Source organism: Haemaphysalis longicornis, unplaced genomic scaffold (assembly GCF_048455015.1).
Source record: "Haemaphysalis longicornis isolate Haplotype H1 unplaced genomic scaffold, Haemaphysalis longicornis Haplotype H1 scaffold_9, whole genome shotgun sequence".
NCBI lineage: Eukaryota > Metazoa > Arthropoda > Arachnida > Ixodida > Ixodidae > Haemaphysalis > Haemaphysalis longicornis.
Genome location: NW_027526460.1, coordinates 168,624,369 through 168,768,547, shown reverse-complemented (window position 1 = coordinate 168,768,547; position 144,179 = coordinate 168,624,369). Strand labels below are relative to the sequence as shown.

General features: G+C 49.8%; 1 protein-coding gene across 2 annotated transcripts; it reads left to right on the top strand.

The window, feature by feature from the left end:
- The first annotated feature begins 55,839 nt into the window (after positions 1 to 55,839).
- Positions 55,840 to 111,930, top strand: LOC144151735 (uncharacterized). 2 transcript variants are annotated; one of them, XM_077682856.1, is made up of 7 exons: positions 55,840 to 56,053; positions 92,807 to 92,887; positions 98,319 to 98,726; positions 98,789 to 99,124; positions 100,416 to 100,723; positions 106,255 to 106,470; positions 111,649 to 111,930. In XM_077682856.1, exons 1-7 carry the CDS (start codon positions 56,039 to 56,041, stop codon positions 111,773 to 111,775), a joined length of 1,491 nt encoding a protein of 496 aa, XP_077538982.1. In that variant the 5' UTR covers positions 55,840 to 56,038; the 3' UTR covers positions 111,776 to 111,930. The 2 variants fall into 2 exon arrangements, with proteins under 2 accessions (XP_077538982.1, XP_077538980.1); XM_077682854.1 differs by having other exon boundaries at positions 98,277 to 98,726.
- Positions 111,931 to 144,179: the final 32,249 nt, after the last annotated feature.

The following is a 144,179-nucleotide window of genomic DNA, read 5'->3' as shown; positions in this document are numbered from 1 at the left end:
TTATTAAAGCACTCATCAGAACGGGTCTTGGCGGCTCGTCCGTTTTTCCACATTATTGGTGCAAGAAAACCGGGAACAAGATTCCCTCTACGACTCGGGAGTATCCGACCTTGGGTGCGAGGACGATGGAGGCCAGAGACTCCATCGATCCCGACGAACGTCCCTGCATACTGAAGGGCCAATGAAAATGTTGACCACAACCTAAGCTCGTCCGCACTGCGGAATCACGGTGACAGAACCGAGAGCCGCATTCCACTTGGAAGAATATGATGACTGACGCGGAAAAAAGAGGACAGTTTATTGAAGCTTCATGCTATGAGAGTCTCTAACATAAAAGGAAGGCACCCCGAGCATTATTAGAGAAAATTCGAGCCGAAGCCATTTTCATCGTGAACTGCCCGCAGCCCAGTGACCTAGGGCTCTGTGATGAAGTTCGGATTAGCCGAGACACGTGCCAGAAGTCATAAGGGTCGGAGACATGGCATGGATGAAGAATGCGGTGGTTGTATTGTCGGAACGTGAGACACGTGGTGCGCCGAACGAAAGAAAAAAAAACAACAAATAATAAAACTGGGAGAAAGGAAAGAGGACAGCAGTCCTTGTCAGTTCTAGTCGCGCTAGTCCAGTAACCTCAGTCGGGTGCGGCGTCAGCGCCTAATGCCAACCGAACGTGCTCACGTTGCTGCGCAGCGTCCGATGAGGTCCAGTAGCGCCAGGCACGGTAGAAGCGGCAGCAGGCACAGGTAGTGGGGTGGATCCAACGGGTGGTCTGCCCGAAGAGGTTGCGGCCCCCTCCTGGTTGGCCCGACGACCAGGCGACCCGGCGCAAGGCGCGGATGCCCGGCGCAGCGACAGACACGGGTATCCGGCGCTGTGGCGATGGCCCCGTAGCCCCGGCAAGAGCTGTCGACGTCCCGGCGCGGTAGCACGGGCGCCGTTAATGGGTTTCTTCGCGATTCCAAGCGCGACCCCGAGCTCGAGCCGATGTCGCCGTTTCGTCCCCCTTCTCGCACTCTCGCTGCCTTCTCATCATCAGAGCGCATGACATCGTGGCACATACCCGCGCACGGGGGATTGACTTGGCATCTCGTCACACTACCCCCGGCTTCAGAAAGTTGCTGGGGTGGAGCCGCACACACTTTCAGAGTCCTCGGTGGGCGGGATGCGGTGATGCGGGAAAAGGGAAAAAAGAAAAAGTAAGAAAAACGGAGAAAAAGAATGAAAATACTATGTACACAGTACTTAACGCTTGCAACAAGGGGATACGATATCGAGTGAGCAAGCGGCTGCTAACGCTACTTGATTACACCCGGCTCAAGAAGTCAGCTCCGACGTTATCCGAGCCTTTGATGTATTGCACCGTGAAGGAGTACTCTTGGAGAAATAGACTCCACCTCAAGACGCGACTGTTCAGGTGTTTCGCTGTCTGGATGTATTGTAGAGGCTGGTGGTCTGTCTGGAGGACAAACTTTCGGCCACACAGGAAAAGATGGTATTTCCTCACAGCCCAAATCAGAGCTAAACATTCACGTTCGACGGTGGAGTACTTGGTCTCGCGCGGGGAAAGCGTTCGACTTGCATAGGAGACGGGGTGGAGGTTTCCGTTGTCCTCTTGTAACAGAACTGCCCCAATACTCTTGTCGGACGCATCTGTTCGCAGCACAAAGTCTTTGCGCAGATCTGGTGCTTGTAATATAGGAGCGGACGACAGCTTCTGTTTTGAAACGGAGAAGGCGCGTTCGTGCTGCTCTGTCCACACAATTACATTTTGGGCAGTTTTGCGTGTGAGATCCGTCAACGGTTTCGCCGTCTCCGCGTAATTGGGAATGAATTGGCGATAGTAGCCGGTGAGTCCAAGGAATGATCTGATTTGCTTCTTGTTCTGGGGCCGTCTGGATGCAAGAATCTTATCCAGGGTTTTGGTCATTGGTTCAACCCTGCCGTTACCGATTTTGTGCCCCAGAAAGGACACCGTCTGGTGTCCTATTTCTGACTTCTTCGGCTTGATGGTGAGCTTTGCCTCTCTTATGCGTTCAAATATAACACGTAGAGTGGTGATGTGCTCCTCCCATGTTTCCGTTGCGACGAGAACATCATCAAAATAGTGAAACGTGTTTGGAACTCCCGCAAAGACTTTCCTCATAAGGAGAGCGTAAACTGCTGGTGCTGTCTTCAACCCAAATGGCATGTATTTAAACTGGTATAACCACGACCTACAGGAAAACGCAGTCTTTTCACGGGAGTTTCCGGCCATCGGAACTTGCCAATATCCTTTTGTGAAGTCAAACTTTGAGAAAACCTTCTTTGGTCCGATTTGTGCTAGCAACACGTCAATTCGTGGGATAGGCTCTCTGTCCTCCCGGAGTATCTTGTTTAGCTCCCGAAAGTCGACGCACACTCGGATTGTGTTGTCCGGTTTCCGGATAGCCAGAAGGGGTGCGTTGTATGCGGCAGTTGATCTTTCGATGACGCCGAGGCGCAACATATCCTGAACTTCGTTTTCAATGGGTTCTTGTAACGCGAAGGGAACAGGATATTGCCGCACGTGTACGGGTGTCATGCTGGTCAGGGTTAGTTCGCATTCCACGAGGTCGGTCTTTCCAGGCAAGTCACTGAAAATGTCTTGGAACTGCTTGCACAGGGATTGTGCCTCCTGTCTGCGTTTTGGCGTTAGCCCCGGTGAAACGCACACGTCCTTAAAGGTTTGCTCCTGTTTGGCGGGGAAGAAAGGTAGTTCCTCGCCGTCGGCTCCATCTTCAATAATGTTAACGGCTGCCACGAATGCTGAAGCCTGCTGTCGATTTTCCTATTTCTTTAGCATGTTGATATGGAAAAGCTTCGTTTTGCCGCGAACGTCCACCTCGTAATCCACGTCATTGCATTGACGGAGGACAGCGAACGGCCCCTTCCACTGCATTGTTAATTTGTTTGTGCTGCTTGGACGAAGCACCAGGACATAGTCCCCAGGTTTTAACTGTCGCCTGACTGCCTTGCGGTCGTAGTAGGCCTTTGCTTGACTGTAGCCTTCCGCAGTTCCTCATGAGCATTCTTGCAGGTTTCTTCGAGACGGTTGCGGAGCTCGATAAGGTACGTGTAAGTGGTGCGGACATTCTTGTCGAGCCCATCGTCTGTCCAAAGCTCCCTTAAGACCGCCATTGGTCCACGGACGTGCCTACCATAAATCAACTCAGATGGCGAAAATCCCAGGCTGGCTTGAGGGACCTCCCGATACGCGAACAGCAGGGGTGCAAGATAGCGGTCCCATTGTTTGGGTTTTTCTTGGCACATTCTTCGCAACATGGTCTTAAGCGTACCGTTGTACTTTTCGATCAGGCCGTTTCCCATAGCGTGGAATGGTGCCGTGTGCAGAGATTTCATAGCGAAGAGTCGGTTCACTTCCTCCATGAGGCCGGATGTGAAACTGGTCCCCCTATCCTTTAAGATCTCCTTCGGCAGGCCGACTCGGGAGAACATTTCCAATAGCCCCTCTGCGACATGGACACTGTCGATGCTCGGTAGGGCTACCGCATCCGCATAGCGGGTGGCGAAGTCTATCATCGTCAAGATATACTTATTGCCCTTCTCCGAGGCTGGTCTCAGCGGGCCTATAATGTCCACTGCTACTCTTTGGAACGGCGTGTCTATAATAGGCATATTCCCCAAGGGGGCGATACCCACTTTGCCTTTGGAGTCGTACGCTGGCAGACGTCACATGACTTAACAAATCTTTTTACGTCTGCATGAACGCCCGGCCAGAAGAACTCTCGAAGAATTCTGTCTGTGGTTTTCCTCGTGCCTTGGAGGCCAGACATGATTCCTTCATGTGCCACTCTCATCACGGCCTCCCTGAGGGGTTGCGGTATGACCAGCTGTTTAAACCGTCGGCCAGATGGCAAACAGTACAGACGGTACAACAGCCCTTTTTCCCGTACAAAGTTGTAAGCATTCCCACTTCGGGATAAAAACTCCGTTCCGATCTTCCTGAAGCAGTCGTCAAGGGTTTTGTCTTGCTGCTGTTTTCGGATCATGTCTCTGCTTGTAACATCCGTGATCGGGATGGGGCCCGTTACAGCAGAGACTTCTTGTGGAACTCCGGATGGTTCGCTTTCCGCTGTCACGTGACAGGTTACACGCTCGCGCGTCTCCTCAGACACTGTCGGATCCGGTAGTTGTGGCTGCCATGCCAGGTTAGGATAGTTGGGCTCCCTAGCATCTGGCATGTTTCCCAGTATGACGTCATATAAGGGATCGGCCATGCACTTTGCCAGGACATGTCCCGTGAAATACGGCGTGTCCACGTAAATGTATGCCTCCTCAAGGCGCCGCGTGGTGTTGTCTACGAACAGGACTGTCGATGCCTGGCCTGTGAGGCAACTGTCTGGAATAAGTTCCCGACGCACGATGACGGTGTTGCTGCCGGTGTCTCGTAGAACGGAAACCAACCGCCCGTAGACCTGGCCGGTGGCCACAGGCATGCTGCTTGCCAGGCTTCCTTTTTGGAGCTCGCATTCTTCACCCCCTGAATGTGTGCGGGCCAGTTTGCGTTTGCCTTTGCCGCCAGTGTACGTATTCACTCCTCCGCAAGGGCGTTTTGCAAAAGTGCAAGCGGAGACCAGTTTGTTATTTGGCGGTTTGGACCGGCAGCTGTCCGTCTTGTGCCCCCGTTTTCCGCAGTTTTCACAGCGGGCAGCCCGGGCTGCTATCCTGCAGTCAGGAGCACAATGTCCGGTTTTGCCACAGATGAAACATGTGGGGCCTCTCTTGGTAGGGGTGTCGACATGGGGCTCTTTCCTTTCGTCCGGGAACTTGCCCAGGTTTGCGACCCTCTGAGCTTCAAGGAAGCGGTCACATGCTTCGGCGATCTCTTTTGTGGACTTGCATTCCCTCTCCTTGATAAAGATTGCCAGCTGGGAGGAGCAGCACCGTAGAAATTGTTCAGCGATCATCTTGTCGCGTACTGCCTCGTATGTCTTGGGCACCCCAGACGTCTCCAACCACCGGTCGAAATATCCAGAGAGGCGGGAAACAAGCTGGGTTCCGGTTTCTCCGTCCTCAGCTTTGGCCAGGCGGAATTTGTCGTTATCCCCTTGAGGGGTAAAACGAAACGCTGAAGGAGAGCCAGCTTGACCTTCTGGTAGTCCAGCGAATCTTCTGGCCTCATCCTTCCTATCACGGAGAGGGCGTCACCGGTGAGGCAGGTGCTGAGTCCTACGGCCCATTTGTCCTCCGGCCATTTTTGCGCGCGCGCGACCCTCTCAAACCTAAGCAGGTACGCATGAAGGTCATCTCTACGCTCGTCGAACGGAGGTATGAACTTGTGGGGGCTGGCAGAAATCGTTGGTTCTGCCTCAGCCGCGCCTGCTACAGAGCCATCAGCTTGCGGATTATTTCGCGCGCCTTCCTGGAGCCTTAGGTTAAGCAGCAGGTTCTCGTGCCTAGCACGCTCCAGATCTGCTGCTGCCTTCACAGCCTCACGTTCTGCTGCCCTTTGGTCTCTCAACCGGTCTTGTTCCGCTTTCACCCACTCTCGCAGCTCGGTGTCATGGAGTCCTAGCTCCTTTCCACTTGCTACAAGCTTTTCAACCTCCATGTCGCTTCTCAGGCCGGAACAACTCTGGCGCAAATCTCGTCGTCCTCTCTAGATGTTGTTGAGAGGTCCTGTCGCGGACGCCAGTGTGATGAAGTTGGGATTAGCCGAGACACGTGCCAGAAGTCATAAGGGTCGGAGACATGGCCTGGATGAAGAATGCGGTGGTTGTATTGTCGGAACGTGAGACACGTGGTGCGCGGAACGAAAGAAAAAAAACAAATATTAAGACTGAGAGAAAGGGAAGAGGACAGCAGTCCTTGTCAGTCCTAGTCGCGCTAGTCCAGTAACCTTAGTCGGGTGCTGCGTCAGCGCCTAATGCCAACCGAACGTGCTCACGTTGCTGCGCAGCGTCCGATCAGGTCCAGTGGCGCCAGGCACGGTAGAAGCGGCAGCAGGCACAGGTAATGGGGGTGGATCCAATGGGTGGTCTGCCCGAAGAGGTTGCGGCCCCTTCCTGGTTGGCCCGACGAGCAGGCGACCCGACGCAAGGCGCGGATGCCCGGCGCAGCGACAGACACGGGTATCCGGCGCTGTATCGATGGCCCCGTAGCCCCGGCAAGAGCTGTCGACGTCCCGGCGCGGTAGCACGGGCGCCCGACGAAACGGCGACATCGGCTCGAGCTCGGGGTCGCGCTTGGAATCGCAAAGAAACCCATTAACGGCGCCCGTGCTACCGCGCCGGGACGTCGACAGCTCTTGCCGGGGCTACGGGGCCATCGCCACAGCGCCGGATACCCGTGTCTGTCGCTGCGCCGGGCATCCGCGCCTTGCGCCGGGTCGCCTGGTCGTCGGGCCAACCAGGAGGGGGCCGCAACCTCTTCGGGCAGACCACACGTTGGATCCACCCCACTACCTGTGCCTGCTGCTGCTTCTACCGTGCCTGGCGCTACTGGACCTCATCGGACGCTACGCAGCAACGTGAGCACGTTCGGTTGGCATTAGGCGCTGACGCCGCACCCGACTAAGGTTACTGGACTAGCGCGACTAGGACTGACAAGGACTGCTGTCCTCTTTCCTTTCTCCCAGTCTTATTATTTGTTGTTTTTTTTTCTTTCGTTCCGCGCACCACGTGTCTCACGTTCCGACAATACAACCACCGCATTCTTCATCCATGCCATGTCTCCGACCCTTATGACTTCTGGCACGTGTCTCGGCTAACCCGAACTTCATCACAGGCTCAAACGCCTTCTTTACCTCCTCAAGAACATGAATGCAAGCTGTAACAGCTAGACAAAGAGCTTGAGCCATTCGTATAGACCCCGAATGTCTCGAAGAGGAATTTAGCACATGCTTTGGATGAGAGGAGGTCATAATCGACACGAGAACCAGGTTACCGTGTGCTTCAAAAGATGAAATCGCAACAGAATCTCAGCGTACTACCGCTGTTTTATCCAGCATCTCCGACTCTTTGCTCGTAAAGAAGCCTACGAAGGAAGTGACGGATATTCGACCTCCGTATATTTATATAAGGCGGCGTGGTGGCGTGGTAATTACCTCGCCACCTAATATGATCGTGGACATCGTTAATGAAGCCACTTCGGTGAAGCCTTACTGGGCCATTTCTAAACAGCGAAGCCTGATTCCGCTCGTCAGAAGCAGTCTGAGAAGTCGCGTATTGACAGTGACCAACCTGAGTGTGAGCCACCTTCCCCAGACCTCGGCTTGAAGCAGCTCCCACGGAACACAAGTTACCACCCGCTTAAGCGCATACATAGCGCACCCAAGGCATCTGCAAGGAAAGAGCTGAGTTCATCTGCATCATTCACATCTTCACCAGGCATTTGACCCGCTTGACAGTTCAACACAGAAAGAAAATCAATGATTGGGCAACTTACGATCTCGGAAAGTTTCACCGACCACCGATTTCGTTGATTAGGCGCATCTAACAGACTAACGTTTGTTCAGAAAACGCAGAAGACCAGAGACAGACAATGAAACCAACGGACATGGTCTACACAAGAATAATCAAAAACGGCTTCCAGAGAGTTGGAAGAAAATCGTCCACCCTGACCTGAAATGTACTTTCATCAAGCAGGCAGCGATGGTTGTCAGCAAGACTGTAACCGTACACAAGCTTTTCTATACCGAAAGAGCCATCGGCGCTACAAACACCACTGGAAGATTAAATTGTCCCACTAAGAAACTGTATGAAATTGGGAAGTGACTGTGCCAATGCAACGAACTACAGTGATCGGCCAAATAGTTTACTCACTCTGTCGAGGCTGTTGACTCTCGACAGAGTGATGAAATTGGGAAGTGACTGTGCCAATGCAACGAACTACAGTGATCGGCCAAATAGTTTACTCACTCTGTCGAGGCTGTTGACTCTCGACTGAGTGACTAAACTATTTGGCCGATCACCGTAGTCCGTTGCACTGGCACTAACTCTCTGGACCACCTCTGGCTCTAGCGGCGAATAACAGGACGCTTTCCAACAAGCCGTGGACGAAAGCATCTACCTTCGTCCCAGAGGCCTCACTTGTGAACCAGCCAAATCCGCCCTCCTCATCGTCAGGGCACGGTCCAGAGGACTCGCTGCCCCACCCACCCCCGACCCTCAAGTAACTATATTAGGCCAACCAATACCCATAGTGCCTACTCTCCAGACCCTTGGAGAGGTCATGACGGCACCCGAGCAGCACTCGTCCCGAAACTGCCGGCATCCATCCCACAGCTGACTCACCTTATGCGCAGGATACGCAGTAAAAATCACGGCCTCACGGAACCGGACACATGCCGATTAGTGCATGCTCACCTACTGAGCAGAATGACATACGCCACGCCATACCTTAACCTTCAGCAGCACGAAACCACCAAGCTTGATGCCTTAATTCGCAAGGCCTACAAGACGGCACTCAGCCTGCCCACCTATACATCAAATGATAAATTGGTAAAGCTGGTACTACATAACACTCTTGCTGAGCATATTGAGGCTCAACGCGCCTCTCACCTGCGAAGGCTAGCGCTAACCCCAGCAGGCCGGGCAGTGCTCCAAGCGCTGGGTTGGCCATTACTGAATCATGCGGAACAGCCCCAACGCCTCCCGCCAACCATCAGGAAAAGACTGCGTGTGACTCCCATACCACAACATATGCACCCCACCTACAACCGAGGCCGGCGTGAGTCACGAGTTCGTTACATCAATAAGAAATATGAAGCCGACGCTCAGGTTCATTACACAGACGTCGTCCATGACCTCACATCAACCCGCACCACCCTTGTCGCTCTCAACTCCACAGGGCAGATTGCAACTGCGGCTACATATCGCTCATGCAAGGTCGACACTGCGGAAGCCCTAGCAATCGCCCACGCCGCAACAACCAATTCAAGCCATCACTCCTTAACAATCATCTCCGACTCCCAACAGGCCTGCCGCCTCTACCAAACAGGCCTTGCCCCACCTCAGGCCATCCCTCTCCTACAACGGCTGCCCGAATATATTAAAATCCCAGTCATTTCGGCACCTGGTCACGCTTGACTCACAGGAAACAAAGCAGCGCATGCTGCCGCCCGACTGCTTCACTCCCGGGCATTTCCATCCAAGGAACCGGCGAACCGGACACCTCAGTTATCCCCACAGGACTTACACCCCTCGACACCACTTCCAATGCCCTTCTATCTCACTATACCCACACATGAAGAACATACCCTCCTCCTCATTACACGCTCACCAACTACGAATCTTACACATACCGCCGACTAGAAACTGGCACATTCTCCAATCACGCCATCCTGCACCACATCGCCGCCCCCCATCTACCATTCCCTCTGCCAGCACTGCAATACCCCTCTAACCACCTACCATTTAGTATTCTCCGGCCCATACTCACCTAACCCCCTCCTCTCCCCCTCCCTGGGACGCAGTGGGAGACTGAGCTGACCAGCCCGGACCCAGCCCGCCAGCAGTCCCTGGTCTCCCGAGCTCTCCAGTCAGCGCGGTCACGAGGCCTTCTGGACTAAGGAGGCTTCCCACACCCCTTCCACTTCCCATGTTGCTCCAATAAACGTTCACCACCACCACCACTCTGTCGATGCGGGGAGGACGTTCCGAAAAAAGAAGTCCCTTGATCCCGCGCATGCTGACATTACCATCACGATTACGCCAATAAAATTCAAGGTTCCGTCTGCACGTCCCGATCCTTTGTCTTCTGGTTTTCCACGCCTGCTGTAGGTTTTGGTATCAACCGAGGAATCTATCACGAGAAAACTTCGCGTTCGCCGTCGTTAGACAAAAGGGGGCACCGTTTTCACGCAGTCTCAGCAAAGCAGTGCTGAGCCCTATGCGAACTATTTCAGATATGAGCCCGATAAAACAACCAAGAATTTGATGATATGCCCTATCCATCGGTTTAGCAGTAGGGTGGCAGACTGACCAGCTCCATACAGCAAGCGGCCCTTCAGCGTACCCTGCACGCTGTGCAGAATACTCCTCCGCTAGCGTCCCTACAAGTCGCTGCTGCGTGCCACAACTTCTAGTATAATGTCTGTCACGCGAAGAAACCACACGAGAAAGAAATGACCATGAAACAAGAGAAGTAGTGAAGAAAGACGGCGCAAAAGTTGAACAGACGACACAAGGAACGCGGCGCCAATAGACGGTATTCATTAAAAAGTTTAGCGGGCGATTTTCTTCGCTTGGCCACACTGAAAGCCGCCATGTCTGTGGCCACTGTGCTAGCGCATGCGCTGTGTGCCCGCACCTCGAGAAAAAAAAACACCGGTGTCTTGTTTATCGTCTGCCGCGTTTCAACCCAATTATCGGTAGTGGCATCAACAGATTTATTATTAATCGCATTTACATTATGTGGTGGCGCTCTACCTGCCATCGATAACTTCGCATCACCGGAGGATGAAACCGCGGCAGCGAACGGCCGGAACGGCGCGCAAAAGTCCGACACTGCAGTTGGCTGCCGCCGTGGATGCCGACGCAAGTGCACCCGCACCGTATCCCCGACTTTGTCTGCTAAGTTCCCTCTAATACATGGTTGAGCACAAAAACCGAATAATTTCTTTGGAGAGATGTTTCACGCGTACGCCGATGTAGCGACGGTAGTGAATGCGAGGCCGCTTCCCGAGCCGTGCTGTATCCCGAGCGCTGACGGATCGCAAGCGCCCTTTGAACAAATCCCTCGAGTTTGGCTTCCGTACGGCAACATTTTCTGCAGATGACTTCGGGCGATCGCTTTTCCGCGAGAATACGCGTGACTTGGTCTACCGCGACGCAGTCGCACGAATACGTGGGCTCTAACGTTTTTACCGCTCTACTTACTCGTGCACGCCCCCGTGTGCCAACATGTTTTCAAATAAATTGGAATGAAAACTTAGGCAGGCAGCAATGCGCCACCGTCACCTTCGCAGTCTCTTTTTTATTTAAATAGCGGCAATCACTGACACCGCTAAATTATACTTGTCTGCCTACTTCTCTGGAGAATTTCTTCAGACTCCAACTCCAGAGAAAATCTGCTGTTGCAGTGACCAACCCATTCCACTGGTGCCGTGTAGATTCACTGCGCAAGTCTTGGCGCAGAAAAATTACTAGGACCTAGATTTCGGAAGTACCTTAATTTGAGGAATGAAAAAAAATTGGGCGTTTTAATTAGTGAAGAAAGCGGAGTAACGCTAGTTCCATCTTTGCCTCGTTCCTTTTAACTGCGCTATTTTAACTGTGCACCTTAAAACATCCGGTTATTCCTCCCTCCCCCTCTGTGCTTTTACTACATAGCTGCATTTACTACATGGAATGGCGAGTTGATTTTTAAGCAATGCCTAGGGCACAGATGGTATCTAGTATGTTGCTTTATGCACCATTCTTCTTTAAGCAACCAAACTTCCCAACCGGCAAGCAGACCATTCATATGCTTGCAGGCTCTGTTTTCACCATCCTTGCGTCTACACATATGTGTATTTTTTAAACGTTGCCTTGCATACCTTCTAGTCCAGACTTAATATTTGGAATCATTTGAAACGCGGGTTCGATTCCTGGCCGCAGTGGCCGCTTTTCTAATGGAGGCGAAAAGCAGAAATGCCCATGTTCGAGATTTCGGCACACGTTAAAAGATCCCCAAGTGGTCAAAATTAACCTCAGTCCCTCACTACGGTGTGCCTCATCGCCTGTGTAGTGTCAGTGTGTTAAACCTCATAGTCAATCAAAGTGTTCGTACAAACCTTCCACAAAGCAAGCACAAGCCGTTTTCAACTTTATGTGGTCACTGGTGAACTGACCGTTGTAAGACTGTGCATCGCAGCATGTTTAAGTTCACATGTTACTACTCACTCTTGCAGGTCTCAAGCATGAGATCAACCACTGGCTCTCAACAGCCACTCCCCCAGTCCGGCGAAGTCAACAAAAAGCCATCCAGCAACCACTAGGCACACAAGGCTGCAGAAAAAACTTGGCATAGCGTATGCATGTTTCTGGCCTATTTTTGCTTCTCTTAAGAAGTTAAAGTTTATGCAGCCTGTGTTGCTTTTCAGTTTCAGTTGTACAACTTTTTTGATGTCGATTATGCATTTTCGTGTTGGAACGTATCAAAATGTGCAGTGCCAAAGGGACACTGCACCTCCAAGGCAAACTTCATTTTAGATTTTTTTATCCTTCACCTCCTTTAAATGCTGGCATCATTACAGGACAACTTATCGAACGTTTTGATGTGTGGGTGTTTGCTTCTGTCACGAATGCAAGATGGTGTGCCACTGTCCCTTAAAGGGGCTGGACCTACCCCCCTTCTGATAGTGCTGAAAAGCATGTTATAGTCTTCACATAAGCCGTATGATGGCCAATTCTTTAAATACGTGCGAACATCGACTGCCTGACTACTCTTCACTTCCCAACTTTCAGCCTCTCATCAGTGCTAGTAAACATCCTACGCGAGGCTGACCCCTTTGCTTAGCTGAACAGTAAAAAGGTCAACCCAACAGCTCAGCCAATTATCAGCAGCTGACAATCCTTGTGAATCCTCAGGTGCTGTCAAGTGCACAAATAACTCCGCCGTGTGCTCACGTTTGTGAGAGAGAAACGAGCCAAGAATGCCCCAGCAACACATCAGTGATGGCCTCCCAGATGGCCGATAGGATTCTCCAGGTACAGCGCGAAGGGGTTTTGAACCCCCTCCCCCGAACCTTTTACTATGCTGCACATAAGCAAGTGCTGGCATTCGTTTTGGCAAGGGTCCTTCCGTTCTCCCAAACCTCCATACACCCCCAACCCCTAAAAATATTTCTGGCTGTACCAACCGTTTCTGTCCTTTGAAAAAGCATGGTACACAGTTGATGGACTGTGAAGAACGAGCACCCTAGAAAGAAATAAAGGAGGTGTTTCAGGTGTGCATTTGGAGGTTGTCAGGTGACACACTGTTGAGTCGAGTTGATACGTGTAGCATACCACGATACCAATGCACCAAGCATGTGTGATCCTCCATTCAAGGCCAGTGCACTGCAGGAGTATTAGTAACTGCACTTGCATTGGGTCAAATTAAACTACGCAGCTGTTTAGAAAAACAATGGGGTGTACTCACGGGAGCAAAATTCTAGATTGATGCAAGCAGCAGCTTAAAGGCATTACATGCTGCCGCATGAATGAGTGCCTCCTGCCAAGAAGACACTAGCTGTACGGCCTAGTTTAACAGTACGATGTTCATTTCGTGCATGTTGCTTTGGCTACATGTGGCTTCGGCCTTGTTGAAGCGTTTTAGCGATTAGCGGTCAGTAATGCAGTGAACGTTTTTTCTTGACCTCTGATTGGGAGCTTAAGCATGCGACAGGCTTCATTAAAATCAGGTCCTAGCACTTCGGGATTTACACTATATGCGCAGATTGTGACTATTCGTGAAGGATGAGGACAATATAGAGGAGCTGTAAAAAATTCTTTAGGGCCTCATCTGAGGAGAGTGACCATTGGGCTCGTTTCCTCTGTTGCAGCAAAACCAAGGGAATGCGAGCTGTGGACCGGCGACCAAGGACAAACCCGGAGCTGGGATTGTGTGCGCTGGACGTCGCGTCGTCGGCTGTCGAACACTGAGGGCCAAAACCATCGAGGACAGGCGGCCATATCCATGCCAACAGAACCAACCTAAACAACAAGGTGAGCTGGGCAGCTACGGTCTCCCACGGCAAACACACTCAGGGACACATGGTCCCCAAGAGTCAACACACTCGCGGCAGACATTCCGATTCATGCTCAGAAATTAACAAAATCCATCACGTGCTTGAGTCCATTATCGTTGGAAAAAAATAGTTCTAAAAGCAGTCCTAACTGAACTTAAGGGAGTCGACACCACTGTCAACCCCGCCTCTTCCAAAACGTCAGACCAGCATCTCAGGCCATCGTTGACTCCAGCCACAGCGGGTAACCGACCTTGGGGTCCTCAGAAATTGGGTCCGCAGATGCGATGGACAATTCTCCATCTGGCTCTACTCAGTTAAAACGCTTGGACAAGAAAATTAGCCTTAGCAAACCCCCCTTGCTTTGGGGTCGGATGATTAGTACGTTACGGAAGGTTTGCTTCAAAATTTTGGAGAACAGATCATGGAAACCCGCGTGCGACATTCAAAGCCATGTTAGCGCAATTTGAGGATAATATTGGTGCTGAAATCACCGATCTCAAGATTTGCATCACCGGTTCTTTGAGGACGCTGCGTGAAGGGGAATGTGCCCCATAAAATCGACTGCACGTGCGTCTGGCCTCCGTCAGCGGACAGTTTCAAAGTGCTCACCAATCGTCTAAATGCACATTCCCACTGGCGACTTGGCACGTTGCGTGACGTCGCAAGTGATGAGCCAGGCATCGCTTTTTTTCGCTTTGCGACGGAGGACAAGATCGCTCTAGGACTGAATCCCCTCGTCGCGCCTCGGCAATGCAAAACCGGATAGCCAATCATGGCTGAGGAGTCAGCTGACGTAGCTGCAAAGGAAAGATTTGTTTACATCCAGCAATGCAAACAGTGGTGAGCCGCTGCTGCCGCACAGGGCTGACTGTGCCTGTCGGGTCAGCGGTCAGGCCGGCAAGGAACTTTTCATGCGCTTCGGTTCTTTGGTCAGTGACTTCAGGGTATGCGTGTACTAATCAACAAACAGCGTAGAACTCATCAGTGTGGAAAGTATTTTCAAATGGTAAACACGGTGTAGAACTTGGAGCGTTCGGAGGCGTCAAAACTTCTGCGTCTGCGAAAAGAAGTGAAATTTGCCGGCTGGGACTCGAGTGTTGTTGCATCGAATTAATTCCTAAATGCAAAACATGGCTGACCAGCATGTTTCTCCTAAACGTATAGAGCCCTTCTCGCAACACCTCCAAATTGACCAAGCTTTTTCAGAAAATTCTTGAAATTTTCCAGTTACACGCATTACTCATTGTCGGTGATGTTATAGCACATCACACTGAGTGGGGATTGCAAGCATGACATCATTAAAAAGCGAAAACCTTTGTCTTGATGCCCAAAAAGAAGGCCTCACCCTTACCACTGACCCCACGCATCCCACTTGCACCGGAAGTAGTGTGAGCAGTGATGAGCAACAGTGTGAGCAGCCTTGCCTCACTTTTACAGAACACACGTAAAGGAAGACCACTTTGCGGAACACATAAGAGAATCTCGGCAGCGACCACCCGCAACATCAAACGAAGGTCTGGTAGGCCCGCTTATCCTCATTTACTGAGATGCATTTCGAGGGCTCTGAGTGGTACAGCGGGATTCCTCACACTCGGTGATTGGTCCACATATCTGAGAAATAACTGACATCAAGGCAAAGGCGGATCAACTAGGCCCAGATGCTGAGCAGGTAACTAATTATATATTTGAAGCAGGGAACCAATGCCAGGTTGACTTGCAGCTTCCCCACATGTGGGAGGCCAAGAGTGGTTTGCAACAGCGGCTCCGCAAGAACAAAGTCAGTAGCAACGTATTTTGACGCCTGGATTGGCTTGACCAAGACATTAAAGAATACTCAGTTATTGCGACAAAGTTTGCATGCAGCTTGCGATTGCATAGTGAGACGCAACTACCCAAGACATGAAACGTCGTCTGATGCTTAATCGATCTCGGTAAGAGCCACACATCGATGCAACCTAGTGTCATTCCCTATCAGTTTGGTAGCACGGACAAAAAACTACTGAAGGTTATTCAGTATCTTCATATTGCAAGCTGTGCTGCCAAGGTACTGCCCCCCTACTCGAGCCGGAATAATTCCCTCCTCAACATTACTTCGGGCAAGGTACGCAGCTGCCATTACGGCCCTTTGCACAAAACAAAATGTGCTTTCAGGCAAAACGACATCAGGAACAAATGCTTGTAATCTAGGTTATGACTTTTTGGAAGCCCTCACTCATTAGCTCAATATGTGTTGGGATAGAGGCCACATTCCGAAACAGTGGAAAAGAGCCAAAAATATTTTCATCCCTAAACCTGAAAAAAAGCTTACGATTGAAATTCTCCAGCCATTATCTCTCATTCCATGCGTGGGAAAGGTTCTTGAACATGGAGGAAAACTCTCTTTCTGCATACCATGATAAGTTTCAGACGTACACTTTCTAGAGAAGTTAAGGCAGCACGAGCTTTAGCTAACAGCCAAACAAGGAGTCGCATTTTAAACACATTGGATATTAACCTTCCTGGCAGCACGACTTTACGAGTAGCTATTCCTACAACGCTGAGATTGCATCCTCATTCCCACTCTTCTCGTGAAACACACCCCAATTACAACGACGAGCGACGATAGGCCTGGGCCCAAACTCTGCGCAAACGCTAAGTTAAATGTGAGGACGTGGTTTACAGGGACGCAGCCAACTATTTTCGTCTAGATGTAATATTAGTTGTGGTAGTGAATATCCCGGGTAACTCCATTGCCTCTGGCCCGCCCCACACGACCTCCCCAGTGGTGTATGAAGCAGCAGCCATTGCACTGGCAATGGTGGCCTTCACAAAAATCAGAACAGTAAAAACATTCAGGGATGCTTGCGCTCACGCGCAAGACTTGATCATTGACGGACACAAAGTTGAGTTTACGTGTCGTTTTGGTGCCGTGGTTGACGTCGGCGGGATGGCATTTCATTACCTTACGTTAAGCAACGCCAAAGTGAGCTCGTCGTTTTGGTCGACGTTTTCTTGTGCCACCCTGTAAGCATGACTTATCGTCTCTAGCAGATGCTTTGCACGCCGAGCCTGTCGAAGCACACCGGCCTCTTCATTTCCTCGGCCATGCCAACTATCCGCGGCCTAGCCACTATCCGCGACAAACTATGCACACGTATCAAGGCACGCGAGCATGAACGGTGTGCATTTTCGTAGTATTTTAAAAGCTGCAGACACTATACAGAAACGATTTGCTCAACAGCATCGCTGTTAATTAAAACCTCCAAGTCTGAAATCCTAAATTTCTCCGCACCTCTATAACTTTGGCTTCGACCCCGAAAAACGAACCAGCAAGTTACATCTAATCTGGACCGCTGCCCTCTTTGGCATGGCCAGGAGTGAATCCGCACACAACGCCGCTTGCGGCTGCACCGACCAAGCGCACGTCAATCTGGACGGTGGCTTCATCTCACTGTCGGGAAGGAACAGAGTAGTGTCCTACAATGATATCACCAACCACTGTCGGCTGACCTGAGACTGTATCCCTCCCGAGAATCTGTGGTTTGGAGACACCTCCAAACAAATTTGTGTCGGAGCTTAATTGTCTACAGCTACTGTTACCCAGGACAGGTAACAGTAGCTGTAACCCCCCCCCCCCTGTAGAGTGCCACAGGTGCCAGGAAGGAGCAGGCCTAGCACACATGCTATGTCAGCGTCCTCACACAGCCACACCAAGTTGCAGTGTGTGGGCATTTTCTTATCCCATCCTTAATCCTTTCCATTAAGGAATAGAATAACAGTAATAGAATAACGCGCCGTCGTTATTCTCACTGCTCTCGCGCAGCACCGAACTGCCCTGCGAGAGACTCTGCCCACAACGGGTTCGAGAGCGAGCCACGACTCGCGCCGCGTGTGTACGTTGTCAGTCACTTCACCGGGAAGCGCGATATTTTATAGTACAGGGGTTTATTACGCAGGAAACCACGATACAAACACTACACTGCACTAAGCACCTAGCCCCTGGGGCATACAGCCGTCAACGTGTGCCCAGCCCGTAGTCGGGCAGCAGTCAGCGTCTGCCGGCGTTGGCCGGCCGCAACGCTCGCTGACGTAGGGGAAGGGGGCTCTCTGTGGCCGCTACACATTTCAAGCCGCTGGACTCGATCGGGCGTCATCGGCGCTCGTCCGCTGACCTCAGACGGCGCAAGCCGTCACATCGCGGACGCGGGGGCAACCCACCAAGAAGTGGAATATGCCCGCGGAGACTCGCCGGGCATCCTAGATAAACGCACTGACGCAAATCGAGGCATGCGCTAATCGACACGGTGGGTGCCGTGACCCACGGAAGTGGGAAACAGCGGCCAATGCAAGAAACGGCCAGAAGTGGCCGAAAGGCATTTACGTACCGTGCGATCACTGCGCGTCCCAAGGGCGGTCTCCCGGGGAGTCTCCTGCGCGCATCCCCCGTCGCCTCGTAGGGAGAGGAGGGAAGCGCGCGAGGATCGCCCTCGCCCGACCAAGGAGGAGGACGTCGCTAGCGCCTCCTCGCCCCGATATGAGGGGCTTGACCCCCACAAGTGTTAATAGCAGTGGGAGACCGTACTGCACAGCTCCTACTTGGGGAGAGTAGAACAAGGGTGGGAGCAGTAAGCACCCTGGAACTATCATCACATCTGTCTCTGGCCCTCTAACACCTTTCACCGTATAAATTGTTCCAGTTTTTACTGCCCCATTTGCTCAATTCTTAGTTCCCACTCCATTTTAATTAAAGGTGTCATAATCATCATCATCACCACCAGCCTATCTACGCCCACTGCGGGGCAAAGGCCTCTCCCATTCTCCAATTACCTCGGTCCTGTGCCAAGTGTGACCAATTTATCCCCGCAAACTTCTTGATTTCATCTGCCCATCTAACTTTCTGCCGCCCCCTGCAACGCTTGCCTTCTCAAGGGATCCACTCTGTTACCCTTAATGACCAGCGGTTATCTTGCCTTCGCATTACATGCCCTGCCCACGTCCATTTCTTCTTCTTAATTTCTACTCATATGTCTTTAACACCAGTTTGCTCCCTGACCCACTCCGCTCTCTTCTTGTCCCTTAATGTTACGCCTATCATTTTCCGCTCCATTGCCCGCTGAGTCGTTCTCAATTTAAGCTGAACCCTCTTAGTGAGCCTCCAAGTTTCTGCCCCGTAGGTGAGTACCGGTAAGATGCAGCTGTCATACACTTTCTTCTTCAGCGACAGTGGTAGGCTGCTATTCATTATCTGAGAATGTCTGCCATAGGCACCCCACCCCATTCTGATCCTTCTAATTATCTCTACCTCATGGTTGGGATCTGGGGTCACAACTTGGCCTAAGTAGATATATTCGCTTACCACTTCCACTGCCTCCCCACCTATCTCAAACTGCTGTGCTGTCCCGAAGTTATTGATCATTACTTTAGTTTTCTGCATATTAAGTTTCAGGCCCACGGTTCTACTCTGTTCGCCCAGTGCGGAAAGCATGCTTTGCAATTCGTCCCCCGAGTTACTTAGCAAGGCAACGTCATCAGCAAATCTGAGGTTACTGAGGTATTCTCCATTAACCCTTACTCCGACCTGTTCCCAATCCAACGTTCTGAATACTTCTCGTAAGCATGCTGTGAATAACATTGGAGAGATTGTGTCTCCTTGCCTGACACCCTTCCTTATAGGTAGTTTACTGCTCTCCCTATGGAGGATGATGGTAGTGTAGGCCCATTGTAGATATCCTCTAGTATTCTTACATAATGCTCATCTACCCCCTGGTTCCGTAATGCCTGAATGACTGCTAGGGTTTCGACTGAGTCAACTAATTATTAAAGGTGTATTGATATTAAAGGTGTATTAAATGTTAAATACTCCAAATCTTTGTGCATCAACCGTAAGTGCATATATCGTAAGTGCAAGGGGCATGAATAAAAGGGGATGCTTAGAATAAAAATATTTACAATGTAGCAGTGAGTCTGTTAATTTTAGCATGTTTAAGCTATGATGGGCATGTAAATTGCTTTTCAGTGATGCTGTGTGCCATGTACTAAGTTCCCTTCTATGTACACAATGTCGAGTTTTTCCCAGCAGAGTCCTGGGTATCGCGTTCACAATAGTGAAAATTCACTATCTGCTACTTATTTTTTTAGTAGGTCTTTAAGCAAAGCCTGCAAAGCTGTTAGTAGGGAACAGGTTAGTGGGCAACAACAGAAAAAGTTTATTCAGCACACAGTATGTCATTTGTGAGGTCACTGCTTAAAATGATATTTGCATTTTCCTCATGCTAAAAAAATCGCAGCAACTGGACAGTATCATACACAGAAAAGCGTTCAAACAGTTCAAAGAAATAGGCATTTAAAGGCATTATACAGAGAGGTAATGGTTTTCTGGTAAATACACAAAATAATGCCACACTCTTAAACTAAAAAGATAATTCAGATTGATGTGATTTCTCTAACATAGCACGTTAATAACAACTGAATAAGACGACGAGCTGCAGGCTTACAGAATTGCTTCACCGATGCAGTTGTTGGAGTAAGAAAAGAAATCTGTAAATACAGGATGTGTTGAGGACAAATGATCATCAATACCAGACATGCCCAGTGAGTGCAGTCTTCTGCTGAATGGCAAAAACGCAAAAAAATGACTTGATACACTTAATTTACAACTAAAAACAAACTGCAAAAAACGCGAGTATAATCAGATTGCAAGGTAAAACTGACAGGACTAAATTCCTTGGCAAGTTGCAGTATTCCAAAATGGTTTCACCAATGCTGCAAATACACCCGCTCCGGTGACTCAGTGGCTAAGGCGTTGCGCTGCTGAGCACGAGGTCGTGGGTTTGATTCCCAGCCACGGCGGCCGCTTTTCTGATGGAGGCGAAAAGCAAAACTCCTGTGTGTGCGAGATTTCGGCGCACGTCAAAGATTCCCAGGTGGTCAAAATTAATCCAGAGCCCTCCACTACGGCGCGCCTCATCGCCTGCGTTGCGTCGGCGCGTGAAACCCTACAATCAAGAATCATCAAAGCTGCGAATACAGGAGGTAGTGACCAGAATGACCACTGGCACTAGACATATCCACTGGCCGGGTTATGGGTGCACATTAACGTTCCTGTAAATGTCTTTAGAACAGGAAGTAAGGGACTGTTTCGAAGAAAATGAAATTCATTGTTCATGCCCATCACTTTAGCTGACACTACTGTGGAGAACAGGAAATTAAAAAATCCACGTGCAGTTCCGGATATCATTCAACAGACTTGCAGCTACTTATTATGAAGATTCCCTGCAAACTAACAAGGGTAATGTTTACAACTATGACCAAATTTAAGACATTACTTGAAAAAGTTAAAATTCTCTGAGTCTTGTCATAGTAAATTGTTTTGTTGTTTTGCTTACTCTGCTTAGCTGCAAAAACTTTTTAACAGATTTTAAAACAGATTCTAACGCGAGTTCAGCATGTTTGTTCCAATTCTCTAGGCTCTTTTAAAATAAAGTTGCATCACAAGGGTGGTGAGTCTCGCATTTTACTTTCCAGAGTATCTAGGCCTGCAGTCCTTGCAAAGCCAGTTTTTCTTTTTTGGTACACACATTAGCTTAGTCCATGCAAGGTGAAAAAAATTCCTTTGCAGCCTGCATTCTGGCACTCTACCATCGTTCCAGATCTGGTGCCACCACAGTAGCAGAATCCCACGTCTTTGTCCTCGCCCTTTGGCTGTTGCCCCATCCCTGTACAGTATTTAAAGAGGATCTCTGGAAGCAACACTTGCTCAAAAACCTGCTGTCATTTGTTCACAATCTCGTTGCAAACGGCAGAGTCAAACTGTATCCTTTCAATGTGGCAGTCTTGCACTGTCCGCACTACAAAGTCACAATAGGGCAGCCCAGTGGCAAACATCTGTACCTGCACCTGATAGAAGTACTGATGCCCTCGGTTTAGTTGAAGGCGGCCACCTGAACCCTTGGTCAAAATACCCTGCTTCCCGCTACAAACGTTTGCAACACATTGTGCTGTGTAAGGGCACTTGATCTCGAGTGCACCCTTGCCACAGCACTCGCAGGAAATCACCCCATCAGGTGATGCCGCCAGGAAGGGGTACTCAGAACAGATGTGCAACCCAGATGCAGTGCACTCAAAGTTGATGTGAGAAGATGACACAGTTGACACATACTGCCTCCTGGCTACATCCTCCTTGGAGTGCCCCCATTCAGTTGCCCGAGAGGAAAAGGTAGAAGCCTCCGGGTAGCACATTCTCTTGACGAGACTTAAAGATGGTTGTGTCAGTGACATGTGGCATGCAGCTCGAGCGTTGGACGCGGTCACTCTTCCTGCTCGGAAAGCAAACCATGTCGTCGATTTGGCTTGCTCTCTTGTTGCTTTCTCAACAGCACGGCAAACCTGCACATTATTAATAAGTAGCAAATACCAAAAGCTGTACCAAATTTTCTCGCTGTCAAGCTAGTCTTTTTTTAACATTTCTGCAACAAGCTGGCTTTTTCCGAAACTTTTAGCAAGGGTTTTATTGACAACCAAGGAAGCCAAGAACAGATGATGGTGCCTGCTGATTGATTGCATGTAGAAGGATAAGCTGAACATAGTAGTCCAAAGCAAGCATACCTCGTGTATGAAAAACCATATCATTATTCTGCGTGAATATTGTTGGTTATGATACCAACAAAATAAACTTTAAGCACTTGAATAACACGACCTCCGCACTTGCCATATCCCTCTCACTGCCTACCACTTAGTGCATTCATGCCCAGACAACCCTAATTTTTTCCTCAACCCATCTCCTGAGCAGTGCGAGTCTGTGCTTACCAGCTGGGCTCCGGAGCAACAACAAGCTATGGTCGACCGGGCACCGGAATCAGCACGGACTCCTGGACTTGGGAGGCTGACCGCTATTAGTCTTACTCATTTCCCTTTACGATAAATAATTGTTTATCTCCCTCTCCCTTGGGTGTTAGAATTATTTATACTTCTTTAAGACAAGTGTTTTCAAGAACTACTTTATTCACTGCCATTATTTTGGCTTCTCCTGGAGCACAAAAATCGTGCAACAGTTCCCATTCACTTGCACTGTTTTGTTGCTCACTTCAGCCTTGGGGGGTCCATTTTAAATAAAACAGTTCGGATTCTGCCAAGCAGGCTGTTGATGTGCTCTTGACCAGTAGCTTTATTTTCCTAATCTTAACAAGTAAACTTTAAAAAACTGAAACGGATATCCTGTTTCAGGAAGGGGATGTAGTAGCATTTAATCGCTTCTTCCAGTCCATTTTCTCTGACCCTGATCGGCGACACAGCATCGACCAGATATCTAATTCTACCGAGGTGAGTCCAAATTTTATTGGTCACGAGGGAATCGTTTCCATGCTTCTCAACCTAAAGCTAAAGTCATCACCAGGGCCAGATAATATTTCAATTTTTTTTCTTTACCGTTACGCAGAATCACTTGCTCAATTTCTGGTAATTATTTTCCGCACTTCCTTCCGTTTCGGTGTTGTACCCACTGTGTGGCCGATCGCACGTGTCGTCCCAGTCTTTAAAAAGGGTGATCGCGCCGTTCATACAAATTATCGCCAGATTTCACTTATCAGCTCATGCTGCAAAATCATGCAGCCCATTATTTCGAACTACTTGACTGATTTCTTCAACCAGCACAATATTTTGACTCCATTTCAGCACGGCTTCCGTAAAGGTCCTTCAACAACCACCTAGCTTGTTAGTATCGTGCACACATTCTCATCAATTGTCGATCAGTCAGGCCAAATTGATGTCATTTTCTTATATTTTAGCAAAGCATTCGACCGAGTTTCACATTCAGGCATTTTATTTAAACTAAATCAGATCAAAATTCCCTATCAACTAATTATTGGATTGCCTCGTATCTAGAAATGCGCAAGCAATTTGTTGACAAAAGTGGTCATATTTCAGAAAACGTCCCAGTAAACTCAGGAGTACCTCAAAGAAGCGTCCTAGGTCCATTGTTCTTTTTGTTATATATCAATGACAAATACATGTGTCGACGAAGGCATTGGTATTCGTCTATTTGCCGACGATTGACTTTTATATTCAGCTGTAAATTCTAGCATTGAACAAACTACTCTAAATAACAGCTTAAATGCCATAACTAACTGGTGCGACAACTGGGATATGAAGCTAAATCACCATAACACAGTAATGATGCGAATAAGTAATAAAAAGTCCTATTTTATACCAGTACTTAATTAGACGTGTCCAAATATCCCAAGCTAGCAGTTTTAAATACCTCGGCGTCACATTTACTAGCAACCTTACGTGGTCAACACAAATAGATACCATTTGCGCTTCAGCCCGACGTAAACACGGTCTTTTGAGGCACAAAATCAAGAATTCACCGTCCAGTGCCAAGACCCCTTCCAAGACCCCTTCCAAGACCCCTTTTAAGTCCAAGACTCCTTCTAGTATACGCAGCTATTGTTTGGGATCCTTAGACAAAAAAGGACATCAATAAACTCTAGCGAATTCAGAAACTTGCTGTACGTTTCTTTTATATACCGTTACCATCGTAATGATTCCCCAACCAATTTAATGAAAGTAAACAACATAATGACACTGCAAGCTCGCCGGAAATTAGCTAGACTTAAGTTTCTCTACCAACTCTGGAACCGCGAATTTCTACTTGATCCTTCATTGTACTTGCAGCCTCTTTCATCCCGGCCAACCAGGATTCACTCTGATTTTTGCTCGCACAAACAACCACAAACAGTCTTTCTTCCCTCGTACTGTAAGTGAATGGAATGCGCTGCCTCCCGAAATGTTTATGTCAAGAAATGCACGTTCTTTCATTGAACGGTTACAAGATTAGTTCTTTCACTAGATTTGTATAATGTCAACTCACCCCAGCCTCCCCCCCCCCCTTTTTCCTTTTTTTCTCTGAAGTGTTTAATCACACGTGCATCTGTTGGTGTTTTCCCCCCTTGCCTCTGCATTTTTGTGCAATGCACTTCTCTATGTTTACTCTTGATGTGTATTTTTATCTCAATGTAACAATTCATGTACATCCCCACTCCTGCTTGGGCCACCTGTGGACTGCAGTATTGAATAAATAAATAAATAAATAAATAAATAAATTTGTTGGTGATACATACGCACTTACATCTTCAACAGCAAAGCTCGCAGAGAACTTCTGGCACTCTTCAATTACAGTGCTGCCGGGCCTCCTGGTCCAAACTCTGGCCGTACGAGCTGAGCAGTACAGCTGGTTGACTAGCCATTAAGCCAGCAAATCCCCGTACGGTCTACCGCATTAGTGGCACCCCATGAGCCGTTCAACGATAGACAAGAGATAGGCACCACACAGCAACACGCGAAAGGCGAAACTACGGAACGCGCATGCGCGAACGGGAGCGCGGGAAATACGTGCTTAGAACGCCGGCGCGGGTTTTCGGATATCCCGATGTGCCGTTCGTTCTGAGCGCGCTATCCTTCGTCCGCAGACTTGCTAGCAGTGCTCGAGCAATTATTGTGCAACCGTTCTTGGACGTCGCCAGCGGTCATGGGTAACTGCATCGTCACTGGATGCAAGAACAGGTCGCATTAAAAAAAAACAGAGTGAGAACGTGAGAAAGGTCGGCTTCTTCCATGTGCCAGCCGTGGGCAATGCAGCCGGACGCTGGAGCTTTCTACAAAGCGCCGCGACGAATGGTTTCGCCGCCTCGAACGTGCACGCGACAGGACGGCTACTCATTACAGAGTATGCAGTGACCACTTCGTCTCGGGTAAGTGCAACCACAGTCGCTGCTTGGAACAAAGCGTTAATAGTTGTCCCAAAAGAGCCTGTTTTGCGACTCGATTTATGAAAATGTTTCAAACAGGTCCGCGCACTTTCGAAGCGTCGTTTTAACATCTGGAGCTTTCAGGAGAAAGTGGAATAATGATCAGTTGTAATTCTAATACTTGCAATTTTCAGGATGCATAAGTTTAGTGTTTCAGCAGCCTGTTTCAGGCGCCGCTTTGGCTTGCGTCAGAGTCAACTCAGAGTCAACTTCGTCAGAGTCAACTTCAGGCAGCAACAGCAGCAGCGACGATGACGACGAAGTTTACGCAGCAGCATTTCACCCCCTGTTTTCGATGCCGGAACAAAGGCCGAAGCTGGAGGCATATGTTATGAAGACGGTGTCAAGCTGCTCAGACTGTCAAGCTGCTCGGTGGGTCGTTCAGCCTCCGAGCGCGGCGAGATCGCTGAAAGGCCTCCTCGCTCGTCATTTTCCCCTCTCCCACCTGCTCTCCGGGTGTCTACCGTATTTCATGGGTGGCCCTACTCCCAAGTGCTCCCAAGGGTTCTGCTCCCACTCCTTAGTGCACGACGCCGTTGCTTCTATTCTCTCAATAGAACTCGCCATAAGTGGATATTTTAGGCGCTCAAGGTTTGTGTAGCTGGTTATTATTACTTTTGCCTGATCTAAAGCTAGAGTGGGTAGCTGTACCCGATTCTTGGCGACGCCGGACCATTTAGAAATGCAAAGGCTAAGGCTAACATATAAAACTACATTTTCGGAAACGTCTGCCGAAATCCGCCACCCGAGTAACCAGATCGTCCGAAACTTGGGGTTAAAAATATACAACAGCTAGACTCAACTCCCAGTGCCATCGTGTGGTCTTCAGCTGCATCATCTTTGTGAAAAGCCACGCCCAACAGTTCACAGATATTCCAGAGCAACTGAGGAATGTGTCGGTCACGTCACTAATACAGCAGGGCATCCTAAAAAACTGCGTCCAAACAGGCCGACACTAGAGTTTTTGCTTGGCAAAGCACACCACGAAGACTTCTAATTCCATGGCGTATTCGGTGATAAGACAGCAATAGACAAAGAAAGGGTCTTGGTGCACAAATAGGCGGTATGAAACGTAAAGCAGTAGGCTCCGCGTTCACTGCATCCCTGTGCTAGTTTAGCATTACTTGATAGCGTTCATATAAGCTCTACACTTAACACATGACGCTTAGTAATCAGCAACCGTAGAGCACTTGGCCAAGGTGCTGTTCGAGTCAGCCCCTTTGTTCAGACTACTGGGAACCTTTGGGCCAGGAACATCCGCCGCTGTAATTTGGTCACCGTAAAGAACATTATATCCATTGGAACGCGTATACGTGCATTCCGTTGGATAATATAAAGAACCATAGAGAAATTGTCAACTTCTCGAGCCAATGATAATTGGCCGATACGCTGATTTTATAAGTTACATACACGAAAGAACAAAAACGACGACGAAAATCACTCCTGAATAGCTTCTATCTCTTTCGCCTCTTCAGTTTTGGTAGTTTTTAGTGTTCCCGACGATCATTTCATCAACGACGGCAACGTACTGAAGATGATTTTCTCCATACGTGCCCCATGGGCCACAATCAGCAGTCAATTTGACGAGAGGGCATCGAGATCAAGCGATGGTACTACCATAGATCCAGATATGGCCGCTCCGAGCGAGAAACGGGTGGTTGTCACCCTGGAAGACTCAACCGGGCGACAAGGAATTCAGGCCGACACTGAGCGCACTTCGGACGGAGGACGGGGAACCCACCATTGTTGGATACGGCGAAGTTGTGGCAGAGATGACGGACCTTGATGGCAAGGGCTTGAAGATGGTGAGTCACCGCAAGAAGCGGTCTGTTGGCATTCCTGTCGTAATATCTGCTGCTGAAGGCGATAAGGACTTGAGGAAAGCAAATCCAATTGCTTTCTATTCAGCACTCGAGAACTTACTGGGAAAGGCGCCACTCCGTAGCCGTTTCACAGCACAGGGTTCTTTACTTCTCGACGTGGCAACCGAAGGAGAGGTGAATACGCTTTTAAAATGCGAACGCATCGGAGGCATTGCCGTGGTGGGCCGTCTACCTCAGTCGTACCTGAAAAACACTTGCATTATCAGAGGAGTCCCGACTTGGTACACAGAGGAGGAGCTACTTGCATACCTGAAGCGGAAAGCTGTACTTGATGTAAGGAGAGTCCTACGTCGTATCGATCGTCAGTCTAAGGAGTGGAAAGGAAAGCCGTCTGGTTTTGTCGTTTGCGCCCTGACAAGATAAATCTTGGATTTACGAGACATGAACTTGTTTAATATTGTCAGGATGCCAAAGGCGACGCAATTGTCTTTAAGGAAAACAAGTTCATTGCAGCGAACTTGTGCTCCCCTAACAACTCAAAGAATACACAGTCAACAAAGTCACGTGCGCGAGCGAGCGTCGGTGAGTCGAATACCGCGGCGTCTGCTCTGCGAGAATTTATCTTAGGACGCCAGTGTTTCTCGAACCGTCGAATTACATCCAGAACACTGTAGATCAAAGAAGATTATTCTAGGCTGTTGACGTTAGTTCGAAACTCTCTCCCTATCAAAGCAGATAACACGTGCCGCATAAAAAAAAATTACTCCCACCTCCCCTCGCGGGAACCCTGGTGTGATGCGACGCTGAAGGGGGTTCCATTGGCGTCGCATCAAGCAATCGCCGGGTACGGCAAGAGAGCAAGCGCAAGCGCAAGCGCGGACGACCGTCGACTGAGAGGCCGGCCGGAGCGCGGAACTCCGCTTCTATGCTCAGCGCGCCCGAAGGAGAGGATACCGCGGAGAGAAAGAGAGTACTGCACATGCGCACAGTGCGCAGCCGCGCGCAGCGCGACCGCAGCGACCGCAGCGCGACCACAGATGTTGGGAGGGAGTGTTCGCTATCGGAGAGAGGAGCGGAGGAGAGACGCAGCTGTGCTGACGCGGACGACGGACGCACGCAGGACAGGGTCGCCGGCAAGAGATGCTCCTCTCAGCGTCGCATCTAATAAAGAAGGGAACAAGCGCTTCACTTGGCACACAGATAACATACAGGTAAATACGCGAATGCTCTGGCCTGTTTTCAGAATATCGCTAGGGGAGGGTAGCATAGAATCGCCTCCCAGCCCTAGCACCGCCACGTGGACGTGAACGTTCCCGTCCCCCCGTCCTTTTTCTACGGTGGTGTGTGTGTGTGTGCGGTGTTTGTGCGTGACGGTTGCTCGATCCTTGCATCGAACTGACCTTTCTGTGGACCGCAAGTGAGCTGCAGCACAGCTGAACATTCTAGAAGGAACGTTATCATGCTACGCCGCCAAGGGGAACATTGATGCGCGTGCGCATAGTGACGATGCAAGCTCTCGTAACGCTTGATTTTGTTGGCTGCAAAATTGCCCGTGTTCTTAGCCAGTCCTTGTTCTTGTTGAGTGCCGGAATGATTGTGCGTGCTTGCAGTTTTAGCGAGCATCAGTGTTGTAGGTTAAGTTGTCTTGTTGTTTGCGGCGTTTACGCGCCCCGGTGACGTGACCCAATTTCTTTTTCACTCGTATTTAGGTTTTTAGCATTTTTGCGTTTTTGGTTTGCTAGAGTATTCCGTCCCTTTTTAGCGGCTAGTGAATAGGTTGTGTTTGCATTTTATGGGAGAGAGAGTTCGGATTAACAGAACGGCAGAAATGGTAGGGGCTCATTTATGATTATACATGGCTTCTTCAAGGAGTTTTTTTTTTGCTCTTATTGCTGAGGGGTAGATGAATCGAGTGGCCCTTTTAAATTGTTTTCGGATTGACTGAACCAAGAGGTCCAGTAACCCACTTAAATGAGGGAGTTGTAAGGTCCCCTCATGAGGTCAGCGGCCAGACTGCGCGTGTAAAAGGAGAGATCCCCACCGCTCGGTCTAGAGGCATTGCACTGCCAACACTACGCTGTGGTCGCCGCCAATTCGCTCCGGTGCGTTCGGGAGACGGCTTGTATGGGGGAATGCCGCGGGAATGATCCCCATTAAGAATTCAGACGTCCCCGGCAAGTTTCCAGAATTGTTCACGTAGCGGAAAACGGAGGGGTAATTATCGTCGTCTGACCGCGCGGCGCGAAGGCTTTTCCGTGAGATCCCATTGTTACGCACCACCCGCCTCCCTTCGGAGGCATGTGTATTGGCCGCCTCGCGATTGCTCTCCCGCGCACCGGCTTTTGACCCGAAGGTGGTGCCGCCTTATTGAATATTCTGCAGACGGGTGAGGGACAGCTGTCTACGTGAATTTGGGCCCTCCTTTGCGCGTGTACGGAAGATAGAGGAGCGTTCCCGAGAGGTAGTAATAGCGAGGTGCTATAAGGCCGAACTTGGCCGTTAGGAAGCGTTCTTCTCTGAGCTCTCAGCTAGGCAGTTCGCGGCGAGACAAGGAGTCTCGACCGCTAAAGCAATGTTCGGATTTGTGCGCCCCCTAAGCCAGAGGCAGACTTTAGGATCGCGTCAGAAGTTTAGGGTACAGCTGTGTACCAGGCAACTAGACGGGTACTGCGGCGGGAACTGAGTCCCGGCCGTCGTTTCTCGAGCGGTTCGTGTAAGCTCAACGCTTAGGAGAGTTAGACGGAGTTGGAAAGATCGAGTGACTTGTACGCACTTGGAGCTGGCGTCTAGCTGAACTTTGAAGTTTTTCCGTTTTTATTCCTTATGTACTCAGTTATCCTAATGTAAATAGTTGCATATAAATCTTCATTTTCCTTCAGCAAATCCAAACGGCTCAAGTTCAGCAATTCGGTCACCGTCTCCGAGACCTTGAACACCATCGCCCTGCGAGGCTCCTGCCAAATCAACCGAGCCCGGTCGATTGGGTTCCTGATCGACACCGGACTTCAGGGAAACGAACATCATCAGTCTTTACTCTCCCCTCTAAGAGTGCATCGACCCGATGCTAAAATAAAAGACAGTCCGAACAAACAAAAACAGGTCAGTCATTGTGCGTAGTAAGGTTTAAAGAAAACCACGCGGACAACTTCGGGCCACGTGCATCGTCGTGATGTTCCTGAAGCTCGTAGAATCCGGTAGGGTCCAAAATACCGTCGCAGAAGCTTCTCACTGAGTCCGCATCGTCGGATGGTGGTCCAAACCCACACAGGATCCCCTGGGCGGTACTCGGCGTCTCGGCATCGGAGGTTGTAGCGCCCGGCATCCACGAGCTGCTGGTCCGTTGTACGAACTCGAGCGAGCTGGCGGGCCTCTTCCGCACGCTGAAGGAAAGTATCCCTCGACGTCGGGGTTGAGGGCGTCGTCTTCTACATGCGGAAGCATGGCGTCAAGCATCGTAGTCGGCCGTCTTTCGTAGACAAGCTCTAACGGAGTCATCTGCGTAGTCTCCTGGATAGCCGTGTTGTACGCAAACGTGACATACGGAAGCACTTCGTCCCAAGTCTTATGTTCAACGTCAACGTACATTGACAGCGTATCTGCAATTGTCTTGTTCAGACGTTCCGTTAGTCCGTTCGTTTGGGGGCGGTACGCCGTCGTTCTTCTGTGATCCGTGTTGCTGTAACGTAATATTCCTTGCATCAGCTCCGCAGTAAAGGGCGTTCCGCGGTCCGTGATTAGGACTTCCGGGGCTCCATGTCGCAGCACAACTTGGCTTATGAAGAACTTTGCGACTTCCTGTGCAGACCCCCTCGGGAGAGCGGCGGTCTCTTCGTAGCGAGTCATGTAGACTGTTGCTACGACAATCCACTTGTTCTCGGATCGGGACGTAGGGAACGGGCCCAGTAGGTCAATTCCAATCTGTTGGAAGGGCCTCGATGGGACGGCGATCGGCTGCAGAAGTCCGGCAGGTCTCGTCGGGGGCGTTTTTTGTGGAAAAGGTGTTCAGCTCTTCATTGAATAAGGTCATGCTTGGATGCATATTAGCACTGTAAAGAAGACATCCCCACATATACTCCTTTATTCACAAAAAATTTTCAGACGCAAAAAAATAATTGCTCGTATGCAATGATCGCTCTTTTCTATGTGCGGTGCACCTCATGCCCCAGGTTTAGCTTCGACACGTGACACACTAATTTGAACCTTCAAATTCGTGAGGAGAAAAGGGTGTTTACCGACTGCAACCGATTGCTTTCTGTATGCTGTTGAAACGGTGTGAAATAGGTGTTCAGTTGCAAAAAAAGAACAGCGGAGCTTAGGGTTGTTGCGAGCGTGAAGGCCGACTGCGGCCGGGAAGAGGTCCAGAGCTGATAGGCCAACGTAACTGTTTACTTCATAGCGAGAGGTGAGCCGAAGCCAAAAAACAATGCCCGACGGGCGAGGTTACAATACAGGACTGGAGCAGAGCGACAGCATCGATTCGCTGCTCAAACAGGAATGGTTTACAACGCTTGCGGGGGTCTATTTATACCCAAAAGCGGTAACGGTCAAAACGCAACAAGCTGCAACACGCCACGAACGTCACAGACACACACAACGCTCTTTCCAGAGTTCGTAAGCCGTTCATAGCCTCGGCGCACGTTGAGTCCGGGAGAGGGGAGAGAGGAGGACTCCGCTGAGTTCGCGGGGCCTCTGTGTCCTTGAAGAGCGTTGAGACGAGCCTCGCAAGTAGCCGCCGAAGTTTTGAAATGCGCCGAAAGCGAAGCGTCTGACGCGGCTTGTCGCAACTTGTCACCGACATGGTGGCGCCTGTTTTCAAAGGCGCACGTAGTGGCTTCGCCGCACAGCCGAGGAGTGATGCGGGGAAGTACTGCGGCACTGGCCGATTCGTAACAGCTTCTCCGCCGGGGGTCCGAGATCCCGCTGGATAAGGGTCTTCAACCGTTGTCCGGAGGGATGCTTTCGAAGTGAAGTGTTCGACAGACGCTCGACTCCACGCCTTGGCTGTGCGACACCGTACTGGAGCTTCACCGGGCGGGTCACTGGACGAGTAGTGGCTCCCCAAGAACGTCTCTGCCTTGGTCAGGCAAGCAACAGAACAACACAGGAAGACACAACCGCATCGCCGGCAAGTGCGAAGACAAATCAACACTGTAGATCTTCCAGGCTTTTGGTTGCGATAAAATACGCTAATAACTAACTACACTAGTTATATTTTAGCCCAGCAGTACTTTAGACAAGTGAACAAACTTGAAAGGTGACATTTCGCGTGATTGGAAATGTCCCACACAAAAAGAAATGTAATCGTAAAGGGCGAAACTACGTCAGGAAAAACAATGAAATTGAGAAAGTCAGGCGTCTACAGGCCACTTCTCGCGCAGAGAGCTGCGATTTGAGCTCTCGTCATTGCCCCGAGCTTTTCCCCTTTTGTACCGCACTTAAGGTGCAGCCGTTCTCTCAACGCTGCTGCGACCGCGTGAAATGACACCGGTCGTCTTGTTCGACACAGGTCGAGCGCGCGGAGGAGCGAACGAGAATTTCCAACGTTCAAACGAGAGGCGCACACTCCTTTTTGGAGGCGGCGTTCCCCTGGCGCGATGCGAGCTCACGGCTTTGCCCGCACTGAAACACGCGCCACAATTACGCGCGGAAGTTTTTTCTCTCTCCTCGTTGCTCGCCTTTTCGCGAACGCGTTCGGCAAGCGAACATCGGAACGCGTTTACGTTCTCTTCTCTAGGCTGGTCTGTTCCCGACTTCGGCTCAGCCACAGGCGACACCGGAACCTCAACTAGCTCAGCCGATGTTGGCCTATCATCGGGGGCATCAGCTGGGAGTGAAACGGGCACGACGAGCTCTTTAGACACCTTGTAGTTCCCAACAGTCACTACTTCATCGTCCCTCGCGCTTTCAGCGACAGCCTCGGCACGCGAAGACCGAAGCGTGTTCCCGTTCTCCTTCCTCACTGCCAGAACTACACTACAACCAGGCTGCCCTGTTTCGAAAGACGGCTCAGCCGCCCCAGACACCTGAATCTCTACGAGCTCGGCTGGCCGTTGCTCGAGGTCAGCGACCTGAGCTGGTGACAGGACGGAATCGGCTTGCTCAGTGGCGAGATCGTCATGACTCCTAACTGAACCGTGCAAACCGTTTGCTGCCTCGGCTGCAGGCTTTCCCACCACGTCGCTCGTTTCTGCACTACCGTCCGAAGGAACAACTTCCGTTTCAGCGGACTCGTGCGGCCTTTCGGTAACCTCATCGTTTACGCATTCCTACGAAACGTCGCTATCTCGCGAAATGTTCACGTTCAAGTCGGTAGCCGTTCCCAAGGCCTCCCGCGAATTTGAACCGTCCAAACACTCCGCCGAGATCTCCAAAACAACCGCCGACACATTATCGCACTCAGTGGACACGCACTGCCCTCTGCCGCCTCTTCCGACAGTCTGAGCTAATGCGCCGTCGTTATCTCTTTCAGCAACCTTGCCGCGCTGCTGGGCCGCAACCGTCGCCTCCGACTCGCGCTCCCGAGCGTCTGCTACTGGCAGTGCTGGCACGGTGCTTTCCCCGACAACGAGGTCTTTTTCGAGCAACAATTCAAACTCAGGCTTCGCTTCTCCCGGCTCGAGTTGAATTTTGTGCTCTAGGTTCTTGTTCTCCCGTTGGAGTCTCTCTCCCTCGAGCTCCCTTCTTTCCTGTTCAAGGCGCTCGAGCTCGAGGTCGTACCATCGCATCTTTTCCTCGTGTTCCTGCTCTCGTTTCTGCCTCTCGAGCTCCTTACGCTGGCGCTCAGCCTCAGCCTCTGCCTCTGCGGCCTGACGTTTCGCAGTCTCCCTGCCATTGATCAGCTCAATGCATTCCGACAGCTCCTCATCGTCAGCCCCGATAGCGAGTATGGCCTGTATCAGCTCTGGCTTTCTCAGTGCGTCCGTAACATCCAAACGCAACTCTTTTCCAAGCTCCAACAACTGCGGTTTTTTCAACGCCTTCAAATTCATGGCCGGTCTAGAGTACTGCTTTCCCACTGCTCCAAAAATGTTTTGCGCGAATAATCCACGCGGAAAAAACACACGCCCTACCAGCTATCCTCAGAAGCCTGGTAAAACTCAGTGAAGAAAAGTCCCGCACTCACCATTGACCGCCGTGAATTCTGCGAAGTCCGAAGCCGCCTTGACGTCCGTGGTGTTGGCTCTCGCACCGCTGGCTCCAGGTATTACGAAGTTGCCATCCCACCGCTGCCAACCAGTTGTTGCGACCGGGAAGGCCGACTGCAGCCGGGAAGAGGTCGAGAGCTGATAGGCCAACGTAACTGTTTACTTCATAGCGAGAGGTGAGCCGAAGCCAAAAAAACAATGCCCCGACGGGCGAGGTTACAATACAGGACTCGAACAGAGCCACCGCATGGATTCGCTGCTCAAACAGGAATGGTTTACAACGCTTTCGGGGGTCTATTTATACCCAAAAGCGGTAACGGTCAAAACGCAACAAGCTGCAACACGCCACGAACGTCACAGACACACACAACGCTCTTTCCAGAGTTCGTAAGCCGTTCATAGCCTCGGCGCACGTTGAGTCCGGGAGAGGGGAGAGAGGAGGACTCCGCTGAGTTCGCGGGGCCTCTGTGTCCTTGAAGAGCGTTGAGACGAGCCTCGCAAGTAGCCGCCGAAGTTTTGAAATGCGCCGAAAGCGAAGCGTCTGACGCGGCTTGTCGCAACTTGTCACCGACATGGTGGCGCCTGTTTTCAAAGGCGCACGTAGTGGCTTCGCCGCACAGCCGAGGAGTGATGCGGGGAAGTACTGCGGCGCTGGCCGATTCGTAACAGGGTCGACCTAGTTTCTTCCTGTGTTACTAAGTTTTGTTATGTTTGCTAAGCTTTGCAATGTTCTTGCTAAGCTAGGATGACCGTTGAGGGGTCAGGGCAAGTTTAACCGGATTTTACAAGGCTTTTCCAGTGTCCCCCCCCTCCCTGACAGGGGATCCACGGGGGAAACAAGCTAGGTCGGCCCCAGCTATGCTGTTTCTCCAGCCTTGCCCCACTATTGCAAGCTGCGCCAATTTTTTGCTTTCTAGAATCCAAAAAACACTAGTACCTTTGAAATGGTATAGTAAGAGATGCGCAAACGCATACGCCCCTTGCGCTCACACTCTAACAAGCTCGAAAGCTGACTTCACTGTTATAATACCCCATCTGCGGTGGTGCACCCTTTACAGCTGCCGCAGTTCTTTTTGTTTGTATTTTTTTGCTAACGCCACCGAAACTATAGCTGAACCTTAAAGAGCTTCACTGGTAATAAATTAGGCCATTTCATTATTCTTTACACATCGTGAGGTACAAATCACCCCCGCTTGTAGAAAATGTTCAGTCCACCCGTGTAAACAGGTACAAAATGAGTCCGAAGTTGGAGGTCTCTTCACCTTTTTTCCTAGTTGGCGGGCCTTTCTTACACCCTTTTTCTTTACGCCCTTTTTCTTAGTTTCGAACACCCTAATTTGTAGCTTTACACCCTTCTGGGAAAAAGGGAGTTGAAATAATGATCACCCTTTTTGAAGGGTGTTGAGGTGGCGGGGAAGATTTGTTTGGTATTTAATAAAATTCTATAGGTTATGAAACGCAAAAACTACCTCGTAATTAAAAAGTATTTGCAAATCCGCGAATTGATTTGTATATTAACATAGTAATTCCATACTTCCAAATTAGCGCTAAAATATCTGCTTTTTGCGGCAAGCCCACTGACTCGACCAGAGGGCTTTCTTCGGCTGGGTATAAAAGCAAGAACAGCACATGTATTACCGAGTAAGTATGCACTCCCTGTACAGCTTGCATCCCGTTGGTTTTCTTGCTTAATTCATTTGTGTTTCAACTGTAACTTGTGCGTATTGACTGTTTGTTCTGAATGCTGCGCGCTCTGCCGATTCGCATTGCCACTGCGCATGCCATTACCTTAAAAAAGGGTGTGAGGCTCAACACCCTTTTTTTAAGGTGTTGAGCATCCTTAACACCCTTGTTTAAGGGTGTTGAGCTCAACACCCTTTTTTCATCCGTACACCCTTTTTTTGTCAAAACACCTTTTAAGCGTGTTAGCCATGGGACAAGGTTTTTACACCCTTTTCGGCCAAAAAAGGGTGTAAAAAAGTTTAGTGTGAGTGCTATGAACCGTGTGAGTGGCTGTGCAATGGGTGCGAAGTTTGCGACGAAGCGCCAGTATGCGCACAGTCCGAGAAATCTTTGCCTTTCGGTCTTGGGAATTTCGCTATGGGTGAAGTTTTCGCCGGGTCAGGCAGGACCCCCGCGGCGTTGACGACGTGGCCCAAAAACTTGAGCTCCTCGTACGCGACACGGCACTTTTCAGGCTTCAGCGTTAACCCCGACGTACGAATGGCCTCGAATACACACTCCAACCTTGCAAGGTGGTCGTCGAATGTCCGGGCGAATACCCCAACGTCGTCGATGTATACGTGGCAGGTATACCACTTCAGGCAAGCTAGCACAGTGTCCATGACTCTTTTAAACATTGCTGGCCCTGTGCATAGACCAAATGGCATCACCTTGAACTCGTATGAGTCGTCCGGGGTTATAGATGCAGTCTTCTCTCGGTGTCTCTCGTCCACTTCAATTTGCCAGTAGCCGGTCTTCAGATCCATCGACGAGAAGTACTTCGCATGGCAGAGGTGCTCGAGGGCGTCGTCGATTTGTGGCAGGGGGTACACGTTCTTTTTGGTGATTTTGTTCAGTCGCCGGTAGTCCACGCAAAATCTTAATGTGCCGTCTTTTTTCTTCACCAGTATACGACCGGCGCAGCCTAGGGGCTTTTCGATGGCTGTATGATGTCGTCGCAGAGAATGTCGTCCTCTTGAGTCCGGATGGCTTCCCGCTCGTGGGAAGAGACGCCGTACGGTGACTATCGGGTAGGTCGGTCCCCATCTCCGGTTATAATTCGGTGCTTCGCCAGAGGTGTCTGACGTAATTTTGAGTTCGACGAAAAGCACTCGCTGTAGCGACGAACCAAAGCCAATAATTTGTTCCTCTCTTCTTGCGGTAGCGCCGGATTCACGTCGAAGAGGTGCGGAAGCTTCAAGGTATCCTCGGGAGCGCGTTCAAAGTAGGCGACCTCGGTCACGTAACTTCCTTCTTGCGTTTGTTCGAGGAAAGCAATTGCAGCGCCTTTGTTTAAATGCTGATACTCCTCGGTGAATTTAGTGACTAAAACGTGGGATTGGCGTTGCTTAAAGCGCGGAATGCATTTGCGACGGAGATACCGCGGTCGAGAAGCAAACTTTGGTCACACTACAAATGTTTCGATGTCAGAAACAGCCTCTTTACAGTAGGCGGTGATCATTAGGCTTGCGCGGGGTGTCAGGGTGACGTGATTATTGGCGATCCGTACAGCAGCACGGTGTTTCGGTTCCGGCGCGATGGAGTGATCAGAGGAAAAAAGTTATCGACTTGTTCTGCAAATCAATTACTGCACCGTTGTCCGTCAAAAAGTCCACTCCAAGAATTACGTCGAGGGAGCAGTGAGTCAAAATAACGAATGCGGCAGCGTACGTGGTGCCGTCTATGTTGACGCGTGACGTGCACGTGCCGCTTGCCGTTATGAGATAGCCTCCTGCTGTGCGTATGTGCGTACCGTCCCATCTGGTCGTAACTGTCTTCAGCTTAGACGCGAATGATCCGCTCATTACTGAGTAGTCGGCTCCCGTGTCTATGAGGGCGACTACATTAAAGCCGTCGATGGACCAGTGGACGTCGGAAGTCGCCTTCCTCGAGTTCCGGGTGCGTCGGGGTGTCGTATCTCGGTTTTGTGTGTTGATGGTTGGGCACTGTGCGTCGTCGTCCTCGTCGTCGTCGTCGTCGTCTTCTCAGCGGCAGGATCGGTCATGTAGGGTACACGTCGCTTCGCGTTGCTGTAGTCGTGTTAGGGAGTCTCATCAGGGGTAGATCGGGTTGTCGGGCTGAGGGCATGTCGTAGATCATTGTCTTCAGCGAATCGTTGCGTCGTTGGAGGGTTTTCGTTTTTCTGCAGTTGTGCAACTTCTCCTCAGAAGTTGCTGCCTTTAGTTTCCCCCGCTTGGGCTGGGGGACCTTCCACGTGCGAAGTCATCATTGCTACGGCGGTTCGGCGACTGGTATGGGTAGGGCGACGGCGAACGGTTGAAACGGGTTGGTCTACGGCTGGTGTTGGACAAGTATTCTTCGATTTCGGATGGGTGCTGGCCGGGTCGGGGGTGTGGCCTCTCCGCAACGGTAGCACAGCGGACGAGTATTAGGAGTTCACCACACGTCGGTCGTCCTCAGCGTCTGGTTTTGGGCTGCAGGGGTTCGGGTGGGCGACAGTGGACGGCGATACGGCGGGACTTTCTGACGGCGGATCGGACCAGGGCGGGGTCGACGAACAGCTGCGGAGTAGATCACCGCTTGCCGCTCGCGGGGTTCTTCGGACGGCGTAGAAGTCCCCAAAGCGTGTTGAACTTCTTCGCGGATCACGTCGGTCAGGGAGGCAACTTGAGTTGTGCCATCGCTGGAAAACGTTTTCCAAGCTCCTCCCTCACCACTGCACGGATGGTCTCGTGTAGTGTGTCGGAGCTAATAGCCCCGGCACCAACTGTCTCCGAAAGAAGAGCATTGGGCGGTCGTGCTGCCTAGTTCATATTTCAAGCGTCTTCTCCAGCACGGCCGCTTCAGACGCGAATTCGGCCACAGTCTTCGGAGGGTTGCGGACAAGGCGTGTGAAGAGCTCTTGTTTAACCCCTCGGATCAGAAGCCTCGCTGTTTTCAGGGTCCGCACGGCGAAAATGTCGCTTCAGCTCCTCAACGAACACGAGCACACTTTCATTGGGATGCTGCGTGCGTGTCTGCAGCAGCTGCTCGGCCTATTCCTTGCGTACCAGAGTAGTGAACGTTTTCGAAAGTTCGGTCTTGAATAACCCCCAGGTCGCCAGTGTACCTTCGTTGTTCTCGAACCAAATGCGTGCGGAGTCTTAAAGGTAGAGGAACACTTGCCTGGGTGTTTTGTCGTCATCCCATCGGTTAAACGTTCGGACCCTCACGAGATGCTCCAGCAATTCCTCAGGATCTTCCATAGGTGACCCTTGAAATGACTGATTGATTGTGGGGTTTAACGCGCCGACGCAACGCAGGCGATGAGGCGCGCCGTAGTGGAGGGCTCCGGATTAATTTTGACCACCAGGGGATCTTTAACGTGCGCCGAAATCTCGTACACACGGGCGTTTTTGCTTTTCGCCTCCATCAGAAAAGCGGCCGCCGTGGCCGGGAATCGAACCCGCCACCTCGTGCTGACCCTTGAAATGATGGCGGCTCCAAGGTTGCTGCAGAACTACCGGAGAGCTCGCTGCGTTGGTCATCGTGGATTCGTTGTACATGTCACCAGTTGTCACGTCTTCCGATTTCAATTTATCCGGCATTAGTCGAAACTCCGGCTTTACGCCTTGCTGTCGGCGGCTGGCACGAGTTGGGCTTGGTTGACTAACCTGAAGAGGGTTTAGGATGCATGTACCCACCACCACTACGAGATGTCACGAAGCTAAAGACGACGCAGTTGTCTTCAAGGAAAACAAGTTTATTGGAGCGAAGTTGTGCTCCCCTAACAACTCAAAGAATACAAAGGCGGCGAAGCAGCAGTCACCTCCTGTGGCTAACACGCACCTCCTCCTGTGGCTATAGTTGAAATAATTGTTCCGAAATTTCGCCAAGAATAAATTCTTGGCGAAATTTCGGAACAATTATTTCAAGGCTTTTCCGGAGGTTTCTTTCACTATGTATAAAAAAGCCAAGAAGCCCTGGGTAAATAAGGAAATGTGCAAAAGAATGAAAGATAAAAACAATCTGTTCGCCAAGTTTCTCAAAAGTAAGGATATAAATACTCTGTCCCTGTATAAACAGACTAGAAATAGGTTGACCGCTGATCTCAAGAAAGCAAAGGAAAATTACTATGCTAAAATGTTTAGTGACAAGCGATCAGTAGAGCAAATTTGGAGAACCTATAATTCGTTGGTTTTGAAATCTCATAAAACAGTCCCACTAGAAATGCAAACGGACGGTACTTCTTATTCCGGTGTGCCTCTGTCAAATAAATTCAATGAGTACATCCTTACAGTCAGTTCAGCAAATGTCTATTCGAGTGAAGTAGACCCTACAGCATACCTGGTTGACAACAACTCGGCAACAATGTTTTTATCTCCCACAACCCCGACTGAAATTTTCCAATTCATAAAGCTTTTAAAAAATAAATGCTCAACCGGCACCGACAGCATTAAAGCGGAAGCAGTTAAATATGTAGGAGATATAATTGCACCTGTTTTCAGTCACATATGTAATCAGATGCTCACAGAAGGTATTTTCCCTGAAAAGCTCAAAATCTCTAGAGTCTCAGTGGTACACAAAGGCGGTAACTATAGTGATTTTGGAAATTACCGCCCTATTTCTGTCCTCTCAGTATTCTCGAAAGTGGCTGAAAATGTAATTAATACACGTCTGATAAATTTTTTAAATAAAAAAGAAGTAATTGTGAAAGAACAATACGGTTTCCAAAAGGGGAAGTCTACTGAAATGACATTGCATGGTATAAAGGAAGATATAATAAACAATATAGAAAATAAACTATTCACCATTGGTTTGTTTCTAGATTTAAGGAAGGCCTTCGATTCTGTTAAGCACGACATTTTGATCCGCAAGTTACCATTTTATGGGATAAGAGGTTTATCACTTGATCTTGTTAGTAGTTACTTAGATTCTAGGCAACAATGCACCATTGTAAATGGTGTTGCATTCAGTTTCGGAACGATACGGAGTGTTGTTCCCCAAGGGTCTATTTTGGGTCCACTTCTATTCTTGTTGTATATTAATGATGTAGTTAATATACCCGGTACCCCATCAATAGTTCTTTATGCAGACGATACTAATGTTTTCTTTACAGGACCCAACCTCGAAATCATTACCAATAATGCAAACTTGTGGCTTCAGGAATTATCCAAATGGCTAATAGGAAATAAACTAGAACTAAATGTCATAAAGACAAAATGCGTAATATTTAGAGCAAAAAATAAGCAGTTAGATTTTGCTCCAGCCCTTCTATTTCGGGAATCTATTCTTGAAGTGGTCCCCTCAATACGTTTCTTGGGTGTTATTTTTAATAATGCATTGTCATGGAATGATCATGTAAATCACATATGTACGAAGTTATCGCGTTCTGTCGGCATTTTATGGAAACTTAAGTGTTTGTTACCCTGTTGGCTTAAAAAGCAGTTGTATTTTGCTCTTGTGCAGTCCCTCTTGCACTATTGTCTTTTGATTTGGGGCAATACTACAAATTCAAATTTGAATGCTTCACTTGTACTACAAAAAAAGCTATCAGGGCTGTTGCGAATTTATCCTATAGAGAAAGTACAGAACAACAGTGGAGAAGCTTGGGCATTTTAAAAATCCACGATTTAGTTAATTTAAGACGCGCGCAGGATATCCACCACATATTTTATGAATATTTCCGAATCTAGAATCTTCACCTCAGACAGCGTACCCCCTAAGAAAAAAACATTACAGAAACCCGAGAATTAGAACGAATTATGGCATTCAGTTGAAGCAATATCAGGTCATAAACTTTTTAAATAATAACGAGGAGATTGAAGTGCTTATTAAAGAGCTTAAATCCATAGAACTGTTTAAAAAACATTTGCTTCAGGTATTGCTACAATGATATGACCAGTTTTCAATGCGTTAGCAGACTATAATTTTCGCGGAAACAGTGTTACGTTTGCGTTTCTTACTTTAATAATGCTGGTTTTTTATGTTTAAGTTGAGTAACTTTCTTGTCGTGTTTTCACTTTTAATTGAGCTGTTAGGTTCTATTAGACGTGTGCATGTAACACTTTTTCACACTTTTTTCAGTCTTTTCTGCTGATTTGTAAATTAATACGGTAAAATTGCTAGTGGATGGTATGTGTGAGTGTATTTTTTTTTCTCTTACGATGGCATTTTCTTTGTTTTTTGGGCTTCGAAAAATGTGCTAGCTATGTTGTTCCTTTTCTGCATGATATAAGAAAATATTGTATCTATTTTTTTTTTCTTTTCATTTGATGTTGTGATGTGTGCTGCTCCCGACTTCGATGCAAGATACTTTGGGAGGAAGGGCCTCGTCAGGCTGTAGCCTTTTGCCCTCCACCTTATGTGTAAATGTACTTTCATCTCTTGAACTCTTTCAAATAAAAAAAACAAAAAAAAACAAAGTGGCGTGCGCGAGCGAGCGTCGGCTAGTCGAATATCGCGGCGTCGGCTCTGCGGTAATTTATCTTTGGGCGCCAGTGTTTCTCGAACCGTCGAATTACATCCAGGACACTGTAGATAAAAGGAGATTATTCTAGGCTATTGACGTATGTTCGAAACGCGCTCCCTATCAAAGCAGATAACACGTGCTGCATAAAAATAAAGAATGGAACAAGCGCTTCAGTTGGCACGCATATAACACAGACCGGCGCATCCGGGTAGTAAAAACAAAACATAAACAAACAAACCCAAGGCAAGGTTCGAGGCAATCGCCTTCTCACTGCTTCAAGTGTCAACGTTACGGTCACGTCGCAAAGATTTGCAAAGGTGAACAGCGATGCATGCGCTGTGCAGGTCCTTATGACTTTAAGGAGTGCAAAGGAGACATCGTGTGTGCAAATTGCCGTGGTGACCACCCTGCCAGCTTCAGTCACTGTCCCTTCTGGGTCAGTGCCCTATATCGGCGTATGACATTATCTCGGGGTCTAAAACGCCACCAACAACCGATGTTCAGCCCCCTTGTGGAGACGACTTTCCCCCCTTGAATGACCAGGAGCCTGTTTTAATGAGGCAGACGATGCCCAAACTTCCAAGAGTCCCGCAAAACAGATCAAAGCAGGATCTTCAATGGGGCAGACGATTATTAAACTTCTAAGAGACCCCGCAAAACACATAAACGAGGTTTCGTCAAGGGCAGCCAATCATCTGCTGAACAGCTTCCGTCGGCACCGGTGCAACGTCAGCAAGAACCCTACGCTGGTGTCGTGAAGAACACATGTACCAAGGAAGCCGATGATGCCCGGGAGGACAACGTGGATGACTGCAAGGAGATTCTTTGAGTACGTTCTGCTGCGCTAAGGTCCCACGTTGCAACTGTGCCTCGCAGCGCAAGCAAGATTGCGCTTGAAGCGATTGTTATAACAATCGCTTCAAGCGCAGTCTTGCTTCAAGCGCAGTCTTTCAATATCTATATTGAGAGCCGTTGGCTGAACTGAAACAATTCCTTTTAATTAACTGATTTTCATTACAGCGGTGGCGCGCGTGGCCCATCGGGGAGCGCTCTTCTTGCTCTCTGACGCGGTGGTGTGCGGGCGCGGCTTCAGCTCGCCTGCTCGCGTTACACGATCGCACCTGGAGGAGTTCGGTGGCGTCATCCAGCGGAAGCGCTGCGTACACGATACTAGCCCCACAAGTTTTGCTATTAAGTAGCTCCAAGCATCCTTCGATGCCTTTTGATAACAAAACTCGCTCTTCAAAAGTGCCCTTGATTTTACAGTGGAACTGTGCCGTCCTGTATAGCCGTTTATCGGAGCTAAATTTGTTGTTGAAGGAATCCCCTATACCGATATTGGCTTTGTCAGAAGCAGGAGTACCCATGAAATTGTTGCTATCCGGCTACGTGGGTCATAAAAACATTTGCATTCCAACTTTTCCGGACGGGAGTGCTGCTTTATACGTACGGCACGGAATCCCCCACGTATGTTTGTCTGTGAACAACCTGTGCACTGAAACCATCGAGGCTGTGGCTGTGAAAATCCAGCTGGGCACCCGGAAAGTTAGCGTCGCATCTGTGTATGTGTCCCCACAATCACACATAAGTGTGAGGTATTTCTTGGAGAAGCTGTGTGCCCGTTTTCCGGCACCACGGATCATTTGTGGTGACTTCAATGCGCACCATCCGCTGTGGGGTGACAAGAAAACAGATACTCGTGGCAAGCAACTCGTTGAAGCTGTCAACCGACTGGAGTTGTGTATTGCAAATGATGGGCCCCACACCTTCTTACATTTATCACTGCACACTAGTGATATGCACATAACTGCTACATATCGGATGGGAAGCGATCACTTCCCCATTTTTATTTGTGTAGCTGGTTTTCAACAAAGTGGGCGCAGGGTCGGAAGTGTCGCCCACTGGGACCGCTATATAGGGACGAAGTGAGCCCTTCTGGCGGCGATATCTTCGAGGCCATGCTTGCTGGAAAGACAGCAGCAACTACTTCCCAGCACCGGACCTCAAGCTTAGGAAATTGTGTGCCGCAAGGCGAAGGGTGGAGCGTCAGTTATGTCGTCACAAAGATGACGTATCACTTAAAGGGACACTGAAGTGAATTTGTCAAGCTCCCGTTTTTGCTTGCACTGCGTAGACTGGCTCAAATTAGCACACTTTTCATCGTTTATCCGGTTGACTAATCGGTAATTATTTTACAAAGCGCGAAAGAAGAAAAACTACCATGCGCGGTTTGCGGCGGCCGCACCAACTAAGCTGTGACGTTGGGAGGAGGGGGCACCGTGATTGGACGATGCCCAAGGTTAGCAATCAAACAAGTTTCGGTTTCGGTTTCGGTTCTGTAAAACAACATGTTTGACATCCGATGGCATCGTTGGATGGGCATTCTCAATATCACAGTAATCGTAGTACCGCGCTTCTGCCATGTTGTCGACTGTAAAATGCATAAGATAAGCCTCCCAGGACGGCTTGGAATCGTAGCATTCATTAGCTGAGCCCTACGCAGTGCATGAACGCCCTCCGCGTCCCCGCAGACGCTCAAACGCATGCGCTTTTCCCCCATATTTGGAGCTTGCCTCACTCATGCCTGTATCGTAAAAAGCGTGTTCGCACCAGTCCAAGGGTCTGTTGATTCTGGCCTGGGCCCACTGCCTGCATGCAGTCGGTGCATATGGCAACAGCACGCCAACGAGAACTCGCTAGCGCGCCAGTGCCAGCCTGCGCGAGTTCTGTGGACTAGTTCGTGGAGCAATGAACGTTGCGGCCCAAAAAAAGGTGAACCCAGTGTAGAAAACATCGGCGAAAAACGAAAAAGTGAACTTATAAAAAAAAAAGCATGTACCCGCGGGGATTCGAACTTGTGACTGGCAAAACAATTTGGGTGACATACCTAGCGCTCCAGACCACTAGGCTACGGGCTTTTTTTTTCTTTATTGCCTGGATTCGACAATTCACGACACATCACAGATCAACAGCGTAAATAATATACGACAAACACGTGGTGAGGCGTCCCGACTTAGGCCTAGTGATGTCCTTTAAAACTCTTTCAATGACGTAAGCTGCTCTATCTTTGGCAGCCACACAGGCGATACCTCCACATTTAATTACCCCCGCACGGGGCACCTTGAGCAATCTTGGTGACGGTACTGGCGATACCGCGGACCCCGAGCCCCCAAACATAAGCTGGATCCAACCGTGGTGATGTGTTTTTAAGGTGAAGGGTAGAAACCTCTAACGGTGGCCGTCGGAGCCCAGGTCAAGCTCCGGCGGATGGGCTCCCTGTCTGTTTACCAGGCAGGGAGCTCCGGGACCTCCTCAGCTATCAGGGTAAGGTTGTGGAAGAAAGTACCCCCGTCTCCCTGCTTTTATACTATGCTTTATGGTATTGTCTAAAACCCCCCCCAACCGTGATCGGTCCCTGAAAAGGGGCCGCACCGAAGTATCCTTTCCTCCGTTGCCGTCGTTAACCTTTCCTGAACCGGACCATTTTTCTCGATTTCTTGTGATGGAATCCCTCAATCCAACCCACCCTCTTGCATCTCAGTCAGTCTTCTTGATCGCCAAGTATCTTGAAGCAATAATAGGAAAATCGTATAAATGCAAAAAACAAAGGTCTGGTGAACTCCTAATCGAAATAAATGACAAGCAGCAGTCTGCAAAGCTTCTAGCTCAGACTAGACTGGCTGATCTCGACATCAGGGTCACACCCCATCGGAGCCTCAACAGCTCGCAGGGTGTGATATCAGAGTCAGATCTCTTGAATGAAACGGATGCGGATCTCCTTGCCGGCTTGAAGGATCAGGGCGTCACTGCCGTGAGACGCATCACTATCCGCAGAGACGACAAGGAGATTCCCACCAAGCACATTATCTTGACTTTCGACCGCGCAGTACTCCCACAACACATAAATGCAGGTTTTATCCGTTGCTCCATCCGTCCGTACATCCCGAACCCGCGGCGCTGTTTTAAGTGCCAGCGGTTCGGGCACGGTACGAACTCTTGCCGTGGCCGAACGACGTGTGCGAAATGTGCGGCGCACGATCATCCGAGCGAGAACTGCGCATCCGAAACCCTCACTTGTGTAAACTGCGGGGGGCCGCATGCAGCGTACTCCCGCAAGTGCGAAAAATTCCAACTAGAGAAAAAGATTATAAACATTAAGGTCACTGAGAACATCACCTTTCCAGAGGCGAGAAAGAGGTTCGCCTCTTTCCCTCTGGGGAGGTACGCCGACGCAGCTCGCCGGGGGGCGGAGCGGCGTCTGGTTTCCACAGGGACCCAGTTCAGCGAGTCTGACCTGGTCCCTCCCCCGCCCCCCCCTGGGTTGCCTCGGGCAGTCCAACCTGCCACCACGCCGCCTGCTGAGGCAGCAGCGGTTGTGGTGGCCACGTCTTCCGTCGGGACCGGTGCCGCTCCCGCCTCTGTCTCCCCGTCCTCCAGTGCGTTGGAGGGTACCGAGGTGATGGACACCACGGGCCCCGCACCGGCTCCCACCGCCACCGCACCGCCCGTGCCACTTTTGGCGTTCCCGACGCCTGCGGCGGTGGCGGCTCAAGCGAAGGGCTCCCGAAGGGGGGCCAAGTCCGGGGGGCCCGGTCCGTCGGGCACCCCTCGGACATCTGACGACGAGATGGACGTCGGGCCGTTCCTGCCTGCAACGCAGCGCAAGGAGCGGCCACCGACTTCCAAGCCTACAGAAAGGCCCAAAAAGCCCAATCCAAGAGTAACAGCCCCGAAAGACGACACATGAACACACACGAACACACACATTCCAGTCATTCTTAAATTTAAATAATGGGAACAGAAAATATTATCCAATGGAACTGCAGAGGCCTCCTTAAAAATCTTGACGATGTGTATGAGATTCTGCATGCCAGTCAGCCAAGTATTATGTGTCTCCAGGAAACCCACCTCAACTCTAAACAAACAAATTTCTTAAATAGGTACATGGTATTCAGAAAGGACAGGGTTGGCTGCACCCACTCTTCAGGAGGTGTGGCCATTATCGCCCGGAAATCATTAGCATGCCACCCTGTCACTTTAAACACGGTCCTCGAGGCTGTAGCGATCCGTACCATAATATTTAATAGGTTAATAACGGTATGCTCTATTTACATCTCTCCTGATTTTGCACTTCTGAGCTCTGATTTCGAGGCACTGGTTGACCAGCTGCCCGAACCATACATACTAACAGGCGACCTTAATGCGCACAATTCTCTTTGGGGCTCCACCAGAACGGATGCCCGAGGTCGCCTGATAGAGAAGTTCCTTACATCCTCCGGAGCATGCCTTTTCAACAAAAAACAGCCTACATACCATAACTTAGGACACAATACATACTCGCATCTTGACTTGGCTATTGGTTCCGCAGTTCTCTTTCCATGTCTTGATTGGGGTGTGGGCACAGACCCATATGGTAGTGACCATTTCCCCACTTCATTAACGTATATAGGTATAGGCCCGAGCAGTCCATCTTCCCATAAAAGGTTTAATGAATCACAAGCAAACTGGAGCACATTCACACAAACATCTCAACTACACCACACATCCATAAAACACCTACACGTGGAGGAAGCCGCCCAACTCGTCACGGCGCACATCCTCGACGCCGCCGAAAAGTCCATTCCCCAGGCCTCCAGTGGGTCCCGCTGCCCAAGGAGGCCCTGGTGGAACGAGGACTGCAGGCGGGCGCGAGAGGCCCAGAACAAGGCGTGGGGTGTCCTTCGCCGGTACCCCACGTCAGACAACCTCATTTCTTTTAAACGGGCAAAAGCTTTTGGGAAGCGAGTGCGTCGTGAGGCGAAAAGGGAGAGTTGGCGCACCTTCCTCACTTCCATCAATTCATACACTGATACACACAAAGTCTGGACACGAATACGAAAACTAAAAGGACAACAGACACACAGCCTGCCCCTGGTTAGTACAACAGGGGACACACTGGAAGACCAGGCTAACACACTTGCACAACACTTCGAACACGTGTCCAGTTCAGCACACTACACGAACACTTTCATGAAACACAAAACATCTGCTGAAAAAAAGCCCTTACACGACAAAGACAGATCAAAAACTTCCTACAACTCTGAATTCACTCTCTATGAGTTGAGGGCTGCCCTGAGCACGTGCAAACCTTCAGCTCCAGGCGCAGATAAGATTACATACACCATGATACAGCACCTACACCCAGACACTCTTGAAACACTCTTACACCTATACAATAAAATATGGCTTTCGGGGCACATTCCTCGCTCTTGGAGGGAGGCCATAGTAGTGGCTGTCCTAAAGGAAGGGAAGGACCCTTTCTCTCCTGCCAGTTATCGCCCCATTGCCCTGACAAGCTGCCTGTGTAAGCTCTTCGAGAAGATGATAAACAGGAGACTTGTGTACTTCTTAGAGTACAATGGTCTTCTCGAGAGTTGCCAGGCAGGCTTCAGGGCGGGGCGATCTACCAACGATCAACTCGTTGCATTAGAGGCGTATATAAAAGATGCTTTCCTCCATAAGCAGTACTGTATGACAGTATTCTTTGATCTAGAAAAGGCGTATGATACTGCTTGGAGGTATGGTATCCTCATCGACCTAAAGTCCTTTGGCATAAGGGGTAACATGATGAACACGCTTTCTAGTTACATGTCCGAAAGGACGTTTCGCGTGCGACTTGGAACTGCACTTTCTAGGGTTCATGTGCAGGAAAACGGCGTGCCGCAAGGTGGAGTTTTAAGTTGCACCCTTTTTATTGTAAAAATGAATTCCCTCAGGAAGGTGTTGCCACCATCGATTTCCTGCTCCGTTTATGTAGACGACGTACAATTATCCTTTAAGTCTTGTAACCTCTCTGTCTGCGAGCGCCAAGTCCAGCTTGGTGTTAACAAGCTAGCTGGTTGGGCAGACAGCAACGGTTTTAAATTTAATCCAGGGAAGTGCACTTGTGTCTTATTTTCCAAGAGGCGTGGCATCCGGCTGGATCCAGACATTCATCTCAATGGTGTCTCGATTCCTGTCAAGAAAGAACACAAGTTTTTAGGTATAATCTTTGACGAAAAGCTCACGTTTATCCCACATATAAAACAACTAAAACATAAATGCTTAAAAACAATGAATATCCTGAAGGTTCTGTCGCACATTTCTTTTGGTGCTGACAAACAACTTCTTTTACGTGTTTTTACCAGCTTGATAGGCTCACGACTGGACTATGGTAGCGTTGTCTATGGGTCAGCCACTAAAACATCCCTCAGAATGCTGGACCCCGTGCTTCATCTAGGGCTCCGCTTGTCGTGTGGTGCCTTTCGGACTAGTCCAGTCGAAAGTCTGTATGTAGAGTGCAACAAATGGAGCCTAGAACGTCAGCGAGCCTACACAGACCTGCTTTATGCTTTTAAAATCTCATCAATGCCTCACCATCCTTTTACGTCAGTTTTTTATGATACATCAATAGCTCAACTTCTTACTAATCGCCCATCAGTCTCTGCTCCCTTCGCTTTCAGAGTAAGAGAAGAAGCGTCACAACTTGATGTCATGTTCTCAGACACCATCAAAACCTCCTCTACTGAACTTCTAGTACCGTGGCAGCTTCGCCCGATATCATGTGATGTATCTTTTAAAAGTGTCGAGATAAACAGAGTGCCTAGAAGCGCGATCGTGCAACATTTCTTGTCCCTGCAGCACAAATACAAGTGTGCTGAATTTTACACAGATGCTTCTAAAACTGCCACAACTGTTTCCTGTGCTGCGCATGGTGGTGGTACCTTTAATGTCTGTAGAACTATGAATAGAAATACAAGTATCTTTACGGCGGAGGCCTATGGCATACTTCTTGTAGTTAAACATATTGTTCTAAGTCGAATTCCGAAATCTGTAATTTATACTGATTCTTTAAGTGTTGTGCGTACATTATCCTCACAGAAGTCTAAAAACCATGTGGTCAATACTCTCATTAGTACTATTATGACTGTGCATGCGTTAAACCTTGAGGTGACCGTGTGCTGGGTGCCAGGGCACTCTGGAATTCCAGGTAATGAGACCGCAGACCGAATGGCGGGCGCTGCTGCCCTTACAACAACAGTTGACATAACAACAATACCCTACACCGACCTCAAATCACACATCAGACAACACCTTCGCACAACATGGCAAGCGCACTGGAATCAACAGACTGACAACAAACTACACATTATAAAGCCACTCTTGGGAGCATACACCACGGATACTCACAACAGACACAACGAAGTTACCCTGGCTCGATTACGGATAGGCCACACGCATGCAACACATTCCCACCTGCTCACGGGATCTCCAAGACCCCTGTGTAGCAGGTGCGGGGAGGGCCTATCCGTAGTCCACATACTAATAACATGCAAGGCACTTCACACAACACGACACAAACACTTCAGAGAACTCTACAGACAACATATCCCACTACACCCATCGCTGTTTCTAGGTGACGATGCCAGTGTTTCTATGAAACGTGTGTTTGATTATTTGTCAGATGTTAAGTTTTTAAACCTTATCTCATATCACGCGTAATCAAATCTGGCCCTATACACCAGCCATCACCATTACCTTTAATTGATTTTACAATGTCCGATTTACATGTTTTTATACCTACCTTTTTATGGTAATCACTTCGCTTCATTATATAACTTCTTTTCTGGCGCTCTTTGCCCTCGCTGGCCTTGCGCCATGAAACACCAACCATCATCATCATCACATTTAATTACCTCCACATAACGACCTACACTTTCTCTGAAGTACTGCTTTGCGGATCGGGAATCTACGTCGTTGTACAGTCTTGCTGTGCGTGAGCGCCATATGCTGTGGAGGCCCAGCGCCATGACTAAGTCATAAGGCATTCCACCCTCTTTGTCTACGGAGAGATACCGTATGCCATGAGGGTTTAGCGGGAAGTCTTTGCAAAGTCTCCTCTGTAAAACATCCCAAAAATATACGCCCTCCCAACAATGCAAAAAAAAGTGGTTTATCGTCTCCGGCGATTTGCAGCGGGCGATGCGGATGGTGGAAATATAAGCTATATAATGTAGAACCAGTTTACACTTTTATTTAGTTTTAGTATTTCAAGCAGCTTAGGTGACTATTTGTTGTATTGCGCTCGTGCAGTAAGCGTCCCCCGAGTTTCCACAATAGCTCACGTCTAGCAATTGCATTTCGTAGACGGAAAAGCGTTCGCAGATGCGTAGTCGTGCTGCTGACCGCTGTGCTTGTTCGCCCAGCGCAAAAAAGTGCTTCCCGCACCCTAGTTTTACGCTGTACGATAAAAATATCAGTTGACTTTATTTCCGTAGTACCTATATTGACTTCGCTGACTCTTCTCCCCCTTCAAGAGGCCTTATATTTTCCTACTGGCGTACCAGTCAGCGAAGCGTCGCATGTGCGCTTGTGCAGCGCTTGTGTGAAGCGACCTTTACTTGGAGCTAGATACAGTGTACAAACTAACGAAGTAAAGAAAGGCACATTCTTCCATTCCCAAACGTGTTGTGGCTTAGTTTCAACTGATCGAGCGAATTGCGACGACCCGTCGGCGGCCGGCGGACTAAACGCTGGACCGACTGACTCGGTCGCGGAAGGTCGGTGAGCCGTGCAGTAGCGCAGCCAATTGCCAGCTCCTCTCCTGCTGACGTCACACGAAAACGCCACAGAAAATGGGCGAGCGTAAAGAGAGGAGGACAGCATTTTCGAATTGATTTTTCTACTAAATAAATTCGCGTAAACGCGCTCAGAGTGGTCGAAACAGGGCCTAGGGACTGCATGCGGACTACAATTTGCGCTCGTAATCCCGCATTGTTTACAAATCACTTCAGTGTCCCTTTAAGACTCGTTTCAACACGTTAAATCCCGCCATTAGGCGTTACACAAAGAAATTATGGAGATCGCAATAGATTGCCTTTTGCGATTCTCTAAGCGTCTTTACTCCGGCAGCACGCATTTGGAGCATTGTCAATGGGATTTCCGAAAACCGGCGGTCGCACAAGCCGTTCATCGCTCTAGCCCTACACAATGAAATGACACTTCATGCCTCGGCTGAGGATTTTACTGACAGCTTTTCTGGGGATTCAAGGAGCCTGTCCTATCGTCTACCTTGTCCGCGTTCTTCTTTCATGGATGTTTCCTTCACTTTCCTTCAGCTTCTGACCGCACTGAAGAGCTCGCGCCACGATGCGCAGCGGGTCTCGATAGGATAAGCAATCAAATGCTTGTCAATTTGCCTTTAGAGCGCAAAAAGGACTTGCTCCTGTATTTTAACTCGGTTTGGGGGACTGGCAATGTTCCCGCTTTATGGAAGCTTGCATGGGTACCACCGATTCTAAAGCCAGGCAAGGATCAGGCGAACATTGCATTATACCATCCCGTTTCACTCACATCGTGCGTGGCTAAGCTCATGAAAAACATGTGATTGCTAGGCTGATGTGGCCACTCGAAAGTAATAAAAAGCTTTCACGATGCATGACTGGCCTCAGGCAACGTTTGTGTGCACAAGACAGTGTCCTCAACCTTTTTAGGCATGTCGAGCACCAGGGATCTTATAGACTCTCAACACTGACTTTGTTTCTTGACCTGTCCGAAGATACAAAGCGGCATAATAACAAAGCTACTAGAAATGGGAGTGGCAGGAAATCTTTTCCGCTTCGTGCATGCTTTCATCACGGGTCGCTTTATGCAGATGCGATTAGGGGACGTTCTAACTAGTACTAGAAGTGTATCACGATGGGTGCCGCAAGGAAGTTTCTGTCCCCTATACTTTTCAATGTGGCGATGGCAGGCCTCCCTCGAGCCTTAAAAAAGGATTGCAGGTCACTGCACTTATCAATATACGCAGACGAAATATGCATCTGGATATACGGGTATCAACACAAGCGGTTGGCAAAGATAGCTCAAGGAGTAATCTCTCGTCAGTGGGACTAACGGTCTCCGCGGAAAAATCTTGCTTTATTTTGTTTCCTCGCAGGCAACAGAAAACTACGAGCCTTAGGTGGTGTGCCAATCCGGCAAGCTAATTTCGCGAAGTTTCCCGGTGTGACCATCGACCATAAGTTATTCTGGAGGCAGGCCGTGGAGTATGTTGTCACGTCCTTGGTACCTCGCTTAAATGTGCTTCAACGAATTGCTTGAACCAAGTGGGGGAGTCACCCGTCCTCAGTGCTTCTGCTCCACTCGGCGCTCATCTTCAGTCGGGTTTTTTACCAAATGCCTGTTTTGCCTCCCTCGGAGTCCCAGTATGCTCGTCTGGAAGCACTCCACCGACAGGGTCTTAAGATATCCCTCGGAGTTCCCCAGGCGGGGACAAACAAAAGAGATCCTTGACGAGTCCCATTTTCCACCGCTGTGCTTGATGGCGTCTCAGCGGCTGCTCTTGCAGCTCATCCGGCTGGGAGAGTCCGATGCCGGAAAGACATTGCTCAGGCGTCTCCGCTTAAGGGTGGAATCTCGCATACACGCGGCACTCAACACTCTGAGCGTTCTCTACCCGCAATGGCGGAAGAACCAAGTTCACTTGGACACGCCGTGGTTTTCCGAGAGTTTGTAGTGTCGATCAGCTTGCCATACGAGGTATTCGCTCGAAGAGATTTACGCCAGTGGCTGAAGCGAGAATGTTAGCACGTGAGCACTTGGACCGGTTGTACGAAGATTGTGTTCACGTGCTTACGGAGGGATCTGTCGACACCAGCGCAGCGGCCTTTCAACACCATTCAACACCAGCGCAGCGGCCTTTGAGATTCCTGGCGTAAGCGTTTCCTGGGCGGCTCGCTTGAGCGTTTGACATTATCTACAACGGCGGAGTGTATAGCGATTGAGGCGGCCCTGAAAAAGATCAAATCGCTTCGGGTGCGGCGTGCATTAATTCCTACGGATTCCAAGTGAGCCCTACAAACTTTCGCAGCTGGGATTTCCCGCAAGTAAAACTTGCCGACGCTCCTCTTTGCGTATCCTGCAGCAGCCAAATGAAAACGGGATCAGCGTTCGCTTCCACTGGGTTCCTTCCCATGTCGGAGCGCTTGGAAACAAAGCCACGGACAAGTTGGCCCGTGAAGCGACATCTTGTGCTCGTTTTCGGAAAGTGGCTCCAGACGAACGGCGAATTGTAAAAAGCATCAGTACAGAACACTTCAGATCTCTTTGGCCACCACAACACCAGCCTTGTGTTACCAAAGGAATGAAGGGTTCAGAGGCATCCTTATTGATCCGCATCCGGACCAACTCCGCGCGGACACCGGCGTGGTTTCATAAGCTGAACCTCATGTCCTCACTTCTGTGCGGAACATGTTGTGTAACACTTGACATCGCGGATATTTTCTTTGTAACGATTTGCTTTTTGCACTTTTTCTGAAAAATCGCCGGTGGTAGAAATGCAATAACTTAGCGAAGTTCGCCCGCACCGCAAAGTACGGTGCGCCTCCAGTGTCAGTGCGGTGTCGGTTAGGTACTACAGGCGTGCCTGTCCACGTATAGTCGCCTGTCCCCACTGCTATCTGTCGATTCGTCGGTGATGAGTTCTGCTGCCAGAAAACGAAAACTTTTGCCTTTTTAAGGCAAGCTCGCTATTTTAAATACCGGCTCCGCCAGCGAGGAAGAACAGCGTTGCCTCCCGGTACAGTTTCCCAGCTAGCACCCTGTCACCAATTTTGAGTGCGGAAAAGAGCATCAAGCTCGCGAAAAGGCGCCCTTTCAGCCTAAGTTTGTCCTTGAAACAGGTTGAAGGCACCGAAAATTGTCTGATACCAAAGCCACGTTTGTTAATACGGGGATGAGTGACCTGGCTTCTTTACACTGCTGTGCAGTGGCTCAGTTTCTGGGAAAGCACCAGGCGCAAATCACGCAGTTTTTTTACTGTGAAATAAATCATTAAGAGTTAGTTCACCATCAATGGTGTCTAGCATTGTGGTTTTGTTTCTGCTTCATCCACGCGAGCCTCAACTCTAAACCTGCGTGTACGGAATACGTGGATGTAACGAAAAATTGAGAATTTCGGTCAACTTCTTCATATCCAGGTTCAACTGTACAGCGTTCCCGAATTGTTGTTCAAAGTACTCGTATGCTAAGGCTGCTTTCTAGCCTTAGCTGACCCTTCGATTTGGCTACCGCTGTTATCAATCCTCTCATATTGTGGTAGTAGCAGTAGTAGTAAGGAAGAATGAACGAACGAGTGGGCCAACGAACCAGGGAAAGTTCGTGGTGCGTGCGTTTCCGAGAGGGCCATTGCAGCAGTAGCAGCAGCAACCTTGGTGCAGGCTGCCTGCAGTGGCCCGCAAGGAGCAGTGGGCCCGCCGAAGGCCACTCGCGGGCCGCCCTCGTCGTATAAGGGCAGCGCGGGGGCAGCTGAGCCGCCCTCGCGTCCGCCGACTCGCTTCCACGGCGTCCCGCGTCTCCGGAGCAGAGACACTCATTCGTCGCGCCTCACGCCGGCTCTCCGGGGGACACAACTCGGCGGATCTCGCTCAGGACACCGCAGCATGCGAGAACACAGGGTGAGTGCCTGTCCACGCCACGCCTCGCCTGGCGCAGGACAGGCTCGTTCGCTGTGCACTAATTGCCTGGCTTCTAAAGCGCCTAAACAAGTTTTGCAAGCAGGCTAGCGCTTCGGCTTTCCGCTTTTGTGGGAATGCCAGTCTCAAGCAAGAATCGAACGGTCACCGTAGCTTTCGCCCATGGGCGCCTGGCGGGGCAAACAAGTGGGGCACATTACGCGTGCTTTCAGGACGGCACCAGCACGCGGCAAAACGTCTATGATAAGGCGGAATAGTGGGATTGGCTTCGGCCCTCATGCCTTCATCAAAATAGGTTAGGAAATTCTTTGTAATGGCACCATGGCCACTTCCATTTTGCTATTCAACCCAAGTTCACTTGAAATGTCCGGGAGACAAGAAAATGCCCAATTAAAAATTACAAATTACAAATTACAAAACGCATTACAAATTACCGCGGTGACGTCACGCTTGTTTTCTGTGTGCATCGCGGCTATCTCGATCACTTATCTATTTAGTAGTGAATTTTGATTCTGGAATTACTCACCCCTGATGCTATAAACGAGGTGGCAGTTTGTTAAATGACGCCCCACCTCATTTGTGCAGTCACAGCCGACGCCCACAGAATTACAAGCAAGATGGCAAGAGGGAGACGGGATTTTTTTTTTTTTTTCTGGTAATAGGCCCAGAACACTCTAAACATGTTCTAATACTTCGAATGTTCTACCTTACGCAGCAATTACTTCAATGTTTAAAACTTTTGAGACATCTTATTTCCCCCGTGAATGTTCGTAATTTTGACGAAATTAACTTTTATTTCATTTCAAAACTCCCTTCAGTGTACTTTGAAATCGAACTGCCTAACTAAAATCTCGCATTCGTTCATAATGACAACATTCAACATCGTTCCTGTAACCTTGGCATCAGATCGTACAGTGCGAGGGAAAATAAAACGTTGCGAGAAGGGATGCGCGGCCTCAAGACCTTTTCGAGCGAATTGATTAATTGATTATGAGGTTTACCGCACCGACGCTACTCAGTCGATGAGGCGCGCCGTAGTGAAGGGCCCCGGATTAAATTTGACCACCTGGTTATCCTTAACGTGCCCCGAAATCTCGAACACGCCGGCGTCTTTGCTTTTCGCTTCCATCAGAAAAGCGGCCGCCGCGGCCGGAAATCAAACCCGCGTCGTTGGGCTCACTATCACAACGACTGAGGCACCGCGGCGGGCCTTTCGAGCGAATGACGTCGCTCTCAAACGCACTACAACCTCGCCGCCGCATGAGATGAGGTCGTAGGCATCGCTCATAAGTGTAGAGAACTTAGGCGCTCGCCTTGTCGTTCTAGCTAGCTCGTTCGACCCAAGTATATATAGAGCACCAAGACGGCATCCCGGGGTAACGCTATTGTTCGCGGCGTACCCCAGACGCTTCGAAAGCCAAGCGGTTTATATAGTCATAAGCGTTCGAAACTCGTGAAACGCTGGCGCTTGTCATACATCTTCCCGTTGTTTAGCGCAAATAAATCTGTAGGTATATTTGAGAACAAATATACGTAATTAACCGGCAGCGCCTGCGTTCCTTTAGTTACGGACGCCCGTTGGGTTGGTTTTTACGATAGTAAACGCAAAATGTGGCAGTGCAACGCCGGCACGTGCGGGGAGAAAAGCACAAAGAGAACAGAACTCCCGCTGTCGAAGTTTCAGGTCGGGGGCGCACGAGCACTGCGAAGGCGGGAAATTTGAATTGCATGGGGTGGTAGCAGTGAGCGGATAACGGCGGTACAGCCTTCCGAGATCAGCTGCGCGGGTTGGGCCTTGAGCTAAAATCAAAACGATATTCATAATTAGCGCACTTGTCAGCCCGGACATTTCATCCACAGTTTTCAGATTTATACTGCCCTCAAGGAAATAAAACATCCTTCATGTACTGCTCAATATGACGCTTTTCGAGGATACTTTTGATTGACTATTACCCTCAAGCTACACGTTCCGGATTTCGTAAAGTGACGACGATAATTACTGCATTTTTAAAGCCGCTACAATGACCGTGTTGATGTTCACAGCACAATGAGTGAAACCCGTGGAACGTCGCGAGAAATGTTTGTCTAAATGATTGTAGTTAGTTGCAGCCCCTAGCGGATGTCTTGGCTTATTTCTAATACGTAACTACTTCGTTTTAGACGCGTGAGAGCCATCGAGTGTAACGAAACACTCGAAAATAAAGGCGCGAATAATACGAGCTAAATGAAAAACAATTACGAGAGACAAGGCGTACGAGTTTGTCGTATTTGCTTTCTCTTCAACCTGGCTTTCGTGCCTTTTTTCTTAGGTATATCAAACGAACTTATAAAGCTAGGGTTATGAGAAAAGCGAGGGTTAACTAAGAATCGACTAATATTAGTGAATTATGTCCTTGGTGTTGAAATGGAGCCTATTTAATTGGGGGGGGGGGGGGGGGGGGCGCCTGCAGGGCCTCGTCGACCGGAAGCGAAGCTGAACTTACGTGTCTGGGCTCAGAGAACTCGCGAAAACTGCCTCGAGTCCGAGGAATTTGCTGCAACCAGATGCCCGTTTGCGGCCGGTGGCCTGCTTGTCTCCTCACGCGGTTAGCCTCCCGGCGCCATGTTGCGGCCCGCCGATCGACAGGCACAATGCCGGTATGCCTCCGGGAGATGTGCAGATTAACGGGGCCGCTAGGCAAATCAGCTCTGCGAGGGCCTTCGCCGGCCACTGGCATCGTCGTGTGCTTCGGGCCGCACGCGAAGCGACGGCGGAGCAGCTTATGATCGGCGGGAGAAGGAATTTCACGCGATGCTGTCGACGTTGCTATCGACACAGCAAGGACGAAACGAAGAACGAAACAACCCGAAATCAACAATGAAATAATGAAAGATGAAAATAATGAATAATGAAAAATAATGAATAATGAATAATGAATAATGAAAAATAATGAATAATGAAAAAATGAAACAATGAAACTCCACCTACGAAACTAAACCACGTCAGCAAAGTTTCCTTCCGCGTCGTTAGCGCACTTGGACGGGAAAAAGTGCTCGCTCGCATTGAAATCGGAAGACCTGCAAGAAGGAATACGGAACATATTCCCTCAAAAAACGTTTCGTGGCCCTGAAAAATTTGCACATTTTTAGGCAATGACAAGAACTAGAAATTTTGTTTGCAGGGTATTTTTAACGCAGAAATATTGAAGCCATTTCAAATTACCGAGTCTCGAAACCTTTGATATTTCTTAGTACTGGACGAAATAGGTCCCGCCGCTTTGGCTGCATTACTGGAGTGGCCCTGGCTTTATTTGACTGTACAGAGTGCGGCAGGCACCGTATTTTCGCACGTATAACCCAGACCAGAAATGCGAAAATTTGAGAGGTGAAGTAGACGTGCAGATTATATGCGCAGTGCTTCCTTTGGTGCGGCTTCATCGCAATGCGCGTTGGGCCATGATGCCCCGACAGCAGTAATAGCGACTAAACCACTGTTATCCCATTGACAGTGCTTATTTTGCATACACAACTCAACAATATCCCTACCTGAAAAAATGTCTGCGGAAAATCATCTAGTCATCAGCGCGGTATGTTCTTTCTGGATAAGCAAATGTGTAATGTTGCTTGAGTAGTAGCTTTGGTTCATCCTTTTATGTACAAAATATGCGGGCAATACGCGGGGATATTATTTTTTTATTCGCCGACGGAAAATGGGGTGCGGGTTATATGAAAGGGCAGGTTATAAGCGCGAAAATGCGGTACATTTCACTCTTGCATTTGCCGTCGGTGCAGGCGAGCGTAGATCATCGGCAATTCCGCAAAAGAAAGTGCACGCCTTGGACGAAGCAGACGCCTCAGCTGGCCACAACGTGCTCGTTTTGAAATTTTGAAATCGTTCTCAAAGAATCGCCTCCCCATTCCTGCCCTGGGTAACTAGCACACACGACATGGAGGGGACAGCGAAATTCAGTGAAAGTACGAAGGGATTTAATTTCTCGTAAGCGTTGACTGCGCTCTTTCCTGGGGGAGACGTACGCGCACTCACGCACGGACTACTGAGCTTGAAAATGTTCCCTGTCACCACTAATCCACTCCGCCTGCACATCCAAGTGATGCGATGTATAGGCCTAAGTCTTCTTTTGGTGTTTTGGTCGGCACGTGAAGTTGGCGGCGAGCGCGTTCTGAGGACGTCTGTTTTCCAACGCCGGGCGCTTTGTTGCCAGGCGCGCAGTCCGGCCCCCGCTACGCCAGACATTCAGAGACTGCCCCGACGCGAGCGGCCTTTGCTCGTGTTGCCTTTTTCACTCTCGCTTGGCTCTAACTTGGCTCTCTCACTAGGAAGTTATGGCGATAAGGTCGCTGTGAAATCATCGTGCCCAGTTCCGGCAGCGAGTAGTCGGCGTGCGAAGAGAAGCATTGCAGCTGTGCTGACTCGTTTCAGCGTCAGACTAGGCGTGTAGAAAATCAGCATTAGGTCGGGCATTTCCCGTGGCGCTTTTCGCTTCCGTGGGTCAGCGCTTTTTTAACGAAGAACCCCACTCCTGTACTGCTTTCGTTTCTTCCTCTTGGTACATGAATGACCGAAACGTTCGTGGAGTGCTGCAACCGTTTCTGAGAGCTACGGCGGAATGCTACTATGCATGACAAAGGGCCATGCCCGGCCATGGAGACTGCATTTTTTATGAAATTATCCCGCGAGAATGACCAGTGAATGCGAGATGTCGGCGAGAAGTTGGAGAGAACCCAAGGTGGTCTAAATTTTTGCTTTGCATTTGCTGCGGCAATTTCACACCCCAAGCGCAGCTTCGGCACTTAACTTGGCCGTTTCTATTCATTCCCTCGTTTTATCAGTCTCTCGAAGCTTGCACTACAGCCAAAATTCACTCTGGACATGATGATTTGTACGAGTGTGACGTCAGAAGCCAACTTGGTCGCGTGTCGGAAAGCGTCTGCTATGAGTTCATTCCTGGGAGCGGCCACGCAAGGCCAGTTTTGTTGCGTAATAGCCATCTCTCGGACTCACGAAGAGCAGATGCGGCGTGCCTTTGTTCGGCAGGATACACAGACGCTATTATTGCTTTTTTAACGTCATCCGCACGCGGTGGTCAAGGCCGCCCTTGCAGCCGCATCCCCGACCAGCCAAGACGGACTCAGACACAATGAAACAGTGTTAGAGCTGGCTCGCTCGTGGAGCCTTTCGTCTTTCAGAGAAGCTGTACATGGCTACGGTTGTGCGTATTTAATTGTCCTCCAACAAAAATGGTGCTCCGCATTCTTAATGCTCCGTCACCCTCTTTTTTCTTTTCTTTTTTTTTTGCGCGCTCTGGTCCCGTGCGTGGCTATTTTCGTCCGGGGGAAACTGGATCAGAATGGAGCCAAATTCCGATGCTCCTCGTGTCCTTGAAGCGCCAGGCGTTCCGCGGGGCGCTTCCATGCTTGCTTTCTTTTACTGGGCTCCAAGTTGTTTCAGCTGAGAAGGTTCCTCGAACTCGCACCGCCCTCTCCTTGACGTTGTTCCAATCGCATAGCTTTCCTTCCTTCGGCTGTCCTCGCGCCTAAATGTCGCTGTGTGGCGGTGCCGGCAATATCTTCATTACCAAAGTGACCCCACGTCATTGCAAGAATAGCATTCCTTGTAGCCACGCCCACCGTTTCAAACGAATCTGCTGGAAAGCGGAAGATTTCACTACTAACGCCAAAAATTTAAAAACCATGCTGTCGGAGCAATGCCACCCAGCGCGTGTAACTGATGACGCCATAAAAAAAGCGAAAGCACTGAACCGCGCGGACCTAATTGTGAACCGTCCTAAACAACCTGACCTCCAATGCAGAAACCTATCCTTAACGCATAGCGCCAACTTTCCTAACGTAAAGAACATCTTGAAGCGGCACTACAACTTTCTCGAACAAAGCGAACGCCTCCAACGGGCGCTCCACATGTCGCCTACTGGCGATCCCGGAACCTCAAAGGCGCACTAGTGAACTCAAGAACAGATTCATTGTCCCCGCATAGTGAATGCCGGCCATGCCTAAAACCGCGCTCCCTTGTCTGCAAGACAATGCCGCAGACAAGCACTGCTCGCAGATCCAACTCAGGGTACTCTTCAAAAATTCGCGGAAACTCGACGTGTGACACTTCCAATGTGATTTATTTGCTTGAATGCACTGCGTGTGGAATGCAATACATGGGGCAAAGAAGAGCCTTCTTGAGGCTCCGGTTCAACAATCACAAAGCGCACGCAAACACGCGCCCCGGCCTGCCCTTTTCCAAACACCTTAGCCTCCCAAATCATTCTTTCCATAAACTAAGCGTCACGCTCTTAGAAACAGGGTTCAAGTCAAACCAGGAACGGGAACAACGTGAATCATACCTCATAAACCGATTCAACACAATCAAAAAAGGTATAAATGAGGACCAAGGCCCACTTGAAACCATTAAAACATTGTCGTCTACCTAACCATGTCAGTGGCACTGTGTTTGTAGCTGGAGCCGGACTCTCGAAATCACATGTACGCGTGAGAATTTGATGAGTAGCTTTTTACCTTCCTTTCTACTCTGCTCATGTTTCTCAGTTTTTCTTTTCGTTTTTCTTCCTTCTCTCCTTTTCCGTTCTTCCTGTGTGTACTCCTACCATTTTTCTCCTTTTTACACTTTTACTTTCGCTTTTATAATATTGCGTCATGACTTTGAAATCCTTTTCTAGTTCTCCTTCACAATTTTACATTTTAATATTGTTGCTCAGTTATTGCCGGTGCTGTATCAGTAATGACTTCTGTCTCCCTACTCCCCGAAACATTTGCTAAAAAAATTGATCGGGATATTTGAGCACATAACCCGGAAAATAAGCAGTACTATTCTGGGGTCTGCGTACATATTTTTGCCGCTGTTATCACCATTGGCCGCCGCAGGCTGGTTGCATTCTTTTACGTTTTGCACATCTACTTTCTTCCCTCCCTGGCATTTGCAGTCGTTACAAAGCCGGCTACCAAACCATGACAGCATATTTTCTCCTTTTCCTCTCCATCCCCTTGTACCGCTTGTGTTCTGGTTTGGCTGTCCGCACCGACGACCCACGTGTTGTAGCTGGGCTGCTGAGTGGCAGCACTTAACACAGACCTGAAAGCTCCGCCTAGCATCCCGTTCTGGGAAGGTGTCCGTGTGGCGGGGAAGCAGTGGAATATGCGCGGACCCGGTTCCCTCTTGCCTTCTGCACGACCAAAAAACGTCCTGTCATTGGCACAGCTCCCGGAACGGGCACATAAACGGGCTGTAAAATGCCTTGTTCGCGCTTTCCGAACATATGGCCGGAGACTCGCTTTGAACCAACGGAAATTCCATCCCTTCGCGCGTCTGGGCGTTTGCATGCTGCCGGCTAGCGGCGGCATGTATATTGCCTTCTCTCCTTTGTTCCACAACCCCCCTTTTGAGCGCTGTTGAGCTTTTCGCGTTTCGGCCACTTCCCTGGCATCTCTACCGCTCGAATTCCTGTTCAATGCGCTTCCTTCTCTCCCCCCCTCCCTTTTTTTTTCTTTCTCCAATTGTCTTGGAGTCTCTCGCTCTTTTTTGTTTATTTTTTTGTTCAATTCCCGCTTCGTGTTTATGTTATGATGTATGTTTGTGTTTGGTTGCGTTGGCCATTCGTTGACCCGTTTCCACTTTCGACATGTATGCTCGCAGACTTGTCTCAAGCCGAAACGTAAAAATAAACCCTCCGGTGTTGCTTTTACCAAGGTTTCCTACTTTATATATATATATATATAAATATATATATATATATATATATATATATATATATATATATATATATATATCAGGTGTCGAACCGGAACTGTGCCGAAAAAAAATACCGGTTACCGGTTCATGCCGAAATGTTTCGACCCTCCATTGTTTATATTGAACAGTTGATGCCATTCAGGCCTTTTTTTTCTTTCACATACGATCAAATTCGTATCCGCTCACGCCCTTTCCCCTCCAGACAATTGAACACTATCACGCTCTATGTAACAACAGGGGAAATGAATGAGCACCAATGTAGAAATGGGCTGTTGGTGCTGGAAGCACGAGGGAAGCAAGCTGATCAAACGAAATGTCATTCTCGGCAGCTTGCACGATATATAAAACGACTTTGCCCTTCCCTAACAGCGACTTTATTGAAGCAATCAGGCTGTAGGAGTGCTCCACTGCGCAATAGCGGAAGCCCACACCCGATGTGTGCAAACTTTTTGCATTTCATAATTTGTTTAAAAGGTCCGACACCTGCAAATTGTTAATACTTGACAAGTGTGACCGCAGGAGCTGCTTGTGGCTAAGCCGTTTGCTGCAGCTGACCACAAGTGACCTCGATCTCCCTTCCCCACGACCGTTTTTCTGAAGTACATGGAAATCGAGAACGTCCGTGAATCAAGATTTTGATCCACGTGTAATTTCACCAGCTGGTTAAAATAAGACTGCCGGCCTGCAACATAAGCTGCGCCTCGGAGCAGAGAGATAGCACGGGCATCAAATGCGCCAGATTTTTTTTTTAATATGTTTACATGGAAAGCAACAGAAAAGGAAAGCGAATCACGTTGTTTTAAAACATTATGCAAAAAGTAAGTAAAATCGAATAAGTAAAAAAAGCACCAAAGCGTGGATATTACTCTATACTTTTCTTTGCCCTGCTTTCACAACCAAACGTGTCATCAATGCGAAGGAAGTGAGTTCGGTGGACAGTTTTTGAGGACAGTACCGTGGATAACTTCCATCTTTTACAGATACAAATAGCAACAGATATGTCAGGGAAAACTGTTAAGGTGCGCACGTAATCCCTTGGCAAGAAGCTGCAGCCCTCGACCTTGTCTTGGAAGCAGAAACAGTAGTAAAGCAGATGACACGTGCAGAAAGGCAGGCCGGTACCTCACACTGCCCAATTCGCCCAGCGATCATCTTTTCTGCTTGTTCTGCAGTTTTGCCTCTTTAAGATCGGTTTTTTTTCGAAGGTGCACTTGTACTGACTTCCCAACTCGCTACATTACTTCTACTGCTACTCGTTCCGGAGGGGAGTACTGCTGTGGACGAATTAAAGAGCGTCTACCCAAAAAAGTCCCATCTCATGCTTCCCGCGTCAAATTTCCCTTTCATTTTGTAACAGCATAATCTGTTATAAGATTCCGCAATGTAGCGCACGGAACGATGACATACTGATTGTAATGCACACATCCGGTATAGCTATCACAAAAGGAATTGCAGTGGTCAGAGCAATAATGCAGCGACTGAGCGGTAGCTAAAGCTTACTTTGAACAAAAGTGTGGCTAACACATTCTATAAGGTGACAGCTAACAAATTATTCACAGTGACCAAATATTCTAATTCATTGGTATTATTTATGTGCGTGTTGTAGGATTTTTCTGTTTTCTTACTAATATAAAAATGTGCGCTATTGGTATTAAGCACTGGTATTTGAACGTGCCAGTACGCAGGCCTAAATTTAAGGCTTCAAGGTTAGCGTGATGGGCGATTCCATAGTACGATTGCGATTTCAACAAAAAAGGAAAAGGCAGAAAATATATCCCACCGTCATATCTCTTGGCAGTGGATTTATGATTAGTAGCTAGGACAACATAAAGTCTGGGCGAGAAAGTAGGTGATAAATGGTCGCCACTTCATCTGTTATTGTAATACCTCGTAATTGTTTAAACTTTGCTTTGCAATTGCGCCACTGCCCTTGGAGAACAGCCGAATTTTGAATTTTTGTTTGTATTTGGATTTGACTGTCGTTTTAAACTACTAAGTGTTTTTTTTCTAATTTCAGTAATAATTAAACTCATAGAACTGGGGCGCGAACCGGTTCAAGCTTCCGAACTGGTTAGCGAAGCGGGTCGGTACGGGATTTTGTCGAACCGGAACTGAACCGGAACGAAATTATGTCGTCTGAACCAGAACCGTAACGGTATCTTTTCGATTCGACACACTAATATATATATATATATATATATATACATGAAAAGATAAAAACTGAAAAGATATATATATATATATATATATATACATCATCATCATCACCAGCCTATGTACGCCCACTGCAGGGCAAAGGCCTCTCCCATTATTCTCCAATTACCTCGGTCCTGTGCCAACTGTGACCAATTTATCCCCGCAAACTTCTTGATCTCATCTGCCCATCTAACTTTCTGCCGCCCCCTGCAACGCTTGCCTTCTCTAGGGATCCACTCTGTTACCCTTAATGACCAGCGGTTATCTTGCCTTCGCATTACATGCCCTGCCCACGTCCATTTCTTCTTCTTAATTTCTACTAATATGTCTTTAACACCAGTTTGCTCCCTGACCCACTCCGCTCTCTTCTTGTCCCTTAATGTTACACCTATCATTTTCCGCTCCATTGCCCGCTGAGTCGTTCTCAATTTAAGTTGAACCCTCTTAGTGAGCCTCCAAGTTTCTGCCCCGTAGGTGAGTACCGGTAAGATGCAGCTGTCAAACACTTTCTTCTTCAGCGACAATGGTAGGCTGCTATTCATTATCTGAGAATGTCTGCCATATGCACCCCACCCCATTGTGATCCTTCTAATTATCTCTGCCTCATGGTTGGGATCTGGGGTCACAACTTGGCCTAAGTATATATATTCGCTTACCACTTCCACTGCCTCGCCATCTATCTCAAACTGCTGTGCTGTCCCGAGGTTATTGATCATTACTTTAGTTTTCTGCATATTAATTTTCAGGCCCACGGTTCTACTCTGTTCGCCCAGTGCGGAAAGCATGCTTTGCAATTCGTCCCCCGAGTTACTTAGCAAGGCAACATCATCAGCAAATCTGAGGTTACTGAGGTATTCTCCATTAACCCTTACTCCCACCTGTTCCCAATCCAACGTTCTGAATACTTCTTGTAAGCATGCTGTGAATAACACTGAGAGATTGTGTCTCCTTGTCTGACACCCTTCCTTATAGGTATTTTACTGCTCTCCCTATGGAGGATGACGGTAGCTGTAGACCCATTATAGATATCCTCTAGTATTCTTACATAATGCTCATCTACCCCCTGGTTCCGTAATGCCTGAATGACTGCTAGGGTTTCGACCGAGTCAAATGCCTTCTCATAATCTATGAAGGCTATATATAAGGGTTCAGTATACTCAGCGCACTTCTCTATCACCTGATTGATCGTGTGAATATGGTCCATTGTTGAATAACATTTACGGAAGCCTGCTTGTTCTTTAGGTTGACTGAAATTTAAGGTTGCAGAGATTCGGTTAGCGATTACTTTGGTAAATACCTTGTAGACGACTGACAGTAAGCTGATCGGTTTGTAATTTTTCAAGTCCTTCATGTCGCCTTTCTTACGGATTAGGATGATGTTCGCGTTCTTCCAAGATTCCGGTACCATTGCGGTCATTAGGCATTGCGTATACACGTTTGCCAGTTTTTCAAGTACAATTTCTCCACCATCCTTCAAGAGGTCTGCTGTTATCTGATCCTCCCCAGGTGCTTTGCCCCCTTTCATTTCTTTCAAAGCCTTCCTTACTTCTTCGGTCGTTACTGGTGGGATGTCTATCTCCTCTGAACTACTGTCGCGTTCGGCATTATCCTGTATGTCCCGGCTACTGTACAGATCCCTATAGAACTCCTCGGCCACTGTGACTATTTTATCCCTATTTGTGGTGACATTGCCTTGCTTATCCTTAAGTGCATACATCTGATTTTTCGCCACGCCAAGACGTCTCTTCACTGCTTTCAGGCTACCTCCGTTCTTTACAGCGTATTCGATCCTCTCCATATTATACTTCCGTATGTCAGCTGTCTTACGCTTATTGATTAACTTCGAGAGCTCGGCTAGTTCTGTTCTGTCAGCTGCGGTTGAGATTCTCATGGTTTGCCGTTTTCTGATTAGATCTTTCATCTCCTGTGAAAGTTTACCAGTATCCTGTCTAGCCTTAGTGCCCCCGACCTCTACTGCACACTCCGTGAGAATGCGTGTAAGGTTGTCGCTGGCTTCCTGTGTCGTGGGCTCGGCTTCCTCGTTAAGGGCGGAATATCGGTTCTGTAGCGCGATCCTGAATTCTTCTACTTTACGTCTTACTGTTAGCTCATTTATCGGCTTCTTTCGTACTAGCTTGTTGCGGTCCCTCCTCAAATCTAGCCTAATTGGAGATCTTACCATACGGTGGTCACTACACCTTACCCTTCCGAGCACTTCCACATCCTGCACTACGCCAGGGTTATCACATAATATGAGGTCTATTTCATTTTTGTGTTCCCCATTCGGGCTCCTCCAGATCCACTTCCGACTCTCCCGTTTACAGAAGACGGTATTCATTATGCGTAGGTTATTCCGTTCTGCAAACTCAACTAGTAGGTCCCCCCTGCTATTTCTACAGCCCAGACCATAGTTCCCAACTGCGTTGTCTCCAGCCTGATTCTTGCCTACTTTAGCATTGAAGTCCCCCATAACTACGGTATACTGCGTTTTTACTTTAGCCATTGCCGATTCCACATCTTCATAGAGGCGTTCCACTACTTGGTCGTCATGGCTGGATGTGGACCAAGCACCACCTTGAGCTTGTACCTCTTATTGAGCCTGATTACAAGACCTGCTGCCCTTTCGTTAATGCTATAGTATTCGTCTATGTTGTCAGCTATGCTTTTATTGACTAAAAATCCCACTCCCAGTTCTCTTCTGTCCTCTAGACCACGGTAACATAGGACGTGTCCATTTTTCAGCACCGTAAAGGCTTCGCCTGCCCTCCTAACCTCGCTAAGCCCTATTACATCCCATTTAATGCCCTCTAATTCCTCGAACAACACCTCGAGACTTGCTTCGCTAGATAAGGTTCGCGCGTTAAACGTTGCCAGGTTCAGATTCCATTGGCGGCCTGTTCGGATCCAGGGATTCTTAGCACCCTCTGCTGCGTCACAGGTCTGACCGCCGCCGTGGTCAGTTGCTTCGCAGCCGCTGGGGACTGAGGGCCGAGGGTTAATTGGCGTATTCATGGGAGGTATATATATATATATATATATATATATATATATATATATATATATATATATATATATATATGTATATATATATATATATATATATGTATGTATATATATATATTGTAACGGGGCATAGCGGTGGGAAATACTACTCCGCGCCATTACAAATGAGCGCACATCGCCCCATGAAGAGTGCTCACGGGGATGCCTTTCCTCTCTCACGATGCCGCATGACCTTTCTTCTCTTCTGCCGCACATCGAGGAGTTCGTGCGCGCAGAAATTGCTCGACAGCTGGCTCTGCTTCCCAGTGTTCATGAGCGTCTGCCTTCGCCTTCCATGAATACGTCGTCGCATACGCCAGCCGCACTCTGACGAAGGCGGAACGGAATTATTCCGTAACAGAGAAAGAATGTTTGGCGATCGTTTGGGCAATGAACAAGTTTCGCCCTTACCTCTGCGGTCGTCCATTCAACGTCGTTACGGACCACCACGCCCTCTGCTGGCTGTCTTCACTCAAAGACCTTTCTGGCAGACTCGGTCGTTGGGCTCTTCGCCTGCAGGAGCACGACATTCGCGTCGTATACCGGTCCGGACGCAGACACACGGATGCTGATGCCCTGTCCAGATCACCCGTGGGGTTGGACGATCACAGTTCATCTATGCCAGATGGTACCGTGGCGTCTCTAGACTCCGTTGACATGGCTGCGGAACAGCGTAAAGATCCGTGGATCGCTTCTGTCCGTCAATATTTGTCGAGTCCGTCAACAGTTGCCGCCTCTCCGACGCTGCGCCGCCAAGCTTCGCACTGTGCCCTTCGGGACGACCTTCTTTACCGCCGCAACTATTCATCTGAGGGCCGGAAGTGGTTACTCGTCGTCCCTGGCCATCTGCGCTCTGATTTCTGCTCCCACTACCACGCTGACGCAACGTGCGCGCACGCTGGGGTGCTCAAAACGTACCAGCGCTTACGTTTGCGCTATTACTGGCGTGGAATGTACACGTTTGTAACCAAGTACGTTCGCTCGTGTACAGATTGCCAGCGTCGCAAGTCTCCCCCTCAGCACCAAACCGGCCCGCTGCAGCCGCTACCATGTCCGGCTCGCCCTTTCGACCGTGTCGGCATCGACATATATGGTCCGCTCCCCACCACGACTGCAGGCAAAAGATGGATTATCGTCGCGGTTCACCACCTCACGAGGTATGCAGAAACAGCCGCACTACACGCTGTTACCGCCAGAGACGTTGCATCGTTCCTCCTTCAACGTTTTATACTTCGCCATGGAGCGCCGAGAGAATTGTTGAGTGACAGGGGACGCGTCTTCTTGTCAGACGTTGTGGAGGCCTTGCTGACCGAATGCCGAGTCGTTCATAGAAAGAGCTCCTCCTATCACCCGCAAACTAACGGACTGACTGAGCGCTTCAACCGTACATTAGGCGACATGATTTCGATGTACGTTTCTCCCGACCATTCCAACTGGGATTTACTTCTGCCTTTCGTCACTTACGCCGAGAATACGGCGACGCAGACAACTACGGGCTTCTCGCCGCTCTTTTTATTATACGGACGTGAGCCATCGTGTACATTGGACACTATCCTTACATACCACCCGGATGCGTCCGAGTCTGCACCCGTCTCGGAAATCGCCAAGCACGCAGAAGAGTGCCGCCAACTGGCGAGATCATTCACAACCGCAGACCAAGGTCGTCAGAAGGCTCGCCACGACGCTTCCAGCGGCGCTCCTACATACGCTGCTGGTTCACTAGTTTGGCTTTGGACACCGTCCTATACCCCCGGCCTTTCGAGCAAACTACAAGCTAAATACGAGGGACCCTACCGAGTCGTCGAGCGAACTTCACCCGTGAATTACGTCGTTGAGCCGGTCACTCTTCCTACAGATCGTCGTCGCCGTGGCCGCGAGACTGTTCACATTCAGCGCCTTAAGCCGTATTACGACCCGCTCGTCCTCACCTCGCCTTGAGTCGCCAAGGATGGCTCCTTTTTTTTCCCGGGGGGTAATTGTAACAGAGATAGTGGCCGTTAGCAGGCGCGCCAGTGTGGCCAAAGGGGTGTGTGCTCAACTGAGACCGAGGCTGACTGTCAGGTGGCGTCAATCCCCCAACTGGGTCTATGTGCAAGGCTCAGTCATCGGAGCAGCCCCATCGAGAACGATCTTGCTGGAGACCTGCGCGTGGACTCCCGAGCTAGCTTGGCCTCTGGTACAACCAGCCCCGTTACGACGCTCTAGCCGTTTGCTGATAAACCCCATTATAATATATATATATATATATATATATATATATATATATATATATATATATATATATATATATATATATATATATGTATACAGTCGAGTCCACTTATAACGATACCGTTTATAACAATATATCGGATAATCGGATATAACGATGAACAGCTATGGCACCGTCAACTTTTGTATTCTTTCTATGGTACAATAAACCGCTTATTACAATGCTCCAGTGCCACGATATCGGATATAACGATTGAATCTGGTGATATTGCGCACCAAAAATGCAACAGTGATGACTCTAATGGCGCGGTTGCGCAGCCTACTCAGGTAGTTTCGCAGGAGGCCCAATGCGTGGCACAGTCCCTCGGGCAATTTGTTTCCGCCAAGGACATTTACCTCAGCTAGGTGAAGCACCTATATATGCTCTTGGAAAAGGTTTGCGCTAGCTTCACATGCGGCAAACAAAGGTGACCGACTGTGGCTTCTTTTCCCCAATTTAGTAGTAGTACGACATTGCCAAATGGCATGCAAATAAAATATTTTGAGCTCTGCTCCGTCTTTTTATGTCTTTTTATTTCGCAACCCGCTTATAACAATTATCGGTTATAACGATGGGATTTCCTTGGCACTTGGATATTGTTATAAGTGGACTAGACTGTATATATATAAATATATATATATATATAGCGAATCAGAATAGGAAATGAGGGACTCGTAGAAATAACACAGAAATAAGGGTTGGCAGTGTATATATATATATATATATATATATATATATATATATATATATATATATATACGCACATCGAAATCATGTCGCCTAATGTACGGTTGAAGCGCTCAGTCAGTCCGTTAGTTTGCGGGTGATAGGAGGAGCTCTTTCTATGAACGACTCGGCATTCGGTCAGCAAGGCCTCCACAACGTCTGACAAGAAGACGCGTCCCCTGTCACTCAACAATTCTCTCGGCGCTCCATGGCGAAGTATAAAACGTTGAAGGAGGAACGATGCAACGTCGCTGGCGGTAACAGCGTGTAGTGCGGCTGTTTCTGCATACCTCGTGAGGTGGTCAACCGCGACGATAATCCATCGGGTGCCTGCAGTCGTGGTGGGGAGCGGTTTGGCTATATATATATATATATATATAGATATGTATATATAGATATATATATATATATATATATATATATATATATATATATATATATATATATATATATATATATATATATATATATGTATATATATATATATATATATATATATATATATATATATATATATATATATATATATATATATATATATATATATCAGCAAATCTGAGGTTACTGAGGTATTCTCCATTAACCCTTACTCCCACCTGTTCCCAATCCAACGTTCTGAATACTTCTTGTAAGCATGCTGTGAATAACATTGGAGAGATTGTGTCTCCTTGTCTGACACCCTTCTTTATAGGTATTTTACTGCTCTCCCTATGGAGGATGATGGTAGCTGTAGACCCACTGTAGATATCCTCTAGTATTCTTACATAATGATCATCTACCCCCTGGTTCCGTAATGCCTGAATGACTGCTAGGGTTTCGACCGAGTCAAATGCTTTCTCATAATCTATGAAGGCTATATATAGGGGTTCAGTATACTCAGCGCACTTCTCTATCACCTGATTGATCGTGTGAATATGGTCCATTGTTGAATAACCTTTACGGAACCCTGCTTGTTCTTTAGGTTGACTGAAATCTAAGGTTGCAGAGATTCGGTTAGCGATTACCTTGGTAAATACCTTGTAGACGACTGACAGTAAGCTGATCGGCCTGTAATTTTTCAAGTCCTTCCTGTCGCCTTTCTATGGATTAGGATGATGTTTGCGTTCTTCCAAGATTCCGGTACACTTGCGGTCATTAGGCATTGCGTATACAGGTTTGCCAGTTTTTCAAGTACAATTTCTCCGCCATCCTTCAAGAGGTCTGCTGTTATCTGATCCTCACCAGGTGCTTTGCCCCCTTTCATTTCTTTCAAAGCCTTCCAAAGACGTTGCCTTGCTAAGTAACTCGGGGGACGAATTGCAAAGCATGCTTTCCGCACTGGGCGAACAGAGTAGAACCGTGGGCCTGAAAATTAATATGCAGAAAACTAAAGTAATGATCAATAACCTCGGGACAGCACAGCAGTTTGAGATAGGTGGCGAGGCAGTGGAAGTGGTAAGCGAATATATCTACTTAGGCCAAGTTGTGACCCCAGATCCCAACCATGAGGCAGAGATAATTAGAAGGATCAGAATGGGGTGGGGTGCATATGGCAGACATTCTCAGATAATGAATAGCAGCCTACCATTGTCGCTGAAGAAGAAAGTGTATGACAGCTGCATCTTACCGGTACTCACCTACGGGGCAGAAACTTGGAGGCTCACTAAGAGGGTTCAACTTAAATTGAGAACGACTCAGCGGGCAATGGAGCGGAAAATGATAGGTGTAACATTAAGGGACAAGAAGAGAGCGGAGTGGGTCAGAGAGCAAACTGGTGTTAAAGACATATTAGTAGAAATTAAGAAGAAGAAATGGACGTGGGCAGGGCATGTAATGCGAAGGCAAGATAACCGCTGGTCATTAAGGGTAACAGAATGGATCCCTAGAGAAGGCAAGCGTTGCAGGGGGCGGCAGAAAGTTAGATGGGCAGATGAGATCAAGAAGTTTGCGGGGATAAATTGGTCACAGTTGGCACAGGACCGAGGTAATTGGAGAATAATGGGAGAGGCCTTTGCCCTGCAGTGGGCGTAGATAGGCTGGTGATGATGATGATGATATATATATATATATATATTGTTACGAACAAGTGGACAATCCCCCATGTCCCACCATAGACGACGACGAAGTGACTGACGCGCAGCCGTTGCGACCTCGTCTCATGGTTCATGCCCTGTGCCACGTAACATGTTGGGTGGAGTGTGCGGGTTTCTCCCCGTCCTGGCCCCGCCATCGCTCTCAAACATCGAGGGTACGCGGGCCGTGTCGGGCAGCCCAGCCCAGCCGCGACCAGCACATGACGATGCCCCCGCCCCGTGTCCCCAGCCCGTGAGAAGCCGGTCAAGAACCAAGAAGCGACGAGATGTGACCGGCGAAGACTTGTCGCCCTTGCCGTGTCCCCATCTTTTAAATGCATAGCATTTTAGTAACTCACAATGTCACGCGGCGTTCGGCCTAGTCCGCAGCCAGGCCACTACACTATAAAAGAAACAACAGTTTCCGGCGCCCGGATTCGAACCCATGACGGCGCGGGCGGAACGGCAAGTGCCGGGCGCACTACCGATTGAGCCACGCAACCAACACGGATTTCGATGCACCGATAGCGCCTTATATCCTTCACTCATTTATGGTTTGTTTCGAAAGCGCCATAAGTTGTCACGCGCCTCCGCAAGATGGCGACACAGGTTCCGCGATCGAGACTATGATCGAGAGACCCGCCATAAGTTGTCACGCGCCTCCGCAAGATGGCGACACAGGTCCCGCGATCGAGACTATGATCGAGAGACCAGCAGCGCTGGTCGCGTCTCGTGCTGCCGGGACGCCCCGCTGTAGCCCACCGCAAATTTGATGACGTGCAGCGTGTAACAAGAAAACCAACAACCAATACGTAATCCATACGACTTGCCGGCGCACCCCCTCGGAAATGCTGTGCATTTGATCGTGCCCCTCGCGAGGGGGATGTATTTCTTTTTAGTTTTCGGCTAAGGGTGTTTCGGTTTTCTTCTTATTTCATTTCAGCGCACTCAACCTGAACAAGCACGCTCGTTCGTGGTGGTACGTTTACCCCTTCTTTGATGACGCGAAGTTTCCGTCTGCAACCATTGTTGTCACTTTTCTCAGCTGCCTGCTCAGTGGCAAAGGCGATTCGGCGTTCCCAAAGGTTTATCACCGCAGCACGTTCACGGAGAAAGTCCATGCCGAGTATCAGGTAGGGAGAGCATTCGGGAATTATGAGGAAGTTGGCGACGAACGCCGATTCACGAAAACTCACGCGGGCAGTCCACACGCTGTGCCCTCCAGCATTTCGAATTTGCGCTCCCCCACCATGGCGTCGTAGCTTTTTTCGTCCGGCACGGTTCTCAGCACCTTCATCGGTTCGTCGTAGCCTTGTGGGTGGCGATGTTCGGGGACCAGTCGACATCGGAGACCGCCATGGTCATTCGCCGTGGAAAGGACTTCAGTGTTAATACGTATCGCATCTCATCCTCACCGCACCCATCCATTCACGGTGACCGAGCGCCACCGGGACGGTCGTCTTTGGCCGGGGAGTGATGTTACGAACAAGTGGACAATTCCCGATGTCCCACCATAGACGGCGACGAGGAAATGGCTGACGCGCAGCCGGTGCGAGCTCGGTGATAGCCGCCATGTAAATGATATAAAATACATCATCCGCATCTCATGGTTCATGTCCTGTGCCACGTACAATATATATATATATATATATATATATATATATATATATATATATATATATATATAATATAGTAAGGAAATGAGGGGCTCGTTGAGGAAATGCAGAAAGATAGGTCAGCAGTCTACAACGCCAAAGGAGGCATAGGGGTGTGGTTGTGCTCTTTTCTTTTTTATTACGGTTAATGAACTACACATTTTTTGTTAAATATACAGAAGAAAGAAAGAAAAACACGCACCCAGAGTGAGGACCGAACCCACGCGTTTCGATTACATGTCGAATGCCTTACCAATTCGGCTATCTGGGCGACTGTGCTCTCCTTCGCTTTCTGGGCTATTTATATTTACTAGAAGTGTATCTGACACTTGAGGGTGGTAGCCAGCGCCACTCTGACTACACGGGGAGAAGGGGACCTTCTTTTCAACCCCCGGGGCGTGACTCCAACGTCTACAGCCTGTCATGAGCGGGTAACTGGCGGGAAGCCCTCTTATGCTACCTAGGCATCAAGGCTGCCAGAACCGAGACCCTCGCTAGGCTTTCGCATATATACTGTAAACGAGAAGACTAACGGGTAAGGAACGAAAGTTTATGAACGTTTCGGAAGAGAAAACGTTTCGGCGTGTTGGTTCATAGTCACACAGGAATCAGTCGCGGTAAAAAACAACAAACATAGGACGAGGCGTAGACAGGACAGGCGCTATGTTTATTGTTTGTTGTTTTTTACCGCGCCTGTTTTCTGTGTAACGTTTGGGCTTAGGGCAAGCCTTCGAAGACGCGGAGAACTATTCGAAGACGCGGAAGACTGGCTAGACCAGCTTGAACGAGTAGCTGCCTTTAATTAGTGGGACGACGCGGCGAAGTCAAGGCACATGTACTTCAGCCTAGAAAATGGTGCCCGCTCGTGGTTTGAGAACAATGAACGGAGGTTAAAGACGTGTACGGAATTTCGAAGCGAGTTTCTGCAAGCACGTGGCAATAGTGACCACCGAGAGAAGGCCGAGAGCGTGCTACAATCCCGGGTTCAGCTCCCAAACGGAAGCGTGACCATGTGACGCCGAGGACATGGAACGCCTCTTTAGAAGAGCTGATCCCGCCATGGCCGAAGAAAAAGAGGTACGACGCCTCATGTACGGGGTAAAGGAACTGTTCGGAGGCCTTGTTCGAAGCCCGCCAAAGACTGTGAGGGAATTTATTACGGAAGCTGCTATGATCGAAAGAACGCTACGGCAGCGTGCAAGCGCCAGGCTAAATTCGCGTCACACTCCTGTGGCTTTGGGAACGCCCACGAGAACACTGATTCACTTCGAGAGCTGATTCGCTCAGTTGTCAGCGAGGAACTACATAAAATTCGTGACATCCCCCAACCCAGGATTGGGTCTATTGCTAGCGTCGTTCGTGACGAGGTGCAACACGCCGTGCGAGCGCCTCCTGTCCATACTGATCCGCCAGTGATGGTTCCCGACCCTTTGCACAGGAGCTATTCAGACGCCCTCCGGCGTCCTGCTACCGCAGCAGTTCCTCTTGTGTACTCCGGACCCATCATCCCCGTGCAGTCGGCGCACTCCGCAGCAGCTCCTTCTGTGTACTCTGGACCCGGACCCCGCATGCCTTTGCAGTCGGCGCAGTGGGCTGGTACGTTGGGGACCGACGAATAAAGACGGATGTGTGGCGCACTCCGGATTTGCAGCCTCTCTGCTACCATTGTGGCGAAGCCGGACACTTGTACAGGGAGTTTCGTAACCGACGACTCGGACTGCGGGGCTTTGCCATCGACGCTCCTCGCCCGCGTCCCGGCCAAAGACCCCACGCCATTGCAGAGTACAATGCACAACAGCACCCCGTACTCTCACCGCAGCGCCACCCCAATCACGGTCGCCGTCTCCACGCCGGGTCTCTCCAAGGCGATCAAGTTATACAAGTTCCCCACGGGGACGGTCCCAAGCCGTTCCCAGGAAAACTAGGGGCAGCGGCCTTTGGAGGTGAGGTTGCTGAAGGAAGAGTTGTTGAACAGCTTCCACCGACGGCTCCAACGCAGCACGCAGTAACGGCGACGGCAAAACCTGATCATAATGGTCGGTTGTCTTTAGATATACCCGTGTTAATCGACGGTCATACAGTTATTGCGTTGGTGGATACCGGAGCGTACTATTTCATTATGAGTGGCAGGCTTACTAGAGGACTGAAAAAAGCTACGACGCCATGGTGGGGGAGCGCAAATTCGAAATGCTGGAGGGCACAGCGTGTGGACTGCCCGCGTGAGTTTTCGTGAATCGGCGTTCGTCGCCAACTTCCTCATAATTCCCGAATGCTCTCCCTACCTGATACTCGGCATGGACTTTCTCCGTGAACGTGCTGCGGTGATAAACCTTTGGGAACGCCGAATCGCCTTTGCCACTGAGCAGGCAGCTGAGAAAAGTGACAACAATGGTTGCAGACGGAAACTTCGCGTCATCAAAGAAGGGGTAAACGTACCACCACGAACGAGCGTGCTTGTTCAGGTTGAGTGCGCTGAAATGAAATAAGAAGAAAACCGAAACACCCTTAGCCGAAAACTAAAAAGAAATACATCCCCCTCGCGAGGGGCACGATCAAATGCACAGCATTTCCGAGGGGGTGCGCCGGCAAGTCGTATGGATTACGTATTGGTTGTTGGTTTTCTTGTTACACGCTGCACGTCATCAAATTTGCGGTGGGCTACAGCGGGGCGTCCCGGCAGCACGAGACGCGACCAGCGCTGCTGGTCTCTCGATCATAGTCTCGATCGCGGGACCTGTGTCGCCATCTTGCGGAGGCGCGTGACAACTTATGGCGGGTCTCTCGATCATAGTCTCGATCGCGGAACCTGTGTCGCCATCTTGCGGAGGCGCGTGACAACTTATGGCGCTTTCGAAACAAACCATAAATGAGTGAAGGATATAAGGCGCTATCGGTGCATCGAAATCCGTGTTGGTTGCGTGGCTCAATCGGTAGTGCGCCCGGCACTTGCCGTTCCGCCCGCGCCGTCATGGGTTCGAATCCGGGCGCCGGAAACTGTTGTTTCTTTTATAGTGTAGTGGCCTGGCTGCGGACTAGGCCGAACGCCGCGTGACATTGTGAGTTACTAAAATGCTATGCATTTAAAAGGGTGAATTCATTGCGGAGACAACCATTCGCTTTTGCTCACAGCACACGTCTGTGTCGCGAGGCCCGGGGCATTGTGCAGCTTCGTGATGGTCGGGCAGAATTGCTCGTTACCAATTTCGGCTACCAAAACAGACGCCTCTTTCGCGCAACCACTGTAGCTTACGTCGACGAAATTACTGAGGTTTTGGAATGCTTTGCATTCGAAGAAAATCGCGGCAATTCCAATAGGAAGCCCACGCTAGAAAACATCGACATCAATCTGGAGCTTTCTGAAGAACAATAAACAAGACTCCGGGAACTATTATCCAAGTTTCTAGATTGCTTCGCCTCATCCACCAAACTACGTCGAACACCTATTACGAAACATCGCATCATAACAGAAGATGCAAGCCCTATACGACAACAGCCTTACCGCGTATCCTCAAAGGAGTCGGAGGCAATCCAAACACAGGTAAAAGAAATGATTGAAGATGACATCATTCAGCCGTCAAGCAGCCCATGGTCGTCCCCAGTGGTTCTCGTTAGAAAGAAAGACGGAAAGTCATGTTTCTGCGTCGATTATAGAAAACTGAACAGCCTGACGAAAAAGGACACGTATCCACTGCCGCGCATTCACAACTCGTTGGACAGAATTCGGCGAGCCAAGTATTTTTCTTCGATCGACCTCAGGAGTGGCTACTGGCAGATCGAAGTAGATGAAATCGATCGGGAGAAGACTGCCTTGTCACCCCCCATGGGCTGTATGAATGCAAAGTACTCCCTTTCGGTCTATGCTCGGCTCCAGCCACTATCCAGAGGATGATGGATACCGTCCTGACCGGTCTGAAATGGCAGACGTGCCTCGTCTACTTAGACGACGTCGTCGTTTTTTCCGAAACTTTTGAACGACACCTAGAGCGACTGAAAAAGGTATTGGAAGCGGTTCAGTCAGCTAGCCTCTCATTGAAGCCGGAAAAATGCCACTTCGGGTTCACCGAATGGAAGTTCCTAGGGGATGTGGTTGCACAGATGGATTGCGACCGGACCCAGAAAAAAACAGCTGCCGTGGCTTCCTATCCGGCCCCACGAGATAAGAAAGACGTGCGAAGCTTTCTGGGTCTCTGCGCCTGTTACCGCCGCTTCGTCAGCCACTTTTCAAGGATCTCTGAACCCCTCACGCTCCTAACCAGAGAGGATGTTCCATTTTTGTGGACCGAAGAACAAGAGGAAGCCTTCAGAGGACTTCGTCATCGCCTACAGTAGCCTCCCGGGCTCGCTCATTTCAACGAGGAGGCTGAAACCTACCTCTGCACGGACGCCAGCAGCATGAGACTGGGCGCGGGGCTAGTTCAGTGGCAAGAAGAAGCCGAGAAGGTCATTGCTTACGCAAGTCGTGCGCTTTCGCGAGCAGAATGGAACTACTACACCACTGCAAGGGAATGCCTTGCTGTGATCTGGGCAATAACGAAATTCCGCCCGTACCTTTACGGCCGCCCTTTTAAAGTAATAACCGACCATCATTTCCTCTGTTTGTTAGCCAACCTGAAAGACCCGTCGGGGCGCCTCGCACGTTGGAGCTTGCGACTGCAAGAATTCAACGTTACCCTAGCTTATAAATCAGGCCGCAAGCACAATGAGGCCGACAGTCTATCTCGTGCTCCAGTCGAATCGCCATGCGAAAACACCGAGGATGAAACAACTTCTCTGTGTGCAATAACCGCGTCCGAACTTTCGGCCAAACAACGCGCTGACTCGGATCTCCTACCGCTCATCGACCACCTTGAGGGTAGAAGCGCTACCATACCACGGTACCTTTCTAGAGCACTGTCTTCTTTCGTTTTACAAAATGGAGTCCTATATAAGAAAAACGGCGAGTCCAGCGACAGAGCTTATCTTCTTGTCATACCACAACACCTCCGCGACGACATCCTGTTTGCGTGTCCCGACAAGCTGACAGCGGGGCACCTAGGTTTCACGCGGACTTTGGCCAGAGTGCGTCAGAAATACTAGTGGCCAAGGCTCACCGCGAGCGTCAAACGCTACGTCCAAACGTGTCGTCACTGTCAGCGCCGGAAAACGCCGCCAGCGGGCTTTCTTCAGCCTATGCAACCACCCGCCAAGCATTTCGAGCAGATAGACTTGGACCTGCTGGGACCCTTCCCATTATCGGCTTCTGGAATCAAATGGATCGTAGTCGTCACAGACTACTTGACTCGTTACGCCGAGACAAAACCTCTATCGCGAGGAACAGCAGCTGAAGTGGCCAAATTCTTCATCGAAAACGTCTTACGACACGGAGCTCCGTCGAGCATCGTTAGAGACAGGGGAAAGCCATTCACTGCCCGTCTGATGCAATAAACGTTAGAACTCAGCCGTAGCAGGCACAGAAAACCGACAGCTAAACCATGGGTCGACGGTAAGACTCAACAAAACATTGACCCACATGTAATCCGTGTACGTAGATGTATAACCAAAAACGTGGGACGAAATACTGCCATACGTGACGTTTGCCTACAACACGGCGATGCAGGAAACAACACGCTTCACACCATTTCGTTTGGCGTATGGACGGGAAGTGCAGACTATGCTTGATGCAATGCTGCCTTTCGAAGAAGAGCATCTGGCAACGCCAGACGCGGAGCTGTTCCCCGAGCGCGCCGAAAAAAAAAACCGCCAGCTCGCCCGGATTCACATCCAGCAACAACAGATACCGGACGCCGCGCGCTACATCATTCGCCATAGGCAAGTGAACTACCGCCCAGGCGACAAAGTGTGGGTGTTGACACCGATCCGCCGGCCAGGATTGTCAGAAAAACTATTACATAGGTACTTCGGACCTTACAAGATAGTGCAACGCCTCTCCGATATCACCTACGAAGTTCTCCTGTATGGAACCGTGGGACAACGCCGTCAACCGCGTGCCGAAACAGTGCAAGTAGTCCGCCTAAAGCCGCACTTTGGCCGGTAACGTCACAACCTGCGGTGTGATGTGCTTTTGCGCGTGTAGTATATCGTACCTTGCAATTTACACAGTAGTGGCAACTACCATCGTGTCTGCCTGAAACTATGATTTGTGCAGTGTCATATACCACCTATCGAACTCAAGGAACTGTCGGGACATTTTTTTTTCCTCCTTCACTTACCATTTATTTAGTGCCTATTAGTTGAGCATCGGGCTGATGCTTTCTTTAAGAGGGGAACAATGCCGCATGCTCGCCAATCGCCTCAGAGCTTAGCTGGTTCACCAGGCGCACGCCGGTGTTGCCGCAACGCGCGAACCGTCGGTTCTACACCCGGCCACCCCTCGCATGATATCCAAGTGGACTGGGCCGCCACGTGCGGGACGGAGGTGGGTTGTGTGTGAGAAGCCGAGCAGCGAGCAACGTTAGTGTTTGTTCTGTTGTCTGCGGACCCAAGTGCGCCCCAAATAAATCAGTTGCGGTAGGCCTATTCGTCCTTGTCTACTTGAAAAAAAAAAAGAAAATATATATATATATATATATATATATATATATATATATATATATATATATATATATATATATATATATATATATAGTGAAATAGAGTTCTTAGTTGCTGCAGGAATACGCACAAAGTAAAAGTACGCTCTTCGGAGACTTTATTTCCACCGTTTCGACCTGAGACATGTCTCCCTTAAGAACGAAAGCTTTGGGAAAACATCGTACGGACTCAGGGTGGGGGCGGCGCCCCGAAACACAAGCCACATGAGAAACAAACACACAAACGACCACACACACCATTCAGAGCTTATTCTGCAAAGGCAAGCGAAAAAGACCCCCCAAAACAAACAAAAAAACAAGAAAAAAACAAAAGAAAGACGGTGGTGAGGAGCAACATACTGCATGAATGCGAGTGGTGGGGATGACAGGAAATACGGCAAGTTCATGGGTGGTGAAAGGCCGAAAAAAAAACTATATATATATATATATATATATATATATATATATATATATATATATATATATATATATATATATATATATATATATATATATATTGTAACGAAGAGTATGAGCGGACGCCTCAGAGCAAGCAGAACTAACGCAGCGCTATCCGCCTATGCGGGTATGCGGTGCATCGGTGTAAGAAGACGTAGAAGCAGAAGAACGCTCGGCGTCTGGTCTCGCGGAACCCTGCTCTCGGCTCTTGCGTGTGCACGTCTCGACCGTGAATAAACCCCTCTCTAAGCGACTACCCCGCACCTCCACCACTTCTAAAGGAGATAGCCGACGCCTGGGTAGTCGCTTAGAGAGGGGTTTATTCACGGTCGAGACGTGCACACGCAAGAGCCGAGAGCAGGGTTCCGCGAGACCAGACGCCGAGCGTTCTTCTGCTTCTACGTCTTCTTACACCGATGCACCGCATACCCGCATAGGCGGATAGCGCTGCGTTAGTTCTACTTGCTCTGAGGCGTCCGCTCATACTCTTCGTTATAATATATATATATATATATATATATATATATATATATATATATATATATATATATATATATATATATATATATATATATATATATATATATATATATAGCGATTTATAATCTGAAATGAGGGGCTCGTTAATGAAGACAGAAATAAGGGTGGACAGTCAAGATAGCCAAGGAAACCAAAGGGGAAAATGTGGTGGGTCGGATATATGTTTACGCGTCTGGTGCGATGACCACTACGCTACCGGGGGAGGTACTTTCCCCTCCACTTTCTTAGGTATTTATCTTAAAGCAACTTCTTCCTGTGCTTTGGGTGGTACCCAGCGCCACTCCGACTGCTTGAACTGCAGGGGACCTTTTTTTAACCCCCGGGCCGTGACTCGAGCGTCTACGACATGTCGAGAGCGGTCGACCAGCGCTCAACCCTCTTAAGCTACCTATGGCACCAAGACTGCCAGAACAGAGACCCTCGCTATGCATATAGCGAATTAGAAAGGGAAATGAGAGGTTATTTATTATGAGTTTAATTTTACGCACTTCTTGATAGTCTTACGCATTGTTTTAAAAACGTGTTTTCCTAGGTCTGATAGTCAAAATACTGCAATTTTATAGACATTTCATGTACCCCATCAATATTTTATATTTTGCTGTGTAACATACCAAGATAGGATTACAAGGGATGTCCTAGCGGAGAAGGAATTAATTCAGACAACCTGCAGCTGTGCACCCATGTTTATGTACACGTGTTTTCGGCTGCCGTGGCCGGGAATCCTACTCACGTGCTAGAGAAACACCAGCGCTTAACAACCACTGCATATAAAGTATTTCAACGCACGTAGTACATACTCGTGTATTCAAATGCGGAGCAAGAAATTTCAGCAATACCAACTTGTGTCCGAGACAACCACGCGAAGTTGTCAAGAGTCTGGTCCTGAAAGGTGGTGGTGTCTCTCGTGTAGGATATTACGCCGATGTGGCGTGAACTGCAGAAGGTGTAAGCTAAACTACGTGAAGCCCTTATTTTTTTTGCGTTTCAGTTCATGACGTTCTTGTACAGACTAGTTGCTCCGTCTGACTGCCCGCTGAAGACACTGAGCCAAATATAATAAACAATTTGTTTTCAGCGTCTAATACCAGGCCTGGTCACACACTCGCGGGCCCTCCATAGGCTCAAAAATAAATGACGGGACCCGGGACGGGCTCGGAAATAAATTCCTGTTCCCTTGTGTAATGAAAGCAAAATAAATGAAAATGGGAACAAAAACCTGCACCAGCAAAGCTATCACAGGTTAAAGCCAATTAGAGAAATAAATGAACTGGGAGGTATGCTCCAATGTGAATTTCAAGTAAAGCCAATTTGGTAGAAAAGCAAAGAAAAGCGAGGCTCTTGCAACTCGCGACAGAAGACAACACGACCCAGTCCCATCGAGCGGGCTTGGGCCGGGCTCGGGCCTTAAAATCAGGCCGTGTTTCTGTTTCGGTCTCTATTGTGTCGGTCTTGCCCGCCCAAAAGAACGACCCGAACTTCGTGCGAGAAGTCTGTCGAAAAAATCATATTTCAGCATGTTTGTCCGCTTGGGTATAATTGTGGTCTAACAACAGCGCCCAAGAGCAAGGAACACCAAAAGAGAAGTATACCGTTCATATGTGGTGCCTTCCTTTTCGAGATCCGTGTTCTTTGCGCCATTGTGATATGATATGTTGCACCAAAGAGCTCACCAAATATTTTTTACGCTAATACACATAGACTAGCGCTTAATCTCAATTAAGAAAAAACGGCAACCATCTCGCCAAATCCGTGGGCAATGATCATACGCATTATCATTACGAACGACAGTCGCCAAATTTCTTTTTGTTCTGCGGGAAGAGAACAGGTGCTCTCAGATGATATTAAACCTGTCCTATCGTGCAGCACATCTGTTTTTATTAGGGTATAAAGCAGGCTTTATGTATTGGATAGACGACGAATTAGAGGCGAATTAGTGGTGCAATTATCACCAGGCGACCTGATGTTAGGAAATCGGGCTATGCGCCAAAGAAGCGGGTGTCCTGTTTCGTAACAGTTCTTTAATTAGGATGCATAGACGATTGAACGTCGCTCAAACACAAGCTTGTTATTCGGAAATTATTAACAGAACTTCCAAAAATCGTGTAACAACGGCCGGAATTTTCTTGGTTCACGCAAGTTACCGTGGGTGCCTATTACGAATTTAGAGGGTGGCGTTTAAGGGTCTTAACAGCACAATAGTGTACGTTTTTAGGACCACATATGGTTCATTTTAACGACACATGCAGTTAGTAGTCTGACCATATTTTAAATACTGACGCAATCGCCGCTCCCTGACCCTTCTATATATCACCGCCCTGCCGTCATTTTTTCTAACTCGTACAAAAACTTCACCATCTCTTCCTAAGAAAAATTGATAGAAGCGCGACAGCTTGCTCACTCGAAAGTGCGTCCAACCTTCGCTCAAAGCGCGTCCGATCGATCGTCCAACCCTCAAAGACACCACTCTTAAAGGGAGAACGAAACGTCTGCTGAGCCCGAGGGCGCGGGTTCAATCCTGGGCGCGGTGGCTGCTTTGCAGACGGAAGCGAAAGAAGTCGGAACTCCCGCGTGACGAGATTTCCACGCACGTTAAAGATCCCCGGGGGGTCGAAAGGAATCCGGAGCCCTCGTAGCTGCGTGCAGGCGTAGCTTCGGAATCAATCAAACGAAGAACGAACCCACGCGGCCATTTTTCGCGCACTATGTAAACGCATCTACGAACTATCTCAATGTCTACCGACAAAAAGGTATACTGCTTCTTCATGATCGACGCGTGTGTTGTCTGATTTGGAACCTAACAACGGCTGAGTTCGAGCTACTTGGCAATGCATTGCACGAATTTAAAGCGCAAGAACTCAGACGGGGGACGACCGGGACAAGGACAAGCGCTTGTCCTTGCCCCCTTCGTCCCCCGTCTGAACTTGTGCGCTCCTAGAACTCGTGCTTTTCATTAAGTAGCCGTTCTGGCGCAATGGGCGCCCGCTTTTCCGCACGTGCCGTGTGTCCAGAGATCGTATGGTAGCTTTTCGGTCGACCAACCGGTCTACGGGCAAACGCGTCAGTTTTTAAAAAGGACGCCACCGGTCCCGCTAAGAACGTTTTCGCTTCAATACAAGGACATCTGTGATGGTCGCATTGTGTTCACCAAACTGTGCTGCCCCCTTTTCCTTTTCATGTGAACGCTTCACAGAGGCATGTCAACAAAAAACGCAACAAAAAAAGGCGACACTGAAGCCCGATCTTTATTCACTGTTTCTCCGTTCAAAAATCTTGGGAAGCGCCGCAACACCGGTTTGGTGATGCCGGTTGGTTTGCCTGCAAAACGTCTTTTTGTCTGGGCGTTCACCGTGTGTACCTTCGGAAGCCAGCACAGTTAACGTACCGCAATCAGTCACGCGGAATAAGCGGCAGCCGTCAGAACGAGCCCTGCGGACGTAACGTGCAAAGCAGCCCCTGGTGGCCCGCCCCCGACTCGACGTGGGAGTCGCGGCAGCCCCCACGTCGCAGCGGCCTTGGCGTGACGTCGTCAACGCTGTCGTCTTATTTCGCGAAGTGAAAGCGGGTGCAGCGCCTCGAAGGTGACGTCACCGCATCCGGTCCAGATGAATGGTACGCAAGCCTACACGTTCCCCGTGCCGGGCTGTGCGCGTGGCAGCAGCTCGGAAGAACCCACCCGTAGGGCGGTGTTAATCGGCACGCCGATCGCCCTGTGGCGCCGGCCTTGAAAAGCTGGCCGTACGAACCACGCACGGTGGCGCGCGGAGAGGGCGGGGGACTCCCGGGCTTTAAATAGCCTCCGAAATACGGGGGCGGGCCCAGCGTGGCAAGGCGTCCCAACAACTGCCATCTCAGTCCCACTTCGCGAACAGCTCAGCGGCGATTGATATTCTCAACGGGACGTACTAGAAATAACGACAGCGGCTGCTAAAGGGAAGGTGCAACGAAATGAAACAGTGGGAAGGCGATATTTCGGCGAACCACATTGGCGGAGGTGGAACACTTGAATCGATTTCTTTCATGTTGGCACTCCGTTAGAGAACCAATCAGCTCACGCACTGTTTTTCTTTTCGCGAACGGGCTGCGTGATCCCACGGCCGCCGAGGCGATGCGTGATAAGTTCCCCTCACCGGCAAAGTTTGGCTTTCGTGGCGGTGGCGTCACGTTGCGCGCAGCTGTTTCCGTCATGGGCGCTGTGTGGGCATGTGTTATTCATTAATTGGTACACACCGCAGTCCTCTCAGGACCAAGCAGGAGGGCAGGAGGGAAGGGCGCATGTCGCTCGTACAACAACAGACCGCCCTGAATGTTTCCACTTCAAGAGAAACAACAAGGATCAAGCAAATACGCGAAGTGCCAAACAAACAAAGAAACACACAAATAAAACATCCTCAGCCAATCAAGAGCTACACGGAAAATAGAAAAGCACAAGCAATCAGTGGGCAAACCTCTGACACAAACATGCTTACTATTATAGGGCAGCAAACGCCTTCGCTGAAAAATAGGCTGCAGTTCGCGCAGAGAAAACCTAACGCGGTATTGTATTCCACTCCGCAATTGTCCGCCGGAAGAAAGAGTATTTGAATTGATATGTGCGAGCTTTGTGAGGAAGAAAATTGTGTGAGTGGCGATGTCTCGACGCTCGAGACAAGAACGGCTTCACGTAAGCGTTTGCGTTGAGCTGCAGGTGCCCATGAAAAATGCAAAATAAAAATTATAAGTGAGCTAGTTTACACCGCTGCTCTAAAGTTGAAATTCGATGTTGCACCATTCGATGTTGCACCATGAAGCTGTACTTGGTGAAAATAAAACGCACTGCTCGGCGATGCACCATTTGTAGCTTTTGCTTGTCTTTCTTAGAAAAGGGGTCCCAAACAACGTTGGCATATTCAAGCTTAGTAACACTGAGCCAACAGTTTTGCTTCTGTAGGGGCAGCGTTAAGTTTTTGCCTTATGAAGCCAAGGTTCCGCATGGCAGCTGCGCAGATATTTTCAGTGTGCTTAGACCATGATAATGTCACCCCCAGATACTTGTGTTCAGGGTTTTCTTGAATAGTCACCCCATCAATACAATAAGAAAATGTAAACGGCTCTTTTTTGCTTGTGATTCGCAGTAGAACCGAGTTTAACTTCATGGACCAGTGGCCAACGCGTGTCAGGCTGTCATTAAGGTTATTTGATCCTCAGGACATTCTGAAAATGATGCAATCATCTGCAAATAATCGTATATGAACATCAGAGGAAACAACTGAAGTTATACCATTTACATAAATTAATAAGAGAATTTAAGTTAAGAATATCGAAGTTAAGTCTACCGGTTTTTTTTTTCATTAGGCTCTTATACCTACGTGAAGGTCACCTCTGCAGTGATGTTATGCACCAAGGGGGACACAGAATGAGGTGGTAATTATTGACGTCGGTGGCCTAATCAATTAAAATTGACTAAGAAACTTTTTACTGGCTGCGATTGCAGGCTGAAAGACAGCTGTCGCCTTCGTGCCATCCTGCGGCTGGCACTGCGGCGTAGCTGTCTTACTGTGGGTATGGTTGATGCATGCTTGTATTGACAAGTAGGAGCTTTGCGCCGGTTAGGAGGTTAGGCATGCCAGGAGGGAAAGGGGCCACCAAGATTTCCCGGAAGGGGGGGGGGGGTGTTCACGGGGAAAGAAAGACGTACAGGAAACAAAAATGCAGAGCATTGATTCCCCATAATGGGCTGAACCGCCGTTATCAGCTCACTGCTGCCACCGATCACGGTCTTCGTCTCCCGGTCTAACTTCTCTCGATGAATTGAACAAAGGTTCGTCCAATGCAATTTAAATTTCACTCCTTCGCAGTGCACGCGCGACCCCTGCCTGGAACAGCGCGAGCGGGATCCCGCACGCCCCGGCGCCGAACTGCGCAGTTTGGAACGCGTCGTTTTGGGCGGCCACTTTTTTCACTTACTATCGTAAAAACCAACCCAACGGTTGTTCTTAACTAAATGGACGCGGGGGCTGCCGGTTATATACAGAGATTTTGCCTGAAATGTACCTGAAGTTTTCTTTGCGCTAAACAACGGGGAGATGTATGACATGCGCCAGCAGTTCAGGAGTTTCGAATGGTTATGACTATACAAACAGCTTGTTTTTGAAGCCTCTATTTGGTCCGTTACGCCGTAACGCCGTGGGCCTCTACTTGGGTCCGCTTGCAACTTCGAAAATAGATAGCTCTGCCGAATGAGCAGCGCCGCAACTCCTAATTCGCAGACAACTTCGCCGCACGCAGCTCCGTCATTTGCGTTTTCGTGTTCGCTGTGCCGGCAGTGAATTGATAACCCACCCGATTCGCAACGATACTTAGAAAACATTTCCACTCAGGGCGGCGTCAGTGTGCGCGCGGCATTCAGTTCAAAGAGAACGTATTTTTGAACGCTTCTTCCAACGTAGGCAAATGAGTTTATGCAACTCCGAAACGAAAACTAAACTGGCTGCGCAATTCAATCTATAATAACTCCCGCAAGCTATCGAGTGCCAGTGCGAATCCAGAACTACCCATCACGCCCAATGCGGCGTACGATCGCAGCGCCAGATTCCCGTTTTCGCAGTGATAGTGCGCCCTCTGCCTGGAACAGCATGAGCAGGAGTTCTGTTCTTTTTGTGTTTGCTTTCATCTCGCCCGTGCCGGAGCCCTACTGCGCAGACTTCGACGTGTCGTTTTTGCGGCCAGTTTTTTTCACCTACTATCGTAGAAACCAACCCAACGGGCGTTCCTCATTGATTGTGGGATTTAACGCGCCCAAGCAACGCAGGCGATGAGGCGCGCCGTAGTGGAGGGCTCCGGATTAATTTTCACCACCTGGGGATCTTTAACGTGCGCCGAAATCTCGTACACACGGGCGTTTATGCTTTTCGCCTCCATCAGATAAGCGGCCGCTGCGGCCGAGAATCGAACCCGCGACCTCGTGCTCAGCCAATGGGCGTTTCTAACTAAATGGACGCGGGGCTGCCTGTCATAGACACAGATGTTGCCTGAAATGTACCTGCACTCTTCTTTGTGCTAAAAAACGGGGAGATGTATGACAAGCGCCAGCGGTTCAGGAGTTTCGAACGGCTATACCTATACAAACCGCTTGTTTTTCGAAGCCTCTGCTTGGGTCCGTTACGCCGTAACAACGTGGGGCTCTACTTGGGTCCGTTGTCTCCCTGCGTCGCCTGAATCTGGCAGTGACGAGACGTTGTGACAGCGAACGACCTACGACGACAAGGCGTGCCCCTAAACTGCTCTGCAGTTAAGGAAATGACGCCTGGAATCACCAACTTTCGGGTCGCTTGCTGACAGGTGCGTGCACAGGAAGCGCCTTCTTCAGCACAGCTAGTAAAGCGCCTGTCGTGAATGTGCGATCACTTGCAGCGTCTTGATGAAACGCTGCCAAGGACGTGCCTTTGCGGCCGCAAAGGCCTACTTATCCGGTTCTATAGCAGAGAAGGCATCTCGGCCATGCTGCAGGACACAGCTGCATATCTATAGAGATGTGGCAACAGCCACAAGCCACTGTACAAGAATCTTTCTCTTTCAAAGGTGAAACTTTTTGTGAGAGCGGAAGAAAGAAACATTCCTTTCCCGCAAGCTTTTCAGACCAGGAAGCAATGAAAGGTGTTACATACTCGTTGTTGTAAAATTAGGTGCAGAAGGGCACCCGTTTCCTCTTGTGGGCTCGCGAAACGTAAAAAGCAAGTCGTTACGCTTTCATATAGTGGCACGCCCCTCTGCCGCATTAATTACAGGGGCCAAGTGCTCCGCTGTACACTTCACAACATGCTGAGTAGAAACTGGTCAAACGGCAAAGCAAAACGAATATGAGAGCAATGATTGAATGAATGAGAAAGTCAATGCCCCTCACTTGCTGGTTTCGTGAGAGCTGTTCTGAAACGCGTTCGTAATAAGTACGCGTGGCATGAATGACTACTTGTAAACTGTTGGTAAACATCTGCATTCAGTATGCGCAACGTATATAAATTATGTTCACTGCATCCAGCCGTCCTTTGTGACAGCGTTAGAAATAGAGAGTAAGGTGAATTCACTTGTTGACTGACTGAGAAGCCCTCGGCTGCTGCGCCAGATTCCTCTCCGGTTGTTATTGTTCTGATCGATCGTTCCGCTCTGATTACGGATGCCGCCTAACTCATGGAACTCTGAAACACGCGCGTGTTTCCGGTGAGTGCTAAAAGAGCGCCGCTAATAAGAGCACGTGTTCCGAATGCTCTGTGCTGCTGTACTGTACTGTCCTGTTGTTTTACTGTACTGTGCTGTACTGTATACGAATCCACTTTCCCTCTGTGTTGCTGCACTCGGAAGCCCTAATGTTTGTGGACGACACGGCACGAATTATTGTTGAAGACAGCCTAAATCAGATCGAACCGGAAATCAATGTAGAGCATCAGAGAGTTAATTCATGGTTTAAACGAAGCCGCCTAAATATTAACAAAGACAAAACTAAATATATGGTATTCCACTCCAGGAAGATACAGCCCGAGTTTCGTATCTTTAATTTACAGCTAGAGTCAACGCTGTTGCAGAGAGTAGCCATGTCTAAATATTTAAGTGTCATGTTAGACTCAGATATGAACTGGAAACCTCATATAGATAGGACATGCTCGAAGGTGGCGTAACACGTTACTAAAAGCCCGTGAATGTTTCAACGTAGCCACCTTGCGTACCCTATATTTCGCATTTGTGCATAGCCATATAAGCTGCTGTATAGAATGGTGGGGCAGCAGATACCAAAAATATTCCAAACCTCTCAGCCGCTTACAAAAGAGGGCTATAAGAATTATGACATTTTCAAATAGAAGCTGATACCAGTAAACAGCTGTTCCAACACATGCGCGTAGTTCCGCTGCACTCTGTTCACGTAATAAGCGTTGCGGACATAGCAAAGGGAATAGTAAAACGTGACGACCCACTACCACTAAGCATTTTCAAGTTACCGGCGGTCAGTACAAGAGCTCCGAGGAACAATTGCTTTAACTTACTGTTTGTTAAAAATGTATACGGTCGGCAGCTAATAAAATTTTATGATTCCCTTATTTGGAATGATATACCGGCCGATGTGAAAGCCGCACACAACTTTTCAGCGGCCATGAAGCGTTTTATGTTACAGGATAGTGCTGTAGTTTGATTAATAATCTGCGCTTTTCTTTGTCCCCAAAAATGCATTGTGTAATCCAGTACATGTATTTGTACCTGTTCCGTTTGCTGAGTTATGCCGTATGTCTAACAATTGGTCCTGACACTAGCCAGCCAGGCTATGGGACCAAAAATGTTTTTCAAAGTTTTTTTTGTATCAAATGTTGAAAGTGAGAATAAAAAAAAGGTACAATCATAGCATAAACCCCGCCGTCACTAGGACGATGGAGCAATCATGTCTCGCGAGCTCTGCTTAGTCTGGTGTGCCGACTGAGACTCTGGTGGGGGCGTTTGTTTCGCGCTGAAACGGTCTGTCTGTGCCTTGCAGCTGAACCTCGTGGCCGCTGTCCTGCTGCTGCTGCTGCAAAGCGGGCTGCAGCCGGCGCTGGCGCTGCAGGACCATGGCACGGTGAGTGACGTCCTCCTTGCCTCAATTACGCTTTCTGGAACGCATGCGCACCTTCTCTGCGGCGGCAAGTGCGAAACATCGCGCGTTCATGGGAAGAACGGGATGACAGGACCAAAGCGAAAGGTTGGAGGCTCGTTCGTGGTGCGGCATACTTTGGCAGAGGCACAAACACGGACGAGATAACCCGGTGGGCGCTAGTTTTGCCCTCTCTCCACGTGGCATAATTGGCATTCTTGCTGCGAGCAGAAGACACCGTGGTAGTGGATTCTGCCTATATTCCTGAGCCGTCATAAGCCCAAACCACGGAATAGAAAAGGTCTCAGGCTCGTTGGTTGACATTGAGGAAACAAAACAGCGCTCAGGATGGGACAGGCTGGCTATACAGACACACGCAGCACTGCGTGCGTGCGCATGTGCGTGTGTCAAGGCTCAAGAAAGTTCGCAGAAATCCGGCCGAACTCTCACTTCGTGAAACTCAGAACTGGTAAAAAATGTTAACAGTTTAACTACGTGTTCGGGCCAAACCCATAACAAAACAGCTCACAAAGTGAGTGACTGTCGTAAAGACAACCCTTTGAAACGTCATTGATTCACTGATTGTGCTTAGTTGACAACAATCAGAAAATAGGTCACATTTTACACAACACTGATGCAGAAACACCGCACTGCAAGATATGTCATGAGTTATTTTTCAGTTGTATACAAATGGAAGGTTTAAGAGCTTCGGTGGCTAGTGCGGGTTGTTCAATAATTGTGCCGTTGAAATTTTTTTTTTGGGCCTCCAATCTTTTACACACGTAGAATAATACATGTTGTTCTTCAAATTAACAAAAGCTTGATGTGGGCGACTTGGTACATTATGCTAAAAAAATTACTCGGGGTTAAAACAGGGACGAAGAAGAAACACGTAACACACAACATAGTGCCGAACTTCCAACTCAATTTTATTGAAAAAATAAACTAAAATACTAAATGTATTGGGACGTCAAAGTGCCTCACGTTTCTAAAAAGGCTACTTCTTTATCTGACAGCGATACGAATGGAGTACTAACACAGTTATCCCCTGCCTGTGTGATAAAATGAGCGTCAAGAAGTTCGCGCTCAAGCTTTCCTCTTTCTCTCCGCAAAAACTTTGTGCTGTCTAGCAGGGGGCTACACTTGCACCTTTTGCAGTTCTCAGAAAGGTGGCCACCAGCATTATTTGCAACTCCCCAGTTGCGCTTCCTCGCCTTCTCATTGAAACACCTTCCAGTTTGCCCTATGTACCCTTTTTTTGCAGCTGAGGGGAATTTCGTAAACTACACCCATGCTGCAGTCTCGGCAGCGGACAGCGTGGTTTTTTGCACAGGGTTCTGGTTTTTTGTTTTTTTATTCTTACTGAATAAAAAGAAATAGGTACTGAAAACGATATTTACACCATACCTTTGCGCCATTTTCTTTACATGATGGGACACTTTGTGTAGATACGGTATGGCGTGCACCTTTTCTTTATCGGCCTTTCCTTTTCGTCAGGGCTATATTCTCGCTTCATCTTCTGTTCTTCAAAAACAGAGTACAACGTTGACAACCTCTAATCGCTAGGTTTGAAATTTCCCTTTTCACGAGCCACTGATTTCAATACAATTCGTTCCATATAGTGATAGGTCACGATGGGTTTTGCTTGCCAACTAATTGCCGACGAAGTGCCGCAGTAGGGCCCGAGCCAAATGCCTCCGGAAGGAAGGGTGATGCTTTGGGGTTGTTTCTCAGGCCTCTGAAATAACGACCCTCCATAGACACTGGCCTCTGGCCCGCGCCCAATATTCGCCGAAAAACGACTAAAATGTTGTCGGTCGTACGTAGTCCTGCCGTGTATGCCATGCTCATAAACCGAGAGCCTTTCTAAGTCAGGGTCTTGTGAAGTGTAGCAAAATAATGCTTTATTGTGGGGTTTAACGCACCGACGCTACACAGGCGATGAGGCGCGCCGTAGTGGAGGGCTCCGGATTAATTTTGACCACCTGGGGATCTTTAATGTGCGCCGAAATCTCGTACACACGGACGTTGTCGCTTTTCGCCTCCATCAGAAAAGCGGCCGCCGCGGCCGGGAATCGAACCCGCGACCTCGTGCTCAGCAGCGCAACGCCTTAGCCACTGAGCCACCGCGGCGGGTCGTCGCAAAGTAATGACAGAACAAAATTTACTGCGGAGTTAAACATGAAAGTACAATTTCCACCGCGGGACGAGCCGCATACAGCTCTGCATGCGGCGATTGGGTCAGCCGATTTCCCTGGCCCCGGATTCGCGTTGTACGCGCGTACGCATTCCACGCTCTATGGCCCTTCCTTACCGCTGCTTCGCGGCTGCCTAGTCGGCGGTGTTGCAATTAGCGCTGGGGGGGGGGGGGGGGGGAGAGAGAGAGAGAGAGAGAGAGAGAGAGAGAGAGAGAGAGAGAGAGAAAGAGAGAGAGAGAGAGAGAGAGAGAAAGAGAGAGAGCACCAGACACACTCCCCATTCACCACAGTCCCCCTGCAGGCTACAGCGAATGGTCCATTAAGACACACAAGCGAATCCTTTGCCTTCGGTTCGACATGTCGCAAGATGTATGCTTGTTGGAACTTTCCATGACCATGAGGACGACGCAAGCAGCGTGCGCTACAGACCCAGAGATGAAGACGAAGACGACCAGGCGCGGCTACAGGATGGGCGCTTTATAGACGGTTCTCTGTAAATAGTGTAAATATATTGGCTTTTCCTAGACGACGGCCTCCTCCCTTGCCTCCCTGGACGTTTTCCACAATGCTGCCTATCTTCGTGGTTGCGACACATATTCGAGGCGAAGAATCAGCTATGTAGGGTGAGGTAGCGAGGTGTAACCTGGAGATTGCGTCTGCAATCGCCGCTCACGCGCCCAAGCGTAAAAGTAGATTTTAAAGCGAAGCTTTATATGACTAGGCGAAAGGAGAATCCGCCGGCCCCGTGAATGCAAAAAACACCTCCAGCGCAACGCCACGCGCATGCGCGAACGAATCAGGGGGGAGGGCAGCCCTCTCGCACAGCAGCGGGCTGAGGCGGGGGCGGTACTGGACGAATAACATTGACCGCACGTTACTTCGAAATGAGTCACACGTAAAGCACCAGCCGCACGTTCCAGCTGCTCTGGTTAAGCGCAGTGCATCGGCGCATTTCTTTTACACAGCAGCAACATAAGTGCCAGGGGCGAAGAGAAACACAACGCGCCCGCTTTTTGCAAAATGTTAACTTGGTGATTAGATCAGAACTTTCACAGCGGAGCTGTTTAACCCGGCTGTCCGAGACGAACAAAAACCTCCAATCGAACCTGGGTGCCCCGCGCTATGTCTTATTGAGCTGCTGTCATCGCATTCCGGGCGCGCAGCATTATTTCCCGTTGGCTTTGAACGGTCGAGCCTCCGGCGAAGGGAGACGGGTCGCCAGCTCTGCTGTTTTTCTAGCCTTGAACCACTAGTGCCGGCCGCGCCAATCGTTCTGACTGTGTGTTTAATGAACGGCCTGCCGTAGTGCAGGCCGTTCACCTTCGTTCAGTTTTCCAGCACTCTTAGTTTTGGGAGAGTAGCGCGGTGTTTTCGAAGGCCATAAACTTGAAAGCACTCCAGCGTTACCCAGCCTTGTGGGAGTAAAAAACGATGCGCCCCGGGCACGCAGACACAAAAAAACGTTTCAAACCACAATGAACGCTGCTCGGTAGCGGTTATGTCGTATCCCACGGTTCTCCCGTTTTGAGCAAGATTAATCTCAGAGGTGCAAGCCTTACGTTGTCTCGAATAAATACCCACGACATAAACACCTCGCCATTTCCGACTTCAGGCTTTTTAGGTGGACTGGAATGCCTTCAGTATTGGCGGGTTTCGAAGATTACGAGAAGTTCACCAGTGGCTCGAAAATGATACCAAATGATTATTCTCTATCGTGTAGCCACAAATGTTTGCTTAGGGTGTGTCATTCCACAGGGACGGCCTTGTGCATGTTGCGTATGCGCGGTTACATTGGCAGCAGGCGTCCAAGAATCACCTCCGTCATGCCCAGGTAGCGCAGGGGAGTTGCCTCCGTTGTGATGCAGAGCCGCGAGCAAAACCTAGCTCGTTTAATGCATGGCGAGCAGACAACGGCGATCATGACGGAAGCACCAGCTGGCGTTTTTACAACATGACAACTAGAACGGGAAGAAAGACGCTCTGGACAAGAGCCCGGGGCGCATTGACTGCGAAACCAGCGGTCAACAAGTGTTCCACACGGCACCAAAAAGTACAAACACACAAAATACTTTACATGGGTCCTGGGACAGGAGCGGTGCCCACTGTACCGGAGAGAGGGCGGGAAGGAGGATTACCATGCAAAGGAAAGCGCAAACGTGCCGCCGCTGGAAGCAGTTTGAACCTGATTTAGCTCCGACAACAGCCATGACTCACAGCCCCACCCCGACTTGTCGAGACATGCCGAAAGTTGGAATGAGCTCGCTTCACTGCCGCACATGAACCGAACACACCCCTCCACGTGCTTAATCAGGGCTCAGAATCGCTGTGCACGGGCTCCCAACAACAAAAAAGGCTAACTTGACTGCTTTTGACCAAGGCTTACCTGAATTCTCCCGTCTGATCACAAAGAATCCCACCCAGTCGATTTATATTATCGACATTTGGGATTGCAATGCAAGAAAAAAAACGCCACGAAATGTGACCGTAGAACCCACAGATGAAAGCGTTGGACGCAATTCACGTGTCGTCCAGCCAAGAAACTGAACAAACCTGAAAACGCCCGTGTCAGCAAATTTATCTTGTATGCACTACTGCTGGAGGTGAGGAACAGCGTGTTTTTTACAGCCTCGTTAAATACACTGGAAGTTGTTCCATCCACGCGGCCGCTTTTTTCATAAGGAGTGGGCTACTGCTGCAGTAAGCGCCCGCCTGCAGTTCTGTTTCCAGGAGGAGGGCAACCAGGAGGACTTCGCTTCGCAGCAGCGAATGCTAAGGCGCGCTCGTCTCCACGTCTTGCTTATTTTGGCTATTCCTGTCATCATGGCACTGCGACCTAAACTACTTCCTCAGTTTTTCTCAGGCCTACTTTCCTTTACCTGCCCATCGGCTGAAACACCCCCAAAGTGGGGCAAGAGGCCCTTTAAAAGGAGACGAACGCTCTCATTGCCGATACCGCTCGTCGAAACAAACGGCTGTAAGGAATGCAGAGAAGCTACCATGAACCTGCAACTAATTCCCGTCCACAGCCGCCCGCATTAAAGAGCCAACTTTCCCACTACCTATGTAACAGACCCCTGCCCAAAATAACGTGAACCATAGTCGAGTCGGGGCCCGACCAGGTGCGTGGTCTTTCTCCCTCCCTTTCTCTCTCTGGCTCACCGTGTCGTCGCGAGCAGCCGGGCCAGTTCCTGACCGAGCAGGCGTCCATGCCCTACCAGTTCTCGTACTTCGCCGGCGGACACGACGGCAGCCACTCGCGGCACGAGACCCGCGACGCAAACGGCCGCGTCTCGGGGCACTACACGCTGGCCACGGACGAGGGCTCGCAGCGTGTCGTCTGCTACGTGGCCGACGAGCACGGCTTCCGCGCCTGGGTGGACACCAACGAGCCCGGCACGGATAACCAGGACCCGGCCGACGTCAGCGTCCGCTCCACGGCGCCCGGAACGGCCGGCGTGCCCCGGGGCCCCATCAAGGGAGTCTGCGGGAGCCCCCCGCCTCCCGCGGGGCCCCCCGCGCAGATCCTGGTGACATCGCCGCCCGTGGTGATACCGCCACGCAAGCCGGCCTACGTGCCGCCCCCCGTGCAGCACGAGGAGGTCATCGTTCCGCCGCCCGTGGTCAAGGTGAGTGCCGCAGGGTCGGAGGAGGAACGGGGTTCCCCACTGTGCTCGATGCGCTGCCGCAGGTGTACCCGCCCCCCGTGCAGCAGGTGGTCGTGCACCCACCCGCGCGCAAGACGAGCTACGTGCCGGTACCTGAGCCTCCCACGTACGTCGAGCCACCGCCAGTGCGAACGTACGTGCGCAAGGTGGTCGTCAAGAGGCCCATTCACGTGCAAGAGTACGTGCCACCGCCCCAGCCAGTCAAAACGTACTACGTCCCACCGCCCCAGCCGGCCAAAACGTACTACGTCCCACCACCCCAACCGGCCAAAACGTACTACGTCCCACCGCCCCAGCCAGCCAAAACGTACTACGTCCCACCGCCCCAGCCAGCCAAGACTTACTTCGTGCCATCCGAGGTGGGTGTCCCTTGCCTTCAGCAGGCCTTATCGCGAGTCGGAAATTTCGCTGCTCACGCCTCCCTAAACGCTCTGAAGTGTGCGAGCGACGCCTTTCCCCAAGTCAAGCACCTCTTAACAAATGGCTGTCCTTAGCCCCAGGGCAGTCTCAAGCGCGATTGGAGTGCCCGCTTTAGGAATGCCCGTCTCAATCGCATTCGAATATCAACGTTGGTTCCTGTACGAACACGTGACAAAACTTGCTTGCAGCGGCGACATGTTCTTTTCCTGCGAAAGAAAAATATCGCTTTTAGAAACGGCGCACACTGGGACTCTAGTTATTAAAGGCCTTGTTGATATTCAGCAATAGTTGCAAGACAGGAAATAATCTGCACCCAAATCCATACTGCGCGTCTAATAAAGGCACACTAATGCCTATAAATGGTAAGATGTTTGCACGTACAACAATTTCACACCATTGTGAAAAGAGTGATAATGAACAGCATTGGAATCCAATCGTCTTGAAAGCAGGTATAACAGCTAGGAGTGACCATTCGGCCGGGGGGCAGTGAGCCATGCACAAGTTGGCACCCATTCGATAACTCGCTGCGAGAATGTTGTCGGGGTCACTTGCAATCCTGGGATCGATCATGAGCCCCGAGAGGACAGAATTTTTTTGCTGTGAGATTATTCATTGTGATGCAAGTTTTCTGTAATTAAGGAGCACAATGGCAGTAGCTGTGCTAAAAGCTGGTTGAAATACTTATTTAATCCATCGGCTATTTTTGGTTTCAGTTACTTGCTGGCCGTTAGCAAAAAAACGCTAGGAATTACCTAAACGCTTCCGTTCGATGCTCCGCATTGAACCGAGGACCAAAAAGGCCTTGGCTTGCAGCATTTAGTTTTTCAGTATTAAAGTACACAGCATCATCTCTTATGCCCTAACCTCTTCCTTTTATCTCCATAAGCTGTACGCCTCCTCTGCAGCAGCCCCATGGGCAGTCCCTGTATACTCTCCCTACACATGTACGGAAGATTGGTTTGGATTGAAACGTGTTCACTGCTTCATTCGGAGAGGCCGTGGGCGCCGGGTCCACGCTGTGCTGCGGCGGCCCGGGTTGCGCGTCACCAGAAACTCCCGATTCGCGAGCCAGACACTGCGCAACAGGCTCTCCAACTGATATACTGAAATGTTGAAATTTTGGCTCTGCCTGTGAGCTGCGTGAGAAATTGTTTCCTGTAGCTAGAATATCTTTATCAAACGTACGCGGCGGCTGTTCAGAGAGAGACGTCCATGTCCGCCCTTGCGCAGCCGGTCGTGGTGACCCCCGTTCGGCGGCCGCCCCCGACCCGCCGCCTTTCGTACCAGCCTGCCCGGGAGGAGGTCCTGCCGCCTTCCAGGCCGACGTACTACGACACGCCACCCAGTCCGCCAGTTGCGCATGTCCAGGAGGTGTACGTGCCCTCGCGGCCCGCCTACAGACCCTCCTCGTGCTCGGGCTACTGCGGCCCCAAGGTGACGGCGCGTGTGGTGACCAGGCCCGAGCCTCCGTCGTACGTGAAGACCTCAACGGGACCCGCGAGCTATTCGGTCCGCAGAGGACCGTACGTTGCTCCGAGGTGCGTGCACGGCTTGGTTGCTTTCGCTTCAACAACAAAAAAATCACTAACCGGGCACCACATTTGCGACACCGGGTTCGCTAGTGCAGCCCCTTATCATAGCGTAAGCTACGCTGGAGGCTAATTTATCCTGCATTAGAAATAAAGCCGCCATTAATCAAACAAGTGATGCCTAGATCTGGAAAATAACGCGTCTAGACCCGCGTCAACGGCTCACAAAGCAGCCCTATGTTATCTCACAGACGGTATTTCATTTGCTGTCTTCAAATTCAGCAGTGTTTCAGTCGATAGATGAGTGGAAGTTTGCTTTCTGAAATAAGATACGGTACTTTTCATAAGGCAGAAGCATGTTATTCCACAGACCAAAAATAGAGTACTATAGAGGCTTGGGGACGATAACGTCGACTGCCACCAGTGCGCAATGGCCTTTGTCTGTACAGAAACAAGGTCCTGCACGAAATGACTTGCGAAATGCCGTGAATGGAGGGAACGTTGAACAGCCACTATTATTGTGAGGTCACAAGGGATCAAGATAAAATGTTGCAGAATTTCCGACATATCAAAGCTTAAAACACAGCACGGAAAACTTCGACGAAGACAACCTCAAGCGCTGTTGAAGAAACAGGAAGGGTTTACTTGAGATGGCAACTTATATAGAAGAACACACCAACATAATGTTACGACAGTGAGAAGACTAAAAGCACGCTATCGGTGAAAGAGCGAAAACAACAAAAATGGAAGAAACCTAAAAAGAACAGAGTTCATATGTAGAAAACACCAACGTTCTTGGTCTTTAACTGCCAAGATGTGCTATCTTCCGCTGAAAGAATGTCACCGAAGGAGAACTCGTGCATTCCTCCTCCTTAACGTGAAAGGCTGGAGCCTAGTATATGTCCCTGGACCGGGTGTCTAGGTATATATACATATAGTTCCATGATGCGAGTTTCGTTAAGCTTGTGGTAACAGCTGCATCTTGCAGTTGCATCTAAGGCGTGGTTGCTTGCCCTTCCCGTGGTGTATGCGCGCTCTGTGAGGCGGTCGTTGACGGCCAGGCAGTCTGGCCCTATAGTGTGAGATGAGGTCTCAGGATATCGGCACTCATTTCTTCTATTGTTCCGTGCCGCCGCCGCCATGATCCGTTCGCATCACGTGACACTTTGATTGCACTGCAACGGTTCATGGGCGCCGCCATTTTATTAAAGTCTTTCTTGGGCTACTTAAACCCGGAAATTTTGGTCTGTCTGTATGTCTGTTTGTCTGTCTGTCTGCGACTAGATTCAGTCACCGGGCCAAAGTGAAACAAAATCTTAGCAATAGTCTTGTATACTCACCGCCAAATCTAAACGTCGAAGTCCGGTGTTAACGCTCATACTTGTCAACAGTGTTGAACAAAAACAAGACATTACACAAACATAAGGCAAAAAATTGATACATAAGTGATATCTGCAGTGTTACTTTATTGAATAAATTTACGGATGCTTGGTTCTTTCGATATCAAATGAAATGCCACATCAATAGCAGAAAACCGTCGCCTGCTGTTGCCCTGAGCTCCTGGCGGAATTTTAAGAAATCAAGCAGCAACAGTAACGAAAAGTTCCACTAGATAGGTTACATGTTCCGCTTGGAACGCCCGTAGAGTGGGGCACCGTGGTTCTATAAACGTTGGAGTAGGGTGCCTCGATTCACGCGCGTCTCTGCACAGCAGCGCTGGCATCGAGGCACCCGAACTGGAGCAGTGGAACGCGGTAAATTTGAATTGATTTGAGCAAACCTTAGTGTGTTTACCTTGGGAGTACCGCGATGGAAGAGGAACAGCATGAGAGGTGACCGGGAAAGCAAAGTGAGGCATTTACTTGCAAATGTCGAAAAAAACTATCGTCTTTTGTCGACATTTTTAACGAAAGGAGCAGATACGCGGTCAATTTTTATTGCTTGTGCGTTTTCAGTCGGTAAACTGTGGCAGACTTAGGTTGTCTTTCCTGCTCTGCGACAGCGCGCGACTGACGTCGTTGCGAATGCGGATCAAAGATAACGCGTGTAACAGCATTTCAGCACCAGAAATGTGTTCGAAGACGCCGTTTTTCTGCATCTTCGGCAGTGTTGTTAACAAACTACCCTGTAGGCGTTAGAGGCGAGGCCGTAGAAGAGGCATTCGCGCACCACTGATAGACACCGAAATGGCTGCCGTTGCTCACTGGCATGCCTCAGTGGCGGTACTCACACCTTATCTAGTGAAACTGGTCTCGCCTTTCTAGACCCGCCCGCATGAAAGTTTTATTTGATACATTACGCAGTTAACACATTTTATGAAATGTTTTTCGCAGTTCTTCGCACATGTAGCTCCGGGGTCCCTCTTGATTATTAACCATGGCGCACTGTGTGGCTAGTTTGTTCGGCGCTGAAAAAAAAACGACAGCATGTCTGCCGTGTCTTTGGCCGTCTTCAGCGAGCTGACATGCCGCGAAAGTAGGTCATCTCGAAGCGGCCCTTTCCGACTTTTTTCTTTCAATTTTTTGTTACCACGTTCGAATTCAGCCGTCTCAAAAACGGTTTCCGGGAGCTGCAAAGCAACGGAACGGGATACCCTCTCGATTTGAATGTGTTGACTGGGCAGTCCAAGCTCTTCGTCATAGTGTGAAGGCAGGGCACCATCAGTGCATTCTGCAAGACAGCAATAGCTATACCACGTTTCACCGCCTTCGAGTGGGCCGAGTTAAACGACAGAGGACCTTTTTGTAAACGGGTGTGTATCCCAGCGCAGGTGACTTCGTAAGGTAATTAAAGGCCGGGAATCTTAACTACTTGTCTTGTGGCATCTCGCTTGTTAATGGGAAGGGGGCCTAAACGGACGAAAATAGCTCCAGAATCTCGTATTCTGGCCAGATAGGGTCTCCACATGGCCCGAAGAGCACCTTGGTTTCGTCCACATAACGAAACGTTCGCACGACTCCCACATCAGGAACGACGGATTGCAGACGTCTGTTGTAGACACCAAGTAGAAGTTTGCTAAGCACAGGCGCAATAGAGGAACCTGTGCACACCACGTGTCGCTTGAGGCAGAGCTTGTTCTGCGTTGACCACGAGTAGAATGCCGGCCCCTCAAGGCAGGCTTTCGTGGGGATGCCGCATTCGCTTTGGAATTTGGTGTTTGAAAACACGTCGATGGCCTCACTCATGGCTTCCAGGATCGACGATGAGGAAGTGACTGGTAAATGTCTTCAAGGTCCGCTGATAAGCACCTCAGAAGAGAAGAGGGCTGTGTGTCAAAAACATAGTGCACTGTAGCAAAAACTAGTAGAGCAAAAGAGTTTCCCGAAAAAACAAAATACTACGCCTTTTCGGCATGCATCGTATGCCATTGGAAGAGGCGACTACCTCCACAAGTCACAAGAGCCCGAGGTGAGAGATCATAGTCACCGGTTTGTATGGCGTGCACGGTTCAGGGTAATGCTGAGGCTGCACTAACTTCTTCGATGCCCCGTGTGTCAGTCACATGCCGGTGGGCCTTGTGTGTATACCTGCCCCCAGCATCTGATGGCGACCGGCTAGATCACCCTCTCACATAACACAGCATTACAGGCTATCCCGACGCACTTATCCCCCCCCCCCCCCAGGAGCCGTCCAAAGAACAAGAAGTGTCCCTCTGTCAACTCCAAACAACTTCCCGCAGCCCACGAGACTACATGCTATTCACTCCGCACTCTATACCCCCCTGAGCAATTACTGCGGCCAACGCGCCGCGCGGTCAGGGAGTGCCAGAATAACCCAGTCTTGAAAGCAGTTCCCCGGCCTACCTACGAGCATTGGGAGAGTGAACTTGCCAGCTCTGACGCGGATAGGGAGCTATGGCTGACCGAAAGGGCCAAGACGGCAGGTAGAAACAACGATGTCCTGGGCTAAGGACGAAGAGCTACCAGCTCTTCAGTCGAATGAAGTTTTTCCTCCTCCTCCCGGATGAGACGCAAAGCGGCAGTAAGCCCGCTGTAGCTGATATGAGACGACACGTGCTCCAACTCTAGCAGCGGTTCTCTTTCATTTAAAGAAATTGTGTGGGGAAATTATCTGCTAGGCCGGAGAACGAATCCCAACAGGATAACCTGCCCCAATTAGTAAACGACCCATTCGCCGTAAACAGGAAGTAGCAGGCAAAGAACGTGATTAAATGTGCAAATCGCGGAGCGGAGAAAAAGCAGGCGTTGTTGGGGATATTAGATATCGAACTTCTCGGCAGTAAGTTTGCGGGCAAATTGGCGTACAAATGTGGAGACTGGCTTTCTTTGGTGACCACCCAAACGATGGTTCCTGCTCGACATGAGGACCCAAAACGATTGAGATGACAGCCTGAGCTTGACAAGTTTACAAGGCTTACATGACACAATACAATACAATACAATACAATACGTTTATTTCATCATCATTACATGATGACAGGGGCCCGCAGTAAAAGCTGCAAAAGCTCAAAAGAAAGCTCCAGTAAACGCTCCAAAAAACAGCTTGACTGAAGCTGCTGACCCCTAACTTGGCGAATAGCAAGGATCAAGATGAGAAAAAGAAAATACAACCAAATGTACATAACACCAATACACAGGAACACTGGGATAACATTTCTAAGCCTTGTTACAACCTACTACGGAAAAGTAAAAGAAAAAAAAAACATGAAAAAAGAAGATGCACAGTGGAACAAAAAGTTAGGAATAAAAAGCTGCAATGGCTTGTATTTGCAAAAAACAAAACAAAAGACATTCAAACGAAGTACACTTTTTCAAAGTACACTTTGAAGTACACTTTTTCAAAGTACACATATTCAAAGGAAGTACACAAAGGAAGTACACAAAGAGATAACAAATTATGAAAGAAAAAATGATAATAACTCTCTATTTGTGAATCTTTCAAGGGGTGTGTTTTTAGCTGCGAAGCTATTGAGCAGTCGCGGAAGCTTGTTTTCCAGGGTTTGCGTGCCATAACTTGTTCGGTATGTATGAACGTTATATGTATCTGTATTTCTTGTTCTGCTTATATGTTTTCGCGGCTCTAGCAAAGCAATCTTACGAAGTAGAAATGTACTATATTTAATTTCACGCTTGAACGAATGACACAGACGATAGTCATATAATTTAGTTACAGGCACAATTTTGTGCTTGGCAAAAAGTTCGGTTGTTGTGTGCCACCGAGGAAGGTTTTCCATTACGCGTAAGAAGCTCTTTTGTAGGACATGCAATTTGTGTAAGTTTTCTTGTGTCGTAGTGCCCCAAACTAAGTGACAGTAGTTTAGGTGAGAATAAAATAAAGACTGGTAGATTAGGATCATCACGTTCGGCGGCAGCATCTCGCGGTTTCTGTAAACAATGCCTATGGAACGATGTCTCTTGATTCTCTGCTACTGATACAGCTGTGTTTTTACGGACCACCTAGGTCCATGAAGCATAACACGCTCTATGGTCGGCATGAGGAGTTTCAGAGCAGTGATGCATTTTCCGATGCATACTGTAGTGTTCTCAGTGCATTTCCACCAAGGCTGTTTCTTTCCACAGGTACGAGCCGTGGACCCAGTCTTCTTACAAGACATACCGACCGTACAACGAGCCGGAGCCCTGGAGACCGAAGGGAGACGTTCCCATCGGCGTCTCGTACAAAATGAGCATCTCTAAAGGGCCCGGAGGACCCTACCCGTGGCAGGACGAAGGGGTCAGCCGGCCGACATCCTACTACCGACACGCGCAGCCATCACCGCACAACACCTACTACAGGTAACAAGCACCGCTAATTTTTAATTCCGTGGCCTTTATAATTCGGCGCTGAATACAATCCCTATATACCGCTGCAGACGCGTAGAACTAGCGCTCCTACCTAGCCAATGGTGGCGTTTGCTGAAATACGGCCAGAATATTTGAGGTTAAAAATATTCGCACCCGTATGCTGTCCGGCTAGGCGGCAGTTGAAGCTCGATATAATCAGCTGTGTCGAATCGGGTTAATTAAAATAAAACTACACATTCGACACAAATAAAAAGTGTAGTGACTGGCCAGCAGGTATGGCAGTGTTTAGGCTCCTTGAGCGCGTAATGGTCGCACCGGTGGCGCCCATAAGAGCACTGCGCTTGTCCACAAGCAGCAGGTGCACAAACACATTGACGACTTTGCCAGCAGCTAGTCGATGTCACGCCGTATTGTCCACAGTGTTTCTCATTAAAGCCCAGAAGGCAATATAGCGGTACAACACTAATCCAGCATTGGAATTATAAAGAGGTTGAGATTTGGGCATGACCCACGGATACGTTGCGTTGTCGCAGAGTTGCCGAGCCCGCGTGTTCGCGTAGCCATTTTGCCAAAGAAAAGTTTAGTTACTCTCCCCAAGCACAAGCTGTATTGCCTGCCGAAAGAACCCACAAAACATTGGCCGCGCTTGGCTGAAGGCTCGCCTCACTCGCCCTTCTTGCCACTGCAGCGGTCGCACTGCTCGCGCGCCGGCTCTTGCTGGTGCTGCTGGGCCCGACCTATTTTCCCATCTGGTTCTATCACCGACGCCCTTTTTGTTGCTTTTTTATTTGGTATCGCTAATCGCAAGCCTAAGTCAATTTTTACTAAAACAACTGTCAGGGATGCAATTCTGTTACCCGCGAAGCGTTCAGGCCGCCATGCCGGGGAAAGGCTGCAGCTGCCGGCAGCAACGTTCACCTACAATTCCTGGCGGGGAGGAGTCGGCGCTTGCCTGCGCCACTGCGCTACGGCGGACATTGTCGGCTGCCTTATCAGCAGAGAGCGGAGAAAATCCGGGAACAAACGTGTGTTATGGACATATTAGTAGAAATTAAGAAGAAGAAACGGGTGTGGGTAGGGCGTGTAATGCGAAGGCAAGATAACCGGTGGTCATTAAGGGTAACATCGCTACAGTGTGGCAGGAGGCGGCAGAAAGTTAAATGGGCAGGTGAGATCAACAAGTTCGCGGGATAAATTGGCCGCAGTTAGCACAGGACCGGGGTAATCGGAGATTAATGGGAGAGGCCTATGCCCTGCAGTAGGCGCACATAGGCTGGTGATGATGATGATGATGATGGTGATCAGCAGAGCGTCCACCACTGCCGCCGTCGCCGGTTACTTGAGCATAACTGGCTGAAAACCGTGTCTTGTGCGCAGCACAGAAAGCAGGCTTCGCTGTCGTAAGGTGGAACTCGCGGCATGTGACAATCAGACGCGCAACTCTTCCGCTACGCGTTATGAAGGAATTCTACGAAGGAATTCTATGAAGGAAGGAAGGAATATGAAAGATCGAAGGCGCTGCCCAACAGATGGCGTCGGGGCAGCGTTCTAGTTTCTAATTTTTCTAGTTTCGGTTCTATTATTGCGCGCCTAGAGGCAGTGGCGCTGGGGAAACACTCCAACTCTTTTTTTTTCTTTCCGCTTCTCTCCGGCGTGACTGGGTGCACGCATGCGCGAAAACGGTCACCGCAGACCGCAGTTGCTGCTTCCGCAGCGAGGCCGACGCGCGCCTAATGTAGTGGGCGATTTCTCGTGTGTGCTCCCTCGCACATTATGGTGCTGCAAAAGGGACTCCAAGAACACCAGGATGAATCGTTACGCAAAGTCTCTTTGAGTGCTGTTAGCAAAAGGTGTGAATCTCGTTCGTATGCCGTACGTGAAGCTGAGCTGAAGGATGGGACTTGTGTCGTGCGTGTACTGTGCTTGATGACCGACAACCTTGTCTGTGTTGTATTGGTCATCGGTGTTTCTCGCCGCACGTCGCGTTCGCGCACGTAACTCGAAGAAAGTGTTCAAGTGATATTCGAACTGGCGTCGTTACTGCTCAAGCGGCGTGGCTTCTCGCCTTCGGATCGGGGCTTGCCCGGGGGAGGCAGCGGGGCGGCGGCGGCGGTGGCCGGGTGGGAATGGGTGGGGGGGAGGAGTCTAACCGGCATGAGAGGGGCGAGCATTACCTCTCCCCCATGCAAGCTGCTCCCCCTCGCATTGTTGCCATGACAATTATAACGCCTTCAAGGCCAACAAGGCAGTGGCCTTGCTAGGGCAATAACAACGCAGTAATGTTCCCCCAGGCTCACCAGGCGAGAATATGGCGCAAGAATCACAATTAGCCCGGACGCCCGGACGCTGGGTTGAAGGCTAAGAGACCGCCTCCTGGCGGCAGCGAGATGCGCGTGCTGCATTTCGCATCGGCGTTGGTCGCTGTGGGTCGCTCGCTGTCTCGTGTCATGCACGGAAGGGTAGCTTGGTGTGCTTGGTGTAATATGCACATGCATCAGCGCACTGCCACATGGCGTGCTACGTCGAGCGCGTTGAATCACAAGGAGTCGGTTTTCGTGCAAACGTGACGTGAAGAACCTGAAGTCCGTCCTCGACCGCACGCTGCCCTGTTTGTCTGTGCGCCGCACAATACGAAGACCTTAATGCGCCACATCGCGGTTGTTCGCGGCGCGTGTTATGAATGTTCTGCCGAATGTCTGTGCCGGGCGCACTACTGCGGGGTGTTCCTATCGCGGAGTACGGCGACGCGTCATGTTCCCCGCATAACGGAAAAACATCAGCGTCTTCCATTTTTTGGCCTTTCTTTTTGGTGAACAATGCTGACATCTGAAGCATGCCACCAGTTTAATAGCGATATGGAAAAGTCCTGCAGGTATATATACTCTATATAGAAATGTTTCTATAAATGGAGGGTTCTCTCGAGCGCCTTCAAACGTAAAAAAAAAGCCAGAAGAAGACGTTTTTGGGTACGCATTACTTGACCGTGGTGGTGAGTTTAAGAAAAGTAAGTACTCGGGAGCGGGGGCAGCGTAGCGGCAGAAATAAACCTGCGTAGTCGAAAGCGCCTACCTGCTGTGAAATGCTGCTGTCAAAAATTTCAACTGTAAAGCAAGCCATTGAGCGAGGTGGCTAGACTTACTTACGTTATTGTGAACGCTGCAGGTTCCTTTCAGTCTGCCTAGGAAGGGAGGCAGGCAGTGCAACTGGACAAAGAGCCGGCTGCCGGCAGGAAATCCTTGTCAGCGTATAAATTGCGTGCTCTTGTTTCAGGCCCGACCCTTTTCTCTCACCGCCTTCACGCACGAAGGCAGGACTATTAGGCAGCGATAGCCGAGATAAGTTCCCTCAAATATCATTGACAACTTCAGGGTCATTCCACGTGCAAACATATTTTGCAAGTACCCCCCTCTCCCTCTACTCCACCCCTCATTTCTCATCACTCAACATTCGGCGCACTCGCTATGCCGTCTGCGCGCGCTAGCAGATGAAAGCTTGCGCTGCCCGGTGTGGTCGTTCTCTGGCCTTTGCTTCCACGACAGTGAAGGGTAATAGCCGACAAAATTGTGGCGTGCCGTCGAGCGAGTCATATATTGCACCTTTAGCTACTCTCCTGCGGGATACTGGCTGGTAAGAGACAGAGATAATTTTGAATACACGACGTGAACTGTCGGGGGCGACCGTGCGCATACGTCATGTTCACCTGATGAGTAAGCTCTTCTCTGGGCTCCATAAGAACATTGGCTGCATTTAGTATAGGGATACATTTACCAGTGCTTGTGCGGGTGTAATGTGTGCTTGCACACCAACGTTATTAGGAGCGAGTGTGCATAGTGTGACCACCTTTAGTTAAAGCACTCGATTTGATTGCAATCTTGAGGAATGTATCAAAATTTGTCTTAACTGGAAAACAGTAAGCACAAATTGGCGCAGCTCGCACCAGTGGTGCAGGGCTGGAGAAACAGCAGAGCTGGCGGCCCCTGTCCCGTCGTCGGAGACACGGCTATTGCACCTCACATGGATTTCCGAGCTCAACTGCCGCTGAAAGTTCTCCATGACTGGCAGGACCGGATCGCTTCGTCCGCAGGCTTTCACATCTCTCCTAAAGCGGACCGCGTGAGCGCGCGGTAGAACCGGCGGCAACAGGCTTCGCGAACTCGGCGTCTACAGCGCCAGCTGTTCTGTGCTGCTCACTTCAGGCACGAACGCACGTGAACTGGCAAGAAGAACAGCACGTCGGACATCACGTTACAAACGCTGGGCAGGCTGTTCTCGAAGACTGAGCTGGCCGACGCTCCTCACGAGGCACACGCTCCCCACGTGACGCAAGCCCACGCGCAGGCCTGGACGACGCCGCTGTACACTAGCCTTTATACCATGTTTGACGCAGTCCCGTCCAGTCTTGACGTGCGCCGGTGAGGCTCGGCGGAGCCATGCCTAGGCTAGAGAAGCGAGCGCGAAGCAACGCGCAGTTGAGTTAGGGGTTACTAAGCAACGCGAGGTGAGGTCATCGCTCCGCGAGGTTTGTTGCTGCGACGGGCGGAAAACGCTCAACTGAAACAGCTCTGCTGTTAATTACCTCAAGGAACACCACAAGGGAGCACAATCTAGGCAACATTACACTAAGGCACAGATTTGAAGCACCAGGCAGCAAATTAAGGATGTCTTGAGGGAGAAATCTTACGGGAAACCGCGAACAATGGGATGCTTTGATGAGGATTTGCATCAGATTTCGGGAGGCTACGGTTTTTTTTACTATTACTGTACATTCTATGATTTTTTAATATTATTACTATTAATATTATTCGTGACAATACGATAACCAGTAATGACGTTGAGCCAAAGGTTTGTTTAAAAAATGGCGTATCTTTATATGCGGACTGAGATGTGGACACTGGATGTGGCGCAGATAAGCTGCGTCACGAGTAGCCTCACCTTTTTCGTGGCGCGGTGTAACTCCTTAGGAGAGGACAGCTAAGGAGACAGAGTCACCTGAGGGAAGGAGCGAAGCAAAGAAAAGAAAAACGTTGAGGTTGAGGCGCTGTCTGAAAGATGGCAAAGCTTTTGGCACCAACCCGATAGTTTTCAATCGAATAAAGCACGTTCGACTCGAACATATTGCAATGCTAACGGAGCCTGGCTTGCCTCAGTCCGACAAACGTGTTTCTGCAGGACTGCCGAGTCTGCTCCCGAGCCAGCCTACCCGTCCAGCCGGCCTCACGGAGGCTACGCGAAGAACGACCTGCAAGACGACGACGACGACGACACCTACGACTTCAAGAGGCCCAGCTACGGCTAAGCAGCTCGGGGCCTCCGGGAGCTGGCTTGCGTGGCTGCGCAGGTCGCGAAGCAGACTCTTTCAAATCAGCAGCTTCCGTGTTCCTCCCCTCCCTTCTTCCCCTAGCTCTATGCGCTGTACAGCTTCGATATTAAACAAATTGTTTCACGCTGTCGCATGAATTGTTTTCACCCTCTACAGTGCGCGGCTGCCGTCATCCGCTTCACATGAGAAAACGTTCCACGGAACGTCGTCAACGCACGCGTACATGGTTCATGTCCTGACGTAGGGTCGCAAATCGTATTAGTTGTCATACCGACACCTACGACCTGGATTTAATGAAATCAGAACGGGTTGTGCCCAAATTGAAAACATTTAATGGGTGTGACACTTGTTGAGTTTTCCCTCGTCATAATTAGGTAGTTCACCGTGGGGTTGTACACAATTGGGAACCTTGCTGTCAGTACATTGGCTCCTCCCTGAGCTTGTGGTTATAGGAAACGGCTGGAACTCGTACTTTATTCGGACTACCCCGAAACAAATTGTAGCAAGATGGTGACTCGAAGGGCTATTTACTCAAAGGAGTATTAACCGGTAGGTGTGAAGGATACCCACCATGTCACAGTTTTATAACAAATAACATGGGCTCCTACGGGAGGCGCGGGGTTGCAAAAGTTCCGACCGTATGGCGAGCGGTATGCTACGCGTGAAAATTTCCCTGAATTACACTTCGCGAGGGTTGTAATTCAAAAAGTCACGCTCGTCTTTTTATACGCTTGTTGGGACAAAATTCTGAAAAGACTTTCAAGTGCCAAATATTTCCACAGGGGTCGTAAAGGACAGGGACATGGGTTACTTCCGATTGAAATTTTGTTTTCAAAACGACATGTTTTTTATTCAACAGCACTAAAAAATGCGAAGCGCGAGCTGAAGACGTCTCGGTCACGGCGTATACGTGCTGCGTCTTAGGAAGTGATCGCGTGACCAGAGAGAGTGAGAGAGAAAAACACGTTTTATTCCTGGCCACGCTTGAGCCGCGGAAGCGCAGCGTTATAGGCCCGAGCCCTGTCGACCAGGGCGCACTGGGACTGGGCATCCGAGTGCGCAGGGGCAGCCAGCCAGGAGTCGGGGGTGTTGGGTAGGGGAAGAGGAAGCAGGGCGGGGCAGTGCCAGATGGCGTGGAGGGTGTCTTCGTAGCCCCGCAGTGGGGACAAGCGGGGGTGGGAAAGAGGGGTGGAAATATGTGGGTGAGGAGGGAATGGGTTTGGATCTGTCTCCAGAGGGATGATTCAACGGTGGATAACGGGGGGGTGCGTGAAAGCCTGTGATGGCGGATGATTTCAGGGAAGGTGAGCAGTGGCTCTAGGTGAGGCGGGCATGTGAAGCAAGGAGGGGGCTCTGCTGAGGGGTCAAAGCTCGGACCGCCTTGTGTGCCTTCTCCGCGCCGCCAAAGCCCACATGGCCAGGAGTCCATAAAAAGGAGATGGTTCGTTCACGAGGAGGGTGGGAGCAGAGAATTTTGTAGGCGAGGGGCGAAATGATGCCCCTGCAAAAATTTATAACGGCCGTTTGTGAATCCATGAATATGAGGGTAGGGGTGGTGGCCAGGGCGATTGCGAAGCGCGGATGGTGGCTGAGGTAGAGGGGGTTGGGGTGTGGTTCACTGCTGCTATAATGTATGTATGGCGGGGTTGCTGCTCCGCAGCATCAGCGTATACCGTGTCCTAGGAGGGAGGGAAGTGTTGGGCCCACATCGTGCTCGCGCCAGGCGACCGGCTTGTGTGATAGGTGGGGTGCATGTAGCGGGGGATAGGGAGGGGATAGAGAGCCTCTCGGTATTCTGGAGGGATGAGGAGGGGTGGGGAGTGGTAGATGGGCGGGTTAATTTTGAGGAAGGATAGGACGGCTCTGCCGGTGTGGGTTAGGGCAAGGCGGGGTAGTTGGGCCTGTTGGTGTGCTTCTATAAGCTCGGATGGTGTGTTAAAAGTGCCCGTGTAGAGGAGACCGTCGGAAGCAGCGCTGAGGGGTAGCTGTAGCGTACGGCGATATAGTGCGCGTTGCATGGTCTCAGTTCGTGTCAGTTCAGTGCGGGTTATGGCTAGATTCGGTAGAGTATACGTGACGCGTGGTGTGAAAAGGGCGTGGGTAATCTTGAGGTGCACATGGTGCGGCGCGCCTTTCGCTTCCCTCCACCACATGGTGGGTGCGTGCCCCTCCAAACCCCCTCTCCATGCTACTCTGTCCCTGTCCCTTACCACTCTAGAGCAATGGGAGGCTACGCTGCTCAGCTCCGACCCACAAGTGCAAGAGAGTGCAATCCAGCTGGCCGAACTCGCCGGTGCTCCCAGTCGGCACCTCTTTCTTAACAGCTTTGGATGAATAAAGTTTTCACCACCACCACCACCACCACTCGTGCCTCGTGGCTCCCGGCGCGGGACATGGTCTGAGGTCACGTGGTGCTCTGCTCCGGCGGCGCGAGCTCGGCTGAGCTGCTACAACTACTCCCCCTCCAGTTGGCTCGCGGTATTGAGACGCGAGAGAACGAACAAAAAATTAGCAAAAGATTGAGAACGAAAAAAATGTCCTATGCACCCTGTACACTACATTCAGGTTCATTCCAGTCACAGTCCCAGAGGCAGTGGAATGGCATGCTGTAAACTATTTACAAGTTGTGTCAAGTCCTGGTTCGGCCGTTGAAGCTGTCCGGTTGCTTGCCATTAGTTCGGGTGCTCCCGGGGTGCTCAGCGGGGTGCTCAGCGGTGGACGAGTCACCGGACGAGGGACTAGTCGAGGAGGGTAAGAAAGCAGGGTCTTCTGGTTGAACAGGGTGTCGCACAGAAGCACTGACGGGTCTCCGGTAATAAAACGTGGCTGTTTGGGTGCCGGGTGCTTCGTATCACAATACCATGATGCTGCTGCTTTTTGAACACGCTGGTGTGGACATCGGCACATCTTAACACGAGTGTTCAGTTGAGGACGTTCGGAGTGAAGGGTTGTCGTTTGGCCGCCGTGCCTGGCGTGGTGCTGCTTTGTCGTGTGTTTGCGTTGGCACTGATTGCAGCCACCTGCCAGTGGTCGTTTGCGCTGGTGGCAGATTACCCGCTGGTGCGAAGTCTTGGCCATCGTTCTTAGAGACATGATAGTCGTTCCGAAAGCCTTGCTTGGGCAAGTGCCTTGGAGAACAGGTGGCAACTTTGCACGTCCAGTGAAGTTCTCTACCCTTGAGATGTTGGAGTCGGCTTTCTGGGCGTAGGGCTTGCTCTCAGGAAGGTCTGCCCCACCAGCTACCATTGACTGCTGAGGTAGAACTGGCGACGGGCTGCTTGCTAGTTGCGGTGAATTGCGACGAGTTGGATTCAAGATGACACTACGCAAAACGCCTCTCTCCTCGGTTGAGGACATCGCGCGCTCTGGTGCATCAGTGGCGGTACAGAGGTCAGCGTTCCAGGCATGGGTCCCAGTGGGCGCTGTGATGAAATCAGGCGATGAGGAGCGCAGATCTGATGACGACGCTTCCGACGTTGGCGATGGAGCACTGTCATGAGTGCTGGGCGCACTGGGCATGTTGTTAGGCCCCAGTAATTGGACGGGTACTGACCATGGCTGGGTTGGTTCCACGTGAGGTGGGGTCTCAATTGCCATAAACGCACTCGCGGTTGCAGTCGAGGATGTGGCCGGGACGCACTTGGGCATGCATGTCGGACTCACTCGTATGACGAGGTAGAGACATGATGGAGAACCCGATGATGCAGGTACATCGTTACGGGCAGTCAGGGCTGCTGGGGTGCTAGGCGAGGATGAGATCGCCGGGCCAGGTGCTGAGGTATGTTTCTCGATGCGTACGGCGAGAGAACCGCTTGCTTCAGCAGCAGCGAGCAGCTTGTCGTGAATGGCGGACAGGTGGTCGGTTGGCAGGGTTCGAATCAGCAGTTTGCACTTAGCAACGTCACTGGTAATGCCGTTGACGGAGAAAAATGCTTCGGCCTGAGCCAGCCATACCGCGACATCTTTGGCTTAAAACGGCTGTAGTTGCAGGTAGGGACTGGGCCTAGAAACATCAGTCTTCAGTGAGCGAAAACGCTCACTGAAACTGTTGAGCTTCGTGGTGGTATCGACAGTTGCGTGGGCGTGGATGGCGGATACTTGCGTATCGGCGTCAGGTGAGGCCGCAGAGTGTTCTTGCGATGCGGAGGACGGAACTGAACGTGGCGTCTCCGCAATGGCAGCTGATGGTTCTGCGGCTGTTGTGGCAGGAGAAGCTTGCTGACAATGAAAAGGGCTGGTCCAGCCGAAATGAGCAAGGGCTGCCTTCTTGAAGTCATCGTACACCTTCGGAGTCTGCAGCGGAAGCCGAAGTTGTGCCACGATGCGCTCTGGGACACCCTTGCTGGCGATGTTGTAGCGCTGCGCCTGCTCGGTGATGCCTCGGATTAAAAAATGGCTCTCAAGCAGCGCGAACCACAAAGGAGGGTCTTTCTTGTAAAACTCCTGTAGTCCCGGAAGCGTGAGGTTGGGCGGCTAGACGGATGAGCTTGGGAATCCAGACCGGCGTGGTAAAGCCATGGCAGACGTGTCCTAGAGCGCGATCGCAACGCTGACGTATCGTTGGTGATACCGCTGAGACCGTTGCCGTGAACGCCTTGAACTGCGGTGGGGGCTCGTTTTCCAGGTCACCAATTATGAAGGGGGCGTGAGAAGAGGTCCCGCCTTCATTTATTGAGGAGGGCCGAGAGGTTAGCAGAAGGAGAAGAGCGGCGGAGACGGGCGAGCCATGGCGCCGGTGCTGATCCTGCGTGGCAGAGTCGAGCTCGGTGTCTCGATTCCAACTGCCGGCCACGTGACTCATTCATCGTGGCTCCCGGCTGGGGACCGGGTCTGAGGTCACGCGGTGTTCTGCTCCGGCTGCGCGAGCTCGGCTGCCGTGGCTGAGCTGATACAGGGTATTAGGGCTACATTGAAAAGAGTAGCGGAGAGTATTGACCCCTGTGGGGTGCCTTTGGCTGGTAATGGAAATTGAGAGGACGTTAAAGGACCAAGTCGGAGAGTTGCTGTGCGGTCCGCGAGGAAAGCTCGTGCGTAACCACAGCAGCGCTCTCCGACTTGCAAAGAGTTGAGGTTGTCGAGAATTGCGGAATAGCTAACATTGTCGAAAGCCTTAGTGACGTCTAGGGCTAGTATAGCTGAAGTGTCTCGTTTGGGTGGTTTCGATTATAGGTGCTGGTGGAGTTGGAGGTGAATGTCGTTGGTGCTGAGGTGACGTCGAAAGCCGAACATTTTGTGGTTGTAAGCATCGCTTTCATCAAGATGTTGAGTTAATCTGGAGAGGACCATTTTTTCTGAGTTTCCCGATGCAGGAGGTGAGGGAAATGGGTCTGAGGTTTTGAGCATTTAGTGGTTTATGGAATTTCGGGTTATTCCGTTGTGCGAACTCGATTAGGAGGTCCCCCCTGCTATTTCTACAGCCCAGACCATATAGGGGCTATTCGTTGAAAAGTTTAGCGGTCAATTTCTTCGCCTCGCAACACTGGAAACGGCCACAGACATGGCCGATGCGTCAAGGACACGGCGCGGCTTGAGCCGCTGCGCCCGCACGCCGAAGTAAAAAAAAACCCCAGGCGTGCGTCATCTGCTCCGTTCCAATCCGATTCCAAACGGTGGCGTCAACAGAGATGTTATTAATCGCACTCACATTGAACCCGGGGGAACACTGTGCGCTCGGTGGGGTAGAGTTTGTAATGTGAAACAGACATATGTTTCACAGTCGTGCTTAGCATGGACAAGTACCGCCGTCCCGCGGAGCCCCACGTAACGAGTGACGGCGCACCACGGCCGGGCTAGAGCGGCGGCGCGCGCTGTGTTGATACGGCCCATAGAGTTTCTTAGTAAGTATACTAGAGAGGAAACTGCGCCTCGTAAGCCATGTCTTCATGTGATTTCATGGGAAGACCCTCCTTTTTGGCTTGGGCTTGGCATGACAATTGGATTCTTAAGCGGTTTTTGGAATTGGCTTTCTTCACTGTGCATTAGCACGTTTACGAGCTACAAGGAAGGCGAAATCCTCCCGTTTCTGTGGTAGCCGTGTTCAGTGAAAAAGAACGCAATGCGTGAGCGCACCTGACGTTGCTCATGCCGCAGTCGAAGGATGTATGGCTGCGCGAGTAATATGCCGCCGCGAAATTTGAGCCGACGAAAAGAAGAAACAAAACGTACTTCGATGAAGACAAGGTACGGCAGATACGGGCTCTTGTATGCGTCCTATCTCGTCATTCATTCGCTGTATTTTGTTTTCTTTTACTTAACTTTATTTAGAGTTTTTCCTTGCATTTCATTGCGTGCAATTTTTTATTTAACTTTTGTTTTCTCTATATTGTTGCTTTCCCGATCTCTCACATTCATTTCACTGCATTGTAATCGCCCCGTACTGGCGTAGCAAGCACTGCCGCTAGCAGAGCTCTCTATCGGGATTACCAGCTCGATTCCATAGAGGATGTCTCCAACGCGCTGTACGCAGACGACTTAACACTGTGGATCACCAAAGGGTCATCAGGCCACCAGCAAGATCAGCTACAGCGAGCTGTCGACACCACATTCGCATACCTGCAAACGTGCGGCCTGACGTGCGCACCTTCAAAATCTGCCCTACTCATCATGCGCTCGAGAGAGAGAGAGAGAGAGAGACTCGCGGGCACGAGGGCGACCGGTTTCACCAACTCCAGATCCGATTGTGACCGTAAAGGGTACTGTCGCTCCCACAGTTAAACGCTCCGAATCCACCATGACGGAAGCGGAGCAGCAATGCTTCCTAGGCTTCAACAGACTGTGGCCCAGCTGACTGATCTTATTCAACGAATTGAAGCATCACAGCAAGCCGGCCTAGTTGGAAACGATTCATGATTGGACTTGCGCAAAACAAACGGGGACGAGGAAGGAACGACAAGGACGAGCGCACTCTAACAACTGGTTTAATTTCTTGGAAGAAAGACATATATACCCCACAGACCTGCGTACAACATCTCAGTAAAAGCTTTACAGCGCACACACATCACATAAGTAGATCAGCGTCTACAAAAAAGGCGACAGCAGCGTCAATTCCTTATCTAACAAGGCCACAGAAGGGTGGCTGATGCACTTGTGTTTGTGCTGTGAGATTAAAAACGCTTCCACAATCTCTCTTGAATTTTGTTTAGGATGCAAAAACAACACCGAAGTTTCCTCTAAGATAGGTGCGCAATCACTTCTTTTACATTTTTTACAATGCGTAGCCAAGTGTGTGTAAGGCCTTCCTTTTAAACTTGAAGCATGTTCTCTTAATCTTATATTCATGCACCTTCCGGTTTGTCCTACATACACGTGCCCACATAGCAAGGGTATCCTATAAACCACGTTTTTACACATTCAACAAATCGAAGCTTGTGTTTGACATTGCATACATGGTTGTATTTGTCTTTTCCTTCATATTTCTGTTTTACCCTTGAACACACACTTCCTATTTTGTTTTTTGCCGAGAAAACCACTTTCACATCATAATACTCTGCCACCTTTTTTAGACGGTGCGAAAGGCCATGTACATACGGAATAACGGTCACTTTGGATCGTTGTGCGCATTCTTCAGGTCTAACTTCCTGTACGTGTTTCAGCTTTCTTAGTAGCCTCTCACACGAAGCCTGCAACACATGTAAAGGATAGCCGGCTTCCCGCAAACGTGACACCTGTAGTCCAAAGGCCTCATTTACCGAGTGAAAGCGCGATTTAAACAAAGCGGACCTGAAGCACGCTACCACTAAGCCATTCCTAACAAGCCTAGAATGATCAGATGAAAAGCTTAGAAGAGGTTTTCCTGTCCTTGGCGAATATACCCAGCACACATGACCTGGTTCAAACTTCAACAGTACATCAAGAAACATCAACTTATTGTCCACAGGAACTTCCGTAGTGAATTTTAGCCCATTTCCTCTTAAAACGAAGGCGTCAAGTACCTTTTCCTTGAAGGCAACGATGTCAAATTCGGAACCCAAAACTAAGTAATCGCCTACAAATCTAAGCACCTTAGACACAATACCATCTAAATCTCTGCACAACTCTCTATCTACACGACCCGCCGCGGTGGCTCAGTGGCTAAGGCGTTGTGCTGCTGAGCACGAGGTCGCGGGTTCGATTCCCGGCCGCGGCGGCCGCTTTTCTGATGGAGGCGAAAAGCAAAAACGCCCGTGTGTGCGAGATTTCGGCGCACGTTAAAGATCCCCAGGTGGTCAAAATTAATCCGGAGCCCTCCACTACGGCGCGCCTCATCGCCTGCGTTGCGTCGGCGCGTTAAACCCTACAATAAATCAATCTATTCTACACGACTAAGTCAGCCTGCATCAGCCTGACTGCATCAGCCACCCTTCTGTGGCCTTGTTAGATAAGGAATTGACGCTGCTGTCGCCTTTTTTGTAGACGCTGATCTACTTATGTCATGTGTGTGCGCTGTGAAGCTTTTACTGAAGACGACGAAGGAGCTGTTTGTTGGCGTTCTCCGGCTACTGGTTGTTTTCGTCTCAATGGGCTGTTTGTTTTCGTCTCAACGGGTTGTTTTCGTCTCAACGGGCTGGTTGTTTTCGTCTAACGGGCCTTGTTAGATAAGGAATTGACGCTGCTGTCGCCTTTTTTGTAGACGCTGATCTACTTATGGCATGTGTGTGCGCTGTGAAGCTTTTACTGAAGACGACGAAGGAGCTGTTTGTTGGCGTTCTCCGGCTACTGGTTGTTTTCGTCTCAATGGGCTCCATTACTTTGTTGCATCACTCCTGCCTATTTCTAGCGTCGTTGCAGTACTCCTGGCACCGATACGACACAGCGGCAAGTTCAAGGATGACCCCGCGGGGTCGTCCGCAAGCTCGGATCCCTACCCTCGGCCGCTAGGCTTAGCCCAGCAGCATCTGAGCTCCTTGCGACCAAAACCCGGCCCTGCCATGGCAGACGGGCTGGACCAAATACCACCGACCGAAACAACACAGCTGCCAGGAGCTTCTGCTGCCGCTGATGTTGCTGCTGGAACCTCTGACGACTTTCCTTCACTGATGGAGGTAAACGCCGACCCGTCCATGAAGCGATCTGCAGCCGAGCCACATACTGGTGCTACGGAGGGAGGGACTGCGCCTGCTGCAAAGCGGGCTTGTGCCGCTGGCAACACCCAGAAGTCTGCTTCGACTCCAACTCCTGCTCCCGCGACACCTACCCTGCGGAGCTCTTTGCCACAAGCCAGGTACAAAGTTGCCATCAAGCCTCGGCAGCATTTCAACATCCTGAGTCTACCGACCAAGACTTTGCAAAAATTGCTTGATGACTGCTTCGGGACAACTGGACTTACTGGATACGCTTATCACCGAGCTACGAACACTGTGTCAGTGTGGGTGACATCTCTAAATGCAGTGGCTAAATTGTGCTCTCTAACGCACATAGCTCTTTCTGCTGACACCATTCTCAAAGTGCAAGCGTACCTGGTATCTGGAACTGACATCCGCCGTTATGTTGTCACGGGCGTCGATCCCGGGGAGGATCCGGACTACCTTCGCGACAACATCAGATGTGACACGCACGAAGTGCTTCTCGTGCGGTATATGGGATCCGGCCGCACATGCCTCGTGACGCTAAGGGGCCCGCTGGAGCCCCCAAACCGGCTTTTTTTCAACGGTTGTGTCCTCAGGCCCCGTCCCTTCCAGGCAGGGGTAGTGCACTGCTACCGTTGCTTTCGCCGTGGCCACATGAGCTCTTCATGCCCGTGCCCAACACCAGATCCCAATCAGGTCGAAACTACTCCACCTCAACAGCCAAAGTTTAAGTGTGGTCTTTGTCGCTCTGACGACCATGAGATCACAGATAAAGGCTGCCCCACCAAGAGCAAGGCCACGCGTGCGAAGCGCCGTGCATGGCGTGCTCGTTCCCAGCCAGACCCAACCTCAACGTTCAACCGTTTCGACTGTTTGGCGGAAGAGGATGAGGATGCAGTGGAAGAGGAGGAAGCTACGGAGCCTCCCTCGCAGCCAACATATCGAGACGCTGTTCGTGGTTTGCGCCGTCGCCTGAAAGCTGTTTCTGAGACGCCCTTGTCTCCTGCGGAGGATGAGCTTGTGGCCGTAGACCAACAGCTGGCTTTGCTGCAAGTTGAAATGAAGAAACTCAACACGCGAAGGTCTCAATTAACACGCCGGCGGCCGAACTTGCATCAATCCGCTGGAGATCCACCACGTCCACCTCGTGCATTCTCCAAGGCTCATCAGCACGCCCCGTCTACGACTGACCTTCCCTCACAGCCTGCCCCCTCTACTCTGACCCACAAGGAGCTCCTCCAGTTTGTGGTGCACCAGCTACAGACACTGGTTTCCGTGCTCGGCGCCCAACTTCGCTAACCAGTCCGCTACCATGCCTGAATCACATCAATATGTCGTTCAGTGGAACTGTCGGGGTCTCTCTACAAAAATTGGAGAAATCCGTGAAAGGCTACGTCTGGGGAAACTTCATGCCTGGGCTTTCTTGCTTCAGGAGACGAACTCCCTCCCCCGCTTGCCTCAATTTACGGCGTATGCTGAGCCGTCCATTCCTGATCGGCGGTGCAGCTCAAGTTCTACTCCTCCGGGCAAGGCGGCCGTTTATGTCCTATCTCGGTTTCCTCAAAACCCCATCCCTCTAAACTCGTGGTGTACAGACTGGCAGGAAGTGGTGGCGGTAAAAGTGCAGCTCCCGCGTTGTGCGGTAATACTGGTGTCGTGCTACGTGCGCCCTTATAGTGGTCGTGCTCCCCGCTTGCGGCTAGGTTGGCTTACCCAACTACGGCGAGCTAACCCTGGGTGTCCCATTCTTGTGGCGGGGGACTTCAATGCTCCGCACTGCGACTGGGGATATCCGTCTTCAAGTGAGCGTGGTCGAGTGGTTTTGGAGCACTTCACCGATGCCAGCTTTACACTTTTGAATGACATTACTAGCCCAACACGCCGGTGTACCCACGTACGGATGCCCCCCTATTCACCTGACTTGTCGTGGTGGCTGGGTGCACAAACGGTATCCTGGCAACGTGAAGCTGACTGCTGGGGCAGCGACCATCACCCCATTCGCCTGGGCCTTATTCCAGAGTCGACGGGTCGCCTTCGTCGCCGTTGCACAGTGGTGAACTGGGACACCTTCCGTTCCACACTGAATGCATCCTTCTCGGAGCCCATCCCGGATCCCACCGCTCTTTTTCGGCGTGTCCTCATGGACTCCTCTCAACATACGTGGGTGGAGGAGTCCCGCCCAAAGCCTGATCTTCGGCTCCTGCAGCTTTGGGCTCAGCGCAAGCAAGCTGAATTAATTTCCGCACGGGATCCTTCGTCCCTACCAGCCAGGCTTCAGTATCAGCGCCTTACCGCTGCTGCCAGGCGGCACGAAAAAAGACTGTCGAGGCAGCGCTGGCTTGAGTGGTGCGCCTCTCTAGGCCCATCTTCCTCAACGGCGTCTGTCTGGCGCACGTTTCGCGCAATGGAATCGGGCAGTCGGCCTCCAGATGCAGCTGCCAGCGCTTGTATTGCGTCAAACAAGGACCCGGCACAATTCGCCCCCGACGTTGCTCGGGCCTTGTTTCCTGCATTTGACGTTGTGCCAGTCGCCATGCCGTCTCCGTTCCCCCTGCCTAACGGTGTTGGATTACGGCCTACTCATGAAGCCGTTTTGGGAATCCAGGCACCGTTCACAGTTGCTGAATTCCTGGCAGCGATCGATCACGCTAAACAGCGGACTGCTCCGGGTCCCGACGGCATAACTTACAAGGTGTACAAGAACATCGACGACCCAGCCCTCGTGCCGCTTTTGGACTCGGTTAATCAGGTGTGGCTCTCCGGTCAACTACCTGACTCTTGGCTTCGGGTGGATATTGTTCCCATTCCAAAGCCCGGGAAACCACCACATGTACTTCGGAACTTGCGCCCCATCGCCCTGACATCGACGCTGTGCAAGTTGTTAGAGCGAATGCTTGCAACACGGCTTCAGTGGTGGCTTGATACCTTTCAATGGTATCACCCGGCGCAAATTGGATTCAGGCCCTATCTCGGTACTGAGGATGGGTTGGAATACCTCTCATCTATGGTTTTAGTTGGAGGCCGATCCCGCCGTGTGAGATCTGTGCTCGCCATGGACATATGCAAGGCGTATGACAATGTTAGTCACGCTGCCATCCTACAAGTTCTACATGGCCTCCACCTTCCAGACAAAGTCTGCGATTTCGTCCGATACTTCCTTCAACACCGTTCTTTTTCCATCCGCATCAACGGAGCAAGTTTCGGTCCCTTTACACCAGTCCGAGGCGTACCACAAGGGTCTGTTTTGTCTCCGCTTCTTTTCAACATCGTCATGTTGCCGCTAGCTTGGCACCTTGCTTCAATCCGAGATCTATATTTCCTCATGTACGCGGATGACATTACGGTGTGGTCAGTGCATCCAGACCTGTCACGACAAGCTGAGTGTCTCCAGCAAGCACTAACAGACTGCCAGAGATGGTGCGAGTATGCGGGCCTCTCTCTCTCGCAAGAGAAAACTGCTTTACTTCCCGTGGCCAACGCTTGGGGCCGCCGCCTCCTTGCAGTGTCTCCCGTTTCACTGCAACTGAATGGGAACGACATACCCGTGGTTGACCGTCTTCGGGTCCTAGGACTAGAAATATCGGCATCAGGGTCAGCAGCTCAGTGGCTCCGATCTGCTCGGCAGAAAGCCGGACAGATGCTCCACCTCGTTCGCCGCATCGCTCAGAAGTCTGGCGGGGCCTGCTGGACTGTTGCCCGTCTCCTAGTGCGCGCCGTACTACAGCCACGGCTTGTGTATCAGGCCCAGTTCCAGCACATGACGCAAGCGGACTGGGCTCGGCTTGAGGCCATCAACAGTGCCGCCATGCGCACCATTACTGGCCTCCCTCGCATAACACCAATCCCGCCGCTACAAGCCGAAGCCCAGCTAAACACCCTAGATGAGATCATCCATCAGCGTCGTTCCGCTCGCCTGCTAAAGCGTGGATATGTACCGGAGGCAGCGGCTCTCGCTGCGTATATGGGCCACGTTCCTGATACGATGCCAGCCTTTTCTGCGGCTAGACCGCCCTGGCTCTACCATCAGGTGACGGACAACAAGCCTCTGGCAAGGCTACATGTCCGAACCTCTGGCCTTCATCAACCTCCGGATGCAGCCCTCCTTCATGTCCGTCGCTGGGCGCCTGCGACGCGGACACGAGTCATACAGGCTTTCGTGGACGCCGGGGCACATGACTGCCTCGTAACCACAGCCTTGGCTTGTCCCTCTCACCCAACCTTAAACCAGTGCTGCGCCTACGAGACCCTCCGACCTCTCCCAAGCCTGTTGGCAGAACTTACTGCAATTCGGGATGGTCTCCAAGCGCTCTCATCGACTGTAACTACCGGTGTGAAACTGGAAATTTACACGGACTCAACGACGGCGATACGTGATCTACGTCGCGTTGCGCGTAGCACCAGCATGTCGGCACGTATTCACGCGATCCTGGACACATAACCATGCCCTGTGCGTGTATTGTGGGTTCGCCGGGACATGCTTCCTGCCCACATAGCGGCGGATCGCGCCTGTCGCCGTATAGACCTACAAAGGCCGCTGCCACTTCTTCCGGTGTCCACCCGAGAAGAACTGCTGGTGGAAAAGGAGAACCTCCGCCGCGCCACGCGTGCTTTACTTCCACCGCGTGGAACCGACCTCCCCAGTGGGCTCGCTCGCTGGGAGGAGGTCCTGCTGCAGAGGCTTCGAGTTGGGGTGGCATTATCCCCAGCAGTGACCCACGCTTGGCCTGCCCGCTATCACGCACCGTTTGCGGACACCTGTCCCTTTTGTACGGTCCCTGCGTCTGAAGCCGACACGAGCCACCTTCTATGGACCTGCCCTGCCCTTCAAACCTCTCGCCTGCAACACCTCCGGAGCACAGGGCTCCATCCTGGGAGACCCCCTGATCTACAGCGGTGGATATGGGGGCCTCAGTACCGGTCTCTGTTGACGTTTCTGCGTGAAACCAATGTAATGTTGTATATATGACTGTTATGCCGTAAGGCAAACTCTCGCAAAAAAAAAAGATGTTGTACGCAGGTCTGTGGGGTATATATGTCTTTCTTCCAAGAAATTAAACCAGTTGTTAGAGTGCGCTCGTCCTTGTCGTTCCTTCCTCGTCCCCGTTTGTTTTGCGTAAGTCCAATCATGACTTATTCAACGTGTGTGCTCCCGCCGTCAAGGACTGAAAGACGCAGACACATGCAGAATTCTACAGGCCGTGCTTATCAACAGAATCACTAATGGGACACCCTACGTGGCTCTCAAGTAGAGCACTGCACGGGCCTGATTTTAAGGCCCGAGCCCGGCCCGAGCCCGGCCCGAGCTTGCTTCGCGAAGCCCGAGCCCGACCCGGGCCCGTAACACCTAGCCCGAGCCCGGTCCGGGCCCGGGCATTCATAAGTGCGCCCGCCATCTCAAGCCCGGGCCCAGCCCGGGCCCGGCCTGGCCCGGTAATTTATTTTTTGGCCTAGGGAGGGCCCGCGCGTGTGTGACCAGGCCCGGTCTTTGACGCTAAAGAAAGTTTGTTTATTATGTTCCGGGCGATCAGACGGAGCATCTAGTCTGTACAAGCACGTCATGAACTGAAACGCAAAAAATAAGGCTTTAAAAGTGCACATGGTTTAGCTTGCACCGTATGCAGTTCACGCCACATCACCGTAATAATAGCTCGTATTCTTACACGAGAGACGTCATCACCTTTGATGACCAGACTCTTGGCAACTCCACGTGGTTTTCTCGGCCACAAGTTGGTATTGCTGACATTTTTCGATCCGCATTTGAACCATCGAGTATGTACGCGCGTTGAAGTACTTCACATGCAGTGTTCGTTAAGCGGTGGTGTTTCTCTGGCATGCGTGTTTGATTCCCGGCCACGGCAGGCGCATTTTGATTGGTGCGAAAACACATACATAACCAAACACACGTGTACATACATAGACATAGGTGCACAGCTCCAGAATGTCTGAATTAGGTCCTTCCTCTCTTGGGCATTCCTTGTAATCGTATATTTGGTATGTTATACAACAAAATAGAAAATCTTGATGCTGTACAAGAAATGTCATTAAAATTGCATTATAGTGACCATCAGGCCTAGCAAAACACGTTTTTAAAATAATGCGTACAACTAACAGCAAGAAGCGCGCAAAAATAAACCAAGAATATTCATTTTGATGCTCTTTTCTACACTTCACGTCGGACCTATTAACGGCCGTGCCTATGATTCAAGCCCGAGCCCACAGCGTCGAGTCCGAGCCCGGCCCGTGCCCGCGGCATTGAGCCCGGGCCCGGCCCGGGTCCGCCAATATTCAACTTCGGGCGGCCCGGCCCGGCCCGCGGTCCGGGTCGGGACCGGGCCGGCCCGGGCCCGTGCAGTGCTCTACTCTCAAGACCAAAGAGATCAACAAAATAGATATAATGATTCGCAAGGCCTACAAAACAGCTCTTGGCCTACCATTCTTCACATCAACTTACCGCCTCTTCCAGCTGGGCTTGCATAACACCCTGGCTGAACTCATTGAAGCCCACACCAACAGTCAGCATCAACGGCTTCGACTAACTACTAGAGGGCGATATGTGCTAAACACTTTCGGCTACTCCCTTCCACCAACGCTCGACACCCTGTAGCGCATGACAGCGATCCAACGAGCTGCCATACGGGTGTTTCCAGTTCCAAAGCACCTGCACCCTACTTACAATGCTGGTCGCAGGCGACACCGCGCATGGCTTCTTACAGCAAGATATGCCCCGGACCCTGAAGCATGCTACACGGACGCCGCGAGCTACCGCTTCAGACATGCACATGCGGCTGCTTTAGCCAGGGCGAATGACAGCACTCTGGCAACAGCAACGTTTCATACCGGCTCTACAAGTACAGCTGAAGAAGCGGCCATCGCATTATCGGTGGTGCACGCCCCGACGTCCAACATTACCGTGCTCACCGACCCAAAAACAGCCTGCCGACGGTTTGCAACGGTAACATCACTGGCCTTGCAGCTGCCATCCTCCAACTACGACGAGAAGTGCCAGAAACCCGCATTGTATGGATTCCAGCCCATACGTCCCTAACTGCGAATGAGGTGGCGCATGCCGCTGCCCGCGACCTTACCCACCCGGCATTCCCAGAAGGGGAAGAAGACGACCCACTTAGCGACCCTCCGGTCCTGCACTCACTCTCACAGAACTACTCCGACATCCTTAATCACTACAGAGCTTCCCGCAGGGCTCTACTGCCCCCACATCCAACCCTAGGTGTGGCTGACGCTCACATTTGGCGACGACTCCAGGCCGAGGCTAACCACAACCACACCTTCCTCCATTGGATTTCCCCAACCACATACACCCCAACTGCCCATACTGCCCCGGCACCCGAAATACAACAGCTCATTTGGTCTAGATGTGCCCTGCCAACCCCCCCCCCCCAACCACACACCCTTGAGCAGTGGGAGAGGTTGCTGCGCAGTGGCCAGCTCGCGGATCAGGAGTTTCTTGTGACGCGCGCCCGGGCCGCCGCAGCACAGCGTGGACTACCGGACTATGATGTCCACCCCACGCCTACGGTAGCACTTAATGCGATAATAAAAAAAAGTTTTCCACTCCACTCCACTCCACAGAAAACGGTCGGCCGCAGAGGTATGGACGGAATTTAGCTACGGCCCACACAAGAGCGAGGCAGGCATTCACGTTCAGTTATCGAGTGGTTGCGCTCGGATAGACAGAGAAGGCGGCTGGTATAGGAGAGATCACTCGGTTGTGGCCGTCTTGTTGTTGAGCCAGGACAGGTCCGATACCGTGGCCGCTCGCCTCTGTGCGGAGCTCCGTAGGGGCAGAAGGGTCAAAATGTGCCAAGATTGGAGGTGTGGTTAGCAGAGAGATCAGAGTAGCAAAAGCTTCAGCTTGCAAAGGTCCCCAGGAGAAAGGAACGTTCTACTTCAATAGGTCAGTTAGGGGTCGAAAAACACCAGCAAAGTTCCTAATGAAGCGCCGAAAGTAAGAACACAGCCCGATGAAGCTGCAGACATCTTTCGCAGACATTGGTTGGGGAAACTCTTTGACGGCGCGGATTTTAGCTGGGTCAAGCTGAACACCTGTGGCGTCAACTAGATGACCAAGGATGGTAAGTTGGCGACGTCCGAAATGGCACTTTGAAGCGTTAAGTTGAAGGCCGACGAACGGGCGGACGATCGTAATGGTATGATTGCTTGTTCCCGGGCGCGGTAATAAAAGTGATTGATTGTTGTTATAAATTCAATATGTTAATTATAATATTGTCACCAGAAGACGATGAAGAGGGCAACGCAGCGTAGCTGTGTCGTACCACCCTCCGACGACGAAGTAGCTCTCTGGGTGCGCGCTGCCTGTTCGGACTTTGTCTTGACCTCCGTGTAAGTGCACTGTAAATACATCGTTCAACTGTCTCATCGCTCGCGTCATGTGATCATGTGACAAAGAACTTTATTCAGGTCCTGAGAAAGACCGGCCCTTTCAGGCGGAGTCCGTGACAGTCGCGGGCCGCTCCCAGGCAGGGACCGGAATGCCGTGATCCTCCGCCCTCTCGCAGGCCCTCTGGACAGCCCGAAGCTGAACCGAAAGGTCGCCACCTGCAGCATCTCAAGAAAGCAGTGAAAGCCAGCAAGGACAACAAACTAAATGTGTTTTTTTTTCGCAAAGATTCATAAATCGGGGACACCATTCAGCACTATTGTCACTGAAAGAGCATCCTGGCAGCAAGAAATGAGCCGGTTCCTCCAGAAACACCTGACCTCTCTGCACATTGATAACCCGTTTGCAACTAGAAACAGTGTTGATGTCTTACAAGTGTTGAAAGATTCATTGAACCATTCAGTTGGGTTTGGCTTTTCTGTGGACGTGACAGACCTGTACTACTTTATACCTCATGAACATTTGCTCGCTTCTGTACAGTCCTGCATTGATGAGAGTGGAGCGGTGCAGTTCCAGAATTCCACTGGAATGTCGTTTGCAAACTTCATGGTACTGCTCGAGTTTTATCTGAATTCTACTTTTATTTCTTTTGACGGAAAGCATTACCTACAACGTCATGGCATTTGTATCGGGTCCTGTATCGCGCCAGTTCTGTTTGTGCAACATCTTTTTAAGCAGTCTAAACCGAACAATTAATGATGCCCTTGACTCTAATCTTGTTCTTACCGTTTTTAGATATGTTGATGACTTTTAGTGATTTTAAACAAACTAACCCCGGAAACGCACCTTGCCACGGTAGGGAAGATTTTAGACCTTTTTAATCGACACGGGAAAGGCCTAGCTTTTGCCCACGAAGTACCTGTTGACAATGGATGGCAGTTTTTAGACATTACCATGAGGTTTTCTGAAGACCATGTTTGTTGGTGGTACAATCCACGCGCTCAAAAAGAACTGCGCCCCTACGAATCGGCGCAGTCGAAAATAGTGAAAAGGGCAATCGCTTCACAGACTCTGGAATCTGCATTACAAAAATCGTGTGCTCACAAGATGCAGGAAAGTTTTTTCAGTCAGATTGGCAGGCTTCACTCGGCTGGTTTCCCTGGCACTGTCGTCGTCGCTGGGGCAAGGACGTTGCTCAAAAAAGTGAAAGGAGAGAAGAAAGCGAAAGATACCTCCCGTACGCAAAAAACGGATGTCATGCCGTACATGCACAGAGTGTCCCACAACATGAAAAAGGTCGCCGAAAGATACGGGATCAACCTTGCGTTCTCTGCCCCGTGTAAACTTGCGCGCCTGTGCTCGCGCATATCGGGTGAACGCAGGAAGAAGGCATGTGGGAAAAAGCACGCAAATCGCTATGTCGACTGTGCAGTCGGTGTTGTATATGAAATCCTGCTATCTTGCGGAAGGTCTTACGTTGGCCAAACGGGCCGGTGCGTCAACGAGAGAGCCAGGGAGCATGAATTGTCCCTTGGAAAAGATAATGGAGCACATTTGCCCACCCACTCTCGTGCCTGCGGTTGTTGGCCACGGTTCAAAGATATAAGGATACTAAACAAAAGCAAGAACACGGCTGCGAGGGAATTAGCCGAAGCGTTTTATATCAGGGAGAGAGCGGATGACTGTGTAAGTGATACCTCGATTGCTCTGTACAGTAGCGAAATGGTTTTTCTGTAAAACGTGCTGTAAACATATCTGGTTTTGTTATCATCTGTGTATGTGTACGATCCTTCTTTCTCGCCCTCTCTTTTCCTAGGGAATATAAGCATGTGCGTAGCCGAATAAAATAGTTGGAAGTTAGCGCCTTTCTCGTCTACTCTGTTCTTCGTCCGTGTGTTTTTGTTGCGCTTCAAATTATGGCTTCCTCCCAGTCCTCTTCTTTGGTAAACTCTGCATCGCGTAACGCAGGACATTGCCAGAGCATCTGAGCAAGTGAGCAGTGCGCCTCTCCGCAGTCCGGACAATGCGGTTCTATGTTGGGCGAGAAGTGACTTAACCTGCCCCTCGAAGGGAAAGATCCCGTTTGGAGCATCCTGAATGCCGACGATTGCGGTCGAGCGAAGGGAGGGTAAAAGTCATCCGAGAAAGTTGATAATGAGTCGTGACCTCGTGGAAGGTGAGGAGCGAGTCCCTGTACCTCCCGGCGACCCTGCCTGCGAATTTGCCTGTACCGCCGCGGTGAGCGAAGCCTCGCGCACGGTCATGGGCAAACTCATTAGCGTTGGGAACATCGGGATGCACGTTGGCCCCGATGTGGGCCGGGAACCATTTCATGGTGTGAAATCCGGCAGCGCCCTCGCTGCCGAGGATGGCCGCTGCCTCTCGCGAGATATTTGGGCGCGATGGGTCTTTCATAGCTATAGCAATGGCGATTTGCTCAGCTACCGTTGCCGATACCTTTCTAATTGAGGCAGAACATAGGAGTTTGCCGTATATGGTCGACCAAGGTCACTGCAAAGCAGTCGGAGTGCTTGTACTGGGGTGCATCGACAAAGGTCGCGAGTTCCGGACTCTCTGCAACCGAGGTCAACAAAGAGCGGGCCTGCGCTTAGCGGTGCCCTACATTGTATTGCGGATGGACGTTTTCTGGAAGCGGATGTACTGTAAATGTATTTCTGATCGAGGGCGATGGAGCCACTTTACGCTCGTTAGACTCCTTAAGGCCGCAGCCAATGGATTCCAGGATGCGCCTACCAGCCCGTGAGGACGATAGACGCACAACCTGAGCCGTCTTCTGGGCCTCCATCACCTCCGAGAGGGAATTATGCATGCCCATTTGCATGAGCTTCTCGGTGCTCGTGTTGAGACTCAAGCCTTGAGACTCGCTTTATGCTTTTGCGCATAAGTTCACCGATTTTAGCCTCCTCCATTTTGGACCAGAGCAGAGCCGAAGCGACGCAATTAATGTGGCTCATAAGAAACGCGTGGTAGATCCGAAGGAGATTGATCTCGCTCAACCCTCCCCTGCGGTTAGAGAGTTCTCCGTCTTGGAAGTGATGCGGGCTATTGAGTTGCGCCCCTTTGACTCCAGTAGAAGTCCGAGGACCCTGATGGAGCCTACCCAGGGGATTCTCTGCCCATCCCGTGTGTATATATCTATGGGAATCTGCTCTAAAGGAGTGAGGTTCCTCATCCCCTGTCGAGTGGGTCACTAGAGTAATAACTCGGTTTGAAGGAACAGCGCAAGGACGTGGACGACAGAACGTAAAAAAGACGGTACAAGCGCTTTTAACCGACGGCGATGGGCGAATGGTAAAACACTCGCATTGTAAGTGGGAGGTACCAGGTTCTAATCCTGGACCGCCGGATACCCACCGGTTTCTTTAAAGGGTACAAGCGTCCCCGGAGCCTCTGGACGCCTTGGACGTGGGAATAAACACTTAGAGCTTGACGACAAGCAGCCGTGGAAGGCTATGTGGTAATACCAAACGGTAATACCAAACGGTAATACCACGCCGGACCGTATCATTGGTTACAAGAAAGTGGTAGGTACTTCGGTACCGCTGGGCACCAACCAGTAACAAAATTGGTGCAAGCACCCCTTGCACAGGGAACCCGTGCTAGGGAAGTTACCCGAATTTGTCTGGAAATGCCCCAGTGGAAGGGGTCGTAACTTTTTGGACCGCAGTGATGGCTCAGAGGTACAGCACTCGCCTCGTATGCGGAAGGTACCGGGTTCGAATCCGCGTACCGCCGGGTACCCACCGGTTTCTTTAATAGGTACAGGCGTCCCTGGTCGAGTGCGGACCCTTGAAACAGTAATTCACGTCTGGAAAGCTGCCTTTACCCTATTGAGGGGCCGCTGACCGTTGTCTATCGGGCGGCGGGGCCCCCGGCCATCATGCGCGCCATTGCTGGGATGAAAGAGTCTGGCGGCATGTCCTGCCTCAGGCGGTTGCGAGTTGAGCGTCCACAGTGGCTGTGGAAGGCACCATGTACTTTCGTGTGCCTTGGTGGCGCCGGGCACCTGCCGGTAAAATAGGTACAAACGACTCCCCGACCTGGCGCTCGGCCCTTGTGTGGGACTACAACGCTTGGGCAGTTCACCCGGCTTGCACGCGAAATAGCTCCTATGGAATGGGGCGGCTGCAAAAAGGCTGGAAATTTTTTTAGCCCAAACCCAAGCCTTACTTAATAACTCGGACTTGGCCGGTGACAGGCTCAGTCCTGAATCGACTAGAAAATTTTCCGTGATGTCTAGTGCATGTTAAAGCGCCTGCTCTACCTCAGCGTCGGACCCTCCCACGCACCACACAGTGATATCGTCCGCGTAGAAAGCATGGTTGGTCCCGCGCACCGTGGCTAGCCGCTCCGAAAGGCCCTTCATCGCAATATTGAAAAGAAGAGGAGAGATTACTGCACCCTGTGGGGTGCCTCTCGCTGCCAAGGTAAATTCCTCAGATTTAATTTGACCGATTTGGATGATAGCCTTGCGATCCCTGAGAAAGGAGCTAACATATGCGTGGAAACATTGTCCCACGCCCATATCTGAGACCGCCTCAAGCACAAATTTGTGCGAGAAAAAGCTTTAGCCATTCAAAAGCTTTAGCCAGGTGTAGCGCGAGTATGCCTCTAGTATCCCTGGTGTAGTTGTCAATAATTTCATTCATTCATTCATTTTATTTATCCGTCTTCTGTACAGGATTAATTTTCTGGTCAATCTAAGCACGCAGTGCTTGTAAAGTGACCAGGCAGCTGGTGAAACAACAACACATTTTCGTGAAAAGTAACGCAATAATACTTTCGTATATGCACTGAACACTTCGCAGTGCATAAAACAAAACAACACATAAAACGCACACACGACGTCTTCTTGCTCCCAAAAATTCATCAAACGAAATTAAATGTTACAGAACTCTTATGAAATGAATATACCAATAGCACACTCACTTACAGGGATACAATTCAATTCAACTTCGAAAGCGTACAGACATAAAGTAACATGATTTCAAACAAATTGAACACAAGGCGGTAAACAAATCCCCACATGTCAAGTGGCATTACCTACTCAGTGTTTATTAAACCTCCACACCATTTTGCAATTGCTCTGTTCAGTTTCCATTTCGTGTTTATCGTGCATAGTTCATCAGTTAATTCATTGAATATTTCCGGAACATAGTATTTCCATACCCTTTTTCCATAGTTAGTGTACACTCGTGGTTTTACATACCTTTCGGTTTTTCGCAGTGCCACACTCTTTCTTACCGCAACTCGAAACTCTTTTGTGAAACAGTGATTCTTCAACACTACACATTTAAACAGTTCTTTCATTCGTAGTATACCCATGGCTTGGTATTTTTCCTTTGTACCAACGCTATCTAACGCTGTACCGTAGGTTATGCTTTTGACTATTTTTCGAATGACTCGATTAATTTCTTGTTTTTTGTTTTCCGAGCAAGTACCGTATAATGTGATCCCATACGAGAGTAAAGATTCAGCTAGCGCCTTATACACTGTAAGCTTAACTTTGAACGGAGCTCTACCTCGGAGGTGATACATCATTCCAGCAATTGCCCTTAACTTGTTACATATATGTTTAACGTGGCTTTGCCATGTTAGACACTGATCAAAATACATACCTAAATACTTTAAAGTTGTTTCAAGTGGTAAAGGCGGGCAATGGCAGGGGTTACAGTCAGAAGAATGCAATAAAATCCTGCTACTTAATGTTAAAACTTTATGTGGATTCCTAAAGCAGAAAAGCGTTACTTTTCACGAAAATGTGTTGTTGTTTCACCAGCTGCCTGGTCACTTTACAAGCACTGCGTGCTTAGATTGACCAGAAAATTAATCCTGTACAGAAGACGGATAAATAAAATGAATGAATGAATGAAATTATTGACAACTACACCAGGGATACACCAGATAAGCTTTGTTTTCTGCTTATTTACAAAAATACAATTTTTCTGAAACCAATCAAATAGTGCCCGAATATCGCTTTGTAGACGTTCAAACCCTTTATTAACGTTGGGAACATCTATAGTAATTGCAGTGTCGTCCGGATACTGGAAAATGTTTGAATTTAATGTTAGAAGGCCGAGGTCTGTAACATAAATGTTGAAAAGAAATGGCCCTAATGTACTGCCCTGACGTACTCCATATTTTAGTGGCTCAAAACTGCTATACGTTACTCCTAGTCTAACGCACTGAAATCTCTCAGCGAAGTAGCTTGAAAAGAATTTTGAAAAATGCCCCCTAAAGCCTAGCATTTGCAACTTCTTTAGCATAATATGGTATCGAAAGCCTTTGTTAAATCTAACATTTGATTCTTGAGAATGAGCATGACGTCCTGTGTGGATAGGACAGGTCGAAATTCTGCCATATTGTGGGGAAATAGCTCCTGGCTTTCTGTGCATAGAGAAAAACCGAGTGTGAATCGCATGTTCAGCCACCTTGCCCCCACAGGACGTAAGCGAAATGGGCCGCATGTTTTCCGGCGTTAGAGGTTTGCCTGTCTTGGGATGAGCACCACCGAGGCCACTTTCCAAGAATCTGGAACGAGCCCGATCTCCCAGATTTTGTTGACTTCTTCAGATTTTCCGTCCAAGTTACGTAAAAGCTTATTTGAGATTCCATCCGGGCCCGGCGGAGAGCGCCCGTTGAGCTCGAGTAGGACGTCCCAAGTTTCGGGTTCAGTGAAAGGTGCGTCCAACTCCTCCCCGCACGGGGCACCTTGAGTAAACTTGGTGACGGTATTGGCGGCACCGCGGACCCCGAGCCCCCAAACATAAGCTATATCCAACCGTGGCGATGTGTTTATAGGTGGAGGGTGAGAAACCACGAAAGGTGGCCATCGGAGCCCAGGTCAAGCTCCGGCGCATGGGTTCCCTGTATGTTTACCAGGCAGGGAGCTCCGGGACCTCTTCAGCTATCAGGGTAAGGCTGACGGAGAAAGTGCCCCTGTCTCCCTGCTTTCATACTATGCTATATGGTATTTTCTAACCCCCCCCCCCCCCCCCCCCCCAAACGTGATCGGTCCCTGAAAAGGGGCCGCACCGAAGTTTCATACCCACCTCTTTCAACAACTGTCTTTTGGACAACCGTGAACAACTATTCTTGTTTTCTTGTGATTGAATCAGCTGACCCAACAAGACCTGTCACTTCACTGTCGGTATTCCTGGTATCGAAATTTCCGCAAAGTACATTAGGTGAAACGTATCAAGCTAACAAGCTCAGGACGGGAGAAATCCTTGTCGAACTCAATACTGAACAACAATTCCGCACACTTCTTGCCCAAACTCGCATCCTTGATCTGGACATCAGGGTCACGCCCCACCGGAGCCTGAACAGCTCCCAGGGTGTGATTTCCGAGACAGGTCGACAGGTCTTACAGAAACAGATTCCGACCTTCTTGAAGGGTTAAAGAACCAGGGTGTCACAGCCGTGCGTCGCATCACAATGCGCAGGGATGATAAGATAATCCCCACCAAACACATTATCGTTACCTTTGACCCATCGACACTTCCACAATATATAAATGCAGGCTACATCCGATGCTCCGTTCGCCCGTACATACCGAACCCGCGCCGTTGCTTCAAGTTCCAGCGGTTCGGGCACAGTGCAACCTCTTGCCGCGGCAAAACAACCTGTGCGAAATGCACCGCGCAGGACCACCCCACCGACAATTGCAATACTGATAACCTCACTTGTGCAAACTGCAGGGGCCCACATGCGGCCTACTCCAGGAAATGTGAGAAGTTTCAGCAAGAAAAGAAAATAATCAACGTGAAAGTCACTAAAAACATCTCTTTCCCAGAGGCGCGAAAGAGGTTCGCCTCTTTCCCTCCGGGGAAGTACGCCGACGCAGCTCGTAGGGGGCAGGGCCGGGGTCTAGTTTCGGCAGGGACCCACTACCGAGTGTCGGACTCGGTCCCCCCCCCTGGTTTGCCTCATCCGCCTCGGCACCGCTCGCTGAGCCAGCAGCGCCTGTTGTGGCAACAGCCACCGTCGGAACCGATGCCATTCCGGCCCCGGCTTCCTCACCCTCCCTGCTTCCAACGGAGCATGCGGAGGAGATGGGCTCGCATCGGCTCCCACCTCTGCCGCACCTCCCGTGCCACCTGTGGTGCTCCCGAAGCCTTCGGCTGTAGCGGCACAGAAAATTACACCCATCTCCCCGAAGGGAACCATGAGTAGGATGCGGAGCGTCAGGGGGGTTCCGTTTGCGTTTCCATTGTGTTTGTTAGCCAAATTTGGTGGAAATGTAGTGAACCCCGTAATGCTCATATATCCTACTCATGGTTCCCTTCGGAGAGATGGGTGTAATTTTCCTTATTGTATGCGTATATACGCGAGTGAGACGAGATTGAAGTGGTATCTAAAGGTCTTTATTTAGGTTTGCACGTCTTCTTACTTTGAGTATGACGGCCTTATGGTCGCTGAAGTGCACAGTCAGTGGATCTCGTAGCAGCGGTTGTATGTAGTCGTCGCCGTTGCAGTTGGTAAAGACGAGATCGATACACGTTCCGTGGATTGTAGTTGGGTGTAATTGCTGTTAGTGTTTGCGCTGATGCTCTCATTTAATTGCGTCAGCACACTCACTGACGGGGCTGTTGCTTCCATCCTACTTCATCTGAAGAATCACGGAGTCAAGCGCAAGCACAACCGGAGTTGTTGTTGTTATTCCTCTTCTATAGCACGTACCCACACGGGGGATTGGCCAAGAAACGGTGGTGTGCAGACGCCAGACCACCGCCGACGCCGCGGGACATACCCCCGAGTATAAGACGCGGGGGATTGGCCAAGAAACGGTGGTGTGCGGACGCCGGACCACCGCCGACGCCGTGGGACATACCCCCGAGCATAAGACGCTCCGCATCTAAAACTAAAAGCACCCGAATAGAAGATAAGTCCAAGGGGCCTGGTCCGTCGGGCACCCCTAGGACATAGGAGGATGAGGTGGACGTGGTACCGTTCCTGTTTGCGTCGCAGCGAAAGAAACGGGTTCCTGCATGCAAACCTCTAGACAGGCAAAAAAGCCTCCTCCGAGAGTCCAAGCCCCGAAAGATGATACGTAAACAACACACTCCAGTAGCTCAGAACACTTCATAATGGGAACCTCATAATCCAGTGGAACTGCAAAGGCCTTCTTAAAATGCTAATCAGCCAAGTGTAATATGTGTTCAGGAAACACATTTGAATTCCAAGCACACAAATTTCTTGAATGGTATTGCACACACTCTTCTGGTGGTGTGGCCATAATCGCCCGGAAATCCTTAGCATGCCACCCTGTCACTTTGAACACTTTCCTTAGGGCTGTAGCAACTCGTGCAATAATATTTAATAGGTTGATAACGGTATGCTCCTATACATTCCTCCTGATCATGCACTTTCGAGCTGTGACTTCGAAGCGCTGGTTGACCAGCTGCCCGAACCATGCATTCTAACAGGCGACCTTAATGCACACAATTCTCTTTGGGGCTGTTCTCGCACGGACGCCCGAGGTCGCCTGATAGAGAAGTTTATAACATTCTCTGGAGCATGCCTTTTCAATAATAAACAGCCTACATACCACAGCATACACTGTAAAAAATGGCCAATTTTACGGGGAAAGCTGCTGGTAAAATGTTGCCGGACACATTTCCGTAATTTATTTATTTATTTATTTACAATACCTCAAGGGCCCCAGTCAAGGGGTGTTACATGAGGGGGTAGACAGTTCACAAACAGATGATTTGTTCGATGGCTTCTTTGAACTTCGATGACTTCTTAGATAACGGAAAGAATTTTAAGAACGGACATTCCGTAGTACGGAAAGGCCGTAACAAAACAGACACTCCGTTTCAAAAAGCACGTCTTTTCGTAATTGATAGAACCTTCAGTAAAGAAAAAAAAATACTTCGACCAGGAATCGAACCCGCGACGTTGATCGAATGGGCACGACGCTCGAGACCATGGCACCACCGCACTTTTTTTTTCTTTATTGCCTTTTTACATGTGAAAAGAAACATGCACACTTCTGTCAGTTGATAAAAGCACATCAGTGTGGCTTAGACTGACGCCGGTGCTTCAGTATTCTTTGAGTTTCAAAAGTTCTTCGAAAATGTACATCCACTCCGGTTCAGTATCTCCCACTTTGTACATTTCTACCAACTGATGTATTGATTCCATAAAATAGTCAGGTATTCTTCTAACATCAATATCTCTGTATCTTACGGCCAATCTATTACGCCATATGCTGTGTAATCCTAATAGCATGATGGTGTCATATGGAATACCATTCTCATTTTCCACAGATAGGAACCTTATACCCTGAGAATCCAGCGGGAATTCTTTTTTGATTGTTCGTTGCAGAACGTCCCAAAAGAACGCGGCCCCCCAACAATCTAAAAAGACATGCTCGGTCGTCTCCGGTTTCTTACAAACAAAGCAGTCCGGTCCCCAAGGGACGAACAACTGCTTCTGCTCCATCCATGTCTTAACCTCGAGTGTGCCCGTGTGCATTTTGAAAAAGAAATTTTTTACGCCGGATGGAACAAACATATTCTTTACCCTTTTTAATACGTCCCGGTCGCTCGATCCCCAGGGTGTACACACTGCGATACAACGGTATAGGCAATGTTATGTCTGCAATATCTTTGTCCAGCTTTTTCCTCGTGACTGTACTCAAGTAATCAAGTGAAAACCTTGCACTAAGTAAACGAAAAGACAAAACAACTTCCTTGAAATAGCCGCGTACTCCACCGCGCAAGTATTCTGTGGTCACAACATACTCAGGCAACGCAGATCCTAGCCTTAACTGGCAGACCAAGCGAAGAAAAGGATCGGTAACATCTCTAAGAAAAATAAATCGATTAACAACTTGCCTCAAAAACAGGTGGGTTATCCAAGACCGCCCTCGCGGACCCGCCTAAAAAGGTTTTTTCTGCTAGTTATTTCCCAAGTTTAACCCCAAACGAACACTGCAAGAACCCGATGTATCTTCTGCACATTCATTCGTGAGCAGTGCAACACTTGAAGCATGTAGCAAAGCTTGATTACAAGAAATAAATTGCAAACAGTGGCACGTGCGAACACAGACAGTCCCCACCCTTTCCACTTGCCAGCTTTTTCGCGAAGCATAGCGGCTTGCTCTCGCCAATACGGTTCGCTGTCCTGATAGTATAACAACGGCACTCCCAAGTGTTTAACAAGGCTGGTTACCCACTGCATGTTTGCAAATATGCCTGGAGTTGCAGGCCAGTTGCCATGCCAAAACCCTAAAGATTTGTCCGAGTTAACCGAGCTGCCGCTAGCTTTTAGCGACTTGCGCAACCTCAAGTATATTCGTAATCTGTACAGAAGACGGCCACATCGTCAGCGTCAGCCAATAGCCGCGGCGTGAAGGCGAAAACCTTGAATGTGATTACTCCTGATTGTACTCAAGGGACTCAATATATATACAGAACAGAAGCGGGCTCAAGGGACACCCCTGCTGCACAGACCGTTCAACTCGTATTCGTTTGCCAACGTGCTTGTTCACAATCAAGCGTGTAGTACAATTACTATAGGCCATTCTAACCCCTTCAAGGATCACGGAACTTACATTTATATATTCCTGAACGAGCAACAGAAGCTCATGTGGTACACGATCGAACGCTTTTTCTAAATCCAACTGGATCATAGCAACACCCCCCTCCTGTGGCATCGCAACCCCTTAGGACACATCGCGCCTTATGCGTGTTGGAAAATATGGTTCCTTCTTTTACGCCACATGTTTGGTGGGGCCCTTAACTATCTGCAGCCTTCTTGTCAGTATTTTCATAAACATTTTATAGTCCACATTTGCTAGGCATATGGGACAATAACATGTGACCTGTTTAAGCTTGTTAGTATCTTCTGTTTTAGGGATAAGTACGGTATGAGAGGTTGAGAAAGATGGTGGGAGGGTCTTAAGCTGTTCAGCCTCGTTAAAAACGTTTGACAAAAACGTAGAAACCTCATTTTTCCATTTCTTATAAAACGCCGCTGTTAACCCGTCTGGGCCGGGCGACCTACGGGATTGAGGTCCTCTATGGCTTTTTCTACCTCATTAACTGTGATTGGCTGTTCTAATAACTCTTTACTATCGCCATCTAGTACTGGTAATAACGGAAGGAACTCGTTTTGCACCTTTCCTTTGTTGACTGTACTTTGAGCGAAAAGGCAACTGTAATATTCATAGAACGCCTGCTCAATGTCTGCGGTATCTGTGACGTACGTTTCTTTGTACTGTATCTCCCTTATATAATTTCGGCGTGCCTGACTTCTTTCCATTCCTAACGCACGCTTTGTTGGCTGCTCTCCTGCGATTATCTGCTCGGCTCTGGATCGTACGAGCGCTCCACGGTATCGCTCTGTGTCTATTGCTTCCAGTTTTTTCTTGATCGAACATGTCTTCTTTAAATGCACCAGGCTGCGTACACTCCTGTTCTACAAGCGTCTGTAAATTATTTCGCAATATCTTTTCCTTCCTCTCCTTTTCATGATTCAGTAGTGTTGCTCGTTCTAGCGCTGTCATTTTAACTTTTTGCTTGAATTGCTCCCATTTAACTCCATATTTTTCTCCTCTATTTCCTTATTTCAATTCACTCTGGACGTAGTTTACAAAGACGTCATCCCGTAGTAGGTTCGAATTGAATTTCCATTGCTCCCACCTAAATTTCTTTTGTTGCGTTTTCTTGCTCCCTATGGTGAAAGTACCCATGCAATGGTCACTGAAAGCTACCGGTTGCACGTTGTAATTTCTACATTCTGGTACAAGTTCCAGTGACACGTATGCTCGGTCGAACCTTGAAAGTGAGTGAAAATCACTCCTCCTTTGCTAACAGTCTCTCCTACGTTACACAGGCCACATTCATTAACAATACTACATAGAGTTTGAGTACTTGCGTCTCTATACGGTAGCGCTTGTCTTATCATGTGCTGCACAAACATAATTGAAGTTTCCCAAAATGACTACGCTTCGCTCAGTGTGGCAATAAGGCTCCACGGTGCTAAACAATTCTCGTCTATCCGGCATCTTTGTTGGCGCGTACACACACAAGTACGCCATTTACTCCCCACCACTGAAAAAACGCAAACTAAGAAGCGTCTGTTCGTGCTAGACGTCACATTCTCAATTGATGTATCTAAACCTTGTCTGATAAACAGTACACACCCTGCCGACATGCCATCCGCGTGTGAAACACGCGTTATACTGCTCCCTGAACCGCTGCACCATAGCCTCCGTCTGATCCTCACTCTCTATCTTTGTCTCTTGCACTGCTAGGATGTCCGATCCCTGCTCTATAGCGAGCCTATACAGTTGTTCTCTGCCTTCTTCTTGAGCTTAGCCCTCGGACATTAAGCGTTGCAACACGCGTGGGCCTATCAAAATAAAGCATATTACAGCAGATTCAGACGGAGCACGCAGGGATTACCTTTGTTTACGCGTCTTTCAGGGTGCCCCTTCCAGACAATGTTCAAGTCTTTGGTGGGACACCTCTCGGAAGAGGGGACGAACGTTCGCCGAGGACCCGATTTTTTGCCCTATGTATTTCCACTCTTGTTCGAGCTGGCGGAGATGCTGTGACCTAGGCACATCGTCACTACTGTCCCTCCCACGTTTTACCGAGGCTTCCTGCAGTTCCATAGCCAGCGCGCCGACACCCTTTTCGGTTGCCGACGTCCCGTTGTTCTTGGAACCGTCCTCGGTGACTGCTATGGGCGGCGACCGCTGACGTTGGCGGGTGGGTCCCAGGAACACCAGTGTCCTTATGTTCTGAAAGGAAGAAGACGAAGAAGAAGAGGACAGCTGTCCCGTTCTCATGAGCTCTGCAGAAAACTGGAATATTTGTGAAATGTTCCTTTAGTATCACTTAAAAGTGTTACCAGCGTGCGCTAGAAGTCATCTGGATCGCGCCAATATCCTACTTTAGGCCGTAAGTCAAATTTTCGCCATTTTACCGTCATCTGAAGCTTCGAGGCGGTGGTGCACCGCTACGCCTAACACCGCCGGCGGGGCTCAGCGTCGCCTATGGATGTGACGTCGCCGCATACGGTAGCCCCAGAGGCTTCGTCGTTCGTCGTTCCAAGCCAAATACCATTGTCTTGCGACGTAGATGACATGGACCAGCAGCCCTCGGAAGCATTTTTATGCACTAAAGAAGACGACGAAAACAATACTGCACCATGGATAGAAGTCACCCGACGTGCTCAACGCAAGAAGCAGAATTCCATCACTCCAGATGCAGGTAGAACCCCACTCAAGCCGGCGATGAAACCGACCAGGAACCCCAGCCTAGTTTCAAGAAAGCCAAGGCCACCTCCACTTCCGGAGAACGACTACAAGATGGTGATTCGCCCACGCAATGGCCTCGCACTGAGTAAAGTCAGCCCTTACACGCTTGCCAGCTGCATTCTGCACGAAGCAAAGCTCACGTGGCGAGAAGCGGATCTCAAGATCAGAACTAATGAGGCTCAAAACATACTGGTCGTTAGCACCCCGTACATCACGGCGGCGAAAGCACTAAGCAAAATTCAACAGCTGAAGATTGAAGACACAATTTTTCCAGTAAACACCTACGGAATCTCACCCGACAATTCCTGTAAGGGAGTTATTCACAACATCTCTCTTGACGCCACACCAGAGCAAATAATGGCGGTTCTCTCTGCCCCTGGTTGTGAGCCTCTCACGTGCAGAAGACTTGGCGCGACGGGCACAATGCTGATCACATTTGCTGGAAAGAAAGTCCCTTTTTTTGTGTACATCGGAGGAGTTGAGACCAGGTGCTACCTATACAAGCGGACCCACGCCTTCTGCCACTTGTGTCACTCAACAGGTCACAGAGCCGATGTTTGCCCCAAGCCGAACGCTTTCACGGACGCCCACTGCAAGAGCTGTGGCCTGCTGAGACAAAAGGACGTTCCGCACCACTGCCAGCCCAAGTGTGCACTCTGCACCGGGGAACACGTCACG

What these genes read in the sequence shown, in the direction of transcription:
- LOC144151735 (XM_077682854.1), top strand. An exon ending in CGCTGCAGGACCATGGCACG is followed by an intron (nt 92,888 to 98,276) that starts GTGAGTGACGTC and finishes CGTCGCGAGCAG; the next exon opens with CCGGGCCAGTTCCTGACCGA. An exon ending in CCGCACAACACCTACTACAG is followed by an intron (nt 106,471 to 111,648) that starts GTAACAAGCACC and finishes GTGTTTCTGCAG; the next exon opens with GACTGCCGAGTCTGCTCCCG.